The sequence below is a fragment of the Ceratotherium simum genome, chromosome 18 (genome assembly GCF_057802395.1).
Source record: "Ceratotherium simum simum isolate JZ-2026a chromosome 18, ASM5780239v1, whole genome shotgun sequence".
NCBI lineage: Eukaryota > Metazoa > Chordata > Mammalia > Perissodactyla > Rhinocerotidae > Ceratotherium > Ceratotherium simum.
This window is the reverse complement of record NC_141917.1, coordinates 33,624,627-33,758,239: the sequence shown is the minus strand read 5'-3', so window position 1 is coordinate 33,758,239 and position 133,613 is coordinate 33,624,627. Positions and strand designations below refer to the sequence as shown.

Below are 133,613 nucleotides of genomic sequence, written 5' to 3'. Positions count from 1 at the left end.
AATTTTATGGTCAAAGAGAAGTGGAAGGGGCTTTTTTGATGAAACTTCAGTGTTCATCACACCTAAATGCATTAAAATTCAATTTTTAAAATATTCGTAATTATTCTCCTGCCATTAAAACAGATTTTTTTAATATGCAGTGTACCAACTCCTGCTAATTAGATGCAAATATGTTTAGTAACACCTTATTTTGTCTTTGAACATAAGCAAAAGATAGGCAAGTCCTACTCAAGGACTCTACTCTTGTTCAATCATTTGGAAATGGCAATGTGTTTCTAATTGCATGAATATTTGTATGTAAAGTAGAAGTCTAAATTTTATTCCATAAACAAAAAAAGAGCTAAAAGAAGGCCATACCTAAACCAATGATGATAATGTATTGTGATTCAGGGATTATGATTAATCCAACCTTTTACAATTAAATACAAATAAATTAGTTGGACCATCTTGCCTGATATGTTTATTGTTCCTTTGAGATTTGATGTCAGGAAGGAACCCTCAACCTCATCACCTAAGGAACAGACAACAGAAAGAGGAAGAAAATGAAGGTCACAAAGTAGAAGCTCCAGTGATGTACTCACACGGGTATTCAACAAGACACCAATGGGAATAATTGTGACATAGAAAGAACTATTTTGCACCTGTTTCATGAAATTGTTTAATGCTTACAGAAAATGTTTAATTTGTGTATACTGAATTGGGAAGCCATTCAACTTAAAGGTTTTTTGCCAGTTTTGTAATTTCTGAATATATTAATATAGAACCAAAATTGGCAGGATATCAGTGCAGCACGCCTTTGACAAAATGCCTGAATGTCTTTTAAATGCTTAATTCTTGAAAATGTATTTAATGAAAGGAAAAAAATTCAATCCAATTATGTAACTCACAAATCAAAATAATCAAATAACAATGAAATATTTTGAAAGCATATGACCCATAGGACTGTCATTATCGAGTTAACATTTCAGAATTCTTATTATCACTTTTGCATCTGTTTTTTCATAATATTTCGTCTTTTTTTTCGCTCTCAAGATATCTGTTGTGACTTGATTTATTCATTTCCTTCCCCACTCTTTAATAAAAGTGGGTAATTTGATTGATCTGTTTCTTCAGCTGTTTTATTATAAACGAGAGCTTTCATGTGACTATATTAACATGGCTGTTTCCCCTATATGCCTACAAAAAAATATATGAATGGACATCAAAAACATTGTTGTGCATGTAGAAAATCAAATACTGACTTTGCAACAGTTCTTATGAAAAAATCTGAGACTTTTATGTGATGACAACCATTTAAGTGAGTCAACACTGCAATAATTACTACTTCTATTTCTACTGTTATTATTAATATCACTGACAACAATAACAATAATACTTTATTCTAGACAAGGTAGTATAAGATTAACCATTAAATAAACAACTTTATTATAAACACATAACAATGACAAATAAAATATTTGCACATAATAAAAAGTTGTTTTGGGCTTACATGATATTAACCAGATATTCATGAATCAGAAAGAGAATTTAGTTGGGTTAGGATCCCAGACCTATTGAGCTTCAAGATGGAACAAGAGCAAATGTCTAGATCAATTTCTAGGTCGCTGAAGAGAAACTCTAATGCCACATACATTTTAGACAATCAGGGCCAGTTTTGTGGCATGAATTCAGAGATGAACAGGGGTTCCTTGACATGAGCAAAGTCTTTTTTTAAAAAGCCCATCCCTGTCTGGAGAGAGTAGCAATATTTGAGATCCCAAACTTGGGTCAAGCTAACCTGCTGGCTTAGGAAATGAATTTTTGATATTCTCTCAGCATAACAGACCAACATTACCAAAATAAGTTCCACACTAAGGATTCCAGCACACTGGGTAAAGGAAATTGTAAAACACTAACATAGAGATATGTACACAGCAAGAGAGAAAGAAAACATGTACATGTGTGCATACACATACACGTAAATCCTACACAAGATGAACTTGCAAATAAAAATTTCAAAGCACATGAGAAAAATGAACATCATAAAGCTCAAAAAAACAGGAAAAATTACTCTAAAATGATAGCAAATATTAAAACATTCTCCCAAGGACTCTCTTCCACAGAGATAATGAGGAAGAAGAAGAGAAGAAGGGTAATGATGTTAATAACAACTACAACAAAATAGGCAGCTAAAATGGATTGAGTACCTCTGTCACTGTTCTAAAGTGGACTGATTCATTTACTACAACAAATCAATAAGAAAAATAAAGGGGAAAATTGCAATTTTTAGCTGGGCCCATTAATCCACTAAAAGCTCTACTTAATTTCTCAACCTCTTGACTGTGAAAACATAAACATCTCAAGAGGAAATAGAATGGTGCCAAATGTTGGACAATCATCTCTGAACTTTCCCTCTCTCCCTTGAATCTTTCTCTGACCTCTATAAGGCACAATCAACAATTATGAAAAAAAGCCAGGATGATATGAATCAAAAATAAGTAGAGCTAGAGGAAAACTGAAATCACAGAAATGAAAAATACAATGGCTGAAACAAGAAAAGATAGAATAAGGACCTACCTGATGAAAGAACTGGTGAATTCGAGGATTATAATTAGGAATTTATCCAGAACAAAATATAGAACATAAAGAAAGATAAAAACTTAGAACATATGAGATAAGGAGAATAGATGAAAAGCTCCAATATATACCTAATAATTGTTCCAAAATTGAATAATAAAGAACATGGGTAATAATTTTCCTGAATTAAAGGAAGACAGAAATGATCAGAAAGAAAAACCTTGGTGCACAACAGAACAAATCAAAATAAACCCACACCTATGAGTTTTATTATAAGAAGAGTGATATTTCCATAGCGCTGCACACTGCTCTGAGTGCCTCACAGAAGAGTTCTGCTTCTGCCAATGGCAACAGGGTTTTTCAGACTAACCTTTCAACTGAGAACAGCTAGGAAATCTGGATAATTTTTTTAAACAAAATCTGTATGAAAACATCAGAGAACTACCAAGAGAAGGAGGGCCTGCAGTACCAAGATCCAGGCAGAGAGAAGCACAGAGAAGCAAGCTCTTCCCTTGGAGGTATCTGCCCACTCTGAAAATGGCAGCTGAGGGGTTGAGAAGCTGAGCAAAGCTTTACAGCAGTTCATGAGGCTGCCACAATTTGAGTTCAGGGGCCACACAAAAAGAGGGGTCCCAATAAATACTCCTGTGTTTTTGATTGGGCCTTTAAAGAGCTATACCCTAAGAGTAATGCTGAATTAGACCACCTGCAGGTCCCTCATGGTCAAACTGCTGAAAACAAAGACAGAAAAAACTCTTGAATGTTATTAAGTAAGAAAATAAACCTTTTCAAAAGAGAAACAATTAGGGGCCAGCCCCATGGCCTAGTGGTTGGGTTTGGCATGCTCCACTTTGGAAAAAGACAGGAAGATTGGCAGCAGATGTTAGCTCAGGGCAAATCTTCCTCAGCAAAAAAAAGAGAAACAATCTAACCGCTGACTTCTAAACAGAAATAATGGAAGCCAAAGACAATAGAATCATACTTTGAAAGAGCAGAAACAAAGCATCTACTAACATAGATACTATATACAGCAAAATACCTTTTGAAAATGGAAGTGCTATAAAAATATTTTCAGAGAAACAGAAACTGAGAGAATTCATCCTTAGCAGACCTGCGCTAACAGAAATAACAATAACAAAAGTTGTTCTTTAGACAGAAGAAAAATGATTGAGGTGGAAATGCTAATATGTGGGTAACTGAATATGGACTACATAATAAATATGTTTTTTTGTGAGAATTAAAATAAAATATGAAGAAAAATGGAGAGAGAATTGTATGAGAACAATACCTCATAATTTGAGAAGTGGAGAAATGAAGTTAAAATGTTCTAAGGTCCTTGCATTGTCTGGAAAGTGGTAAATGTATTAATTTATATTATACTTTAATAATTTAAGGATGAAGATTGTAATCTCTAAATCCATAATGACTAAATAATAATAAAAACATATATAACTAAAAAGGTAATAAGGGGGTACATAATAATTAAAAAATATGATTTAAAAGAAGTCAAAAGGAGCAAAAAGGAATGAAGAATAATTAAGACAACTAGAAGGCTAACAGGATAAATTTAATTACATTAAATATAAAACAACTATATTGTGTCAGTTTGGGACCGCCACGAATCAGACATCAAGATGGAAGGAGAGGTACAAAAGATTCATCGGCAAAAATAAAAGAGGAAAGGCAAAAATAAAAGAGGAAAGGCAAAAAGAGTAGGCAGGGAGAATCTCTGCAGATCTGATACCTGTGAAAAAACAGGGCGAGAGAAGGAGCATTGCAGAGGAAGACCCTCAGACTGCAACGTAGCTCTGAGAAAGTCTCCGCCAGGCTGATGTGGAGCCCAGAGCAAAGACGGCCCGTTAGATGAGTCACACACTGCACAGAACAGGGTTGGCTCTTTTACCCCTGCCATGCCTACCCATTGCTAGGAGCAGCCTTAGTAAAGAATGACGTTGGCCTGAATGCAGCGGCAGATCACAAAGTAGATGGAGGCTGTCTGCTAACTACATTTCCTGAAGCAGCTTCTCTCGTAAAGATGGATCTGAACAACATACCTCTTAGGTGCCACAGCCCCCACTTTGTCCTGTATGGATCCACATCTCCACACATGTGTGACGAGCAACTTCTCGTGGGCCTTTCTTCCTCAGGTAGACATGGAAGAGGACAAACTACAGCCTCAGTCGTTACTGTTGGTCTTGGGGCCACGACTGGTGCTCACTGTCTCCGTACTCCACTATCCATTCTCTGTTGGCTCACCCTAAGTTATCATCTGCAGGTTTTAGTGCTTACTTGGTAATATTACCCAGAGCCTCATTCCTGAAAGACCTGGTCTGGTCATCATACCCCTCTCAGGACAGGGTTGCTGCATTTGTCCATTCACAATCACTGTCAGATAAGAGAGGAACAAAATAGACGCAACTAGATCACTTAGATTCTACATATATTCCTCCCTGCCCCCATTACATAAAAGCAGCCCTACCTGCTTGGTCCAGGATGTGTCATTTTGATTCCTACAGTCTCAGTTAAGAATATACCATTTCCATCCTAGAGGGACTGCTGCTGGGCCTCTCTGGCTTTAGATCTGGCAGGTCTGACAGAACCCATATCATAAAAGGAAATAAGGGATACATAGTCACTTGGTACCCATGGTCAAGTGTTCTACTAGAACTCAGTAACACTTCAGTAGCTGTTCTTCAAAAAAGTGTATAATTCTCCACTGCAGACGGCTTTGTCTTTCTCCAGAACACCAGAGGTCTGCATTGTAATTCTTCCACTGGGATTTGCCATAAACTCCATAACAAATCTTTTTTCACCTCGGACACTTCAATACCATAGTGTTGGCTGGATCATATGACCCAAGGGGTAAGGGTGTTTGTGTCAAAGCTGACAGCCTTCCGTGTTACCATATATGGGCTAGAGCACAATTCCTAGGTATGGAATATGTTCCATCCAGAATCTAAAGAGGACCATCCAGCATTGCACAGCAATTTATCTTTTACTTTAGATATTCTGACACACCCCTGACTACATTCTCTAAAAACTTTACTGAAGTGGCAGATCCCTAGATCTCTATAAGATTTCTCTCTCATCCTCTGGAATACCAAGGCTTCCAGCATGCTAATTACCTCTTGGTCATCTTGCCCAATCAGCATGATATCATCTGTGTAATAGATCAGTGTGGTGTTCTGTGGGATATCCAGATGGTCCAGGTGGTCCAGACCTCTTTGAAGTATGTTATGACACAGGATGGGAGAGTTAACATAGCCATGAGGCAAAACTTTAAATGAATCATTGTCCACATGGATGCAAAGTATTTCTATTCTATTGAGAATGGAGGAGAACAAGTTTACAAAATAAAAGGCCACATAGTATGTACCTGAGACATTATTACTCTACTCTACCAGTGATACCATGTCTGGCAATCAGAGCTATGACTTAGATGAGAGTGAAGTAGTCTAGAGTCATTCTTTAGCATCCATTTGGTTTCTACAGGGACTGGACTGGCTAATGAGATGGATATGATAGGATGCACCAACATATATCTTTAAGACCTTTAAGTATGACACTAATATCCACACCCCCCAGGATTGTTTTATATTTAATATCTTGTCTGAGGTTTAACACAGTTTCAGAGTCTCATATTTGTCCTTCCCTGTTATAGTACCTTTTAACCTACAGGCCAAAAACTCAATGTGACTATTACTCCAACTGCCAAGTGTGTCGATTCTAATTATGCACTCAGTGACAAGAAATGGACCCAGTGTAAGGCAAGCTTTGGCCAGGACTCCATTCATTACCTAGCTCCCGTGTGTCTCCACTCTAACAGGGAGGCTCTAGTGATGCTTAGAGTCTGTATGTCAACTCAGACCCTGTGTCCTATAGTCCTCAAAATGTTTTGACATTCTCATTTCGCCAGTGTACAGTAACCCAAGTAAATGCTGTAAGTCCCTTTGGGAAAGGACTAGAGGTGTTTTTACAGTATATGTTTGCCATAGCATTGTAAGTTCCTTCATTCTGACCTGGCCACCTAGATTCATTGAGCTCCAGATCTGAAAATTGGCTCAACAAGGAAAAATTGGCTGAGCAAGGGATCATGACATTTTATTGGACAACTGTCGCCAGCTTCTTGCTCCTCTATTCTTGCCTTCTTTTGATAGTGGATGTAAGTAGTACTGTCATTGGCTGCCCCTCTCAGCCATAACTGATGGTCTTAGTGAATAGAATGTCTTCTGAGTCGTTCCATGTAATACCATCTTCTGGTGGGTCTCCTGACCTCACATAATATATCTACTCCAGCATGCTGACTTCCCTCAGCCTTTTTGCTTCGTCTACAATCTGCCTCAGCAACTCAAGCATTTCAGTTTCCCTCAGCGGGGAGTACTACTTCCTCCAGGCTTCTAAGAACCACCCCAGCAGTTAACTTGCCCCATTCTTTGGCGTTCTTGCAAGGATGTTAAATCCCATGTTTGAGAATGTGCCCCTAAATCACTGAATTCTTGCTTATGCTGTCTTACATTCCAACCACTAGATCAAATATCCTAGAGCTAACCCTTTATTTTTTATTTATTTTTATTTATTTTTTTTATTGCAGTAACATTGGTTTAGAACATCATATAAATTTCAGGTGTACGTCATTATATCCTGATTTCTGTATAGATTGCATCATGTTCACCACCCAAAGACTAATTACAATCCATCACCACACACGTGTGCCTAATCATCCCTTTCACCCCCTTCCCTGTTCCCTTTCTCTCCGGTAACCACCAATTGAATCTCTGTCTCTAGGTGATTGTTTGTTGTCGTTTTTATCTTCTACTTATAAGTGAGATCATATGGTATGTGACTTTCTCCCTCTGACTTATTTCATTTAGCATAATACCCTCAAGGTCCACCCATGTTGTCACAAATGGCTGGATTTCATCATTTCTTACGGCTGAGTGGTGTTCCATTGTGTATATATACCGCATCTTCTTTATCCATTCACCCCTTGATGGGCACTTAGGTTGCTTCCAGTTCTTGGCTATTGTGAATAACGCTGCAATGAACACAGGGGTGCATGTATCTTTATGCATGTGTGTTTTCATGTTCTTTGGATAAATACCCAGCAGTGGAATAGCTAGGTTGTATGGTAGTTCTATTCTTAATTTTTTGAGGAATCTCCATACTGTTTTCCATAGTGGCTGCACCAGTTTGTACTCCCACCAGCAGTGTGTGAGAGTTCCTTTCTCTCCACATCCTCTCCAACACTTTTTTTTTCCCTGTCTTGTTAATTATAGCCATTCTGACGGGCATGAGGTGATATCTCATTGTAGTTTTGATTTGCATTTCCCTGATACTTAATGATGTTGAACAACTTTTCATGTGTCTGTTGGCCATCTGTATATCTTCTTTGGAGAAATGTCTGTTCAGGTCTTTTGCCCATTTTTTAATTGGGTTGTTAGTTTTTTTGTTGTTGAGATGTATGAGTTCTTCATATATTTTGGAGATTAACCCCGTATCAGATATATAGTTTGCAAATATCTTCTCCCAATTGTTAGGTTGTCTTTTTGTTTTGTCAATGGTTTCCTTTGCTGTGCAGAAGCTTTTTAGTTTCATGTAGTCCCGTTGTTTTTTTTTCTATTGTTTCCCTTGCCCAGTCAAACATGGTATTTGCAAAGATATTGCTAAGACTGATGTCAAAGAGCGTACTGTATATGTTTTCTTCTAGAAGTTTCATGGTTTCAGGTCTTACGTTCAAATCTTTAATCCATTTGGAGGTAATTTTTGTGTATGGTGTAAAATAATGGTATGCTCTCATTTTTATACATGTGTCTGTCCAGTTTTTCCAACACCATTTATTGAAGAGACTTTCCTTTCTCCATTGTATGTTCTTGGCTCCCTTGTCGAAAACTAGCTGCCCATAGATGTATGGGTTTGTTTCTGGGCTCTCGATTCTATTCCACTGATATGTGTGTCTGTTTTTGTGCCAGAACCATGCTGTTTAGGCTACTATAGCTTTGCAGTATATTTTGAAGTCAGGGAGTGTGATACCTCCAGCTTTGTTCTTTTCTCTTAGGGTTCCTTTGGCTATTCAGGGTCTTTTGTTGTTCCATATAAATTTTAGGATTCTTTGTTCTATTTCTGTGAAAAATGTTGTTGGAACTTTGATAGGGATTGCATTGAATCTATAGATGGCTTTAGGAAGTATGGGAATTTTAACTATGTTAATTCTTCCAATAAAGAGCACAGAATATGTTTCCATTTCTTTGTGTCTTCTTCAATTTCTTTCAACAATGTTTTATACTTTTCAGTGTACAGATCTTTCACCTCTTTGGTTAAGTTTATTCCTAGGTATTTTATTTTTTTGTTGTTGCAATTGTAAATAGGATTATATTTTTAATTTCTCTTTCTGCTGCTTAGTTGTTAGTGTATAGAAATGCAACTGATTTTTGTATGTTGATTTTGTATCCTGCAACTTTACCATATTCATTTATTATTTCTAGAAGCTTTTTGTTTTTCTTTAGGGTTTTCTATATATAAAATCATGTCATCTGCAAATACTGACAGTTTCACTTCTTCCTTTCTAATTTGGATCCCTTTTATTTCTTTCTCTTGCCTGATTGCTCTGGCTAGGTCTTCCAATACTATGTTAAATAGGAGTGGTGAGAGTGGGCATCCTTGTCTGGTTCCTGTTCTTAGAGGGATAGCTTTCAGTTTTTCACCATAGAGAATGATATCAGCTGTGGGTTTGTCATATACGGCCTTTATTATGTGAAGATACTTTCCTTCCATACCCATTTTATTCAGAATTTTTATCATAAATGGATGCTGTATCTTGTCAAATGCTTTCTCTGCATCTATTGAGATAATCATGTGATTTTTATTCTTCATTTTGTTAATGTGATGTATCACGTTGATTGATTTGCAGATGTTGAACCATCCCTACATCCCTGGAATAAATCCCACTTGATCATGGTGTATGATCTTTTCAATGTATTGTTGTGTTTGATTTGCCAGTATTTTGTTGAGGATTTTTGTGTCGATGTTCATCAGCAATATTGGCCTGTAGTTTTCTTTTATTTTGTGGTCCTCGTTTGGTTTTGGTATCAGGGTAATGTTGGCATCATGGATGAATTAGGAAGATTCCCCTGCTCTTCAATTTTTTGGAAGAGTTTGAGAAGGATAGGTGTTAAGTCTTCTTTGAATGTTTGGTAGATTTCACCAGACCAGCTGTCTAGTCCTGGACTTTTATTTTGGGGGAGGTTTTTGATTACAGTTTCAATCTCTTTGCTGGTGACTGGTCTGTTCAAATTCTCTATTTCTTCTTGACTCAGTTTTGGAAGGTTGTATGATTCTAAGAATTTATCCGTTTCTTCTAGATCATCCAATTTGTTGGCATATAGCTTTTTGTAGTATTCTCTTATAATCTTTTGTATTTCTGAGGAGTCTGTTGTAATTTTTCCTCTTTCATTTCTGATTTTTTGTGTGTGTGTGTGTGAAGAAGATCAGCCTTGGGCTAACATCTGATGCCAGTCCCTCTCTTTTTTTCGCTGAGGAAGATTGGCCCTGAACTAACATCTGTGACCATCTTCTTCTACTTTTTTGGGACACCGCTACAGCATGGCTCGACAAGCAGTGCATCCGTGTGCACCCAGGATCCGAACTGGCAAACCCTGGGCCACTGCGGCAGAGTGTGCACACTTAACTGCTTGAGCCACTGGGCCAGCCCCCCCATTTGTGATTGTATTTATTTGAGCCTTCTCTCTTTTTTTCTTGGTGAGTCTAGCTAAAGGTTTGTCAATTTTGTTTATCTTTTCCAAGAACCAGCTCTTGGTTTCATTTATTTTTTCTTTTATTTTAGTCTCTATTTCATTTATTTCTGCTCTTATTTTTATTATTTCCCTCCTTCTACTGATTTTGGGCTTTGTTCTTCTTTTTCCATTTCCTTTAGGTGCGCTGCCAGATTGTTTATTTGATATTTTTCTTGTTTGTTGATGTAGGCCTGTACTGCTATAAACTTCCCTCTTAGAATCGCTTTTGCTGTATCCCACAAATTCTATTTTCATTTTCATTTGTCTCCAGGTATTTTTTGACTTCTCCTTTGTTTTCTTCATTGACCCAATCGTTGTTCAGTAACGTTTCGTTTAATCTCCACATATTTATTTGTGGCTTTTCTGATTTTCTTCCTGTAGTTGATTTCTAGTTTTATACCATTTTGGTCAGAAAAGATGCTTGGATAAATTAGTGTTTGTGCCATATGAGTTGTTAAATATTTCTACTACACAAAGTCATTGATTTTTAAAAATTATTATAGTGTCCATATTGTGGATATGCCATAATTTATTCAATTATCCCCTTATTAACAACAATTTAGGTTTTAAAAATATTTTTATTTTATAAATATTACTGTGATGAGCGTCTTTGTTTCATTGCTTATTTGTGAAATTACTACCAGGTCACACAGGATGAATACTGCTAAATTCCTTGGTATATGCTGCCTAATCTTGATAATACTTTTAAAGTATGGCACTGGGTTGACTTGAAAAGAAAGCTGTAAAACTAAGGAAACTCAAAGACCAAAAAGTCCTAATAATATAAGAGCACTCCAGAATAAGGGTTTTCATGATAGCTAAACGGGGTAAAGTACAGCACTTTAACGTTTTAAAAGAACTTTCTTATATATTGTTTCATTTGACACTCAAAATAATCCTGTAGAAGTGGTAGGACAGATACTACCAGTGGTAACTTGTCCAAAGCCAATCAGTTAATATTTTATATAACTAAGACTAAGATAGGCCGTGTGAATCCACATGCACTCCCCTTATCCCACAGCTTTCAATTTGATATAATATTGAGTATACACATTAATTAATACTAACCTTTTTCTTTCTTTTTTTTTTTTTTTAAAGATTTTATTTATTTTATTTTTTCCCCCCAAAGCCCCAGTGGATAGTTGTATGTCGCAGCTGCACATCCTTCCAGTTGCTGTATGCGGGACTCGGCCTCAGGATGAACGGAGAAGTGGTGCCTCGATGCGCACCCGGGATCCGAACCCGGGCCACCAGCATCGCAGCGTGCGCACTTAACCACCAAGCCACAGGGCCAGCCCAATACTAACCTTTTTCAAGTCAATGTTGCTGCAGTTTTACTCTCATCCTTGTGCTTAACTTTGATATTACAAAAAAAGCCACCAGGAGCTCGTTCTGACTTGAACCAAATCACGGCCATGCTATCCTTAAAGTCAGTTGATCTCTATTCCGTACTCCTAAGTACACTCCAATTGCTGATGCACTTTGACAAAATGTCATGGATTATTTTCATCTCTAATATAAGAAGAGTGATTATATCGTTCTTACTCAGCTTGTAGGAAATAAAATTCCAGTGCTCTACAAAAGGAACATATGATAAACAGTCCTAATCATTCTAGCAGAGAGGATATATATTTGCAGAGTTATTTTTTTCACTTTGAGTGGAACTTTCATTTGGGCTCATACTTCCACTCTGCCCCAACTACACAAAGTGGCATCCTTTCGCAGTCAAAGCCTATATTCTTTAGCACTGAAAATATTCCTTCTAGAAACCAATATATTTTTTTGTTTGTTTGCAGGGAATTTAATACGGCCCTTGACACTTCTGCCATGACAACAGATTTGTTTCCATCCAGTTCTGTAATGTCAATTTGGTTCCAAACATATCACCTCACGCACTCCCAGCGTGCAGCATCTCTCTGCTATTTTAGACTTCAATCTGCTGCAGGCTCAGAGGATGCTGTGGTGTGTCTGTAATTCGTGTTTATTTTTAGAGTTTTATGACTTTCATTAAAAAAATCACAAATCTATCTTAACCCAGTTTAGACTCATGTTCTGACAAAAATGTTCATGCCAGGAGAGTTTCAATGAGCTGGCTTTGAAAAATAATTGAAGGAACTATTCCTGGGGAGGTATGATGGTGGTGGAATATGTTCATCTGTATCCCGCTTGTAGGATTAAAAGAGTCCTTCTACCTATTTGATTCACGCCACCAAACAATACCAGATGAGAGTTTCTTGAAAGGCAGAAATTATAAAATGAGTCTGTTAAATAAACCACAGCCCCATAAAGCAATATGAAAGATATTTGAAAGAAAACATGTTTGAAGAGGGAGGGACTAGCAGTCATTAAGTGCCCACCAGGTTCCAAGCACTTTCCGTAACATAAGAAGTAGGTATTGTTACCATCTCCATTTTAGAGTTGACAAAACTGAGCAAATAAAGAGCAGAGCCAAGATGTGAATCTATGTCTGTTTAAATTCAAAAAACATTGATTTTTCCAGCCTTGTGTACTGTAGTGCACATGTTGAATGAGAGTGTGATCTGGACCTTCATGGTAGATTGCATTGATGCTCCCAATTCTTCACTGCTTTCCTTTGCCATGTAACTTTATAGGGCTCTCTCACTGTGGGCAGAGAGTAACCCCCATATCTCAATCTGACCTCAGCCATGTGATTTGCTTTGGCCAATGGGATACTAATAGGCGTAATGCAAGAGCGGGCTTGAAAGTGTTTGCATGACTGGGCTTGCCCTCTTGTATCTCCAAGAACACCATGAGAAGGACTCACTGGTCCAAGGGGTGGATGAGAAACACATGAAACAAATCCACACTGCCTGGATCAGCTGAGCCCAGCAAGTTGCAGACACATGAGTGAATGTAGGCAAGACAAGCAGACCCATCCAGCCATACCCTGCCTAGTTCAGCCACCCTCAGCCAATCTACAAATTAATGAAAATGAATGGTGTTGTTCTAAGCCAGTGAGCTTCGGGGTGATTTGTTACACAACAGTTTTGCAGCAATAGCTGACTAACATACCCCCCCACTCTATCCCCAGGATGGAGGAATTGGGCTGTGTTTTTCTTTTTAATCCTACAGGTTGCAAAACCTACAAAAGACTGACTATTGCTTGTATGCATAATGAAGGAAATCTTTCAGTCAAACAGTTAATCCTAGAAATGTTCCCTAAGAATTCTTGCAATATTAAAATGTCCACCACGCTACACAGTTAAGCAACTATGAAATAATAAGGCCCAAGATCACCAGCTGTTTGGTTTCACAGAGGTAATCACAGTCCAGGGAGAAAGGTGACATGCTTTTAAGAGACACTGGCAAGCTATGACTCTGAAAGAAGAGGGTATGTAAATATTTCAACCTATGAAAATCACACTTTAAAATAACTGATAGGATAAGTTTGACTACTTTTTATATTTTATTCCTACAGTTTCGTATAGAGTCTCTCTTCTCCCAAAGAACCCACTTCTCATTAAGTAAGAGAAAAAACGACAATGTGAAAATAAACAGATCAGTGATAAGTACGTCTTCCTGTTTTGCTTATTATTAACCTTGTACTGACATTCAGGACATGCCTCCATTTTGCATATTCTTTAGTGTCTGCTGACCACTTGTTAGACTAAAACTTTTTTGCTCTGTAGCGAACTTTTACCCATGCTTTGAGACTCCACTCTGATTTTCGCTCTTTAATGAAGAGTTCCATAAATTGTTCTCTCTTTCTATCCTAATGACTTGCCAGTAGCCAAAAATAATCTCTGTCCCACAGTTCTCTCATGCAATTTATTCCTACTTTTTTTAATAGCCTCTTAACACTCTCCAGTTGGGTTTTGAGGTATTTTTGTGCATTTTGACCCACTGGTATATAGCAGGTCATAAACTGAATTGCCTCTAGAAGCCAGAAGGGTAATGATGAGTCAAGGCTGACAAATGGCAATCGTGGGTGGTGGAGATTCTGGCTAACTGAAAGAACATATCTCATCTGAAGGGAGACAGCTATACTCAGGTTCACCTAATTTTTACCAATAAGGGAATATGGCTTCAGGGGTGATAAATCTTCCAATTTTTAAGATTTGGGAATCCAGTTTTTTATGTAAAATTTCCCAACTTTATGTGAAAATCTCCATTCTTAAATGTTGTTGTGGTAGAGATTTCATTGTTCTGAATTACATACCCACTGCCTCGAGGCAGAGTATAATTCCCTGCCCCACTGAGAAAGTGCTTAGCTACATGACTTGCTTCAATGAGTACTTCATGTCTCTAGTTCCATGTCTAAACAGAGCTTTAAACCTACCACTGTAAGGTCTGATCCCAAAATGAAGAGACACATGGAGCAGACCCCCCCAACCTGCAACCTGCAGCAGCGCCACCCCAGCTGACCTGTAGACCCATGAGCAAGAAAAACAGATGTCTGTGATTGCATGCCACTGAGATTTCTGGGGTTATATTTTACCCAGCATTATTGTATCTGACATCTGACCAAAACATTTGGCCATAAATTTAAAGAAAGAAATTAAAGTATACAACACTCTGGTAACCAAGTTTGGCTCACAGGTCTGTAGGTTTCGACCTCCATTATTGGGAGTTTTTTGAGGGGTATTCATCATTTAAATTCCCAGTCCCCCATCTTTGCAACATCTAATATCACGTACCACAGAGTAAAAAAACTAATTTTTTACTTGATAATAGTCTGCCACTTTATGTCAAATTTCTTCTTTTTAAAAATAGAAACTTCTTGTCCAGAGTCAGATTATGGGAAGATCAATCTATAAAGGATGCTGAGTCATCACGAGAATAAACTAGCATTTCCACACACCATTCCATACATAAACCCTACAAAAGTAGATGGCACCCTTGAAGGGAAATTTGAAAACACTCCTCCTGGCTCCGACGTAACTCTATGGAATACCTGAGACAAACAAGAGCAATCTTATTTAGCAACAAGTTGACAACTCAAAGTTAGATGCAATCCTAAACCTGGATAATTAAGGCGTTATGCACAGAGAAGTTTATTTCTCTCAATATAGGTTTTGTTTGGCTGTCCCCGTTGGTTCATAGTCTCAACAATGCCTGGGGCAACCTCTTCTACAATGCTTTTCTGCATCTCTAGGTGATACTCTTCTCCTCAAAAAGGACTCACTACAATACCCACATTCCAGTCCACAGGAGGAGAAAGAAAACAGGAGTCAGTCTCCTTTCCTTCTAAAAGCATGACCCAGAAGTTGTACTGGCATTTCTGCTCACATCCTATTGGCCAGAGCATTGTCACATGACTCTTTGATGGCAAGGAAGGCTGGGAAATGTAGTCTTTATGGACATATTGCTACCCAGCTAAAGCCTCAATTACTATAGAAGAAGGGAATATGTATTTAAGAGACAACTAACAGTCTCTATAATATGCAGATAAAGAGAAAATATTTTAACAAATTTTTAAACATTGATTCTGCTTTGGTTAGTGCATGTGAATTTATAAGTTCTTTAATAAAAACTACTTTTCCACTTACTTCCACTAAGTAAACATTGAAGGAAGATATTTAAGGAAATAAAACTTAAAACAGGGCCATAGTTTTAGACTGCCTGAAATGGCCAGAGGATTTGACCGAGTCTTTTCCTTGCTTACCACAGAATTGATATTGGTTAAACTTCATTTTGAAATAGAAGGGGGTGAATTTCACAAATGATACTCAGGCAGATAATCTACATCCATTCGTTAAGTGGTTAGTGTTATCTCTTTACTGAAGGACAACCAAGGCAAGGCACTTTGGTAGGCGTGGAGGCTACTCATGGATAACAAAGCACACATGGTCCTTGTCTTCATAGAGGGAAGATAGAGATCAATCACCTAATCACACGAAAAGAAGCATAATTACAAATGGAAGTAAGTGCAATCAAAGTTGATACAGAGTGTAGGGCAGTATATAGGCAAAGGGAATATGAAAATAAACAAGCCCGTAGAGGACACAGAAAGCTTCTCCATTCACACTCAAGTACCAACTCTAGCTCTTTTTGTGTATCTGTTGTTTTGAGAGAACTAACGGATTCCCAAAGAACATGCCACCCAGAAATGTAGCTTATTAGCTTCCAGGCACCACAGTTACATTTCTTAAGAGTGCTCTATTGGGGCCGGCCGGGTGGCGCAAGCGGTTAAGTGCGCGCGCTCAGCTGTGGCAGTGCAGGGTTCGCTGGTTCGGATCCCAGGTGCGCACCAACTCACTGCTTGTCAAGCCATGCTGTGGCGGCGTCCCATATAAAGTGGAGGAAGATGGGCATGGATGTTAGCCCAGGGCCAGTCTTCCTCAGCAAAAAAAGAGGAGGGTTGGCAGATATTAGCTCAAGGCCGATCTTCCTCACACACACAAAAAAAAGAGTGCTGTATTGATATAGCAATTAATTTTTACTCTAGTTTAGTTTTCTACCAAAAAAAAGCTGAGTAGTCTGTATAAGAGAAAACAGCTCAGGGATGTGTTTGTCCCAAACCATACACTCTGCTTCTCTCAGAAAGTCTTGTTGAGCTGCCAAAATGATAATCAGCTACATTAAAATCATCCCAACAGTCAGTGCTCAGCAGAAATTGAGGGGGATGCTGGGAAATTGCCATTGTTGTGCCAAGATGCTGGGTCTAAATTAAAAGGGTCATGTTTTCCCTGACAGAAAAGTAAGGTACAAAATAAAGTAGCATCTCTGAATTATATACCATCCAGGATTTTTTAGAGAACTGTGGTTTCTATTTTTAGGGATTTTCATTGTACACACTAATATTTTTCTTATATTATTGTTAATATCTTATGACTATTGCTCATACAAAATCCCACTCAATCGTCCCTGCCTCCTGGGCTAGTTGCCCCCTTTGTGTACTGCTGCCTCCTCAATGACAACCAGATGCTCTCAGATGACATTCACTCAACTCTCCTCTCTGCCTTTAAGCCCCCAGAAGTGCCCTGATCCTGTTCTACTCCTCAGTGTTCAGCAAAATAACAAAATTTTTAAACACGCAAAAATTCCATTTTCCAACACACATCGAGTACCTGCTAGTTTCAATAAGGAAAATAGGAAAGAAAGTCAGGAGATGATAAAAAAAAAAAAGAAGTCAGGAGACATGAGCACGTTGCCAGGTCTGTGGAGGCTTCTTCTCCTCAACAGTAAACTGCAGTTAGGAATAGCTGCCTTCCTTTAGCTTTGATGAGATGCAGTATGTGAAACCATTTGGAAGATGACAGCATGCACTACATAAGCCAAAGGCAAGAGAATCAGCGTATCTCCTGAACACGTTGGATGTAGCATGTTTTACAGACCCTGAAAATCTTGCTGTCTTCATGGCTTTACTCCTCCCTCAAATCTCAATGTAATCCAGTTTATCACGATACCTGAAATTTGCACTCTTACCATTGTTCATTTAGATTGGGTCTTGGCTCTCCAGAAGTCCCTCTAGAAATACACAGATCTATCCAGTTTTGGTAACGGCTGAACCTCAAGGGCCAGACCCAGAAAGAAGTTTATCACATAATTCCATTTTGGTCTTGCCGAATGGATGGGCTACCTTAGAGAATGGGATACAACATGAGTAAATTTGGACTGAACAGAGAAAATTCAAGTTCGGCTGAACTACTTATGTGCTTGGATAGAACACAAAGAGGATAGAAATTAAGATTGGTCCCAAAAGGGAAATGTGGAGGCAAGTACTATAGAGAAACTTCATCTGCTTAACCACTGGACTCAAATCTAGACAATAAGGAGCAAGTTCAGCTCTCAAAATTAATTATTTTTCTTTCCAAGTCTCTTTCATCACATCTTCTGTGAGCCTTGGTTTCCTTATTTATAAAATAAGAACAGTAATGCTCACCTTATAGTTTTGTTGGAGGATTAGATACTAAAATAATGAAAAGCACTAAGATACAGTGTCTGGAATATAGCATGAGCTCAATAAATACTACTTTCCTCCCCTTCTCCTATTTGTAAAATTTTACCATATGAAATTTTTATTAGGGGTGCAGAAGGAAGAATTGGCATAAAGGGGTTAAAACAACATTTAAATACTCCCCTTGGTGGGATCTTGTCCCCCTTCTTTGGGAACTACAAGACCTAGAAAGTAAGGGAAAAACAAAACAGAAGCAAGAGACCCTAAAAGTTGTGTAGGGATAGTCAAAACTCAGAAGGCAAAGAGTCATGCAAGCATGAAAGAACACAGAGCTTCCAGGGCTATGCTTGAGGGAAGGAATTGGATACAAAAAGGTGATCCAACTGCTGGTGGAAGGTTCAAGGTTATCAAATAAAAGGGATAAACCAGAATGACCCAGTTTATTGTACTGAGAGAAACTGCAGCTGTGGTCCTGAACTCGCCCTCAGTATTTAAGGAATTCTGGAGAATGAGAGAGATGCAAAACAAAACAAACATTCCAGAGAGAAAAAGTCTAAATTTTCAAGGAGGGGAGAAAGGTGGATCCTGAAAACTGTAATTTGATACCCCCAAAGATGTTTAAGATTAGTAAATATATAATTAGTAAGCTCTTGGATAAAAAGGATATGATAGCCGAGAATCTGAATGTCCTTCTAAGCTCTCTGAATATCCTTTGTTAATAGGATTCTTTGGCTCATTAGGAGTGCCATAAAGAGTGTGTTTTTATTTCAACAAACAGAGCATTTAACAAAAACTATCACAACTGTGTAGTCAAGAGAGAGAACTATATGATGGACACACATAGGAAGGAAAATTTGTATATTTGTTGAGCATCAATCCTCAAATAGCTGGTTCATCAATGCCAATAAGGACACAATAATCTAGGGTCCAGCTACAGGTTTCAATTCCTGCTTGATGTTCCTTGCCCCTGTCTGCCCCATCTCTAGAAACTGACTCTCCAAATTCTCCCTATATGCAGCATCCAACAAGTCCTGTTTCCCAAGGCAATCTTGATAGAGCAGAATATACATCAGAAACCTCCCTGTCCCAGACTATGGGAGCTTGGAATTAAGTAAGAATTCTTGTGCTGCTCTCTGGAGGTCAGTTCCCCAGTCACAATTCCTTGATTAATAATCAAAATTATTTGATTAACATCCTTATTTCGAGCTGCTATAACAAAGTAAAATAGACTGGGTGGCTTATAGACAACAAAAATCTATTTCTCACAGTCCTGGATGCTGGGAAGTCTGAGATCAAGGTGCCAGCACAGTCAGGTTCTGGTGAGGACCCTCTCCCAGGTTACAGATTGCTGACTTCTCATTCTTTGCATTTTCACATGGCCGAAAGAGGGAGAGAGAGCTCTCTGGGGTCTCTTTTATAGGGGCACTAATCCGATTCATGAGGGTTTTGCCCTCATGACCTAATTACCTTCCAAAGGCCCCAGTTCCTAATACCATCACATAGGGGGTTAGGATTTCAACATATGAACTGTGGCGGGGGCGGGGGGGGGGCGGGGACACAAACATTCAGTCCATAACACTGATGCTCCCATCCCCCCAAGGTCTTCTTCAAAGCCAATTAGACCCAGATCTGATGAACCAGGAACAGATCTTGGGCACCTAGGTAGTAATCCTCAAATTGCAGTGCCAGCCCCATCCCCTTCCCTTCTAGATTATATTGGTCCATGTATAAACCTGTGTGATCCTAAGTATTTGCTCATTAATTGTTATTCTGCTCTCTTCCTTCTAGTAGCTGAATTTTGCACATTGAGTTGGGGTTATAGGAGACCACCAAGTTCCTGCTGTGCTTTTCTCTTGGACAATCACTGGTCCTCACACACTCACCTCTCCTGCTGACAAGGATCCCTCTCCCCACGTTGTCCATAGGTATGACTTGTTCTATTTGTGTTTGCCGCCTGAAATCCCAGGATCCAGAGCCCTGCTCACCTTCCTGAGTAAGTGTGAGCTTACTTTTTTAGTTCCTCTAAAAACATTTATCCTTCATCTCAATAAACATATCTCTGGTCCCCTGATAGTCTCTCCCTACTGGCCAGTGTTTCCAATGCCTAATATTCCCATGGCTGAGACTACCCAATTTACAGCCTCTAAACTATTCAAAAGTGTTTACTTTTTTAATTTATTCATTCAACAAATATTTATTGACCACCCAGTATATGCCTAGCACTATTCTAGGAACTAGAAACGGAGAAATGAATAAACAAGTTAAATTCTCTGTCCTCATTTAAGATAGATATACTTTATTTGATTTTTTTCTAAAATCTAGGAGATATAATATTAAGTCAGAAGACAAAAAAATCAAAATAAACCAGAATGACAAGCCAAAACAAATAAGGCTAAATTTAACAGAATCATACATTTTTCAATTTGTTTTAAAAACACCTTTGCTCAAATATAAGTTAGGGAAGATCTGGTATGCTGGCAGTTCAAGTGAAGAAGATCTGGGAATTAATGAGAGCATGCAAACCAAATGTGATAGAGCTGCTTAAAAAAATAAACAACAAAAAAATTTAAATCTTAGGCTAAGTTCAGTGTCCACATCAGTATGTGGACAGAATACTGTGATCAGTTATTGACAATATAGAGGGGCTTTTAAACACTAGACAATATTCAGAGGAAAGTGAGAAAGATGATAAGAAACTTGGAAACCAAATTATTAGAGGAACTATTAAGAGATCAGTTCTGTCTCAGGGGTAATTTTTCCACGAGTAGTTGTAAATTGGCTGTGTCTGCGGGAGGAGGTGAGTTCTGAGTCTGCTTACGCCGCCATCTTGACTTCCACCTCCCTATTAAGAGATCATTTAGACTTTTTCCTAGAAAAGAGAAAATCTGTGTGGTATAGAAGGGTTCTGGAAATCTTTTCCAGTACTGGAAGAACTATCATATGGAAGCAAGAATAGAACTTTCCTGCTACAAGGGACAGAACTGCAGCCAAACATAGGCTTTCCAAAACCAAAGAAATTGACTCATAAGGCTGGGCTTTCTAATAATTGGAGTTGTGCCAAAATGGATAGTCTGATTGTGTGAAAGTGGTAGAGTCCCTTCCCTGGAAGTTTTCCAGCAGAGATCAAGTTGCTACCTGCTAAGATCTGAAGGGGGCATGAGGAGGAGGGCAGGACATAGGACAGTAGGACATGGGTGACCCTCTACCACCATCTAACACATTCTCCAATTTTAAGGTTCTCTTCTCCATACATACTACTCCACCACATACCCAAGGAAAGAGAGCTATTTCCCAGGCATTAGGAAAATACTCAGACAAGACTGATGACCCTCCTGTGGTGGAGAAATCTGGACCTAACAACTATGCAGTCTGCACAAATTGAGGCAAAATGACCCTTGTGAGAATTGCTAATTCAATTGTTTAAATAAAACTGTCTAAATTTAGACGTGCACATGGTACTCATTTAATAAATCTTAAAAGTGACACTTCTTGACAGGCAAGGGAAATATTTAAGTGCCAACTTCAGAACCACAAATCTGTCTAAGTACTATAAGTTGTGAATGAGATACTTTGCCAGTTTATAATGCAAATAAGACATACATATGTACACATACACAGACACGAACACACACACACATGCTTTTTAAAGTATGCTGTCTTGGGCCGGCCCTGTGGCTTAGCGGTTAAGTGCGCGCACTCCGCTACTGGCAGCCCAGGTGCGGGCGGATCCCAGGCGCGCACCGACGCACCGCTTCTCCGGCCACGCTGAGGCCGCGTCCCACATACAGCAACTAGAAGGATGTGCAACTATGACATACAACTATCTACTGGGGCTTTGGGGAGAAAAAATGGAGGAAGATTGGCAATAGATCTTAGTGCAGAGCCAGTCTTCCTCAGCAAAAAGAGGAAGATTAGCACGGATGTTAGCTCAGGGCTGATCTTCCTCACAAAAAAATAAATAAATAATAAATAAATAAATAAATAAAGTATGCTGTCTTATATTGCACGAGTTTTTCTTTATAAGGCAAGTGTTTATAGCTGAATTTGTATAGTATTGTTGTCTTTAAGCTTATTTTCTCTTCCTTTAATATTGTTTTTTTCCTACTACACCAATGTTTTGTAAATATGGGAAAACTTAATTATTCTAATATAGCCCACATGTTGTTAAGTCACAGTAGGCAGTAGTAGATTTTGCTTCACATTAACCTTAAAACCATATTTGATATTTGTTTCATGCCACCAAAAGCAGATATGTCCCAAATAGCACAAGTAAACCATGCAGATTTTATTGACTATTTAGTTGGGAGATGGGGAAGGATTTACATCACTCTTTCCATAGAAATCAAATTAATAAAATCACAATTAAAACCTATGGATTAAAAGAGACTTAAGAGGCATATCAACTAACTGCAATGCATGGACCATAATCGGATGTTATTCAAACAAATAAACATTAAAAATATATAGTGATGCTAGGAAGAAATTGAACTCTGACTAAATATTTGATGATATTAAGAAGTTATTGTTAATTTTTAAAAATATAATAATGGTATTGTGCTTACTTTTTCTTTAAGGACAATTTTGAACCTTTAGCTTTTAGGGAAACATCCTAAAATATTTGTGAACGAAATCATATGATGTCTGGGACTTGCTTTAGAACAATCCATGAATGGGGAAATGGAAGGAGATATAAATGAAAGAAGATGGTCTATATCTTGATAATTATTGAAACCAGTGATGGAAAAATACGAGCATTTAGTATACAATCATCTCTACCTTTGTATATGTTTGACACTTTCCATATTTTTAAAAATCAAATAAGATCTGAGTTAAACATCTCTTTTCTCTCCCAAAGCCTTTCTTCAATCACCAGCCATCAAGTTTTCCCATTCACTACATTTTCTCTTAAACTCCTGTATTTTCTCAAGCAATTCAACTCTCACCTCATATTTATGATCCTCAAATAGAAAGACAAAAGCCTTGAAGCTAACCACGCCCAGCCCCTTAGAGGACACATTAAAGAGTATTAATCATGCTTAGAGTCTATCCCTCGAGATCTTGCTTCTTATGCTGAAACACCTGTTTAATCATCTAATCTAAGTGTGAGTCTCCCTGTAGATCATTACACTGGAATTTTTAAACAAGAAAAATGTATTATCATAAGTTTTGTCATCTCAACAGCATCAAAGTTCACGTGTGCCTCTGTGCATACATATATGCACATGTATACCTCTGTCTATGTGTGTGATCCAGAGGCACAAAGGCCTAAATGAGAGTTGAAAACTAATAATTTTTAGAGCTTCTGAATTAAATTAATTAATAAACAAGTCAAAATGGAGTAAAGCTAACAAATTAGGACAATGATACAAGGTATAGTCTCCGTTTGAATTTATCTTTTATGCCCTAAACTAATTTTATCATATTGCCTTTACTTTTATTCATGCTTCCTGATTTACATAAGGCCAAATGACAAACACAGAAGGAAAATCTTATCAAACAGAGGAAATAAATGGCTATATTTAGTTCCCACAGATCTCTAGTCATATTTAGGCTTATGGTAATACTGTATATACTTAAGTGAACATGGTAGGACTATTGTTCTGGCAGACACTCTGGACTATCTATCCAAAACATCCTCATAACCCCTTTCTTCCTTGCTTCCCTCTATGGAGAGGCGTAGAAGCTAAAGTACATGATTTCACAGACTCCATTGCAGTGAAGAACAGCCAAGTGACCAAATTCTTACCAATGAAATGTGAGTGAAATTCATTGTGGATGTCTTCTCTTCCCAAATTAAAAATGTAAAATCTAACATGGAGAAAGCTTTGCACTCTTCTACTTTCTTCCTTCTTGGAATGCAAACATGCGGTCTGGATGTATAGCAACCACCTTGCAACCAACAGGTCAAAAACACATACTAAAGATAACAAAGCAGAAGAGGAGAAAGAGCCTAGATCCAGAACAACATGGTTGAACAGCTGCATTAGTTCTGGCTACTTGTCTCCAGATGGATTTTTATATAAGAACAATAAAACACTGTATATTTAAACTACTGTTAATAGTGTTTTCTGGGTTTTTGTTTTGGAGGGTTTCTTTGCAGGGAAACATATTCCTAACTTATACACTAATGTTCCCAGGAACAGAATAGATGGCAGCAGTTCACAAGACAGAAACAGCATAAATATATGTAACAATGTTGGCAGATATCTGTTTCTGGTATAGACGAAGTGACAGGGATTAGATTTACGCTTCCAACTAAAACAACTAAAAAAATAGACAGAATATAAGAAACAACAGTTTTCAGGCATTGAACATCAGTTAATGCAGGATCATTGATCTCTGGCAGAGGGGAACAATATGAGTTAGTGCCAGAGATTGCCCAACCTTACTTCCTGGAGAAAGTTTCTAAGCCTCAGTACGAGAGAGGAAACTAAGTGGAGCCTGAAGGTCTCCTTGACTTGAGGATGTGGAGCTGGGAGTCCAGGAAGGGGAAAGTGGATATAGTTCATATGGCAGACTGCTGGAGAGGAGGAAGCTGCAAAGGGAGAAAGCTCTAGAGATCTGCAGAGTATTCCACTCTGGTCTTCAACTGAGAACAGAGTAGGGAGGGCATATGAGGAAAACTGAGACTGGGAAACAAACCATACAAAAAGAACAGAAGTAATAATACCCAAAGCTCATGCAAGGCTGGGATAATCCATATTTTTAACCAGCCAGAGTGGAAAACTTCATAATCCATGAGACATCAGATAGTACTCAGAAGGATATCACCTCATTAGTGGGGCCAAATTAGCCTTATATTAAGGTTGCTGGTCCTTACACCTTACAAAACTTAAAAGCAAGCTTGGAAAGGATCAAAGTGTTTCCAAGTAACTTAGCTGTGTCACAGAGCAAAGCCCAAAAATTTTCTACACCCAACAAGAAGAAATTTACAATCTCTGCTACCCAATGGGGAAAAAAGGTTCAAAGAAGCAAGAATATACAACCAATAAGAGGAATAAAAGAATCAACAAATAGAAACAGACTTAGAAATTACTTTAGGTTATAAACAGCAAGAAAAAGGATCAGTATATTTACTTTTGTAGAATTAATATGCTATCAAGAAGCAGTTAGGATTTAAGGAACATTATTTTACAAAATATAATACAAAAGAGAAATGCTTAAGAAGTAATTGGCATGTGGGTAATTAACAATTGAGTAATTAACAGTTAGATTCACTATATCATGAGTATGATTATTTCTCTTAAATAATCATATATATTATTTCATATATAAAATAATCTCTTAAATAATCATGAGTCTTGGAAGAACATTGTCTCTTAAAATCAGAAACCATACTCTTAAGATCACAATTAGCATAATGCTGCTAGAATGATGTGGTCTAGTTAGTCTGTTTTTTGGTTAAGTTATAAAAACAACAAGAACAAAAACAACACAAACAAAATAACAGATAACAATAACTTAATGATAACTCAGTGCAACATCTTTCCAGGTTCATCTTCTTGAACTTCTGTGCTCATCTCTGTGCACCTAGAAGCAGACAAAGAACTACTTATACTAATGCTAGGATCAGCCATGACAGTTATATTTTGTTTCTCAATCCTTGATTCCGAGTATGGTCTTATAATTTGCCTGCTTTCCAGCAAAAATCCCTACTCATATTTGAGTGCTACTGGTAACCAGGAATTTTATTATTTGAAACTTTTCCTTCACTTCTTGACTAAAATGTTTTTGAACAGTTTCATTTAATAAGTTACTTTTACAAAATTCATTGAACATTTGTAGGATTCTAAAAGTTTCTCAGTGTAACATTAAAATATACACATTTTTATGACACACTTAGGGGCCATTGGAACCCCCAAAATCATGAATTAGAAATGTGTTTTTAATCTTAGAAAAGCAATCAAAAGACAACAGAGAGGAGGCGGAGTCAAGATGGCGGCGTAGGCAGACTCTGAACTCACCTCCTCCCGTGGACACAGCCAATTTACAACGACTAGTGGAAAAATTACCCCTGAGACAGAACTGAAAACTGGATAAGAGGAACTCCTGCAACAACGGACAATCCTAACTGGGGTAGAAGAGGCAGAGACTCCCTTCTGGAGAGGAAAAACGCCGCCTTCACAAGCCGCCAGCTTCACGGCCGCCGGGAGCAGCTCACAGGTACGCAGCCTCCCTGGAGGCGCGGGGCCCTGAGCCGGGGAGCGCCCCCGCTGTGGGCATTTTGTGGACCCAGCACAATCGAGACCAGCGGCATAATGTCTGACTTTGCCTGCTACTAAAGCATTGGGGAGCACCCCCAGAAAACCCGGTTCACAAAGAAACTAAAACTGGCTCTTAAAGGGCCCGTGCACAAACTCACCCGTTCCAGAAAGCATCCTAAAATCACCAGAAAGAAAGGTGCACAGAGCTTCAGTGACAAGAGACTCACCTAATAGGCCCTGAGTGCATCTCGGTGAGGGGTGAGACCTCTCCAGGGACTGGGACATTGGCGGCGGCCATTGTTGTGGCCTGGTGTGAGCGTGCTAACACAGACGCCATTGGAGTTCTCCCTGAGACCTGCTAGCCCAGGGTCTGCTCCACCCGCTAGAGCACCGATTTAATCCAGCTCAGCCAGGGCAGGCAGCCCACCCTAGAGACTGGCCCCACCCAACAACAAGCCCTCAGGCAACGTGTGGGCCTGCATAGATTGGTGACTGGATTCTCTGCAGCCTGGCAACTGAGCTGACTTGAGCGGGGCAGGGTGTGCACAAGGAGCGGGTGGAGAGTGTGGGGTGGTGGCGGAGTGTGTGGGGCTCCCGCCGTGGAGAGACTGGGTCCGCTTGGGAGGTCGGGCGCTCACACGGGGCAGGACTGTGTTGACTGTGTGTGTGGACCTGTGGGCAACAGGGCTTGTCAGCTGCAGAAGACTTGTGCTTCTCAAAGACCCACATAGGAGGTTTGCCCCACCTTCCAAAGCCTGAAACAATTGGGTGCTCCTGTGCCTAAGGGCAGCCCCACCCAGCTGCAATCCTCAGAGAGCTGACAAGAGACCTAATAGGCTAGAGGTTTACGGCAATTGTAAGGCCCTGAGCCTAACAACCTGCCACACTGGGGGCCTACTCACTTAAAAGAAATACTGCAACACAAATGTGGTATTAGAACTTGCAGCCAACTGTGCTGGGGCTCCCCACACCTGATAAAGAGACTGAAGGGCCCACAACAACTACAAGCAGCTGAGCATTACAACATCTGGCCAGGAGCATAACTCAGCCTCCCTGGGCACCTATAGGGAGAGCTAACAGGCCACAATAGAAGGACACATGTAGCCCACATAGGGGCCACCCCTGGAACATTGAGAAGTGAGGGAAGCACACTGGAAGCCTCCTAAGGCATCACTTACATAAGGTCACCTATCCAAGAGCAGTAGACGTAGCTGACCTACCTAATACATAGACACAAGCACAGGGAAAGAGGCAAAATGAGGAGGCAAAAGAATACATTCCAAGTAAGGGAACAGGACAAAACCCCAGAAAAGGAACTAAGTGAAACAGAAATGAGCAACCTACCTGACAGAGAGTTCAAACTAAGAGTGTTAAGGATGCTCACTGATCTGGGGAGAAGAATAGATGAACTCAGTGAGAATGTCAACAAAGAAATGGAAGATATAAAAAAGAACCAATCAGAAATGAAGAATACAATACTGGAAATGAAAAATTCATTAGAGGGACTCAAAAGCAGAGTAGAGGATACAGAAGAACGGATCTGTGAGCTGGAAGAAAGACTAGAAGAAATTACCCAAGGTGAACAGGTAAAAGAGAAAAGAATTCAAAAGAGTGAGGACAGTCTAAGGGACCTCTGCGACAACATCAAGCGCACTAACATCCGTGTTATAGGTGTCCCAGAAGGAGAAGAGCGAGACAAGGGGGCAGAGAATCTATTTCAAGAAATAATAGATGAAAACTTCCCTAACCTAAGGAAGGAAACAGACATCCAGGTACAGGAGGCACAGAGAGCCCCAAACAAGATAAACCCAAAGAGGCCCACACCAAGACACATCATAATCAAAATGTCCAGAATTAAAGATAAAGAGAGAATCCTAAAAGCCGCAAGAGAATGTCAAGTTACATACAAAGGAAACCCCATAAGGCTATCAGCTGACTTCTCAGCAGAAACCTTACAGGCTAGAAGAGAATGGCACGATATATTTAAAGTGCTAAAAGGAAAAAATTTACAGCCAAGAATACTCTACCCAGCAAGGTTATCGTTCAAAATGGAAGGAGAGATCAAAATTTTCCCAGATAAGCAAAAATTAAAGGAGTTTGTCACCAAGAAACCAGTGTTACAAGAAATGTTAAAGGGACTGATTTAAGGGGAAAAGAGAAGACCACAAATAGGAAAAATTATCTATTTCCACGATTAGAACGTAATGGATACAAATGCACAAAAAAGAGGTTGGATATGATATCAAAAACATAAAAGGAGGGAGGAGGAGTTAAAGAGTACAGCTTTCAGACAGAGGTCAAACTAAAGTGACCATCAATTCTGTATAGAAGAAGTAAGGAACAGAGAAGGACTACTAAAACACTGAGGGAAAAAAAAAAAAAAAGTTAAAACATGGCAGTAAGTACATACTTATCAATAGCTACTTTAAACGTCAATGGACTAAATGCTCCAATTAAAAGGCATAGGGTGGCTGACTGGATAAAAAAACAAGACCCATATATATGCTGCATACAAGAGACACACTTCAGACCTAAAGACACTCACAAACTGAAAGTGAAGGGATGGAAAAAGATACTCCACGCAAATGGCAATGAAAAGAAAGCTGGGGTAGCAGTACTCATATCAGACAAAATAGACTTTAAAACAAAAACTGTAAAACGAGACAAAGAAGGGCATTACATAATGATCAAGGGAACAATCCAACAAGAGGATATAACACTTGTAAATATCTACGCACCCAATGTAGGTGCACCTAAATATATAAAGCAATTATTAACAGACATAAAAACAGAAATAGACAGTAACACAATAATAGTAGGGGACTTTAACACTCCACTTACACCAATGGATAGATCATCCAAACAGAAGATCAATAAGGAAACATTGGCCTTAAACGACACACTACAACAGATGGACCTAGTAGATATATACAGAGCATTCCATCCAAAACCGAAGAATACACGTTCTTTTCAAATGCACATGGAACATTCTCCAGGATTGATCACATATTAGGCCACAAAACAAGTCTCCAAAAATTTAAGAAGATTGAAATAATACCAAGCATCTTTTTCTGACCACAACGGTATGAAACTAGAAATCAACTATAGGAAGAAAATCAGAAAAGCCACAAATACATGGAGATTAAACAAAATGCTACTGAACAACGATTGGGTTAACGAAGAAATCAAAGAAGAAATCAAAAAATACCTGGAGACAAATGAAAATGAAAATACGACATGCCAGAATTTATGGGATACAGCAAAAGCGGTTCTAAGAGGGAAGTTTATAGCAATACAGGCCTATCTCAACAAACAAGAAAAATCTCAAATAAACAATCTAACAATGCACCTAAAGGAACTGGAAAAAGAAGAACAAACAAAGCCCAAAATCAGTAGAAGAAGGGAAATAATAAAAATCAGAGCAGAAATAAATGAAATAGAGACCAAAAAAACAATAGAAAAAATTAATAAAACCAAGAGCTGGTTCTTTGAAAAGATCAACAAAATAGACAAACCTTTAGCTAGACTCACCAAGAAAAAAAGAGAGAAGGCACAAATAAGTAAAATCAGAAATGAAAGAGGAGAGGTTACAACAGACACCTCAGAAATACAAAAGATTATAAGAGAATACTATGAAAAGCTATATGCCAACCAATTCGACAATCTGGAAGAAATGGATAAATTCTTAGAATCATACAACCTTCCAAAACTGGATCAAGAAGAAGTAGAGAATTTGAATAGACCAATCACCAGTAAGGAGATCGAAACAGTAATCAAAAACCTCCCCAAAAATAAAAGTCCAGGACCAGACGGCTTCCCTGGTGAATTCTACCAAACATTCAAAGAAGACTTAATACCTATCCTTCTCAAACTCTTCCAAAAAATTGAGGAGGGGGGGAAGCTCCCTAACTCATTCTACGAAGCTGACATTACCCTGATACCAAAACCAGACAAGGTTAACACAAAAAAAGAAAATTACAGGCCAATATCACTGATGAACATCGATGCGAAAATCCTCAACAAAATACTAGCAAATCGCATACAACAATACGTTAAAAAGATTATACACCATGATCAAGTGGGATTTATTCCAGGTATGCAAGGATGGTTTAACATTCGCAAATCAATCAACGTAATACACCACATTAATAAAATGAAGAACAAAAATCACATGATCATCTCAATAGATGCAGAGAAAGCATTTGACAAGATCCAGCATCCATTTATGATAAAAACTCTGAATAAAATGGGTATAGAAGGAAAGTACCTCGACATAATAAAGACCATATATGAGAAACCCACAGCTAATATCATCCTCAATGGTGAAAAACTGAAAGCTATCCCTCTAAGAACAGGAACCAGACAAGGATGCCCACTGTCACCACTCCTATTTAACATAGTATTGGAAGTCCTAGCCAGAGCAATCAGGCAAGAGAAAGAAATAAAAGGGATCCAAATTGGAAAGGAAGAAGTGAAACTGTCACTATTTGCAGATGACATGATTTTATATATAGAAAACCCTAAAGAATCCACCAGAAAACTTTTAGAAGTAATAAACGAATATGGTAAAGTTGCAGGATACAAAATCAACATACAAAAATCAGTTGCATTTCTGTACACTAACAACGAAGTAGCAGAAACAGAAATTAAGAATACCATCCCATTTACAATTGCAAAAAAAAAAGAATAAAATACCTAGGAATAAACTTAACCAAAGAGGTGAAAGATCTGTACACCGAAAACTATAAAACATTTCTGAAAGAAATTGAAGAAGACACAAAGAAATGGAAAGATATTCCGTGCTCTTGGATTGGAAGAATTAACTTAGTTAAGATGTCCATACTTCCTAAAGCCATCTATAGATTCAATGCAATACCTATCAAAGTTCCAACAACATTTTTCACAGAAATAGAACAAAGAATCCTAAAATTTATATGGAACAACAAAAGACCCCGAATAGCTAAAGGAATCCTGAGAAAAAGAACAAGGCTGCAGGTATCACACTCCCTGATTTCAAAATATACTACAAAGCTATAGTAACCAAAACAGCATGGTACTGGCACAAAAACAGACACACAGATCAATGGAATAGAATCGAAAGCCCAGAGATAAACCCACACATCTATGGACAGCTAATCTTTGACAAAGGAGCCAAGAACATACAATGGGGAAAAGAAAGTCTCTTCAACAAATGGTGTTGGGAAAACTGGATAGCCACATGCAAAAAAATGAAAGTAGACCCTTACCTTACACCATACACAAAAATTAACTCCAAATGGATTAAAGACTTGAATGTAAGACCTGAAACTGTGAAAGTTCTAGAAGAAAACATAGGCTGTACGCTCTTCGACATCGGTCTTAGCAACATCTTTTCAAACACCACATCTGACCGGGCAAGAGAAACAATAGAAAAAATAAACAAATGGGACTACATCAAACTAAAAAGCTTCTGCACAGCAAAGGAAACCATCAACAAAACGAAAAGACAACCTAACAATTGGGAGAAGATATTTGCAAACCATACATCTGATAAGGGCTTAATCTCCAAAATATATAAAGAACTCATGCATCTCAACAACAAAAACTACCAACCCAATTAAAAAATGGGCAAAAGACCTGAACAGACATTTCTCCAAAGAAGATATACAGATGGCCAACAGACACATGAAAAGATGTTCAAAATCACTAACTATCAGGGAAATGCAAATCAAAACTACAATGAGATATCACCTCACGCCCGTCAGAATGGCTATAATTAACAAGACAGGAAACAACATGTGTTGGAGAGGTTGTGGAGAGAAGGGAACTCTCATACACTGCTGGTGGGAGTGCAAACTGGTGCAGCCACTATGGAAAACAGTATGGAGATTGCTCAAAAAATCAAGGATAGAACTACCATATGATCCAGCTATTCCACTGTTGGGTATTTATCCAAAGAACTTGAAAACACCAATTTGCAAAGGTACATGCACCCCTGTGTTCATTGCAGCCTTATTCACGATAGCCAAGACTTGGAAGCAACCTAAGTGCCCATCAAGGGACGAATGGATAAAGAAGCTGTGGTATATATACACAATGGAATACTACTCAGCCATAAGAAACGATGAAATCCAGCCATTTGTGACAACATGGATGGACATTGAGGGTATAATGCAAAGTGAAATAAGTCAGAGGGAGAAGGTCAAATACCGTATGATTTCCTTCATTAAGTAGTAGATAATAACAACAATAAACAAACACATGGGGACAGAGATTGGATTGGTGGTTACCAGAGGGGAAGGGAGGAGGGAGGAGGGTGAAAGGGATAATTCGGTACATGTGTGTGGTGATGGGTTGTAATCAGTATTTTGGTGGTGAACATGATGTAGTCCATGCAGAAATAGAAGTACAATGATGTACACCTGAAATTTTTACAATGTTATAAACCAATGTTACTGCAATAAACAAAAAATTAAAAAAAAAAAAAAAAAAAGACAACAGAGACAGTTTGTTTCTTTTAAAAAAATGTAAAATATTTTTCTTTCTAAATGTAAGATAATCACCCATAGGTGATGGAATTCTCTTTTAATCCTTAAAATTATAACACTGATGACTGTTTCTTCTAAGATTTATTTACTTAGGCAGTTAGGGGACCCAAGTAATTCATCATGGAAAGCTGAGATAATGAAAATATCCTACTTTGAATTATCCGGCCACCATTAAAGGTGAATTCCTCGTCAAAAAGATGATGTTTCATTTCTCACTAATATGACCTGAGCATCCAAGAGGTAACTGACAGTTAAAACCTAGTCCTTCTAAAAGCTCTGGGTGAGGTCAAATGAGCTCCAGAGAGCAGCAAGTCAATTCCTGCAATGCCAGGCCACTAAGCAAGGTGTTCAGAGGTAAAGGCCCCCATTGCTTCTCTCCCTACTCCAAATTATAAACTCAGGCTGTGTTCTCCTGGCCCCTGTTAGTAATAAAGCTAGAAATGCCAAATATGGCCTTTGGGAAACAATTTGCTAGAAAATTTCTTACTCATCTGCAGAGGCTTGAATCATCTATCACTTGAGAGAGAAACCATTTTATAAATCCATCTGCAAGTTCCCTTCTCTAGATTAAATTCTTAAACTCCTTCTGAACTCCTAAAGGGATGACTTTAAAACCATAGTCTCAATGTTAAAATGCAGCATGCTTAATAACATACTGAATAGTAACTGCTTTTTACACATTTCAGATTAGCAATTCATGGCTAATATCTCTTGAGGATTACTAATCAAGAAACATTCATTGAGTCTCAGTCATTATATTAGGTTTGAGGTATATTCATGCGTCTTACTTTGCTGTCCACAGTGACGACTGCCTTGCATTTAGTCCACAGACACTTCCTCAACCTCCTCTCCCTACGTCACTGGCTGCTGCTATCAATGCAAGGAAGAAGGAAGTCTCCACACTAGGTCTATATGGGGAAGAATGTAAGAAATTCCTTATTTTTAAAGGTCCGAAAACAAAAAGTTCATTTATAAATTTGTTGTTTAGGAATTAAAAACAACATTAAAAATGGTTTTGATATTACCCAGAGAGTGAAAACAAAGTTCCCAGGTGCAGGAAATGATCTTTAGGGTCACTAACCCAATCCTCTCGTTTTTGCAATTGAGAACTCAAACTCAGTCCAGAGATTGATTTTCCCAGAGTCATACAACTAATATGAAGCAGAACTTAGATACAATTCAAGTTTCTGAACTCCAAGTTCTCATGCTCTTTCTTCTTTTCCCTTTCATTTCATGCATGAATCCTGCTTTGGGAAAAAAAGAAGTATTTTGAATATATATTTTATCATGATAACCTAGCTGAACACTGTATATTTGCATTGAAACAATAACAATCTAAATCCTGGTAAATAAATAGAAAAAAAATCAAGAAAATAATATTATTTGTGCTCATTATTTATGCTGATAGAGAAATAAGTTAGGGGGCTTTCCCAGTGGCCTAATAGTTAAGGTCTGCATGCTCTACTTCAGTAGCCTGGGTTCGGTTCCCTGGGTGCGGACCTACATCACTCATCAGCAGCCATGCTGCGGTGGTGACCCACATACAAAATAGAGGAAGGTTGGCAACAGATGTTAGCTCAGGACAAATCTTCCTCAAGCAGAAAGAGGAAGATTGGTGATAGAAGTTAGCTCAGGGCCAATCTTCCTCAGCAAAAAGGAAGGAAGGAAGGAAGGAAGGAAGGAAGGAAGGAAGGAAGGAAGGAAGAAAGAAAGAAAGAAGTTAATAAGAAGATCTGCTGTCTTCTACTTCAAGAAGGAAGAAGATGAGTTCCTCTGGCTGTTATTTAGAGGATTCATCTCTACTCTCAAGGACCACCTCAAATGCTACCTCTGTGCTCTGTGGACAGAATTCACAAGTCCTTCATGCTCTTCATTTACTCCTCTATCATAACAATCACTACTCTGGCTCATTTTTCAGTTAGTTGTGTCAATGGACTGGCTTTCCCCATAGATGGTGAATTCCTTGAGGTTAGCGTGCAGCCTCTTTCATCATGACACATCCAAGCACCTCTATCACTGGTCTTCTTGCCTAATAAGTAGTCAGTAAATGCGGGATGAATTGAACTAAACTGAATTATACTGGAAATTATCTTTTTGTTGTTATTGTTTACTACAAGTAGAGAAAGCAAAGAAAGAGTAAGAGAAACATGAAAGAGAAGAGAGACTAGAGAAGACGAGAGGAGAATAGAGAAGAAGACAGGAGAGAGGAGAGGGAGGAAGGATGAAGGAAGGAAAAAGGGAAAAGAAAAAGAGGGAAATGAGAGACTACTAACAACAGAGGCATATTTACTTCTACACGAAATTACCGTCTAATACTTCTTGCCTTTCTATATACTATAGTATAAGGGATTAGGCTTATGTCTTAAAACTGACTTAAAAAACAAGCAGAGCTTAATTTTATTTTTAATATATTTTGTAAAACCTAACACTTCATTTAAAGAATAAAAGGATTTATGTCAAAGTTTAAACAAATTGTACTTACAACCATTAAGAACACAAAATTTAAATTTCTATAAATTTTTGTATTATTTTTACATATATCTATTCTCCCATAGGTTTATATTTTGCCTTTCCTGCCTGATTGGTATTTTTGTCTGATAACACCTCATTTGGGAACATAGTTCTCCTGGGATTGGGTAGTATCATTTGACAAGTTACACTGAAAGAAGATGGTTACTGTATACCCAGGGAGACTCCTTAGTTCTTTAGCAAGCTGAATTTAAGCTCCTTTGCAATCAAATATCTAGAAACAATACTTCATTAGCACATGGCATCCTATTAGCTTTGAGAATTTGTGTTTAGCATGCTCCTAGGGCTTCAGAGAAATCAAACTCACATTGTGTTAGCCTAGTGTAAAGAGAAGAGTAGGAAATAATGGGAAAACGCAACAAGTAGGCCCAGAAAAATGGAATAAAATGACAGTAAATTTGCTATTTTGAAGTTTGACCTTTTTTTAATCTATCTGCAATATTGTTGTATGAAAAGAGAGATCAATGAGTAAATTTGCTTTGTCTGAAAGAATATTTAGCAAAAAGGTGTGTTTTGATTGGCCTGATGAATAAATTACAAAGTCAATATAAATCAGTCATCTCCTAACCGCCCTAATATCCACGAAATCAAGGAAATCTTTATATACAGACATTCAGAAAAATCATTCGCCATCATTCACAAAAAGAATAAGAAATTGATTATAACAGTTACCTAAATGGCTAGCTTTCTTATTATTGATTCTATTGCACATTGTTCTTTAAGATTCTAAAAGCACATAATTTGCAACATTTTTATTTCCCAGTAAGACATTAAGAGTTTCAGGCTGCCTTTCATCACCTCAGCGTCTCTCTGGTCCACCAGTTCTTGGCCTATCTTCCAACAGGTGAATGAGTCATGGTGCTGGAGAGGAGCAGCTGCTATTCTTCTACAACCACAACGAACGTCCTTCAAGAAACTGCTAAATTTTCAATCCTCCCATAATGGGTGATTGGGCAAGGATCTTAGCCAGTGCTTCTCAGACTTTAGTGAGCCTAAGAATCATTAGGCTGTATTTTAGAATAAAAATACAGATTTCTGCCCCTCATTCTAATTTACCAGGTCTGAGGTGGGCCTGGGAATGGACATTTTAAATAAGTACACCAGGTGATTCCTGTTATAAGGCACTCTTGGACACGCTCTGGAAAATAGTGATGCTAACTTGGGAAGCTGAAAATATTCTTAACCACCAGCCTGCTGAGAACCTCTATAAAAAGTACAGTAAAAAATATCTGTCTTTCAAATGAAACCAGAATCAAGATGAACAGACAACCAACCAGCTGGGAGAGAATATTTGCAAAACATACATCTGACAAGGGGTTGATCTCCATAATATATAAAGAACTCACACAATTGAACAACAAAAAAACAAACAACCCGATCAAAAAATGGGCAGAGGAAATGAACAGACACTTCTCCAAGGAAGATATACAGATGGCCAATAGACACATGAAAAGATGCTCAACATCACTAATCATCAGGGAAATGCAAATCAAAACAACACTAAGATACCACCTCATGCCTGTTAGAATGGCTATAATCACCAAGACAAAAAACAACAAATGTTGGAGAGGATGTGGAGAAACAGGAACCCTCATACACAGCTGGTGGGAATGCAAATTGGTGCAGCCTCTATGGAAAACAGTATGGAGATTCCTCAAAGAATTAAAAATAGAGATGCCCTATGATCCAGCCATCCCACTACTGGGAATCTATCCAACAAACCTGAAATCAATAATCCAAAGAGGCTTATGCACCCCTATGTTCATTGCAGCATTATTCACCATAGCTAAGAAGTGGAAGCAACCTAAGTGTCCCTCGACTGACGACTGGATTAAGAAAATGTGGTGTATATATATACAATGGAATACTACTGAGCCATAAAAAAAGACAAAATCGTCCCATTTGCAACAACATGGATGGGTCTGGAGCATATTATGTTAAGTGAAATAAGCCAGAAAGAGAAAGACAAACACTGTATGATCTCACTCATATGTGGAATATAAACCAACACATGGACAGAGAAAACTGGACTGTGGTTACCAGGGGCAGTGGGGGTAGGGGGTGGGCACAAGGGGTGAAGGGAGTCATATACATGGTGATGGACAAACAAAAATGTACAACCCAAAATTTCACAATGTTATAAACCATTAAAACATCAATAAAAAAAAAATATCTGTCTTTGAAAAGAATGATGAATTCAAAGATTTAGTTGGAAGCATTTGACCTTTGAATCTGAAATAAACTTCACTAATGAAAGGAAGATAGCTGGAGAAGAAGCAACAGCTAAGAGTTGTCACAAGCCCCTCCTCTCAGCCCCTTTCACATCCAGACCTGTAGACTGCTAGTGACCCCTCCCACTCCATCTAACATCTGCCATATTAGCATAGCATCTAGACACACATTGGAAATTGTGGTTATATAGATGTAGGATTAGGAAGGCATTGGGACCAGATTTAGGTCCATTAGGTCCATTTAGGTCAGTAAAGTTGAAAGCATTATAGCCAAGGGGTCCGGATAAAACATGATTTGAAAACAAGAAGAGAGCATGGAGTTAGAGAAAAAGCCTGAGCCTGAGTGAGGCCAAGATCCAGACCAAGTCAGTGATGGGGGTGGGGTGGGGAGGGCAGGGAGGAAGGCAGAGAAGGCTTTGCTTTGCTGCTGTCAGTTGGACATTCCACTCAACTGCCCCTGGCAGGCATTCCAGTCCACTGAGCATGCCCAGTTGGTGTGACTGACTTTCACCAAGTAGAACAATCAGCAAGATCACCGTAAAAGGCTTTACCAACACCAGGCCAGTAAAGTGACCACTGAAAACCATCCCCATATTTGTGATCAATGGACCCAAGTTTAGGGAGAGGAATTCCTTTGGTCTACAAAAATGGTTTGAGTCCCAGTCTCTAATTTCTTCCTTCTCAGATACTCTGGTCTCCACCAGAGGGACAATATTCGGTGAGATGCAGCCATTTTGTTGGTCAGCAGGAGCTCAGAAGCAAGAAAATGTCATAGTGGTAGAATACAGCATCATCCTCCTCAACAGCAGCCCATCGCTGGAAGCTTCCAGATCATTGTGCCGATCAAGTAGAGGAGGGACTTTCATTTAGAGAACCTTATGTGAACCTTTTTTGAGAAATTGCCAGCCTGCTTCTTCGATTTTGTAGCCTCTCTATTTCTGATACTTAGGCACTGTCTCTTAGAGAGCCTGAAACAGCCAAAACAATGACTCAGGACATGGAGGAATCCGTAGGTAAGCATCATTGGATCCTGAGCAGTTAGGTGTTTTGTCTGTGTGACCATATGCATATGTCAGGTGGGGGGTGGTGTGCGTCATTGTGGGAGGTCTGTACACCTTAAAGTTTTATGAAAAGCTATGCTAAAGCAAGATTGTTTCTCTCCACTCTCCCTTTATTCCAAATAATAAAATCACATTGATTATAAAGGACCAATGATAGACTGGGAGCCTGAGATTTGATTGTGTCTTACCTTCTCTAAAAATGTGTAGTCTACCTGAGGAGAATGTGGCTACAACACAAAGACAGTTTCTTGTTTAAAAATTGGAAGAGTCCTTTGGAAATATTTTCCTCCAATTTTCAAGTATGGTTGCCTTTCTGTTTTGCCAAAAAAGACTGTACTAAGCAGCTGTGTTGTTTGATTTGGAGGCTTGTGGAAAATCACCCTCTCCAAAATTCTCTCTCTTACCAACTCACCATGTGGCCTGAAATTGCTCGAGTCCTTTGACTCAAATATTTTTTTCAGTTTTCCAGAGAGCTTTATTCAAATACAAATATTCCTGGAAAGTGCAAGTCAAAAACATTTAGGTCATTATCAGAAAGGAGCAAGGTTCCATGAGCATGGGACCAGAAGAGGGACCTGGCAGAGCCAGAAGGGAAGACAGGGAAAGAAGGTGTGGAAAAAGAAGATGGAGGGGGCGTTGAGGAAGGAGAAGTAGAAAATACACACCAATATCACACCATTGCTTTCAAATGCTCAAGTCACGTGTAAGGGATTCAGCCCATGGAATCTGAGAGCTGAGCCTTGCTAGAGAGGATATCCGTATAGGGTGATGCCCACATTGGAGAGATAAATAGGAATCTAGCATCTTTTATCTTCGCCTTCACATTTCCTTCAGGTTTTGAAAAAAATACAAGCATCTGCTATTTTCAAGTATGTCAGTATATGAAGTGTGAATAAGACACAGTTCCTGCCATCAAAGAGCTAGCAGTCAAGGAGGAGAGGGGAAGAGGTAGAGAAGAAAGAGAGAGGGAGAGAAGGGGAGAGGAAGAGAGGGGAGGGGCAGAGGAAAGAGAGAGGCCTAGAAAGAAAAAGCTTTTTGTAACTATTGCCTAGTAATTAACAGAAGGGCATTTCAGCACATACTTAATTCTTTTTCTGTGCATTTTAGAGACTTTTGGAGATATTAACCTCACTCTCAGCATGCTGAACAAGGAAGATAATATTAGCAAGGTAAGGAAAATAGAGAAAAAATTCTCTTTCCCATTCACTTTTTCTAGTTCAGTTGTTGTAACATTTCATATACATCCTTCTTTGCTTCAACTTGCTCTTTTGTCTCTGGCTTCTTACACAGCATTCAATTTTTCAGAAAATGCAGTTGTAATGGAAGTCATTATACTGTTTAAGCAATGATATTTAGTGTTTGAGGAATCTGAGTATCCAGCTCTAGAAGCTAGCAAAAGAATGCCCCTTTCCATAACCCTAAACAGGCAGATGTGGAAAGGGGAGGATGTCAGACTTACAACTGTGTGGATTAGAGCCTCCTCTTGTATAATTTGAGGGCTCCTATGAAAATCCCCAAAGATCTCCCCGACTCATCTGTAATGCTATTTCACAATTAGAGATTTTTTTCTCTGGGATTTAAGGCTTTTCTGGCTTCAACAACGCTTTATAAAATAACAATAACTACCCTTCACTGAACACTTATCTAGGAAGTAGAGAGCTAGAAGGTTTCCAAACAATAGTACATTCTATTATATTTACTCCACACAACTTTATGAGGTAAGTATCACTATTTCCATTTGACAACTAAGAAGAGTGAGGCACATAGAACTTACATGACTTGCTTAAGTAAGAATAGCTGGACTACATCCAAACACAAGCCTGTCTGATTCCAAAATTATGCTCCTAATCATTATTCAGTGTAGCCTCCCTATGAAGGGCAGTATCTATACCTTTACCTCTTAATCCAGTGGTTCTCAACCCTGACTGCATATTAGAATCCCTTACGCAAAGGCAGTTATTTCACACCTTGAACGTGGGCCCAGGACCTCAAGGTAACATGCTTGAGGCTGTTGGAGAGTACATCTTCCATGAGATGTAGCCACCTGAGAGATTTAGAAGAGTCCTCACACACAGCATCTGGTCAAGCCACCTGATTCCCAGCGGCTGCAGCTCTCTCCAAAAGAATTCGCAACTTTCTCTCCACAAAGGCAGGAAGGAAGCAAGGACCTCTAAATCTCCCTGAGGATCCACTTTCATAGCTTAGCAGCCTCTTGGGGAATCATAGCGTGTTCCTTAATACCAAAGTCACTCCCTCGTAGTAGGAGCGACAATAAGGGTGATGGTCATTTCCATTCCCCTGAGGGCCCTGTGACAGTGATTTTCCAGAGACTTTGATACATCTGGTAGCCTGCCCCTGGCTTCAATTAGATTTTGTCATAGAAATGTAGTCAAGTTTAAATAGTTATTAGAATAAATTTTGCTTTACATTTAAGCCTTTGACTCCAGAAATTACATATTATGTTCAGGAAACCCCAGTGAAGATACATAAAATCCATTGTGTAGTAGAGACACATTGCTTAGTTTCATGGTGTTATTCATTTGGACTTCATCTGATTCCTTAGTTTCGCAACTCAGATTTCTGTGTATACCTTTGTATGTTCACAGGAAGACATTTACAGTCATCTCACTTCTCTTGTCCAGAATACTGACATCTTGGATGCTGCAATTGTCCAACGGTTGATTTATTATGCTTCTAAGGACATGAGAGACAACAATGTAAGTTTGATCCTTGATGACGAATCAGTGTCAAGGCCAGCAACAGGTCTTTAAGTGATCCAGTTGCACCCATGTAGACATCCATAAGCTGTTTCTACATCACTGCCAGGACCATAAATCACTTTTATTTGTTCTTCATGATAACTTGGATACTAATTACCTATTATTTATCCCTTCACAGATAAGGAAACTGAGGCAAAGCTAAGAAAGTCTTTAGAAATAATATTATTCAATCCTATTTTGGATGAGGATGTTTATGCTTGGAGAGATTTTTTTCAAAGTAACACAGCTATCTATTGACAGAACAAATATCTGGAACCCAGTTTTCTTGGCTCCCATATGAATTCTTATCTCTTCATGTGCCTATTTATCTATGTATGCTAGTCATTGTAGTTGAAAAATTATTTGTAGAAATAGTTTGAGTCCTAAGATAATGTTATTCTCTCCCAGAAAGGATTTTTACTTGTTTACCTGCGAAGGGCACTAAAAATCTATGGTTAATTTCAGCACTTGAGATTTTGGGGGGCCACCTGCTGTGACTCAAAGTTTGACTACAGTCCATGGAGAGCTGATTGAACCTTTCATCTAAATGTAGCCCTCTGGGGCCTTAGACCAAAAGATGAGATGGTGGGATGACCAGAGTCGCACCCCTGGTTGGCCCTGAAATCTGACTATGCTCCCAAAATGCTGCAAAGCAGCCTCAGATGCAGGGCTTATCTCTCTGGATTCCCAATCTCTTCGGATCTCAATCCAGTAATTCATTCCACCCTACACCGTGAGATCTTTGATGTTTTTATGAGTATATTTTTAATATCTGATCTAGCTCTTTTTACTTTCCTCAGTAGTAGGGTTGATCAAATTTACCTAGTTGACCATTACCCAAAGCAGAAGTCCTTCCTATTATCTCCAACATCAGAGATGTTATTGGATCAGGACAATACTAAAACCCAAAGCTCTAGACTCCTAGCCCAATCTTCCTTTCACCATTCCCTTCAGTCTTTCAACCACAGTAATTCATATCACTTAAACATAAAACATAAATCCTAAGTTCACAGTGCCTGATCAATTAGCAAGAAAACATGTATTGACTTCAAGTTTACAAGAACCCTATTAAAACCTGGTTTTAAGCATTCAAATTACCTGTGCTTTCCCAACTACTGACACGTACCCTAGAGGCTTCCACCCAGTTTGTAACAATCTGTTCTCCCTCTAGCCCAAAGCTAGCAGAACTTATAAATATTATGTAGACTATTTCCCCTCTGCAGATTCACTCTGCTCTTCCTCTGGTTGTTATTGTTATTTTCCTTTTCTTCCTCAGGTTGTCAGAGAAGTCAGAATGCTAGCTGGTGAGGTTTTGGTGTCTCTTGCTGCACATGATTTCAATTCTGTGATGTATGAAGTACAGAGTAACTTCAGGATCCTAGAGCTACCAAATGAATTTGTTGTGCTTGCCATGGCTGAACTGGCAACCAGCTATGGTATGGAGGGAACACCCTCCACATTTTTCTGGGAAACAACCACTCCCGACTGATTGTCTAAAACCCAAATGGGAGCAAATGGCAGAAGAGAGAGCATCTCTCCCTTCTGCTGTACTAAAGAATATGGATAGACGGATTTGAGTAGTCATTTATGAGCACAGATGAGCCTGCTGACCAGCCATTAGCCCATGCTGCTCTGAATTTGACTGGGCTCTCTCCCACCCTCACCTTCCCTTTCATCTGGCTTTGTGTTTGCAGAAGCACATTTTACACAAGGCATTTTCTGTAAACCACTGAACACTTGCATGAAGTAAGGGTTTCTTACGATTAGTTTCTATACTACTTTATTTAACAGATATTTATTGAGCACCTATTACCTGTGCTAGACCCTGGGGATACAGGTGAGTTCTGGTGGGAGGGATGAACATTAATACAATAATTACTCAAATAAGTGATTGCTACTAAACAGCAGGTACAGGTGGCTGTATAGCTAGTACATTATTTCAAGCCAACCACTCCTTGATTCTCTAAATACAGTCTGGCATTATGGTGGGGAACATCTTCTACTGTACCTCATCTGCCTCCCCCATGCAGCCTTGAAATGCTTGTTGTTGACATGAGGAGGAGTCACAGAATTCCCCAGTGTGAGAAGATAACACCTTTCTCCTCTCGTTCCCCTCACTGCAGTGTCCCAGAGTATTCCCTTCATGATGATGACCCTGCTCACCATGCAAACCATGCTCAGGCTGGCCGAGGAGGAAACGATGAAGGGAGCTTTCTGTATTGGTGGGTATCCCTGTGGTTTCCTCTTTGTGAAGACCAGACTATGAATTGAGCAAATGTCTTCTTTTTCCTTTTACTCCAGTCTTGTCCTTTCTAATAATAGTAACTACTGTCTATTGAGTGCCTACCACATGGAAGGCCCTCTGCAGGGAACTCTCTCTCTCAATCCCCACAGCAGTTCTGCAAAGTAAGTACTATTAGCCCATTTTACAGACAAGAAACTCAAGGTCATGGAAATTAAGCAATTTTCCCAAGGTGGTGACACAGTCTATAAGATATAGAGATGGGATTCAAACCTAGGTCTATATGACCACAAAATCTATATTCTTTCTACTGCGCTCTATGGCCTCCATGTAAACCAGCCTTTTTTAATTGGATCACACTTTCTCTACAATGATTATGAGGGCTTACCAGTTCTTAGCAGTAGGCTAAATTTTGACATCTCTTTATAATGCAATATTGTGATAATGATAAGTAAACAATCTAATCAAAATGCAAGCAATCATAAAATCCAAGAAAATAGGTAAACAAACTATGGTCACAAATCCCCCTCTACCCCAAAACAAATATATCTACAGTAATCAAGGGTCTACAGAGAAGAACATGCCCTGGAATTCCTAGGAAAAAACATTGACAGCACACTGAGAGGCTTCTTGGATGAGTCTGGAGACCAAGACTCTTGTCTGTGATCAGCCACTGGACCATCAGGTGACTCTGCCCTTCTCTCAATCTCAGTTTCACCTCTAAAAACATCAAATGAAGTGATTGCTAATATCCTTTCCAGCTCTAATATCCCAACACTACTATTTTGCAATATTTTAAAGCCCATACTGTCAGGAATGTTGTCTTTACCTATCAACCAAGTCCATTCCATTTCACCCATTTTTGTTCTGTCACCAATGAAGGTAATATTTGTACCTGATACATATTGAGAATTTACTACATGCCCGGGAGCTGCCTTGCATATTTTAAGATTATTATTTCATTGAACCCAGGGCACAGCAACCCCATGAGGTAATTTTACCTCCATTTTACAGATGAGAAAATTGAGGCTTAAAAGATTAAACAGGTTGCCTGTGGCCACACATGTAGGAGGTGGCAGAGCCAAGATTTGAACTATGACAGTCTGACTCAAGGACTTGAGCAACTACACTAGATTAGCCTACTTTTCAACAGTCTTTACTTTCCCTACTTACTTTCACAGCTAACATTGTGTTCCTGCAAAAAAAACTTTGGTGCCTCTAATAGCACTTCTACCTCCAAAATTAACAACCAAGAAGGTAAAAGGAAATAAAATCAGAAATCACCATGGCAATGAATAAGAGAATTCTCTGTCTTTGTGTTATAAAGTTATCTATGTGCCCTTCAGTCCTAAAGAAACTTTTGCCAAACTGCCGTGAAAGAAAGGGTATAAAATTTAATAGCCATCCATCTATCCATCTATCCATCTATATATTCATTCAATCATTCAGCAAATAAGCAGACATTGTGTTCGTTGCTTCAGATGCCATCAACAAACAAGATATCATCCCTTCTCTCATGTTGCTTATAGGCCAATGAGAAACACACACACAACAACAAACACACAGACGTGCATAGAAGATAATGATAAAGTGTAGCAGGAGATTATCAGAAAGTGTTTGGAGGGAATGTGAGTGAGTCAATAAATGGCCAGCTCTAAAGCTGAGATACTTGGGATCTTTTCCAGAGTATTCTTTGAATGTAAGATATCTTTGAGAAAGTAAACTACAAATTTTCTTTGTCATCTAATGAAAGGCGTAGCATGAAGGTTGAAGAAAAAAGTTATGTTATTTAATGCATTTGATGCAAATATATATGAGCTAGTGGCCTAAGTGATATTTTTGCAGGCCCAAGATTTTTTAAAATTTTATTGAAATAAGACAGACACGCAGGAAAACATCCGAGTCAGAAGTGTACAGGTTGGTGCTGGCCCTGTGACGTAGTGATTAAGTTCGGCATGCTCCGCTTTTGTGGCCCGGGTTCACGGGTTCAGATCCCACACTCCTCAACCATGCTGTGATGGCGATCCACACACAAAATAGAGGAAAATTGGCACAGATGTTACCTTAGAGCTAATCTTCCTCAAGCCAAATAAAAAAGGAAAATTGGCAACAGATGTTAGCTCAGGGTGAATCTTCCTCAGCAAAAAGGAAAAAAAAGAGGTGTACAGGTTGATGAGTTGTCACAAAGTGAACTTATCCATTTGACCACCATTCAGGTCAAGGAGTGGGACACCCCAGAAGCCCCCCTCATCTTTTCTCCCAATCATTACTCTCTCCATAGTCTCCAAGGGTAACCACAGTTCTAACTTCTAATACCAAAGATTAATTTTGCCTATTTGTGAAACTCATACATGTCACTTTGTGTAGCTATAGTCCATTTTCATTTCTGTATACTACTACACGTCTATACTACAATTTATTTTTCCATCCTACCTGTTGGCAGATATTTGGACTGTTTTCTGTTTGAGGTTATGACAAAAAAAAAGCTAATATGAACATTCTTGTAAAAGTTTTTAGTGCCTATATGTATGCATATCTAATGACTACACACCTAGGAATGGAATTTCTGAGTCATAGAAAACACATATTCAACTTTGGTAGATAGTGCCAAAGAATTTTCCAAAGTGTTTGTATCAGTTCATACTCCCACCAGCAGTATGTGAAAATACCAGCTGCACCTTAGGCTTGTCAACACTTGACATTGCCTGTCTTAAATTTTAGTCATTCTGGATGGTATGTCACAGTATCTCATTATGGTTTTTTTTTGGGGGGGGGGTAAGATTAGCCCTGTGCTAACATCTGTTGCCAATCTCCCTCTTTTTCTTTTTTATCCCCAAGCCCCAGGACATAGTTGTATATCACCGTTGTAGAGTTGTAGCTCTTCTATGTGGGACACATCAGCATGGCTTGATGAGCAATGAGTAGGTCCTCACCCGGGATCCAACCCAGCAAACCCCGGGCCACCAAAGCAGAATGCGTGAACTTAACTGCTACACTACAGGGCTGGCCCTCTCATTATGGTTTTCATTTACATTTCACTAATGTGGCTGAACACTTTTTATATGTTTACTTGGTACAGTTATAAGATTTTATAGAAACCGTTTGCTGATCATTAGTACTCTCTTCTCAAATTATTTTACGGTCCTTCCTAGCTTCATGTTTTTCTTGGTCTGTGATTATTTTTAAAATGCAGCCCTTGAGAAGTTCAGCAAAGCCATTTACAAATATGTCAACCACTGGAGAGATTTCCCCTATCCCAGATTGGATGCCAACCGCCTCTCTGACAAGATCTTCATGCTGTTCCGGTATATAATGGAGAAGTGGGCCCCTGTGACCTCTCCCATGAAAGTGAGTGGGGGCTTCAGCATGCCTCAAGCTAGCTCTCCTTCCGTGCTGGTTGAACTTCCTCTTCTCTTTTTAACGTGATAATTAATCTCAGTTCTTTTGGAACATTATGAGTGGTGTATTATCAGGTTTATCAAATCTTTTGTCTTTCCTATTTCAAATCACTATTTATTCATTCTTTCAACTAATATTGGTTGAGTCCCCATGATACACCCAACACTGTTCCACATGCTGGGGATACAGCAGGGATTAAACACACCAAAATCCCCACTCTCATGGAACTGACATTCCAATGTTGGAGAGAATAATAAACAAGATAAAATAAGTAAAATAAATAGAATGTTAGCTATTCATGTCTTAAATATCATGACCCATATTTGGGCTGAGTCATTGATTAGAAAAAACAACAATCCACAGAAATTTCCTACATCTGTGAATATCACAGTGAAATAAAATAACATCTTAAGAATGTACTGGGCTGCTTCAAAATATTGTAATGCCTTATAGAGAATAGATTACAAAGTGCATTCACATATATAATCCCATCCTTGTCTTGCTTAATTGCTATAATTTTTTTAAAGTAGGAAAAATTATATCCTACTTAGATCTCTTTCTTGCTATATTATAAAAGATTTAACATTTAGCTACATTCTCTAGTTCAATTTCTTTTCTATACTTTAAGCTATTAAAGAATTTATTTTTTTAACATGCTGGCGTGCTTAAATCATTAGCAAACATGGAACTTTTAAAATATCCTGTAGAAGCCTTTTCTTCAAGACACTTGGAAAACAAAATGCAATACAAATTTGATGACCACTTTCCCAGCTTCCCACAGGAAGAGTTAGGCAAGTGACGAGAAGGTACACAAAGTAATAAGGGAGCACAGAAGAGAAGCACTTACCTCCTGTAGTGAGTGCTGGGAAGGCTGTGACATTGGAACTGAGCCTGTAGCCCATGAAGTCGTTCACAACAGGGAAGGTGCATTCCCTAACGAGGGAATAAAACCTACTGAAGCATAGGCTGGAGATGGGATAACACGCACACTTGAGTTAGCCAGTGGGAGAAGGGGAAGGGGAAAGGGGAAAGGAGATACAGAAGCAGAAAGAAATGAAACCAGAAAGGTGGGCGTAATGAAGAGCCTTGAATGCTACACAGGAGCTTGGACTTTTTTTTAAGAAATGAGACACCTTTAAAGGATTTTAAGCAAAGATTTGAATATCAGAAAAATCATTCTAATATCAGTGTTAAAGGTGGAGGGGTATAGGCATGGATTAAGACAAGACTATCAGTTAGGAGGCTACAGAAATATTCTAGGTCGTAAATGCTAAGATCAGTTAACGCAGTATCAATGGTACGGATCAGAGCAGTCAGATGCTGAAGAGTACAATCAATAGGTCTCGGCATCAAGTGGATGTTTATAACGAGGGAAATGGAGGCATGTGGGATGATTCCTAGATTTCCAATTTGAGTGATCTTGGGGCCATTAATCAAGATATGAAAAACAGGAAGAATAACACATTTGGGGCAGTAAAAAAAAAATGGATTTAATTTTAGACATTTTGACTTGGGACATCCAAGTGGAGATATCAGTAGGTTCGCGGCTACTCAGGATTTGTGTTAAGAAGAAAAGCAAAAACTGGATACATAGATTTGACTATCATCATTACATAAGGGGCAATTGAATAAATGGTTTGGGATAAAGTTGTTCAAGAAGAGTACATAGAGTGGAGAAGTGCCAAAAATAGACTTCCGGGGGATCAATATTTAAGGGGAAGGCAGAGGGAGAAGCACTCATGATGGAGAATTGAGAATGTGCTGCTAAAGGAATAGGAGAACCAAGCAGAATGAGATCTTAGAAACTAAGAAAGGAGGAATTTTCAAGAAGTGAAGAGAGATCTACAGAGCCCGTTGGTATAGTGCTCAAGCAAGAAAAATCTTGAAAAATGTCCATTGCATGGAAATGTAGTAGAAGAATCATCCAGCTGACACATGGTCTTGAGTGGAATAAATGTTTGTTATCATTAAGCACTAAATTTTGAAGTGGTTTGCTGTACCGCAAAATTTAGCTGATAGAAAAAAATTCATCATATAATATTAAGTAGAAAAAGCAGAATATAGAACTATATATTTAAAAATGGTGCCAATTTTTAAGAAACTAAAATGCATAGAAGAAAGAAAGGAAAGAATAAATCAAACAAATAAAGAACCTATTAAAAATACACCAAACCATGATTTTCTATGAGCACCGTGGGTACTATGTTTTCTTCTTCATCAGAATTTTTGTGACTTCTGAATTTTTATAGTCAATATATATCACATTTATATTTTATACTTGTTCCTTTTGGGGGGGGTTGTTTTGTTTTGTTTTGTTTGCTGAGGAAGATTGGATCTGAGCTAACATCTGTGCCCATCTTCCTCCATTTTGTATGTGGGATGCTGCCACAGCATGGCTTGATGAGCAGTGTATCCGTCCGCGCCCAGGGTTCAAACCTGTGAACCCTGGGCCGCCGAAGTGGAGCACACGAACTTAACCACTACACCACTGGGCCAGCCCCTATACTTGTTCATTTTTGATGTCAATAAAAGCAGAGTATAATGGATTGAGGGGTAAATGCGAGGTGGGAAGTGGAGATAGCAAATGTAGGCCACTCCTTCAAAAAGCTTTGCTCTGAGAGAAAGGAAAGAGAAACAGAATTGGGTGGGCTAATAGTGGGGTCAAAGTGATATGATATGAGGGAAATTTTTAATTTGTTAATGTATTGAAAGAAAGTGACTATTAAAGGTTAAAGAAATAGGAGAGAGGAGCAAATGTTGAAATGAGTATCAATATAGATATAGATATAAATATAAATATAATTCTGCTTCATACAATGATCTTACCCCAAACATTTCTTAAAGTTTTTTAAAGAAAGCTTTCTTGGTTGAAAGCAGTGAGAAAAATTTGGGGGGAGGGGTATCTAAAGCTCCCGTTCTTCTAAGAAATGTACAAAAAGCATAATGAAGTATTAGAAATGGCATTCGTTCCCTGCCTCTGCAGACTTTGGCCATCGTTAAGGCCCACGGCCCCACAGTGAGCCTGCTGCTCCATCGGGAGGACCTCTGTGAATATGCCCTGGGCCAGGTGCCCTGGCTCCTGAACCAGTATAAAGACAAAGAGATTGATTTCCACGTCACTCAGGTAAGAGCCATACCCTAAAGGAACTAATTCAGAGAGTCGACTGGCAACCGTCCTGGAGGATATTAAGTCTCAAGAGGGCCTAGGAACTTAAATATCTGTTTGGGCAGCTGAACTTAAATACTCTTGGGGAATATGAGGTAAAGAAGAGGTTGGCATAGCTGGATGATGGAAACTCCAGAAAGGGATTGAGAATTTTCTTATCAAGCTGCTGTTGTTCCATAAGGTGGAGGGGCCAGAATCACTAAAGAAAACTGGTACCTGCAGGAAGATTATGGGTTTGTTCTCCTCACAAACCTTAATTATTTGCCTTCCGTATGGGGTGCTGCTGCTTCGTGGGCAGCCTCCAACTAATCTTTGAGAGCTTCCATTCTAGAGTCTAAAGCAAATATTGACCGCGACCGTTCTTTACGATGTTGACCTTCCAAAGGCCTTGAGGAGAGCCATTTTTACCAATTTGCTCCACCAGGTGAGAATCAAATCTGACTGTTTCATTTTCACCGGTTTTCTGTTTTCAACATCTAGCACCTGATTTCTCCTCCTCATTCAGGTCTGCAGAGTTCCAGAACCTCCAGTAAAGGAAAATGAAATTGAAGCTTCAAGCTGTTTTCTCATTCTAGGTAGGACCTAGCATGCAGATGGTTTGTAATAAAAATGTCTCCGAGAGTTGATGACAGCAATGATAAAGGGAGTGCAAACTGTCGCATTAGTTGCTTTCACACATACACACACAAAATGTTTCTTCAGTTCACACTATTCTATGTCTGTCCCTATCCTACCCATTCCCAAGGACAGCACGATAGGTGAGGTGACCATTCATCCTGGTTTGCCTGGGACTAAAGGATTCCCAGGGAGATAGAAATTTAGGTTCTAAAACCAGAAAAATCCCAGGCATATTTTGGATGTTAACCCCTTGCTGGATATATGGATGGCAAATATTTTTTCCCATTCCATAGGTTGCCTTTTCATTTTGTTGATGGTTTTCTTTTCTGAGCAGAAGCTTTTTAGTTTGATGTAGTCCCACTTATTTATTTTTGCTTTTGTTGCCTCTGCTTTTGATGTCAAATCCAAAAAATCATTGCCTACAATGTCAAGGAATTTACTCCCTATGTTTTCTACTAGGAGTTTTACGGCTTCAGGTCTTTTGTTCAAGTCTTTTTAATCCACTTTGATTTGATTCTTGTGTGTGGTGTAAGATAGGGGTCCAGTTTCATTCTTTTGCATGCAGCTGTCCACTTTTCCCAACACCATTTATTGAAGAGACTGTCTTTCCCCATTGCGTATTCTTGGCTCCTTTGTTGAAAATTAATTGACCATATATACATGGGTTTATTTCCAGGCAAACCAGAATGCGTTCCTATCCCCTAAGGATAGGAAATGCATTTTTCTTGGTATCTGAGAATCTTTGAAACTGTGTCAAATCCAACTCTTTTTCTCCCTGGTCATCTGTTCATATCTGTTCCTTATCTCTCTCTGCCTCCTTCACTCTCTCTCTTTTCCTCTTGCTCTCTCATCACAGTCCCACCCATCACCTGGTTAGAATACCTGGCACAGATTGTAGAAGAGTCACCAAGGTCCCAGGGTGAGGATACAAAACTACGTTCTAACATAGGCCCTGAGGACAAGGGACAAGAGCCATCCTATACCTCCCACACCTCCACCCTCCCCAAAATATGTCATTTCTACTACTTCATTGTGTGCCCTTCTATTATGTTCTAGTTCTCTCCTAACTGATCCCTCTGTTTCTATACTTTCCACTTCTCTATGCCTCAGCCTAGTTAACTACTTCACTTTTTCTCTGACAATTTGCAACCCAAACTGCACTACTCCAGCCAGGCCTTTCCTCACTCTTCCCTGCTTCCGGCCCTACCTCTGCAGCTCTCTAGCTCCACAGCCAGTGAAGCGTCACTCCGGTCTTTGCCTCTGTGTTCACAAGGTATTCTCCCTGTGTCTCTGTGTCTGTGTCTCCTTTTCTTATAAAGAAACCAGTCATATTGTACTAGGGCCCAACCTAAGACCTCATCTTAACTTGATTCCATCTGCAAAGAATCTAATTTCCAAATAAGGTCACATTCACAGGTATGAACAGAAGTGGGCCTAGGTATAGAAAACTGTCTTAGTGACCAAATTGCTTAATTAATTCTGCGACACTGAAGAAACACAGACATCATAAAATCTAATTACCAACCGAAGAGTGACTTTGACAATCCTCATAGACTACCTTCTTGCTATTCACAAGTATTTTACCTAAGGTGAAAATGAGTTCTATGACTTCAGTATTTCTTAAACCCGCAGCGCATTCCAGCCCTGCAGACCTGGTGGAATTCTTTGAGGAACAAATGGGAAGTAATAATGAAGCCATTCGAATGGGAATCTTGACTTTGTTACGATCAGCTATCAATGCAGAAGGTAAGCGATAGAGATGAAGCCAAAGTGGTGTATTTTGTACCAAGAAGCAAACTGAAGTCTATGCACTCTCTAATCCTATCCTATGTCTTTGGGATGTTTATAGAACATCAGATTCAAGTGAAGCTCGGTCTTCTCAGTCGTCTACAGTCTACTGCTTTTAAACAGGCATTTTCAGTTACCTCTCTTCTTTTGTAATATTTATGGATGCACCCAGTTGAGAAGGACAAGTAGAATATTTGAGAATCGAATTTAGAAGTTAGAAGATCTAATAAGCTGGTTAACGGCCCAATAAAGAAGGGGTGGGAGGAGTGCACAGTATTCTAAAGATTAATACCTTTAGAAAAGAGCAGAATTTAATGAAATATATTTCATATTAACTCCAAGAAGCTCATATTTTCATGACTTTGGAATGCATCTTACAATTGATGGCATCTTTAATTATTATCAGCCACTATAGTTTTTCTTTTTTGGTGAGATATAAAATAATAATGCCTCATAAAATTGAGGATATCTTGGATTTGAGAAAACATGACAATTCATTTTTGCTCTGCATTATAATAGTTCTTTTAAATTCAGTTAGCATTGGGATTTACCGAAGAATCAGCAGACAAGGAATATGAAGTAGTTTCACAAAATTTAAAGCTGATCCACTGGGCATGATGTATTGAATCCATTTTGGAATCTAACATTTTAAACAAGATGAAACAAAATGTAATAGAGGGGCCAGCCCCATGGCCTAGTGGTTAAGTTCAGCGCACTCCACTTTGGCGGCTCAGGTTGGGTTCCCAGGCACAGACCCACAGCACTTGTCAGTGGCCATGCTGAGGCAACGACCCACATACAAAATAGAGGAAGAGTGGCAACAGCTGTTAGCTCAGGGCAAATCTTCCTCAGCAAAAAAAAAAAAAAAAAAAAAAAAAAAAACACGGTAATAGCAAAGAAAGCAATCAATATCTTTAAAGAGTTGGAAAAGAAAAGGGTAGGAAGGAACTGAGTAACATAAAATGTTAAAGACAAGAGACTTTGCAGTTATGTACCATAACTCTAATGGGTTTACATCAATCCTACATCATACTGTACTCCTACTGAATCGAGCCTCTCAACCTCTCCGTCTGTCTTTCAGAGCCCAACTTGAGGGATCATATCACTTCGATTGAAAGAACAGTCAAGGTCGTCATGGGTGACCTCAGTATAAAAGTAAGAGAATTAATGGGGACTTTTATTTGGTTGATGGTAGTTTTAGGAGTAAATGAAATGGTTTTGACTATTTAAGGCCCTACTTATGAGGTTGCTTTATAAAGAACTCAGTGATCAATTCTATTTTTAGAAGAATTTCATCTTTCCCAAAAAAAACTATATCAAGGCAAAGTTCCAAAGTACATTCAGTTCAAGGGCTTCTCAGTAGAAAAAGAGATTTTTTCCCAGAGTATCACTATGTCATGCTCTTCAAATATTTTAAAAATCAATTAATTATAAAGATAGTATATCTTCCTCTGAAAAATAATAACCCCTGAACCTTGTTCTGAGCATAGACATCCTGTTTTCCAACCAGGGAGCACCTAGAGCAAGTCTTACATGTAATAGATTGCTCAATATTTCCTGACTATTTGATTAAAGTATTCCATGTTAGGAAAGATATAGAATTTATGCTGGAACAAATAAAAAAATAGCAATTGTATTTTTTTGTATAAAACCATATTTTGTTTGGATCAAAGCCCTACAAAGAAGCCAATGAAGAGGAGAAGATTCCCCTAAGAGGCTTTAGTTGCCAGTGACTATGTTTAAAATAACAAAAGCTATACAATAAACAACAATGAAGTGATTATATGTAAAAATCTGACCTAGTAACTGGCCGATCCAATCAAAGAATTACTAGAAGATTTTAGGGTAGAATAAAAGAGCACAGAGACTTTAAGGAAGGCCAGCTCCTCAGGCAAAAATAGGGAGAAAGTGTACCTCTTTTTTCTCACTTAGGGAGACTACTGAGTGCCTTTACGCTAATTGCCACCATGTAGCCCTGCCTTCCTGTTCAAAATTATTGTTTTCTTCCTACCCTCCATTAAAAGACCTATTCACTAAGGAATTAGATCTGAGCTTTTTATCCTCCAGGGAAGCAATCCAATAAACTAGTTGAAGCCAAATTATTAAAAACTTGTAACACAGGTTCATAACCCCTTATTCCAATCCCCAGGGTCAGATATATTTCAGAATTCACAATTTTTCAGATTTTAGAGAAACATTACTGTGATAGTAGCCCACGATCAGATCCATCAATATTTCTGAAAGAAAATGTACGCATTTCCACACTACATAGAATAAAGTAAAGACTACAAATAGCTTTAAAATAGTTCAATTTGGGTTTTGCCACCAATGAGTTGGCAGCAAATTTAAGAAACAAAATCCCAATTTTTGGAGTTGTCTGGATTTTGAATTTGTGGATAAGGGATTTTGGAACTTTATTTCAATGCAATATCTTTGAGGATTTTAAAAGTGAGGCCATGTTCTAGCCCAAAGTTACCAACATTTCACAACATATAGCAATAGAGGATACGTCTGGGAGCTAGGGAGAAAGATTTTAGTTAAACAGATCCTTTCTGGTGACCCCTAACTCATAATCTATAGATTACTCTCTGCTCCATCTATCATAGTAACATCATTCAACTTATAGTCTTTTTTGACAAGATTCCCACTAAATGATCCATGAAGGTTAAAAAATAGGAGAAGCTAAATTTTCGTTCTGCCCAACATAGCAAAATGTTGTGAATGCATTTTTCTTACTCTAGGTAAGGAATTCCACCCTCCTCCTCATCCAAACCATGTGTGGAAAATGCTACATTGAAGCCCGGGAAGGATGGCCACTGATTGATTATGTCTTCTCCCAGTTTGCAATGTCCAACAGGAATCTGGTAGGAAGAGGGAGCAATTTTAAGTGCTATACAATGAAAAGTGCAGTTGACCTGACTGGGCTTCACAAGAAATGGCTGGGGTTCCATTCAATAACTGATTGAGAAGTTATATTTCAGTCTTATCATTTTTATTGATAAATTTTTCAGCCTCTAGTGTTCTTGGCTCTCTTTCACTGATATCACTTCTAACTTATAATAAACAGAGGGCAGGTTAAATCACAGTTTGTCCTAAGGAGGAGGCAACCTGGCTTCAAAGGCTTGGTTTGGAGAGAGGCGGAGAAAGTGAATTGTTTAGAGAAAATAAGAGGCTCCAATACTTGCTGCACTAGAGCTGGCTTCCTCTGGATGAACAGCCTGAAAAGCAGATGTGTAAGATCTCAATAATCTTAGCAAGCTCATCACAATGGAAATTACAGTCCACTCCACTAGGAAGCAGTATCTTCGAAAATTCTTGCCCCCGAGAAAATGGCAAAGGCCTAAGGGAGAGAGGGAATATCTGTAGTTCAAGGATCCTTACAATTTTTCCTTTTCTGCTTTAGTCAGGGAAGGTTTTTCTACCCTACTCCTCCAAGGAGCACTTTAAAATAGGATTAGATACTGGAAATCAAGACCCCTGGGTCCCATGAGCCGCCTAAATTGAGTGACTACATCCTCTACCCCAGAGTCTGAGAGCACATCCAAGGAAGGTCAGAGAGGACCAACAGGAGGGATTACTTGCAAGTCACCTGTTTCATCTTTCTTAAAGGAGAAACTAACAAAACCTAACTCCCATGAGGATGAAAAGGGAGAGAAATCTGTCCGAGACACAAGCCTCGAGGTCTTAAAAACTCTGGACCCGCTGGTCGTTGGAATGCCCCAGGTAAGTCATTATACCTGTCACCACTTATAGTTACTTTGATCATCTTTCTAAAGCTCTGCCCATTTAGGAGTAAAGACAGGAGTTTGTACTCCACGTGTCACCAGCTTTTTATACTCTGACTAGAGGAAGTGTATTGCAATGCTCAGTGCCCAGCACACAGTAGTTCCTCAAAAACAGGTGTTGAATTAATTAATTAATCTCTTATATCTGGATAGCAAATGACAGTTTATAAGCACCTTAGTATATTATTTCTCTTCTTTCCCTAACTCACCTGGACGTATTGTTAAGTAGTGAGTGGTGATTCTAACGCAGTGAATGCTAAACTTTCCCTATTCGTTCAATGGGGATTAGTGAATGCTAAATTAGTGAATGCTAAACATTCCCCATCATTCAATTCATTCATTCATTCATTCACTCATTTCCCCATTCAAGTCTGAAGCTCAAAAGGAGGAGCCTTGGAATCTGTATTTTCCTTAAGCAAAACAACCTGAGAAAGAATTTAGTGGCCAGAAATACATGGCACAGCCAGGGGACAATCAACAGACCAATTTAAGTGGATGGGAGTCTTCACCTAGGATAGTATTTAAAGTGTGGTTCTTGGATTGCCTGGGATATTTATTTAAAATACAGATTTCCAGGCCACATGCCAGACCTACTGAATCAGCATATCTGGACATGGGGCCAAAGAATCTGCATGCAAATAAATTCCAACATTTCTGATGCATACTAAGGTTTGAGAAGTCCTGAACTAGCCGTAAATAACGGAAAAGTAGTCTAGGGCCAGACTCTAAAGAGCCTGAAATGACAAATTCCTACCTTGTGCTTGATGAGCCATTGAAAATTGTAAGCAAGGCTAAACATTTAAAACGATAATTGTAGGAAATCAGTGGATTGACGTAGGGGTAGACTAAAAGTAAAGAGACTATAAATGAGATCAGATGCAACTCATAGGAAACGGAGCAGGGTCATAATGGTAGGGAGGAAAATACGGAAGGGCATGAGAGATCTTGCAATGAAAAAAGGACTGGGCTTGGTCATTAACTATAGATGACAAGATAAAAGGGAGTCCAAGTTGACCCCTAGGTTTCGAATAGGACCAGGGAGTTTTCCAGGGGACGTGAAACATACTGACTAGAGAAACCAGATGTTCCAGACCTCTAGAGAAAGATGATCAGCGTCTGAAGCACAGAGAGTAGCAGCAGCCCATTCGCTGTCCATTTCCAGTCATTTTCACTTGGGGCAGTCCCACTCCAGCCATGGAGTGTGAGGAAATACATGGGCCATTTGGGGTTGCCACGCTGACAAGGGTTTACCAGCTGTTGGTGAATGAAGCCCAGGGGTGCTAGACTTCCTGCAGTGTCTAGAACAGTTCTCCACAATGAAGAATTGTCCTGCCCTAAATACCAGCAACACCCCCATGGAGAAACACTGACCATTGCTCACTACAACCAGCACCTGAAAATGAATGTGCTATGCAGAGATTTTATTTAATGATTTCGCCTTCATTTCACCTGAAGAGCAAAATAATAACAAGTGAGGGAAAATTTTTTAAATCAGTGGGAAACACACAGTGAGGACCGAGGAGAAATAATGGAAAAGAACAAGCAATATTTGCACCTTGCTGTATGTTTTCCACAGGTGTTATGGCCAAGAATCTTGACTTTTGTGGTACCTGCAGAATATACAGGAACTCTGGAATACCTGTTTAATATTATCAGGATTCTGATTATGGCAGAGGAGAGGAAGAAGAATAATGCCAAGGAGTCAACGGCACTTGTCGTCTCAACAGGAGCTGGTTTGTACATTCGAAAACAAAGCAAAACATTTCTCTTATGAGAGACTCATTTCCAGAAAGGCAATAGTGCTGTCATCATATACCCAACCCCAATCTGAATTTTTCTAGCCCCCACAGCAATAATGAAAATTGCTTTCTCTTTCTAGTGAAACTTCCTTCACCACAACAGCTGCTGGCCAGACTTCTGGTGAGTGACAAAAAACCAGTGTGGGATAAATTTAAGCTGATATAGATAATTCAGTTCCAAATAAATGCTAATAAAAATTACATAGGTATTCCAAATCAAAAGAAACAAGAAAATGGCATAATAAATGTTCTGCTATACTAATGACGCTCATGAAGATTTATTGTTGGCAAGATTTTCTTCTCACCCTGAACTGCTTGTTAAAATTTATTTATGATCTTAAAATAAGCACAGACTGAATTTGATCCATAAGCACCATTCAAACAAATTCCACATCTATTGTTTAGATTTCCGTCTCTTCTTTTGGCCCCATATGTATCATTTACTTAAGCCCTATTTTCACATGCTCTTATTTTAATTAATAAATATATTTAAGTGTTGGTACCTTCCATTTAATTTTGGTTGATGGTTTCCGTATATTTTTTCACCTTTATCCTCAGAAGAAAATCGGAGAGAAGAATTGTCTAATATCAGCTTTGATCTACAATAAGTAAGAATAGACTGTGATGATTTGTTAAAAGATCATATAACGTAGGAATCCAGGGAATCCAGGACAATGGTAAAAAGGAAAATGTAGGTGGCCCTTTTAAATACCTCTGAAGTTGATTAGTATTTTCTCTTCCATCCTTTAGGTAATATCTATGCTCGCGAGTTTAGGGAAATTATGTGGGGCTGGTGCAATAGGACTTTTGAAGACATTGCCTGAAATCATTCACCCGAAATTGGGAGACCTGTGGAAAACACGCATACCTGAACTCCTGCAGCCTCTGGAAGGTACAAGGGAGTGGGATCAGGTCTTTATCCAGGAAGGCAAGAACACGAAGAAATGAGGCACCACTGCTATAATTAAAGTCATTATTGTTCATTTTAGGCAATAAAAACAATGAATTTGATGTGCAAGGTAGACAGCTATGTTTTTTCCCTTCACTCGTTATGTTCTATTTCTCTACCAAATACTTGTGCTATGAGAGGACCTGGTGGGTAACATCCTTAGCAGGAACGTTTACTTTTGCTCTGATCTTTTTCATGTATTTAGAGAAACTCTCTTTTCTTATTGTTCTACAAAGTTATTACTCATTCATGTTAGACATTAAGATATGGTCATTTCAGCAGTTACTGTTGAAATTAGCAAAAAGTCTAGATGTTATCATGGATTGAAGACTCTCTGTCCACCTCACTAGCACTTTAAAGTTGGCAACATAGTAAATTTCACCTGCAATAATCATCCTGTGTGAGGAGAAAGCTTGAAATGGAACTCCAGCACCCACTGGGGACCTGGCAAGGGAGAAATGGAGTCTTGATTTATTTGCAGTTATGTCATCAATCTCTATTTCTAGGAAAGAACACTAGTATCGTGCTATGGGAAACCATGCTGCTCCAGGTAAGGGTGGCTCCTGGACTAATTGTTGATGATGGGGTGATGAAATCAGCTAAAGTTACCCACCTTTACTCAAAGAACTAGATTCCTGGGGGCAGTAAATAACATTTCCTTTTCTTGAGAAAAGGACTAGAATGTTAGAAGGGATCACATAGGAATTATGCTCTTTACATCACCACAATTTGAACAACAATCTTTAGTGTTCAATTTGATTAAGAGTTCAAGACAGTTTTGCAGGTTTTACTTACTAATATTTTTCTCTGTGTCTTTCTTAAATCTTCTCTAATTTTCAGGTTCTTTTCCTTTCCTTGCAATTGCATTCTTTTACCATTCATATAAAGAAACAGATTAACATAATTTCCACTTCTATGCTCCTAAATACAACTCCATTTCCTCCTCTGTCTGCTTCTCACTGTCTTTTTCCTGATTTCTCAAAACCAAAGAGCCTCATTGTACCCTTCTCCAGGAAAGAATCTCCTTCTCTCATCCATAAACTTTTTGGACCTTTACAACTAAACAGTGCCACAGACAACGACAAATCCCCAAAATGCTAATTGCAGACAAGAGTCAGGCATTGGCTTTACAGAGAGGATTTTGATTTCAGGAGCGTACAGGAGGTCAAGGAGCCCACAGGCAGGGAGCTTTTCATCTAGCAAGGTTTCAGTTCATAAGCTACTTACATAGGAATTAACTATGTCTTCTTAAAAATGTCAGTTTTCAGTGACCTCTATAGAGCATCTTCACCTCCCATCACCACCCCTTCCAGAATCAGAATCTTGGGCAGTGCGGGTCGGGGGGTGGGTACCCAAGAACTGACATGTTTTAAAGATTGCCACAAGTCATTCTTCTCCAATATGAGATTTGGTAGCAACTGCTCTACTCTCCTTGGTCCTTAATTCTAGGATCCACCTCTCCTCTTATATGCATGCTTCTTTATCTCTTTCTCCCTTTCTCAAAATTTCTACCTTATTTTCCCCTGTTACCATTTTTAAATAACTCTTCTTACTAGGAAGGAAGGTCCTTTCTCTAGAGGGAAGCCTTGAGAACAGTTCCTTTTTCTCTTCCAATCTTGAGCATACTTCTAGGCTTCTTTTTCCAAAGCTGTTTGCTTGTGCCTTCTTCCCTTAAACTTCCAAGGTTGTTTAATTTCTTCTCTTCAAAGGACCCACTGAATGTGTTCCTATTATGAAAATACATACAAATCTTTCCATTAGCTTTGACATTAAGTATCCTTTTCTAAGCTTAAAGCAGAGAAAATACAGGAGAAATAATAGATTTTAGAAATTGCAATGGATTTTGTCCTCCAAAAAGACAAAAACACCTTTCATGTATTGTTCCATGAAGAAGGACATGGATCTAGATGACTAATTATGGCCCTGGCTCAGAACAATTGGTGAAAGCAGAAATATTTAGTTACTAGAGTTGAAGCTAGCAAAATGTGCCTGTACATCTAATTGGTTCTTCAAGACATTTAATTCTTTATTCCAAAAATGTCCCTTTTTTCTTAGCATGTAATAAAACAAGCTAACATTGACAAATGGAGTTTTTCCAAATATACTTAAAATTTGAAAAATGTTAACTTCAATTTAAGTTTCAGATTAGATTAGTTTCTATTTTAAGTCTTTCAGCAATTTTTACTTAAGAGGAAAAAGGAAGACATTTACATGGAGTTACTGCCACATCCTGTGAATCTTATTCTTAATGAGAATTAAGACAGGACATTACTAAATATGGTTTTTAAAATAAACTAGGAGGAAAAGTTCCAAAGTAACTAATATTTTTATGAGAAAAGAAATAATTTGATTTAATATATACTTATACCTTTAAAAGATGAAACAAAAAAGTACCAAGAAAGCAGATTAAATAGTCATGTTCGTATCTAATTTCCACTTCCTACAACAGTTGCTCAAAGAATCTTTATGGAAAATCAGTGACACAGCCTGGACCACTCAACTGAGTCGAGATTTCAGCCAGCAAATGGGCAGTTACAGCAACACCTCCGTTGAGAAGGTTGGTTTTTCAGCTAAGGGATTTCAGCTTCTACCTTAAGAACTAAAATGGCTGCTCGAGTTCCACCTTGTCTGTACTGCAATCAAAAAGAGGGAGAAATCATTAGAAAAATGCTACCTTCTCTTTACCTTACATTTGACCAAAAGTTACTCAAAGGGCCACATCTGTCTTCAAGGAAAACTAAGTATAGTGCCTTCAAGATAAATACATGCCTGACTAAAATTCAGGGGTTCTGTTCTAGAGAAGGAAGAATGATGGATACGGGAAGGCAAATAGCAGTTCCTGCCTTAGCACTGGTTTAATGTCAGCTTATGTCTTGGTTTCCATTGGGCCAATCTCGTGGGGCTGGCTATGATAAAAAATCTACTACAGTGTAACAAAAATTTAGAGCCAAAAAAATGCTCAAAGCTCCTTCTTTCATTCCTCTGTCTCCAAATGGTCTCTACCTAAGCTTCCACATTGTAAGCATCCATTCCAAAGGGAGTTTAAATCCAGTTTCTGTTACTTACTACATATGTAGCTTTAGGTAAATTACTTAACCTCTCTGGAGCCGCAGTATACTCACCAATAAAATGGAAATTATACCCATCTCTGAGGGTTGCCGTGTTATGAGGCTTCAATGAGATGAAGTATATAAAGTCCCTAATGAAGTTCCTGGCACAAGTCATGTGTTCAATAAAAATTAGATCATGGTTATATCATTCCTAAATTTTTTGCCTGGAAAAACATTTCCTAAGTCATCAATTCCAGTATTAAGTGTCTCTTCTCACAAATTCTTTACAATCAATCTAAAACGCTGCTATGTAATTTTCAAAATTCCCCCCACTGATTGGCTCTCTAATTTGATGCAGAGTACTGATTCTCCAAATTGGTCTATCAAGCCTGCAGACACATCTTCTTATACATGAACAAGCCTTGTGCATCTCACATGATACCATTCCTCCACCAGCTTCCAGACCCACAAGATTGGTCCAACATAATGGTGGTATGGGGAGGCAGAACAGTTCAAGCAATGAGCTCCCTAGATGACTCTCAACCATTACATTTATCACCAGAAAGGAAAAGCGTGCCAATTAGCTTTAGCTGCATAAGAAACTACCTCTAGTGGCTTAAAATAACAGCCAGTTATGTAGCTTACAATTTTGCAGGTTGGCAGTTTGGGCTGGGCTCAGCTGGGCAGTCTTCTGATCTCAACTAGTTTCACTGGAGTGCACTGGGGATCGGCTGATCTGGGATGATCTTAACTAGGACAGCTTGTTTCTGTTCCTGTGATCTCTCATCCTCCAGCAGGCTAGCTCAGGCTTGCTCTCATGATTGTGACAAGATCTCTTGAGGTCTAGGCTCAAAACAGGCATGCATTCCCTTCTGCCACATTCTATTGGCCAAAGCAAGTCACCAGGCCAGCCCAGATTCTAAGAATGGAGGAATAGACTCTTCTTGATGGAAGAAGCTACAAACTCCCATAGCAAAGAGGCATGGATAGAAAGTTTGTGGCTATATTTGCAATTGATTGCATTTTTTCTCAGTTCTGAATTCCTGATTTCTGGAATTCCTTGCCAATTCCCAAAGTAGGAATGCACTATACACTGAACGTGACCAAATTCAGCAGAGAAGCACAGATCAGCAGTACTGGGAGGCACTGAGGCTAACCCTTTACACACAAGTCATATTTTTCCCTTCATGACATCAATTTTTTTCACAGCACAAGACTTTTCCAGACTCTTTCCTGTACTTCTCCCAAGGTGGAGTTAAATAAACTCTAGCAGCTTTGGCCTTAATTTTACTCCAGTGTTGTACTCAGTTTTCCTCATTATAATTCCATTATCATGGGGGCTTTTTGCCTGAACAACTAAGAGTGGAGTCAGATTCTCACTCTGATCGAGGCTACTCTCATTCTGGTAGTTGTTCCACCTGTTTTATCACGTCATGTCCCCCTCTCATCCCAAGTCAGACTGATCTGTACAATTCCTCCTGAATGTACTAATTCAATTCCATCTGTTACTTCTCGATTTTCCTTTCCTCCTGTGCCATAGATTCCTTCTCATCAATAATGACCACTCAATAGCTATAATCCTTTGAGCTCTGCAGAGTCCTTGGAGTGGACCTCCAACTGGCCAGTTTTCTCTCCTGTATGTGCCAAAATGGACATTCTAAAGAAAGAGTTGCCAATCTGGTATTACATAGCTGTATATACCACATATATTAAACATATTTACATTCAGGCATGTGCTGCGGTGGTCAAATACAAGCCACTGCTGGGCTGCCCCACTCCACTTGTCATAACTCTAAATCTTGCATGACTTCTAAAGAAAGATGATAGAAAGCCACATCTGTCCTACTTGCCACTTTTCCATCCTGGCACTGCAGAAGTAACCAGGATAGGGCTAGCGTAATGAATCCAATGTTCAAACCACCTCTAAGGGAAGTAGAAGCCACAGAATGATTCCCCACCTGCTCCCTCACCAATGTTCGCCCATTGGGCTCTTTCCCTCCCCAATTTACTCAGAGTTCCTTACTAAAGACACAGTGTAAATGGAGAGGTTCCTATGTGACTTTTCTTTTTCACCCTTAACACTGTTCTAACAGCCCTTCTGGACAACTCACTCTACTCCTGGGAGAGAGATATGGTAGAGTGTATAAAGTGTTATTTTCAAAACTATTGGAGGTTAAATCTCCCACACTATAAACTAAGTTGATATACTTTGGAGGTTGAGAATATCTGATGACATCTTCAAAATAACCCTATTTTCATTGAGCATGTTTATTCAATAAGCATTTATCAAGCAGTTATTAGCTACCAGGGAATGTACACTGGCAATAATCAATAAGACCCTGTTATGAGAGGTTTGGGGATTTGATCGGAGACGTAAAAGACACTTTTCACTCCAAACAAATGGACTGAAGGTATATTTTATTATATAGAGGATAGTAAAGGTGACAGTCTGCAAACAGATCCAAATAGGTCAAATATTAAGAGGGAAAAAACATCAGCCCGACTGGAAAGGGAAAATACCCACATCGGCTGAAAAGAAATGACACAAATCAACCAGAAAGAGAAACACCAGGTTGACCGAAAAGAGAACACATCAAATCAATTATTTCATATCAAATCAATTACTTCACATCAAATCAGTTACTCACAACATCCACGCCCCACTGCCGGGAGAGCCCTGTCAATCGACGCGGCTGGGCAAGGATCACACATCCTGGGCAAGGTGTCCCTTCCACAGGTGGAACTCTCACCGGGGCTCAGTTTTCAGCAGTTTTTATACCATCAGTGATTTTCAGAGTAAGCAATTACAGAGTTTGCAGAGCAAGCATTTAGTGTTTCCATGCACAAAATGGTTATCAGTGGCGTATGTGCACTGAGCCCCCTGGCTAACGTCCCAGCCCAGTAGTTGTGTACATGCATTGTTCTCTTTGGTTATCATCCTAGCCCGGCACAGATGGCCAGTCTATCCCGTGCTACGGCGATCCAAGAGCCTTGAAATGTTACAACTTGCAACTCTCTCTGTGGGGGAAGGGCCAGTTCCCACCACACAGAAAGTAGCTTGGTATTTCTGTTTGTGCTGGTGGCTGTAGGTCAATGGAGCGGCCAAACATGGCTGTACTCATGTCAAGACATATTCGGCCGTGGCCGTCTCCATTAACCATAAGACACCATATGCACAGACAATGAACTTTGTACACAAGTACATAAGGCACATCGAAGAATCCAAAATCTAGTGACTACAATAATTATAAAACTATCTCACAATAAAGGACCCAAACCCCAAGGTAACCAATCAAATAACCCCTTAGAATATGAAATGTTATTAACTTGATCTTGCAAATCATGTACAGCATCAAAGATAACATTAGATAAGGTAACACTTAGGCATAACAAACCAGCTTGTAGAAGTCCAGATCAGCCCCCATCACGGAGGGTAACAGAAGGCAGGGTAATAGAGAAATTATAATTAGTTTTGTGTGACTAATTAGATATAGGCTTATACCGAGAGATTGCTTGATGTTTTTGAGACCAAATTTCTCGGCCATTCATAGTCCAGGTTATAGGTCCCACTGGTGTAGAGCAGTTGGTCCAGCAGTGCAGGGTCAAAGGTCGTCCTATGGAGACATTAGTTGGTGTGTAGGTCTATAGCAGACATGGAAGTGCAGCACAGCATAGTGAACACAGCAGGAGTATCTATTCACGCAAAGAAACAGAATTTTTAGGAACATGATATAACTGTTTATTTCTTGGATACATAACTATGAGTGTTGCAGTGGGCCCTTGGGCCACTACTTCTGCGGCACGGGGAGCCGCATTGGGTGGATGTGTCACCCACACATTTGCTCCAGGTTTCCATCCATCTGTAGACCCAAATCTTTGCATTTCTCTTTTAGTTAATTCGCTTGGAGGTGGTCCTTGTGACACATTTGGAGTCAAGAGGGGAAGCACCAATAATTGTCTCACTCGTTCCCCAGACTCTACAGTTAGTACTGTGTCACTACCATTATATAATATAAATTTTATTTTTCTTTGGTAATCTGGATCAATGACTCCTCCCAGTACATCAATATCTTTTGCTGCCAGTCCAGAGCGTCCTTTTAACAAACCAAAGGTATTTTTGGGAAATTGTACCCCTATCCCAGTAGGGACTATAGACTGCTTCTTAGGGGGCAATTGAATAGAATGAACAGTAGATAAATCCAATCCAGGCGCTTCGGCCGTGGCACGAAAAGGCGGTTTAGCAGACTGAGTCAGGGGCCAATAGGTTAAGGTCATAAGCTCATGGGTGGCGGCTGCCACTTTTGTAATCTTTGCTGGTAACAACCTTGACAGAGGAGTCTCATTAGGGCCTAGTGGCCTGTTATTTAACACATTTAGAGCAGTACTTAGATGGTTGTGCCCCCCCTTTAATGAGCCATGACGAAGTTTCCTCAATTGTTGTTTAAGCAATCCATTCATTCGTTCTATGAGGCCTGCAGCTTGGGGGTAATAAGGTATATGATAAATCCATTCTATATAATTTTTTTTGGTATAGGTTTGAATCAACTTACCTGTAAAGTGGGAACCATTGTCACTCTGAATTTGCCTTGGTGTCCCATAATATAACTTAATTGTATCTAATAATTTTATGGCACTCTGTTGGGTGGCCACTTTAGCTGGTATAGCCAATAAATAACCAGAATATGTATCAACAGCAGTGCAGGCATAAGTATATCTACAAGAATTTGGCAATGGTCCAATAAAATCTATTTGCCAGGTATGGGCGGGAAATAATCCCTTTTGGATATGACCTTGGTAGGGGTGTGGAACTCCCCGTTTATTTAACTGTTGGCATAACTGACACTGTTGTACTACAGTGGCAATATCATCGTGAGTGACAAGGATTCCCCTTTGTTGTGCCCACCTGTATGACGCTTGTTCTCCCAAGTGTCTACTCTTTTCGTGGACCCATTGTGCTAAGCCTGGGTTGTGCATTGCACGAATCTGCACCAGCTGATTGGCATGAGAATTATGCTTTCGTTCTGCAGAAATTAAAGAACTGTGAGCATCAACATGAAATAGTGACAATAGTGTTTTGACACCATAACCATATGTCTTCCCATAATTTCTTTCCCCATATTTTTTTATCATTAATTTTCCAATCATGTTTTTTCCATTGTGGCATCCACATTGCCAAACCTTGTGCCACTGCCCACGAATCAGTATATATATGACATTGTTGCCCCTGTTCTTGTTGAAGTGCCTGATACACCGCATAGAGTTCAGCATATTGGCTACTCATATTATCTCCAGTGGTGACAATTGTTTGTTGGGTGGATGGGTTATAGGCAACTGCTTTCCATTTCTGTGAGCCCGATATCATTTTGGCAGAACCATCCATAAACCAGGTATGTTTTTGTTGTTTTTTAGTCAATTGGTCATATGAGACACCCCATTTAACAGGAGATTCTGTTATATCAGTAATCAAATCAGGGACGGCCGCTTGAATAGCCGGAGTCACTTTGTTTAGCTCTCTGTAATCTACAGTCATTCTCCATGTCCCATCACCTTTTTTAACAGGCCAGATAGGATTATTCCAGGCTGTAGTTACTCTGCGAAGGACTTTTACAGCCAAATAATCTTCTATGGTCTCAGATATTTCTTGTTGTCCTCCAGGGATGCGATATTGTCTTTGATTGACCACTTGCGTGGCAGGTGGAATTTTTACTTTATGATGCAAACATCCCACAATTACAGCATTAATATGAAAAGACAAAGCTCTAACAGCAAATTGGTATTGTCCATCAGCCAAATTTAATGTCAATCCTTTTAGAATATCAATCCCAATTACATATTCTGGTATTGGCACAAACATAACTAGATATGTGCGCCGGGGTAGTTGCCCAATTTGCATAGAAAGATTAGTGGTAACTGCCTGGATTTCTTTTCCTCCCAATCTAGTTATCAGAATTGATGTATCTTGAAACTTAGTTGGATTCCCATAGATAAGGGTGGCCTCTGCCCCTGTATCTACAAGTGCCTTCACACTAGTTGTAGATCCATTTTTCCAAAATATTTTAATTGGTACATGTGGTCTAATATCTTTTTTTATAGTGGCACTAATCGATACAGAGGTTTGGCCTTCCCCTCAATCACATAAGTCAGCAAGAAGAGGATCCAAGGGAGGAGGTGGTGTACTAGGTGCAGTAGGCACTGGGTTGGAAGCATTCTCTATACTGTCCCTTCTGTTCACTTGTTTTACATTTAGCCCTTTTTCTTTATATAGTTTCCATAATTCTCTAGTGTCAACTCCATCAATCTGGTCTTTAGGTACTCCTGCCTGGAGTAGGGCCAAAAACATATCACCTCGAGTTATTTTATCTTTTTTAAAGAATGTTTCTCTTTTTTCTCTTCTTGGAGAGTTTTCAGTTGTCTGCCAGTCTCCCAAGTCTGCTAGCTGCATAATCTTATCTGCAAGTGTTGATATAGGGCTTTCAGTTTCATTCATGAGAAGGGTTGTAATTATTTGTTTGTATGCCAGAGGTGCAGTTTTTATCAACTTGTTTCGCACCTGGACACTTAAAGTCATTTCATTTAAAGCTTCACCACACCCCAGAGACACAGCCCGTTTCATGGTTTCTTCTCTCATCTTTTGGACACAATCTTTTAAAGTATACCATGGTCTATTAGTGTCTGGCCACATATCATCTGTGGGGTATTTATCTTGAGCTCCTTTTACTGCAAGAGCCAATAAAGTTGTACCATCAGTGTCTTGTCCACGATCATTTGGGGGATGAGTATTTATGCTCCAATCTCTGAAAGCTCCCCGTATTACTGGATCATTGGACAAAATCACAAATTTAAAAGCATCTCCTGCATCCAGATTAATTCCTGTAGCGCCCATATCATATAGGCGAACAAGCCAGGTTATGATGGCTTTTCCAGGCTTTTGTGTAGCCCGGGCTAAAATATCAGAAATTTCTTATTGGTTAAAATCTTCAATCACATCTTTCCTTACAGGATGATTACCATCCATTTCCATCCGCCGACGGCGAAGAGGACGTGCCTCTGTGCGTTTGGGCGGTTTTTCCTCTTCCTCATAATCAGTTTCAGAATCATCATCCCGGATATCACCATCCCATGTGTCTGGGTCCCACTTAGGACCGGCCGATGCTATGGCCATATGAACTTTTCGTTCATTTATCTTTCCTCTTCTCTTTCTATATTTATATTTGGCAATTCTTACAGCAGCCTTTTCTGCTATAGCTTGGTAGTTACGAGCCTGATCTCCCAGTGCAAGATATTGACATTGAATCATAGCCAAGCGAGACTGCAAATCTAAATTTTTTTTTTCCGAGAGTGCCTTCTCTTTTTGTATCTTATCCCTATCTTCTATAGCCCGGCGATAAGCAGTCAACAAACACCAACCTCGCCGTGCCAAAAAAGAAACATCATCTTTCTCTTTCCTTTCCACCGTCTGCAAAGCTTTGGTCACATCCAACGGTTCAAATCGTCGCAGACGAGCATCCCCAGCTTCACATAGCCCTGACCTACAAGCCCACTCCCCAGCCAGAGTGCAAAAGGGAGGGTCCTCCCATCCTGGAATTTCTTCCACCTTGACTTCAGGCAACTGTAAATCTGAATATTCTTTTTCTAAGAGTGCCTTCTCTATCTGTATCTTATCCCTATCTTCTATAGCCCGACGATATTCCGTTTCCAAGAGTGCCTTCTCTGTCTGTATCTTATCCCTATCTTCTATAGCCCGGTGATAAGCAGTCAACAAACACCAACCTCGCCGTGCCAAAAAAGAAACATCATCTTTCGCTTTCCTTTCCACCATCTGCAAAGCTTTGGTCACATCCAACGGTTCAAATCGTCGCAGACGAGCATCCCAAGCTTCACATAACCCTGACCTATGAGCCCACTCCCCAGCCAGAGTGCAAAAGGGAGGGTCCTCCCATCCTGGAATCCCTTCCACCTTGGCTTCAGTTACCTTTCGTTTGAATAGGAAAGGCATCTCCTTAATCGAATCCTGCTCACAGCGCCAATTATGTTATGAGAGGTTTAGGGATTTGATCGGAGACGTAAAAGACACTTTCCACTCCAAACAAATGGACTGAAGGTATATTTTATTATATAGAGGATAGTAAAGGTGACAGTCTACAAACAGATCCAAATAGGTCAAATATTAAGAGGGAAAAAACATCAGCCCGACTGGAAAGGGAAAATACCCACATCGGCTGAAGAGAAATGACACAAATCAACCAGAAAGAGAAACACCAGGTTGACCGAAAAGAGAACACATCAAATCAATTACCTCATATCAAATCAATTACTTCACATCAAATCAGTTACTCACAACATCCACGCCCCACTGCCGGGAGAGCCCTGTCAATCGACGCGGCTGGGCAAGGATCACACATCCTGGGCAAGGTGTCCCTTCCACAGGTGGAACTCTCACCGGGGCTCAGTTTCCAGCAGTTTTTATACCATCAGTGATTTTCAGAGTAAGCAATTACAGAGTTTGCAGAGCAAGCATTTAGTGTTTCCATGCACAAAATGGTTATCAGTGGCGTATGTGCACTGAGCCCCCTGGCTAACGTCCCAGCCCAGTAGTTGTGTACGTGCATTGTTCTCTTTGGTTATCGTCCTAGCCCGGCACAGATGGCCAGTCTATCCCGTGCTACGGCGCTCCAAGAGCCTTGAAATGTTACAACTTGCAACTCTCTCTGTGGGGGAAGGGCCAGTTCCCACCACACAGAAAGTAGCTTGGTATTTCTGTTTGTGCTGGTGGCTGTAGGTCAATGGAGCGGCCAAACATGGCTGTACTCATGTCAAGACAGACCCTCTGCTACCAAGGACTGAAATTCCAAGCATAGAGATGAAGAAGAAAATTAAAAAATGACAATAGGGAGTGAAAGGCATTGTAATGGCGGGGCACGGCCATTGAGGTGTGCAGAAGAGCACAGGTGGAGGACAGAGCCTGGGGGAAAGAACACTTTCAAGAAGAGATAATACTTGAAGTGCACAGTTATTAAGCAGTCATTAAGCCACCCCAGTTTCTTTCCTTCGGATGACTGTTTTAGCTCTTTCCACTTTTCATCGGAGTCTTGCTTTCCAATCTTTAACATTCTGACGCTCGTCCTTTGTTTTCCAGAGATTCCTTTGGAAAGCCTTGGGAACCACCTTAGCATCCTGCCAAGATACAGACTTTGTAAACTCACAGATTAAGGAATTTCTGATTGCTCCCAGCCAACTGGGGGATCAACGACAGGTGGGGCTCCTTTCTCTCAGTTTCCTCTTAGGACAATGATAATTAATTCCATCCAGAAAACCTCTGGCAGTTCTTATGATAATGTCTCACTTATCCAGAATTACCCACAAATACATTCAGAATAGTCCAACAGAATTTTTCATAAAAATGACACTTCTCTGTTAAATATCAATACTTCATTATTTAACCAGCTTTGTGAAAATACTGAAAAATGAATTTCAACCATTCTTACTTAATGAGAGTATCTTTAATACATCTTGGCATTGGCTTTATATCTTAAGAGCATGAGTGGAAACATAAAAACCATTACATTTACAAGCAAAAAGTAATCTTATAATACCACTGGTTTTCAACCTAGAGAGAATATAAGTAACCTGGAGAGCTTTTGCAAGGCACTTTTACGTATTCTCCACCCTAGCCTAGGCCGGAGAGCATATGTGAACGTGGAGGAAGGAGAGGTTGTGTATCTAAAAAAAAAAAAACCTCCTCAGGCTAATAAAGACTGCCTAGTATAAAATAAATTATTTTATTTACTGTGTTGTGTTATATACTCTCTTCAGAAATTCTAAGATTTTTAGGGTTCTCCTATAGTAAGTGCCCAGAAACCACTAGACTTACTGAACTTTTGAAACTGCTCTTATATTGCTATTATTTCTTTTTTTCTTGTCAGATATTCAGTTATCACCTATTGCTCTTAATATTATTTCTAAGACCATTTTCCCCATCCTAGTTGTCCTTTTAATTCTGCCATAGGCTAGGAAACAAAGTAAGTTTATTTTATATATAAGCATACAACAAGGCTGTCATTCAAAGACTGAGGGTTTCACAACTTTAAAAGATAAACTTTGTAACATCCATTTTAGCTTCTCAAATTCCTTTTTTACTTAACTTCACTTCAAGTTCTTAAGTCTGTCCCACACACCTGAGTCACTAAGAAAGTGACCTCTGGATGGGTGAGGTGTTAATACGTAACTTTCTTAATCTCATGAGCCCATTGACTTTCCATCTCCTAAGCATGACTCACATAATGCCAGAGTTCAGATTCCAGCATCAAACTAGCTAGATTCAAATCTTGGCTCCACAACAGACTATCTATATTTCTCAGGTGCCTCCAAAGTAAAACAAGGGAAGATAGAACCTTTCTTAAAGCTCCTATTCCTAGAGAGTGCTTAGTGAGCAGTTTCAGAGGAGGAGAAGATTTGAGATTAAGATTGGAACTGTGAGAAACTGGAGAGAGAAATCAGGCTAAGGGAAAGTAGTAGGGCATCTGTGCAGATTTGAGGGCCCAGTTGGGGTTGAAATCATCTTCTATTGCCACTGACTGTCTCTGTGGTATTTTTCTCCAGCAGCATACAGCAGACTAGGTGTAGGGATAGGTGATGGGTAAATTGGAGAGTCAGATTTATCCAGGGCTTGGGTTTTGCCAGACTTAAATGACAGAAGGACAATGAGATGTAGATCACAGAGTGGAAAAGTTGGGGAAGGAGACAAGAAGTTAGGAAGATGGATTGGGAGAGAAGAAACACAGAACATTATGGGATGGGAGGACAGAGAGGATAAAAGACACAGAGAAGTTTGTATCTTAGGCCATGACCAAGGAACACAGCAATGTCAAACCACGAGCCCTTAAAGAATTCTTCCAAGCATCTTCTGGTGATGGAGGTTGTGTGGCCAATATCTAAGGACCAAGAACAGTGCTTGTTGAGACCTTGGTGACAATGGTCTAGTCTCTGAGTTCTCACAGCGGCTCTAGCGGGGTTATACAACCAAACGAAATACAACAGGATTCATGAACAAATTGCCAGAAAGGTACTGTGGTGAAATCAGCCTGGGGCAAGAGAATTGGAGAAGGGACAATATGGGTAAGGGGAATATAATCTTAGGGTGTGCAACAGGAACTACCAGCATTCAAAAATTTAACCACTTAAGATATAATAAACTTTTAGCAGCAGAGTGATCCTTTCAAAATGTCAGTCAACTCTAGCTCAAAAAAACTTCCCTGGACTTCCCACCACTCTAAGATTAAAAATCCAAAATCACGAACGTGGTCTAAAAGGCCCCACTCAAACCAACCCCTACCTCCTCTCTGACCTCATCTTGCCCTGCTCTCCTCCTTGATCATTCACGTGGCCCTCCTCGGTGGACCTCAGGGCCTTTGCACTTACTTTCTCACAGTTTGAAACTCTCCCTCCCAGACAGTCGAATGGCTTGTTCCCTCACTTATTTCAGGGCTCTGTTCAATGTCACCTGTTAATGAGGCCTTCTCTGCAAACTCCCCCTCAACCTGCAGCAGCTGTTCCCTTTTCTTATCTCCATAGCACTTATCACCATCAAACATACTAACATACATTTACATGTTGACTGAATTTATGGGTTTACTTAATGTCACTTTCCTAGTTGTACACTCCACAAGGATGGGGAGTTGGTGTGTTCTGTTCACTACTGTCTCCCTAGCACCTAGAAGAGTGCCTGACACACAATAGATGCTCCATAAATATTCGTTTAATGGTAAAGCTCAAAGTCTCATATCTTTTCTGATTTTAGGGAATAACATCTATTTTAGGATACTGTGCTGAGAAACACTTTGACGTTGTTTTAAAAGTTCTTAAAACATTCCAAGATCGGGAAAAGTTTTTCATGAATCGATGTAAGGTAAAAAGAATCATCTTCTCCTCCAAAGCCCCGGGTCATGACAAGGACAAATGGCACTGATTCCTTCAATGAATATCCCATCTCTATATTATTCTTACTCCTGCCCCCAGGTCTTTATTCCAGGTCAGAACTGCCTGAGCCCAGGCAGAGTAGAATGACCAAATAGGTAACAAGTCTACTCCATTTCCTGTCACTAATGCTGACCTGGAAGGTCCTAGGGAGCCCCATGTGTGCCTAGGTTTGTCTCTCCACCAGCTGCTCAGGCCTCGTGGACAGTTTCCATTGTGTCCACTCTACTTCCCCTGAAGGAGAGGGACTTAATAAGTAAGAATTAACACAAGCCCTCTCACAGGTACCTCTCTTAAAGCCCGATAGATCCACAGCACAGTCCCGGGTGTTTCAATTTGGTGAAAGCAAGAGCATCAGTTTTAGACTGATTTTAATCATCCCAGTCCCACTTCTTAATCTCTGTAGTGGTCCATCGGATTAGGAAAAAACATGAGAGAAAAAGAAATTCCTTCAGTCATATTTTTCATCTCTCCTTCCTTACCTTCAGGGTATTTTTTCTGGGAAAAAGAGCCTGACCAAGACTGATGTGATGGTAATCTACGGGGCTGTGGCCCTCCACGCTCCCAAGAGTCAACTCCTCACCAGGCTCGACCAAGACATCGTCTCCCAAGTCCTGTTTCTTTATGGCCAGTGCTCTCAGGTAATGGCCAACACAGGGCTGCCTCATTTTCCAGACTGGGGTGACCAAACCTTGGAGGGGCTCAGCTCTTGAGAATTTTCATGCTCAAAGGATACGGGCCAAAGGAAATATAAGATCTGGTGTGTTTGGAAGATGAGAACATATGGGAACAGAGAAATTCATTATGAAACAGGGTTAGGTAATTTGTTTCTTTCCTAAAGCCTTGGGTAGTTCATGTCTTACCACTCCCGGATGCCTTCCTAGATCAGTTGTACCTATAGGGATCTCACCCGTCTTTGAACTGAAAACAGTTATTCCTGTACCACTGTAGGACAGCTGGCTTGTTACTTCCTTGTAATAGTCTCTGAAGTGTTAACTAATGGTAGTTGTTTAACCTTTTACATGGTAATATTGATAAACCACCTAAAACAGTGCCTCACAAATGGTAAGTGCCACATCTGTATTTTTAAGTGAATAAAATATGTCATTCATTAATCTACTCAATCCACCTCACAATGTACTATTTTCCCCCTCCACATTCATCCCAGCCACCTTGATCATCCTTGATGCTCCTCAAACATACCAAGAATGTCCCTGCCTTGGAACCACCAAACGGAGTTGGAATTCATCTGAGCATTTCTGTCTCCCATAGGACCTTTTTGTATCTTTAATAAAGTGCTTTACACATATTGTCAATTCAGCCATTTTGCTGGCTAGTACCAAGTTAGCCACCTAAGAATCACCCAGGGATCAATTTTAAAATACAGCTTCCCAGAGTCCTTTTCCAGAGAGGTTGATTCAGTAGGTCTGGGGTGGAGTCTGATATCTTCATTTTTAAAAGTTTTATGAATGATTCTTATCCATGGCCAGATTTGGGAAGCTTTCATTGATTCCATGCACATCTGCTTCCCCCATAGATTGTCAGCACCTTCATGTTAGGGACTGTACATTATGCTCCCTTGTCTCCCCTTCTGCGCTCTCCCCAAACCAACTATTTGATAAATCTGTGCTCTTGACATGTATTCAAGTGTGTACATGATAAGAATGGAGTCATAGGGAGCTCATGATATCCTAGATATAAGTATATGCTGGTGGAAGGGTGGAGGGCAGTGATCTTCACACTTCAGTTGCATGAGAATTACCTGGAAAGTCTGTTAAAAATAGAGATCCCTAATGAATTGCAGTCTTCAGGGATGGATCGCTTGTATTTTTAACATGCTCCTCAAAAGGTGAGTCTGATGTACCCAAAATTTAATAAGCACTGATGAGAACCGAAAAATCATAGAAAAAGATGTTTTACATTACATCAATTTTTAGTCCATCGTTGAGAAAAATTATGATAAAAATAAAAGAGGGCGATAAAGATGTTTTCAATAAAGATGACTGTATACTTTTAAGGTACAGTCCATTCTGCTATAACGCAACATATGCACAAGATGATACAAGAAAAACCATAAGGACTATGGGGAAAATGAAGTGAGAGGCACAACATCCAAAAAACCCCATCAATGACATATTAAAAAACTGGAGTCTAATTTTTAAAAAACCAGTTAAGAAATATATAAATACTACAAAAAATTATGGCACTTTTTCTTGAAAAACACTTGAGATCAGTTGTGAAAATTGCGAGTTATTATGAAATGGTGGCGGGAAGGAGGGTTATCTGAAATCTGATGGACAGTTGTAGTGCCAGATTTGGATGGGAGTGGCTCATAACACACATAAACAGAGCAGCTGGCAGATGGCTGAAGCTGTGCGTGCGCGTGTGCGCACTTGGAGTCCTCCTACGCCGCTCAGTTCAGCTGCTGCACCATTTTACTGTCACGGACAAAACTACGCAAAAGCAAACGCAAATTTAGAATATGCTAAAAGTATTCCCTCATATATCAATTTCATCGGAACAGATTTGCATTGTCAACACCAGCGTTATTGCAGAACCGACTGTATTCTCAGTTCCAAAGTCAGCTGCCCTATTAACTTTCATTGTGTAAGTTTTCACTGCCCGTTCCCCCAAGAGCCTTTTCCCTTTTTCTTACAAAGGCTGGTAGAGCCTCTTTAAACTGACTGTGAAGCCTGAAAACCAAAAGGCTTGAGTTTTTATGCTGCCTTCTGTAGCTTAGTCACGACTCACCTAGGGGAAAGAATCTGCGAATGTACGAGGTCTCACTTTGAAAATGGAGGAGGAGGTGGACAGCCCCGCCCCTTGGCAAGGCTCCAGGTCCTGCTTCCCTATTCTCGTTCCGGCTGAGGGCTGGGTGTTTCTGTTGGGGTGAGGGAACTCTTAACTGCTGCTCTAGTGTCTGTTTTCCACTTTGCTTTTTCAGGTTCTGGGCATGTCTGTGGTGAACAAGGTATGCAATTTATTTAAAATATTTGAATACATATATTTGTATATAAATATATCTGAATACAAATCATACTCCCTGGAAGGGCAGTAAGCATAGATATCCTCTTGATTTGATTCCGGAGGAAAGGTTCCCAATAAATAATGAATTAATCCAATTCTGAAGCCAAGATCCCTGCGCCTAATCTAGGACACAACAAGGGGCTGTATTTGGTTTCTGGTGGTTTGGAAGTTAGGCTGTAAACAAGAGCAGCATTTTTAAAATTGTAGGTTGTGACCCACCAGTAGACCATGAAATCAATTTAATAGATCCAATAGATCACAACCAGCAAATGTTTGGTGATGAAACAAGATAAAAGAGAAATAGAAGAGTACATTGCATACAGCAATAAGTATCATAAAACTTTTATTTCAGTTATATATTATATATAATATATTTTGTGCATGTAGTACTGGGTGGAATTGTAAACTATTTGCTACTGTGGTTTATGGTCAAAAAAGTTTCAAAGCCACTGCTGTGAAGAAACTTCAATCCATGGGGGACAGGGAGGGATTAGAGATTGACTTTCACTTTTCAACTTCCCTGCAGTTTACATCTTAGACTCAGGTAGAGACTGCAAAAGGAGCAGAGAACCTTGCTCCTCTCTGGGCACGTATTTCAGCCCTAGGTCAAATGTTTATAGAACCAGGTGTGCTGCCTAAGACTTTGCCTTGCACCGTGAATCATTTTCCTTTAGGACATGGATCTGCAAATGAGTTTCACAAGAAGTATCACTGAGATTGGCATTGCTGTCCAAGATGCTGAGGATCCAGGGTTTAAGTTTTCCTACAAAGAGGTGCTGCTGGGTTACATGCTGGTGAGTATGCGGGGAGGACATGAGCAAGGCCCTGAGAAGTCCGTTACCAAGAGTACAGGGCTGTCTTTTTAAATATTGATAAAACTCGCTAGTGCCAAGGAAGAGATCCCTGCTATATTTCTGCCATAGGGCACCCAATGGTCCAGTGAGGTTACAGCTGCGTCTAGAAACTTCCCTGGTCCTTTCTGAGACATTTCACCTCCTTGTTTGTGTTGCAGGACTTCATCAGGGATGAGCCCCTGGATTCCTTAGCTAGCCCTGTTCGGTGGAAAGCCTTAATCGCCATCAGATACCTCAGGTAGAGAATTGTTTGTGGTTCTTATCGAAAAAATGTTTCCTCTCCCATATCCTCCTCCTGATCAACTGACTTATCCACCAGCACACCCTCCCAAAAAATGAACACAGTTCATCAATGGGTTATTTCAAATAGGGGCTTTTTCTCTTTCCAGAGTTACAGAACTGACTGAGAGGCTGATTATTTGATGACTGACAGGGCCTAGAGAGCTACTCAGGGAGTCAGATTTATTGATAAATGAGGACTGAAATTTCTGTGCAAAGAGAAATTTCTCTTCCTAGATCCTGGCCTGTGGGCAAATTTTAATCTTCCCATTAAAAACTTGTGAAAGCCTTAATCACATCCTAGTTGGTTAGCAACAGTAAGCCTGAAGAAGAAAATAATTTTAAGCAAATTTTTAAAATAATATTTTCCTCCTGCAGTAAAAGAAATAAAATTCACTGTTAAAACGTGGAAATATAGCAAGTTTTCTAAAATAATAAAAATCACCCTGAATCCTCCCCCTATTGTCAACATTTTGGTATACTTCCTTCAAGTCTTTATTTCTAGTCTTCCATCTTGATCACAGAGTTGAGGTTCTACTCTGCATATGATTTCTCATCCTGCATTTTCTCACTTCACCTTACATATTTCCATATTATTATCAATTCTTCACAAACATTATTCTTTCCTCATTAAAATTTTTTTTAATTGTGGTAAAATATATGTTACATAAAATTTGCCATCTTAGCCATTTTTAAGCATACAGTTCAGTAGTGGTAAGTAAATTCATTGTTGTGCAACCAATCTTCAGCACTCTTCTCATTTTGTAAAATCGAAACTCTATACCCATTAAACAACAATTCTTCATTCCCTCCTCCCACCAGCCCCTGGCAACCACCATTCTATTTTCTGTCTCTATGAATTTCATACTTTAAGTACCTCATATAAGTGACATCATACACTATTTGTCTTTTGGTGCCTGGCTTATTTCACTGAGAATAATGTCCTCAAGAGCCATCCATGTTGTAGCATGTATCAGAATTTCATTCCTTTTTAAGGCTGAATAATATTTCATTTTATGTGTATACCATATTTTGTTAATCCATGCATCTGATGGACATTCATCTGATGGGTTGTTTTCACATTTTGGCTATTATGGATAATGCTACTATGAATGTGGGTGCACAAATATCTCTTCCAGATCCTACTTTCAATTCTCTTGGGTATATACTCAAAAGAAGGATTGCTAGATCAGATGGCAATTCTATTTTTAATTTTTTGAGGAGCTACCATACTGGTTTTTATAGCAGCGGCACCATTTTCCATTCCCATCAACAGTGTTCAAGTGTTCTGATTTTTTCATATTCTTGCCAACACTTATTTTCTGTGTTTTTCTTATAGTAGCCATCCTACTGTGTGTAAGGTGGTATCTCATTGTGGTTTTAAGTTGCATTTCTCTACTGATTAGTGACTTTGAGCATCTTTTCATATGCTTATTGTCTATTTGTATATCTTCTTTGGAGAAATGTCTATTCAAGTGTTTTGCCTGTTTTTTTTTTTAATCAGGTCTTTATTTTTTGTTATTGTTGAGTTGTAGGAGTTCTTTATATATTCTGGATATTACCCTCTCGTCAAATATAGGATTTGCAAATATTTTCTCCCATTTCATACGTTGTCTTTTTACTCTATTGTGTCCTTTGCTGCACAGAAGTTTTAATTTTCTTGTAATCCCACTTATCTATTTGTACTTTTGTTGTCTGTGTTGTTAGTGTCATATCCAAGAAGTCATTGCCAAATCCAATATTATGAAGATTCCCCCTATGTTTTCTTCTAGGAGTTTAATAGTTTTAGCTCTTACATTTAGGTCTTTGATTTATTTTGAGTTGATTTTTGTAGATGGGATAAGGTCAGGGTCCAACTTCATTCTTTTGAGTGTGGATATCCATTTTTCCCAACACCATTTGTTGAAAAGACTGTTATTCCTCCCACTGAATGACCTTGAAATGCTTGTTGAAAATCACTTGACCATATATTCTAGAATTTATTTCTGGGCTGTCTATTCTATTCCATTGGTCTATATGTCTATCAGTTTCTGCCAGTAACACACTCTTTTGATTACTGTGATTTTGTAATAAGTTTTGAAACCAGGAAGCATGAGACCTCTAACTTTGCTCTTTCTCAAGATTGTTTTGGCTGTTTGGGATCCGTTGAGATTCCATATGAATTTTAGGATGGATTTTTCTATTTCTCCAAAAAGTGCCATTGGGATTTTGATAGGGATTGCGTTAAACATGTAGATTGCTTTGGAAATTATAGACAACTTAACAATAGTCAGTACTCAAATCCATGAACATGGAATGTCTTTCCATTTATTTGTGTCTTCTTTAATTTCCTTCAGCAAAGTTTTGTGGTTTTCAGTGTACAAGTCTTTCATTTCCTTGGTCAAGTTTATTTCTAAGTATTTTATTCTTTTTGATGCTATTGCAAATGGAATTGTTAATTTTCTTTTTGATTGTTCATTTTTAGTATATAGAAATGCAACTGACTTTTGTGTGTTGATTTTGTATTCTGCAATTTTGCTGAATTTGTTTATTAGCTCTGATAGTTTTTTTGTGGAGTCTTTAGGCTTTTCTATGTATAAGATCATGTCATCTGCAAACAGAGAGAATTTTATTTCTTCCTTTCCAATCTGGATGCCTTTTATTTCTTTTTTCTTGCTTAATCATTCTGGCTAGAACTTCCAGTACTATGTTAAATAGAAGCGGCAAAACCAGGCATCCTTGTTTTGTTCCCAATCTTAGCAGGAAAATTTTCAGTCTTTCACCATTGAGTACAGTGTTAGCTGTGGGCTTTTCATATGTGACCTTTATTATGTTGAGGTAACAAATATCATTTTTATGGCTACCTAATAGTTGTTGTATAGATATGCCTCATATTACTTAACCAACCTCCTATTGCTATATTTAATTGTTGCTTGTTTTTAAAAACTATAAATAATACTTGGGTGAACAGTTTTGTGCAAAAAGTGCTCTCTGAACTTTTAGTTATAAAAGTTGATAATTTGGTTCAATAAATAGCATTGAGTTTCACCCATGTATCAGGCCTTGAGCTAGGTTCTAAAAGCATAGTGTTGAACAAAATATGGTCTTGCTCTGAAGGAGTTTTAGCCTACTGAGGAAAATATATGCAAAAGGCACCCACATGATTTCTCTAAAATATGGCAAGAAGCAAGATAAGGAAAGGCACAAGTTGCCAAGTTTACAAAGATGAGGGAGGTTTGAAGAAAGCTCAAATAAATAAACCTTGGAGATGAATTAAGAATTAACCAGGATCTAGAACAGTGTTGTCAAGTAGAAATATACTACAAGTCACATATGTCATTTAGAATTTTCTAGTAGCCTCTTTTAAACGTGTGAATAGAAATAAATTAATTTTAATAATCATTTTTTAATCTAATACATTCAGTATATTATCATTTTAACATGTATTCAATACAAAAAAGTAATGAGATAATTTACATGATTTTTTATACTAAATTTCAAAATCTAATGTGTTTATAATTACAGCATAACTTAAATCAGACCGGCCACAACTCAAGTGTTCAATAGCCAGATGTTGATAATGGCTACCCTCACTTGGACAGGACACCTGTAGAACTTGCAAACTAATCTCTAATGATAGAAAGCAAATCAGTGGTTGCCTGGGGCCAGGGTGGAGGAAGAGATGAACTGCAAAGCGGCATAAGGAAAAATTGGGGAGTGATAGGAATGGTCTATATCGATTATAGTGGTTGTTTTATGGGTGTAAAACTCATTTAATTGCACTCTTTAAATGGATGCAACTTGTTGTGCATAATTATACCTCAATGAGTTGATTTTTTAAAAAAACAGTCAGCCAGATAATAAAGACGAGAAGACTGTTCAGCATATATCAGCACATTTAACATTTTCAATAGAGTTGTCCCAGTTGGTACTGACTTCTACTCCCCTGTGAGAGAACCGATTTCACCCTGCCCTGACAGTGTCATCATTTTGGTTTTCTTTGCTAATTTGTTTGCTGATAAGTGGTATTATATTGTCTTAATTTACATTTAATAAGAAATAGGTTTTTTCATGTTTATTGAACATTTGCGTTTTCCCAAGTTATGTCCAGGTTTGTTCATATCCTCATGATGTCACTAGTAAATGTCAGAGAGAAAGAGAGAGAGAGAGATGGAAAGAGGGAGGAAGGGAAGAAGGAAGATTCCAGTACCATTTATTCACTTGTGCATTCATAAGAACCTATAGTACGTGTGACACGACATGTAACATGAGAGAACATATGAAATTGATAAAACTCACTGCTCCAAACTTAGAATTTCTCTCTCTCACACACACACACACACACAAACACTTGAGTGTGGAAGAAAGAAGTAGGTTAATGTTACCACAGATCATATAATACAGGGTTAAGTAATGCAAAGCAAGTGATGATTTGTTTATCACTCTAATAAGTTGGAACTGAGGCGTGTTGACTATGCTCACCAGTACAGTCTGACTCTATGTCCCCAATCTCTCCCTACTCCTGTCACCACCTCCCTCAACATCCCAACAAGTCACAAAATGTATCTGACCCCTTCAAACGTGATTGGCAATCCTTGGGAACTCTAGTGGGTTACGTTTTGTCTGTCATCATGATATCCATTCCTCCACGTGGTTCTCGTTTCAGTAAACTGAAACCTTGGCTTTCACTACATGACCATCTTAATATACTTGAAGAGAATATTCGGAGGCTGCTGCCTCTTCCGCCTCTGGAAAAACTCAAAAATGAGGGAGAGACGGACAAGGACAAGGAGCGCATCACTGTATGTGGGGGTGAGGCCTGAGGAGAGTGAGGAACTGCAGGGGGCCTTCACGCACCCACCTCAGCCTGACAGGCGCACTCACGTCTCATTTCAGTTTCTCCACGAACGATCCATGGATGCTCTAGGAAGGCTGCTGCGGACCATGATGTGGGATAACGTGACAGCAGAGGACTGTCAAGAAATGTTTAATGTGAGTACAGCCTCCGCTCAAACTGATTCCCGTATTCCCTCATCTGTGCTCCAGTGCACCCCTCCAAACCCTACCTCATCCTCTTCACAGGGAGACGTCCAGCCTGACCCACTTAACCTACCCTGTAGGGCCAGTCCACTTAAACAGTGTGTGGGGGGAAGTGAGCACCCTGTTACGGAAGAGGCAGAGAGAGAGCAAGAGCGAGAGAATGCGAGTGAGTGAATACGAAGAATACTAAGGAAAGGACGTTTATCCTTTGACCAACAGCTTCTCCGAATGTGGCTTGTTTCACAAAAAGAGTGGGAAAGAGAAAGAGCTTTCCAGATCACGGCAAAAGTGCTGACAAATGACATTGAGGTAAGTCATTCCCTAGAATGAGTAGATTTCACTGCTTGCTAACAGCAGGGATCTCTGAAGCCTCTGGAATCCAAAACTCCTGCATGCTGACCTCCAGTCCCAGGATGGAGCGCTTTCCAGAGAACCACCTGGAGGGTCTCTCCTAGCCCCGGAGTGCAGCAAGCACTCATGGATTAAGCTATTTGGTTGTCTTTGCATGCTTGCTTACTCTTCCACTGCCCTTAAAGGGAAAGTTCAAGATTCAGTTTCATTCTAAGGACCTGCAGGGAGAAAACAAGGAACTTAGTACCCGTACCCGGTGTTAGGAATATCCTAGGATATCATCAAGCCGCCCCATCACCTTGGGGGCCTCCTTTGTCCTGCAGGCACCAGAGAACTTTAAAATCGGCTCACTCCTCGGCCTCCTGGCTCCTCACTCCTGTGACACCCTGCCCACCATCCGTCAGGCAGCTGCTAGCTCGGCTATTGGTCTGTTCTGTATAAAAGGTGAGGTAAAGATGAGAAACCCACAAATGAAGAAAAGATATCTATTTTCTTTTGTTCTCAGTTTTTCTCCTTGCACATCTATGTCTCTCTCTTTCCTCTTCTCTCTCTCTCTCCCCCCAGTTCAGCCATTTCTGAGTTCTAATACTTTAATTATATCACAGAATTTGTCTCTCTCTTGAATCTTTTTTCCTAGTGGCTCTGTTTTTCCTTTTTTGAAATAAAGATAATAACACCAAAGCATCATAAAGATCCATTAAAGTAGGTAAAATGTTTTGAGAGTGTCCGATTTAAATTGCTGAGCAATTGGGCATATCAGCAATGCTTCCTCTATTACATGGTTTTCTTCAGGAGGAAATTGCACTATTATTCTGGTGCTAAGTGACTTTCAAAGTTCTCTGAGAGATAACTTTGTAGAGGTTTTTCTAGCTTGCATAACAGGACCTCTGTCTGCTCTCCGAGTACATGTGAATAATTGTCAGTATCAGTAAATGTCAGGAACATTAAAATCTCAGTCTCAGGCTGAAACCTGGGCCTCCTGTCCAGGTTAAATCAGCAGGTGTTTCACCGAGGACAGCCCTGTGTTATGTGTGCATGGTCCTACGTAAACCAGGTACAGCCGGGAGCACTCAGTCTAGCTTTAACACCATCTCAGGCCTATGTTCTTCTCTTCATTCATTTAGGTACTGAGAAAATATATATTGAGTGCCTTTCCATGTGTCAAGCACTGTTCTGATGCTGGGGACGCAGAGATATTACAATTCTAAGATTCACATAAGAAAAGTGTGTTAAAGCCGAAAGGTGGGATTTGGTTGGGAGGGTGGGGTAGTCGAAAAAACTATTCAGCACAGCCAGAAGAGAGATGAAATAGGTCTGCCTTTATAAATTGTATCGACAATCACTTACACAGTTGCTGATGCTCTGATTACAATAGTTACCGTTCCATTTTCCCCAAAGTGGCTCACTGCAGAATGGAACTCCACAGAGACAGCAGTACAGTGGAGTCATAAGAGCCTGGGCATTGGTGTCAGTCAGACCAGATTCAAATTCCAACTCTGCTATTTTTACTCACTGCATGACCTGGCCAAATGGCTTCACATCTCTCTGCCTCAGCTTTCTCATCAGCAAGTAATGGGAGAGTCTACCTCCAATGATCTTCATGAGTAATAAATCAGATCATTGTATGCAGAGTATTTAGTGTGGGGCCCAGCATGTAGAAACTACTCAGTAGGTGTTTGCTCTTATGCTCACCATCTCATCAGACAGGATTCAGTGCATTTGTTAAAGGCATGCAACAGCTGAATTAGTGTCACATCAAAATATAGCCAGCTCCTTCAACCCTTGTCAAGTCTTTGAACTCTTACATATGTCTTCCTTTGTTGATTCCAGGCATTCGCCTGGAAGTGGAAAAACTGCAGGGTTTGCAGGAAGGACTGCAATGTGATGATGCGCAGGTCCAGATCAAGATTTCTTCTAAAATAGCAAAGGTAATAGATACAGAGGACTGGCCAAGGGAGGTAAAGATGATCCTGGGTTGATTTTCAAATGAGTAAGCTGTGTACCCCCCAGTACCAAGGAGGGCGACAGTCTGGCCATTCAAGCTGAATGAAAGACCTTTGTCCTGTCATTTATTAACTCTGGGTACATGTGCCCAGTTGACACCTGCTACCGATCATTTTCTACTCCGGGAAACCTTGTGAGCCAAGAGGCCCTCTTCAGGGGGAAGGAGGCAGGGGGTCGGAGCTGAAGGAGCAAGGGCTTTGGAGTGGATCACATACGCTCTTGCATGCACTACTTGAAGCTCAGTCCCTTCATCTTCAAAAAAAAATGCATAACCTGCCTCTCAGAGTTGTTGTGAGGATTGGTCGACCAATTCATTCATTTATTCAGTTGTTTATTCATTCACCTAAGGTGCCCTGTGCATCTACATGTGCCAGACTTTGTTCTAGGCTCTAAAAATAGAAAAAGACAAAATGCCTGCCCTCATTGAGTTTGCATCCTTGTAGATGGAGTCAGCCAAATAAATATCATGTCAAGTGTTATAATTGAGAAAAATAAAGTCCCGTAAGAGAATAGAGAGTAAGGGAGGGGTGATCCCCTAGAAAAGGCCACTCTGAAAGAGAGAACCATGGAGACATCTGGAAAAGAACATTCCAGGCAGAGGAGAAATGACAAGAGCAAAGGCCCTGAGGTGGAAAAAGAAGTGGGTAATGAGATCCAAGAGATAGCCCAGGGCTGACTGAGGTGCCTTCCAGGCCTTTTGAAGGACCTTGGCTTTTACTCCAATTGAAATCAAAAGCCAGCAGAGAGTTTTGATTTCAGGGCCCTATGTACAATTGTGCCCTTTGTGAAATGCACAAGGGCACTGTCATGTGAGGCAGCATCATTCCTAATGTAGACATTGTAGATTTGTATGTGTATTACGGCAATGACAGAAGACACAGATGACAGTAAAGGGTCCAACAAAATCAGTCATTATGACAATATACTTACAGAGAGAACTGAATTGTCTTGAGGTCAGGGTGCCTTTTCCTAATTTGCAAAAGCCCCCTATGGGCTAGTGGTGGTTCTGCAGGGAGAAACATGATTGGACTTAATTTCTGAAGGGTCATCTTCGCTGCTGTGTTGAGACTAGAATATAGGCTGGCAAGAGTGAAATTAGCGAGATCAGTTTGGGGAAAGCTACAAGAATCCAGGCATGCGATTAGGAGGCTTGGACTAAGGTGGCTGCAGCAGAGATGACGAGAAAGTGATCAAAAAGTGAGGAAGATGCCAGTTGAAGGACAGGAGAAAACATATGTCAAATGCCTAAGAAAGCGTCTGACGCATGATAGGTGCTAAAAAACATGAGTTCCCTTCCTTCCTTTTTTCCTAAACCAACATCCATCGCAATGTGAGAAACAAACAGATAACCACTGAGCTTGGACCCCAGACAGGCATTTGGTGTTACATAGAACAGATGCAGGGATCTAGTCTGATCCTGGAACCATGTTAACTCAGAAACAGACTGGGATGTGCAGCTACTCCTGAAAAGGAACCATTCCTCTCAAGAATAGTTCAACCAAACGTCATCAGGCCACTTAATACGGGGGGAAGTCAGTTGTGAGTAGGAATGTTTTCATATCTACAAACTCATAATCACGAACATCTTGCTTGGGTAAAACCCCAGATAATGCAGCTGGAATTCATTCAGACTGCCATGTTTCACCTCCCTGCCTGCCTTTTCATTAACACACACGCGTGTGTGTGTGTAGTTCTCGTACTTAAGAGACCAAAATTGCAAAGTTTTTACTTTCTTAATCTTTTATTGACTACTCTTAATATTGAAACATAGAAGAGCAAAAGACAGGACTCATAATTATTCATGTTGTGAGGCACCTGGTGTCTAGCATGGCACTAAGTACATGTAATAGATTTTCCTTAATTCTCAAGTCTGAGCTATTCTTTGGCAGATGCGAGATATATTTCTATGATATATGAAATGTATGCAAAACTATTTTACAACATATAAATTGCTATGTAAATATTGTGCATTATTTTTCCCTTATTGATTATATACTATATAACTTTAGACTTGGAGAGGAAATTGCTTAGCAGGCTTGGGATTCAATAGATATGAAATGATAAAAAGGCAACTCCGGAGAAAGTTTGCTTAGAGTTAAAAGGGCATGCCTATGTCCTATTTTAGTATGTTCTCTAGTTTCTAGGGCTCCAGTCATATGCTAACTGTTTGGAAAGTCCGGTGGTTTCTAATATCCTAAAACAAACAGTAGCAGCGTGTTGCAGGTGTCCAGATATGAAGTGAAGTGGTTGATAACATGAGTTTTTCTGGGTGCATTCTCAGATTGTCAGTAAACTCATCCCAAGTGAAGAAATTCTAATGTTCCTGGAGGAAACCCTGGATGGTCTGGAGAGCCTCAACCCCAAGTGTACAAAGGCCTGTGGCATATGGATGATCACCGCCCTGAAGGAGCAGGGAGCTGCTCTGGAAGATCAGGTGAACTGACAGCCAGTTTGAAAACTGAGCAGAATTCTAACACTTCTGAAATGCCAAGTCGGTCATCCCTTCTCAGTCTGTCCTCTGATGGGCAATAGGCAAGAGCGTCACAGCCTCGAGAGGTCTCAGCAGAGACCCAAGTTGTGTATTAACAGTCAGGCTCACGTTGAGTGTCTGTGTCAACCTGTCTCAATTGCCTCTCTAGTCTGTGGTCATAAAACTTTCTGAACTGTTGCTCTCTGGCCAGAGGAAGCAGCTCTGAACCAAAGGCATTGAGATTATGGAAAACTGGATTCTTAGATCTGCAAGGATGAGAGCAACCATGTGAATGCCTTTGAGACGGCCACAAAGGGCCAGTAGAGTTCCTAATCCCACTGCCACTCTTCAGGCTGCTCGTCCACACACCTTAGGGTTTGTTTTCTGGTAAAGAAGGCTGTCATTGGGGAATTGATTGAGGGCCAAGTCCTCACTCCTTCCTCTCAACTGGAAAGTCAAGCAGAGTGAACAGGATTTAAATTCAGGAAGCTTGGTTAAAAGTTTCAAATGGAGGTGCTCTATCCTCTCTCTTTAAGTCAGAAACAGAATACAAGCAATTAAAAGACAAATAAAGAGGAAAAAATCTTTAACTCAATGAAGGCATCTCAAGGAGAAAGGAGAAAGAAATTGTGATCCCCACAGCCCCGAGCCAACCACCATAAATTAAAGAATTCTCCAAAGCATGACTTTTAGAAATGACCTCTGTGCTAATTACTTTCCAATCAATTTCTTCAAAAATATTTATGGAATACATACTATGTGGCAGGCACTGAGCTAAGCATGGGAGAATCAAAGATTGAAAAAATTGGAATGTCCACGTATTTGTGTGTTTAACATAAAATGAAGTTATTCACATAATAGGCAAAGGCTTACAAAAAGCAGTTAAATCCTCTCCAAGAATCACTGAAATGAGACTCTGTGGTAATCATGTCACGTTTAACCTAAAAATATCTGTCCAAAATAAGCGAGAGCAATGTCTACTAGAAGTAAAGTTACTTTAGCTTAGAGACATGCTCTTCTCCATATCAAAAATCCAAATGTATAATATCATTCCCTACTGCCCATAGATTAAGATCCAAATTCAGAAAGTGGCCTTCAGTAACTTCTAGGATCTGGCTTCATCTTCCTTTTATCAAGTTATCTTCCTTTATCATCCTCATTCTTTCTGTGCTCCCAACTGGACTATTCTCGTATTACAGAAATCTTTTCTGCATTTGCTTGTGCTCATACCATCATGCTATTTTTTTATGTAGATTTTATTTTTTTAGATCCATTTTAGGTTTACAGCAAAATTGAGCAGAAGATACAGAGTTCCCATGTACCTCCCGTCCCCACACATGCACATCCTCTCCCACTATCGACATCCCCCACCATAGTGGTACATTTGTTACAACTGATGAACCTACATTGACACATCACATAATCACCCAAAGTCCATAGTTTACATTAGGGTTCACTCTTGGTGTTGATAAATGTAAGACACGTATCCACCATTGTAGTATCATACAGGATAGTTTCACTGCTCTAAAAATTCTCTGTGCTCTGCCTACTCTAATGATTTTGATTTTACATCCTTACCTGTGTTCTTTCTGATGGCATTTTTCCCTACCATCTCCACCTTGCCCTTTGAAATTGCTATATATCCTTCGAAACCCAGACCAGATGTCCCTCCAAAGTGACCTCAGTTACTTCTGGATTCCCCTGTCAGTCCTGTGTACATCTCATATACCATACACAGCCTTGTGCACAGGCCTTTGGGTATATGGCTGATATTCTTTATTAGACCACTCATTCCTTTTGAGAACGGGCTACACTTTATTCATCTTTGGTAAATTCCCCACAGTGCCGAGCATAACACCTGGTATAATGCAGCCTGTCACTAAATATTCACTAAATTGATTTAAGAATAAATACCCAATTCATCAATAATCCTCCTGAGCAAGAGATAGACCATGCATAGAATTGATTATTGTTTTTAACATTATTTATAATTTATCAACCACCCATGCATAATATGCTGACCGTACATGCCCTAAGTCATTCATGCAGAGGCAAAATGGCAACTTATTGTTTGATTTGGCTTTTTCTTTTTAGCTGTTGGAGATCTTGAGCATAATTTACCATCACATGCCAGTCCTCAGACAAAAAGAGGACAGTTTTCAGTTTATGCTGGAAGCCGTCTCCCAGATAGCCAGCTTCCACATGGATGCAGTTGTTGCCAGCCTTTTACAGAAGCCTCTCCCCTTTGACAGGTAGACCCTCTTTTCCCGGGAAAGTCCACCCTACAAGACATTGGGGAAGAATTTGGAGTTTGAGAGAAAGATAGTAAATAAATGTTGAGAACATCTCACCCGAATAATAATTTCAAAAATGGTGTTTGAATCACAAAGAATGTTTTTCCAAGTGTTTTTCATATACATATCCTTATTGAATGATAAGATTTGTTTTTTAATACACCATGGGAATAAGTGAGTATTAGAAAGTGAATATATCTCCTCTTTCTAGTTGCCTAGCATATACCTATGGGAGAGGTTTCTATCGTGGTGGACCTTAATAGACCTCAGTAACCCGAGGCCAGGATGCTGGATTGTTAAATAAAGCATCCTGATTCTTGCCAGGCATGTGAGCATGTCCATCTGGCCTTAAAATTTTGATTAGACATAATGTGGTTTTAAAGTGAATTAGATGGAAAAGCTCATATTCCAAAGAGTTGCGCCTTATCAGCTTCCTGCCTTACCACCCTAGGGACACAAAGACATTGTGGAAGTCTCTGGCTGAGAACCCAGCCTCCAGTGGTAAGCTCTTGCGAGCCTTAATAGACAAACTGGAGAATGGATTAGAAGATGACCTAGCCGGGATGGATGCAATTTCAGTGAGTTGGACAACCCATCACATGCCTGGAATTGTGCCCCACTCCATGATCTGTTCCCACCTGGAACTTGGTGATGTAGCATTAATCATACTTCTTCCCCTCTCATATGCTGATTTTAAATTGACTCCAGTTTATATTGGACAAATATGGCAGTAATTTTGTCTAGAGCTGGTACTTTTAGAAGCAAATTTCTCATCAGCCCAAAGAAAATCTGTGTATCTACATTTCCCAGTTAGTCTTCAAGATTTCCAAAACACCCTTTTTTGTGGAAAGACTCCAATGCTGGAAAAGATTTCATTTTACCTAACCAGTGTCCCCTGGCATTTGGAGCCACCCAACATGGCAGTCCTGAGAGAGAAAGAGAGTCTGAGTTGAGAAGTTTCCAGACAAATAAACCCTCTCTTTTCTGTATGTTTTTACCGTGAGTGTGGTCAACTTGGAAAGCAATCATTTGGGAGAGAAAACCAACTTGAAGTCAGCCCAGAGGGAAAATGTCCTTGGAAGAGCCTGCCTGACTACGAGGTCCTTTTCCCCCTCAGGTGGCCTGTGCTATGAATGAGGTGGTCTCAACAGGCACCCCTGTCACAGGCTTGTACGCGGAGCTGTTCAGTCTTCTTCTGAAGCTGGTCGGCTGCACTCTGGGTCAGAAGATGCCCAGCTCTACCTTGAGCCGCAGGCGGAGGGTGATGCAGCAGGGAGAACGGCAGCAGAAAGCAGACCCCTGCAGGTAAATGGAGGGCAGGGAGGTCCTTCCAGGGCTGTCCTGAACCCAGACTCCAGAAGAAGGGTGTGGAAGCTGAGGTCTGCACCTTCTGCCATGGCCTCAACCACCCGTGAGGAAACAAGGCTCCACTGCCCTCAAGCCTTGAGTTCTTCTTCCCTGGGTCAACACCTACTGTAGTTGCCCAGGATGGTCACATAAAGATGGATCAGCAGCCATGCCTTCTTCCCTAGGGGGCCTGCTCTATTTCCTTTGTTTTCTCTCGTTGAGACCTTTCAAGGAAAGCTGGAACTCTGTGATATTCAAGGCCACCAGGGAAAGAAGAAAAATAAAAATAAATACCATATGTCATCAAGACTTCACCGATTGAAAGAAGCAAAATTATTTCATGTACCATTGAGAAAGAAAAAAAGACTCCCAATTAAGCTGTGAATCAATGATTTCTTTTCTTTTTTTTTTTTTTATGTGAGGAAGATCAGCCCTGAGCTAACATCCGTGCTAATCCTCCCCTTTTTGCTGAGGAAGACCAGCTCTGAGCTAACATCTATTGCCAATCCTCCTCCTTTTTTTTTTTCCCCAACGCCCCAGTAGATAGTTGTATGTCATAGTTGCACATCCTTCTAGTTGCTGTATGTAAGACGCAGCCTCAGCATGGCCAGAGAAGCGGTGCGTTGGTGCGTGCCCAGGATACGAACCCCGGGCCCCCAGTAGCAGAGCACGCGCACTTAACCGCTAAGCCACGGGGCCGGCCCCAATGATTTCTTATACTTCTAAATTTTTATTGTATATTTATCCAAAGAGCTCTTTTAGGATTATTAGGTATAGATTTTTATCCTATATCGCATTGCTCTGTTTCCCTGTTGTTTTGCATAACTTTTCATTCCAGTGGCAAATCAACCTTTCAAAAGACATTTTAAACAGTAGTTACACTCAATACATGTACTTCCAATAATACATGTAACTTTACTCAAATGATGACAGTATAGAGAGCCATACCCAAATCCATGCGTGTCTCTGCACACGAACAGGCAATAGTGATCACATCACAGCTACTGTTCTGGCCAACAGTTGTAACACACTATACATCGCCAGATGCATCCTGATTTCCGAGGTGCTGTTTTAGAATCAGTGAAATACTGTATTTTGCACTTTCCATCCTGAGGGCTTTATTTTCTCACGAGACGTTGACAAGATTTTGTGGCATTATTTACTGGCTCAAACCATCTGAATGTCCCCTTTGACCCCAAAACTAAAGTGTGAGATCAGGCTGCCTGTTTTTTTCATTGCACAACATCCATTAATCCGGGAGTGAGGGAGCATTGTGGGAACAGGAAGAGTGAACTTGAGAATTCAGAATTCCCTGGGTGGGGTTGACTGATTTCATGATGCCAACTGTCTCCTGCAGGCTCTCAGTTACAACTCTGAAGTGCGTACAAGCCCAAGCTATGAAAGAAGGCCTTGCCAAAGAGTCCGATGAGGGGGACAACTTATGGACCCTACTCAGCGGTCCTAGTACACACCACATAGGAGTATGTGCACTGGCCAGGTAATGCGCAGATATTCTAGAACTGGATACAAAGAAGAAAATCAAAAACAGAGTAAAAATGCAATTGGGGCAGCTTCCCTGAGAGTGATTATTGACTCACCAAAGACTTACAGCCCAGGAGGAGAACAGGGAATAAAGAGCAAAGGGGGTTGGGAAGAGGTGGCCGGATCAGCCCAAGAGGTGGTCAGATCACTACCGCCCCACCAAAAAAATAGCAATACAAAGAACAGTTCTAGGCAAACTGCACTTAAATTGGACACTTGGATAGGCTACTTTAAAGTTTAATCCTTGGTGCTCCTTCATTGAACATTCCTTTTTAGATCATTTATTTTCCTGATAGAGAAGTAGACTAAAATTTCCTCCATTGTTTGGAAAGAAAAAAGTCTCTGCTGCAATTGGAGCCTTGCATTTTTCAGGAGCATGGCAGTGTGGCAACATGGAGTCATCCTGGACATCATGGAGCAACTGCTGTCATCTCTCACTTCCTCCTCGGAGAACTACCGCATAACTGGCACAGCTTTCTTCTCTGAGGCAAGAGAGAACAGCCATCACAGCAGGCTCGCTGGGTCCCATTGGGGTATTTCTCTCAGGGTCAGGAGTTCTGTGGGTGCTGGAACTGGGGAAGAGGGACCTTTATGGGAGCTTTGGTAGTGAAGAGATCCAGCTACTGCCAGAGATGGTAGTGAAGAGATCCAGCTACTGCCAGAGACATGGTACCTGAGGAGGGAGTGAGAGAGGAAGAAAACCCACCCTCATCCTCTTCCCGCTCTGTGATCTACAGAAGTCAACCTCCTAGGACAGAGAAGAGTGGAGAATAAATATGAGAGAGAGAAAACAAAAAGTAACCAACAAGTTTACTACTGTCCCTTCAGACTCTGGGATAAAGGCTGTCCCAGCCAATCCAGAGAAGGAACATTGTCAGTAACTCCTGTTTTCCTTGCCCCATTTTTCCATTTAGATTAGAAACATCTTCCTAACTATGTATTCTGGGTCTCATCACCACATAACCTTGACCTTGTGGGCTGCTCACATCTAGAGCATAATTTCTGCAAAACTTGCTAATTCACCTGAGGGTTCCTCCTCTGTTGCACACAGCTGGGCCCTACTCTAGTTGTAGTTAGGATGACTTTGGCACTCTCCTGAAGGGAGGCCACTCCCTTAACTAAAGGGGACCAGTGTGTCATTTTCAGCTCATGAAGGAGCCAATCCTTTGGAAGCACGGGAATCTACGTGACGTGCTGATCTTGATGGATCAGAGTGCCTGGGATTCCAACGCCATTTTGAGGCAAATGGCCATCCGAGGGCTTGGCAACACAGCTTCTGGAGCCCCTCACAAGGTAAAAGGAGTTTGGGGGGACAAAAAGTAGTTCATTGAAGTAGAGTTTAAACAATTATTTACTAACCCACACTTTATGGTTACATAAAAATACAAATAAATTGCTGAGGTGGTAGCTCTTAGGTTGAAAGACATGTGACCCTAACAGAATTTCAGTCCCCTTGTCTGGGTCTCCTGCCCTATTCCAGATACACATAGAAAATTTTGGAGATTAAGAGATATTATTTCAAAATAGGTGAAGAAGCATAAGCAGATAATATTAGAATCTGTCATCAGAGGCCTGTATCACCTGGCCCGCACCGAAGTCGTCTGTGAAAGCTTGAAGGCTCTAAAAAAGATCCTGGAGCTACTCACAGACCGAGACGTGAGCTTCTACTTCAAAGAAATAGTGCTGCAAACAAGAACCTTCTTTGAAGACGTAAGTGAGCCTGTTCAGGAATCTTCCCTCCTCAGAAGAAGTGAGTGAACAGAAAGAGGTTCAGATAGTGCTTGAAGCGGACAATGTCAGTGTCACATCCATGTTCCTTGGCCTGCCCTGGAGGTCACCTGTGCAATTCCTGTGCAGGCTATTGGCTTCCTGTGTCTCTCTGCCTGAGGGTACTCTCTGGCCCGGGAATCATGATTGGTCTGAGCAGGGTGGGCCACGCTTGTTGGGGAAGGATCCTCTAACAATAAGAAACAAGAGTTTCTAGATAAACTCCTCAACTTCCTCACCCCTCAGAAAGGTTGAGTTCCACTGGCCCATAAGGATAACACACTCAATATTCCCTTTCGTAGCTTTCCTCTCTTCCCTATCTCTTTCCCACTCCCCCATCATGCTTCCTGGGCTCACCTCCCAAATAAACTACTTACGCCTAAATCCTCATCTCAAAGTTTGCTTTGGAGGGAACATAAATTATGACAGTACTCAACACAGGACTGGGGCCAAATATAGACGTTGTTGCCTCCAGCACTATCTTTTCCACATTCAAGATTCAGACTCAAAATGCTTGTGTGGTTCATTTCCTCCGGGAGTCATTATAAACTACAGCTCACGGGCCAATGCAGCCCAGAGCATGTTGTTGTAAATTAAGTTTTATTGGAACACAGCCATGCTCATTGGCTACATATTGTCTATGGCTGCCTTCACACTTCATCTGCAGAGTTGATTAGTTGTTACAGAAACCACATGGCCCACAAAGTCTAAATTATTTACTGTCTGGCCTTTTACAGAAGAAGTTTGTCAACCCCTGATCTAGTCCATAGCTCTAATTTCAAAAAAGATCAATCAGCCATCCTAGGCAGAAGAAGGTCATTTTCCTTTGTACCTTCTGGGAAACTAGGTTTTATTACTTATTTTTAGTTTATTCACTATCATCAGTGTAAAAATCTATATCACATCCAACTTAAATCTATTTTTTGTGATCTAAACCTGTTTTCTCACATTGTGTTGTGAAAGGAAATAGAAAACTGCTAGTTGCCTCCCTACTGCATCCTTCTTAAACGTTGTCTTTATCAAATTACCTATTTACCTTCTCATCTCCAGACTGAAAAGTCTTCATTTCCTTCATTATTCATCACAAACCTAATTTTTCAGCTCTTTAAATATTTTACAAGCCAGTGACTGTGTTGTATCTCTAAATGAGACCTGAGAAGTAATGAATAGAATCTAAGAAAAATTACCTCTCGAGTCCAATCATTTTCTACTTATTCACTCCATGTTTTTTCAATCTTGCCCTTTCTTCCTGACTCTTAGGCAATTTATTAACTATACAGACCTCTAGATTTTAGTTTGCAATATGTGCCGACAGTCAATAATTCTCCAGTTTTGTATTTTTCAGTTTCTCTCGTTTACGTGCTAGCCTAAACCCGGCCTTTGAAAACAGCTTTCTGCTTGTTTCCAGCTGCTTTCTCCAATGTAGCAATATTACATAACAACATTACATCATAACAATATTACAATATGACAATATTACAAATTAAAATTCTATTTTAATTCTCATCTTGTCCTCAAAAATGCTTACGTGGCTCTCACTCAATTTAGTATCTTCTGTAAAATAACAAAGATGTTCTTTTTTTTCATTACACAGATAATTGATGACAATCTTTAACAACAAAGGGCTGAAGTCACCCCTATAGACCCCTACTTGTTTGTTAGTTTTCCCTGGGAAGTTGTTGAGCCAATGATAATAATTCTCTTGGATCTGAGCCTCCAACAATCACAAGTCCACCTACAAGTGTTATGGTCAAGATGATGTTTCTCAGTCTTATTGCAGAAGAGGAAAGCTAAAGTCTTGCAGATTGTCGGGTTAGACCTTTCTCATTCCTAGTAGGCATCAATTTCATCATATTTGCATAAAAGTAAAGTTTGATAAAAACGTGGGTCTTAGTGATGACGTGCTATTTATTCTCTAGTAATACTCTCTTTCTGCAAATATGTTTAATTATACTTTATGATACTCTGCCTGTATAGTTTTTTTGTAGATTAATCATACAACTCTGTAATATCCAAATTTCCCCCTGTTTTTTTCAATATTTAACTACTTTCTTGGAATTCTCAAAACATGGCAGCACTTTGATGAAATAGTAGAACTGAAAATATGGAGGCCGTCCCATGCTCCAGGCCTTGCTCGCCACTGTCATTTCTCACGCTGTGACCCTGAACAATCACCTTACTCTCTCTGATTCCATTTTCTCCACTCAAAACAAGGACATTGAACTCTAATATCTCTCCCGTCACCCAAAACACTTTTGCCACTTCTCTTTTCTGCTTTTTCACCATCCCACTTGGTTGATTCTTCCTTGACCTATCATTAAGTCATTGATTTTGGAAAATTTAAAAGATTTTTTAAAAAGTAAATACCTCTCTACGTTTTGGGTGCTTTGTTATTGATTTGCTTTCTTTTTCTAAAAAGAGACCTTTTAAAAATGTATCCTGGGGGCCTGCCCAGTGGCGCAAGTGGTTAAGTGCACGCCCTTCGCTGTGGCAGCCCAGGGTTCGCCAGTTCGGATCCCGGGCGCGCACTGTCGCACCGCTTGGCAAGCCATGCTGTGGCGGCGTCCCATATAAAGTGGAGGAAGATGGGCACAGATGTTATCCCAGGCCCAGTCTTCCTCAGCAAAAAAAGAGGAGAATTGGCAGATGTTAGCACAGGGCTGATCTTCCTCACAAAAAAAAAAAAAAAAACAAAACGATATCCTGACCTCATTCCTAGTACATTGAAAGAACGTTTCTACTTCCATTTCCATTATAGGAGGTCACATCTCATGTATTCATTTAACTTTTCTGGGCTTTTCCCAACAAGCCATCTTTATTTTTTCTGGAAGATCTTTATTAAATTCCTTTTTTGTGGCATTTTTGTTTATGTGCTCATTTCTTATACATTTATTTTGCCATCAAAATTAAGTCCTATCTCTTCTCCCCCTCACATTCATGGGAATGCTTTTTGTTGGCCCTTGTTTATTGCTAATCTAAATGATATTCTGTTAGTCAGGACGACTTTTCCCTTCACCCTTCTGGCTTCATACGGGTATTTTAAACTGGTTTTCTAGATCTTAAAAAAAAAAAACTCCGGAAAATTCATCAGAGTTTGTTATAACTCCGAACCACATCAGCAAAGTATCTGAGATAATAGAAGGCCATCTTTCTTTCTACCACCTTACCCTTTGGTTCTTAAAATCATTGCTGACCATCCTGGACAGCAAGCAAGAAAGTTCCAGAACTTCACATACACAAGAGTGTGGTTAGGTTGTTTGTTTATCTTCTCTCTCTCTGAGACCCAAGGCCCAAATTTCTGAGCTGCCTGTAATCCCTTTAGAAAGCTTTTTAGGATCTTGGAGAAGAGTCCTAGGCATTGGGCAATTTAGATTAGAGGCTCCATAACTCTAGGTCAATGATGCAATCAGGCTAATTTGTGTAAAATACAAAATAAGCAAGACATTCCCTGGCCTTATGCTGCCAGCACTCTTTGTTTATCATTCCTGTGGTCATGTTTCCCCATTAGCTACTCAAAGGCAGAAACCAAGTCTCCGGCAATATGGTGTCACTTAAACCCCAGACCCATGGTCATGTAAGCTCTTACAGTGGGGGTAGAGGGCTGCTGAGAAAGGAAGAACATTCTTGAAACACACTGCGGCTATGACAAGAGTGCACCCACCCGTGCCTGGGTGCCAGTCTTTGTTTGCTGAAATGGGCAGGTCGGGGTGGAGGTGAGGGCCTGTGAAGGGCCTCACCCAAGACGTGCATCTGTCACCACAGGAACAGGATGATGTGAGACTGACCGCCATCTTCTTATTTGAGAATCTGGCATCCCTAACAGGAAGAAGGTGGAGGATTTTTTTTGCTGAAGAAATAAAAAAGAGCATGATTTCATTCCTTCTCCACCTCTGGGATCCCAATCCCAAGATTGGAACTGTAAGTGGCCCTTGCACAGACACCTGCACTGCGCCCTTTCCCCATCACCTCGAGGTGCCAGGAGACCTGGTCTAGATGCATAGAAGCCAGATCTGAGACCACCACTCTCAGTTGAAGCTGAAGACCGTTTCTGTAAGCCCAGGTTCTTTCTTGCCGTCTCTTCCTGAGTTTGTTCTTCCATCCCTGCAACTGGGACGGTGCCAGCAGCATTGACTGGAAAGCCCCTCACATCACTGACCTTTACTGCTCCTCTCAACACCAGTCAGCATTTCTCCCCTTCTGGAAAGGGATGCAGCAGTCTGGACTATGACTCCGAAAACTCTGTTTTTCAGGTTTGTCGTGATGTCCTGATCATCTGCATTCCTTTTCTGGGCCTCCAAGAACTCTATGGGGTATTAGATCATCTCCTTGATGGTCAGGATCTGCCAAGGGCCAGGGATTTCTATAGACAATTCTGCGTGAAACTGGTGAGTGTGCGGTAAATGCTGCCTGCAAAAATGCAGACGAGAGTCCAGGCAAATCCCGGAAAGGACGAACATTGTAGCAAGGGATCTCTGGCCAGAGCCGGAACTGCCTTAGAAGGATAGCAATGATGCTTAGTATCCTGCCACATGCCAAGTCCTGACTGGGATCCGTTCTCCTAGATTCCTGAAACACATCTGTTGATCAGTGCTGTAAGCCCCAGTACCTTTCTGATTAAATTTAGGTCGAAATAGCCATAAAGCATCTTCCAAAAGAATAATTAATGGCTGGGTGAATGTTGACTGGCCTTTATATTTCCCTTCTTAGGACGTGTAGGGCTGAGTTTCATAAAGCGTCACCTTCCAGTTGCCCTCTTTGTAACACGCCTCTCTTCTAGGCAAAGAAAAACCAGGAAATCCTGTGGATCCTCCACACACACTCATTTCCCTTCTTCAGCAGCAGCTGGGAGATGATCAGGAGTGCAGCCATCAAACTCACAGGTGAGGGCACGTCCACGTTCCCTACTCAGATACGTCTGCTCTTCTCCATCAAGTTTTGCTTGGACTGGAAGCTACTCCACTGTGAACACTGGTATGACTGGATGACCAAAAAATAAATCTAAGGCCAGAAGGAAGTTCCTTTTATGTCTTGCAACATCTTCCCTCAAAGAAACCCTCTTTCTTTTTTACAAATGAAAACTTATAACATCTTCTGACTCCCCAACACTTACTCTCCTCCCATCAGACCCTTCTCCCTACTGGGCCCTCCATGCTTTTTCTGGTTCCAAGTCGTCACTCCTTCTTTTCCTCAAGCCTTTGCTCCAAGCCTGCTGCCCCTGCCTAAATGTTTTCCTTTGCATCATCCCTTAACGTAAATTATAATAAACCTTCTCAGTTCAGTTCCAGCTGAGAGCTTTACCAGCAACACGGTACAAGTAGAAAGTGTGTTGGTATGGAGTCCAGCAGACCTTGGCTCTGCTGTGTGATTCTGGACAATTCACTTAACATCTCCGTGTTGCCTCTTTGTCTGATCTATAAAATAAAAGAGGAAAGGAAGTGAATCTCTGAGGATCCTTCTATTATGAAATTCTAAGCCTTATCATGAAGCCTGTTCCATTATCCAGCCCACAGTGAACAGGCCCACTCACTCGGCCACCTTTCAGAGTGAGTTAAAACCTGAGGATTTCTTATTGGATCATGAATATGATCCCCCCAACTACATTGTAAACTTTTAGAAGACAGGGACCATATCTTACACGCCTTTGAAACCCTGACAACAACTGTTACCCCCTGAGAGAACACTGTGGGAGCTTTGCCAAATAAATGTTGGGTGAACGACCACTTCCAGACATGGCACCCAAGACCCAGTAGACATCACCCTCGCATCATCCTGGGGGTGCAAAGGAAGTCATATAGTTTGCTCATTCACTAGCTAGACCATTTAACTTCTGAAGAAGTGCAGAGTCTGACCTGACTCACTTTTTACTGCGTCTTCCCCTATAATGAAATTAGTACCTTTTTCTCCTGTTGACTTTAGATGCCATTGTTCTCAATTTGACCATCCAATATGTGGAGTTATTAGACAGAGAACAACTGACCACACGTGAGTACCAACCCTAGTTTCTGCGCAGCGTATTGTTATATTCTTAGAGAAAGAGAACCTAATGCTGCTCCAAGTTCCATGTTAGCCGAGAAATTGAAAATCGTAGTATCCCTTTAGTGTCTCTGATGCTCCCTAAATACTGGAAATTCTGCAGGGTATAAAGCGACCCCCAGTTCTACTCCTCTGAGAGCATCGTTGCCAACAGACTACGATTTTCCAATTATCTGTAAACCAACTGATCACAACGTCAGGATATTCTCTTCCCTTATTTCAGTGTTAAAATAGACTCTCAACTCTCAGCTCCAGAATCCTACATGCTGGAGTAAAATGTGAGGATGCGGGGGCCAGCCCGGTGGCGTAGCTGTTAAGTTTGTGTGCTCTGCTTCGCGGCCCTGGGGTTTGCAGGTTCGGATCCCGGGCGCCAACCGACACACCACTTGTCAAGCCATGCTGTGTCGGTGTCCCATATAAAGTAGAGGAAGATGGGCACAGATGTTAGGCCAGCGCCAATCTTCCTCAGCAATAGAGGAGGATTGGCGACAGATGTTAGCTCAGGGCTGATCTTCCTCACAAAAATAAAATGTGATGATGGGGGCCTGAGGCCCACGTGGGGTTGACCCTCAGTGGGGAGCTTCACAGGGCTGCGTAGCTTGGGCCTTGGTTTTCTTCATTCACTGAACTTTGCTATTCTTTCCATTTCAGGGCTCCAAGCACTTCGGCAAGATCCCTGTGTCAGTGTCCAGAGAGCAGCTGAAGCTGCCTTGCAGACCCTCCTGAGAAGGTGTAAAGAAATAAGTGTCCCTCTGTAAACCATCAGCAAATAAACTGCTAGGCTTTTTCTATGACTGACTCCTGTCTTCTTTCTGAAAACTCACAAACTTGCAGCATCTTGAGGAAAGAGATGGTGCCTAGGATGGGGATCTTGAAGTGGTGGTGTATTCCTTACCCTCCAGGGTGTCCGTCAGGGCTTCCATTAGTAAAAAGTAACCTCCACAAATTCACTTGAGGGATAACCTGCAGTTTGAGTGGTTATAGCCACCTGGCTTTGCACAGGTTAACCCTCTATCTTGGGAAGCTTAAATGCCAGCAGATATCAAAAAATGACAGAACGTGAAACAATTGTGCTGCTATTAAGAAGAGGGCCACTGCTGTTTTCCACACAGAGCCCGTTCCTCTCATATCTTTGCCAGCTTTGAATTACTACCCACACTCTTTTCTTTCTGAAAAACAGTCTTATGATAAACTTTAACCTGTCTATTCTTTCTCAGGTTGTAATTTACATGTCAAGACTATGCCAAGTACCTTTCTGTAGAAGTCCCTTTCTGACATTCTAATAAATCTCATGGTTTCCTTTCCATTTTTATCCCAGGGCATCTCCCGTTGAATTGTGTGTGCGTGCACGTGCATGTGTGTGTGCTTGTGTGCATGTGTGTGTATGTTAACCTTCTTTATAGCATCTGAATCATAACTCTTTGCTCTTTTTCACAATGCATGCCTGAAAGGTTACATGCATGAAATTATGGATATAAAAAGAAGTTTCTAGCACAAAGCCTGGCACTCATTTAACAACTCCACCATCATGATAGTTCATTAGCAACATTATTAAATTGATGTATCCCTTCACAAATTCCTGTTACCTATATTCTAATCTCTTCACCCTCAAAATCTTTTGTTCCTACAAAACCTTCTAGAGACCAAAGGAATCTTTTAGGTCAGAGATTTTAGGCCAGACAGAGTCCATTTATTCATTCATTTAACAAATATTTATTGATTGCCTACAATTTACAAGGCACTGTTATAGCCACTGGGCTACAACTATGAGAAAAAAATAGAAAAATCCTAGCCTATGGAGCTTATGTTCTATGAAACCTGTGTATATTCCAGAGGATGGAGCCAGCCTTCAAGATGGCCCCCAATGATTCTTGCCTCCAAGTATTCATGCAGTTCCCTTCCACAATGAATAGAAATGACCTATGCAAGCAATACAGTCTTTCAGAAATGACAAAGTGTGACTTCCAAGGCAAGGTCATAAGTGACATTGCACACTCTTGAATCACCCACTCTGGGGGACCAGCTGCCATGTCATGAGGATGTTCAAGCAGCCCAAAAAGAGGTCCATGTGGCAAAGAACTGATGCCTCCTATGAACAACTAGACGTAACTTGCTAGGCATGTTGAAATGAGCCATCTTGGAAATGGACCCATGAGCCCCAGTTAAAGTCTTCAGATGATTGAAGCCTCAGCTGACACATTGACTGGATTATGAGATAAAATACAAAATGCTCAATTAAATTTGAATTCCAGGTGAATAATGAATATTTTTTTAGTGAAATTATGTCCTGATTATTGCATGGGACGTACCTACTTACACTAAGGAATTATTTATTGTTTATCTAAAATTCAAATGTAACTGAGCATCTTGTATTTTTATTTGCTAGATCTGGGAACACTAGCGCATTCTAGTGAGAGTTCTTGAGCCAGAATCACTAAGCTAAACTGCTCCTGAATTTCTGAACCACAAAACTGTATGAGCTAATAAATCTTTATTGTTGTAAGCCCCTAAGTTTTGAGGTAATTTGCTATGCAATAGAGGGTAACTATTACATGAGTCCATGATCCCACCAAAGTTGTATGCAAATTTATCTGTATAATTGCATAGGTATATTTTCTGCGTGATGGCTTTCATTAAATTCTTAGTGGAGTAAGAAGGTATTCCCAAACATAATATATATGAAACAGAGCAAGAAAAAAAAGGCAAGAGATATGGGTTTCTTTGACCTCTTTTTGCAGATTATTTTAAGTCAAATGACTTGAAAATAGCACTGTCCAATAGAACTTTCTGCAATGATGGAAATGTTCTATATCTGCACTGACCAATACAGTAGCCACCAGCCACAGGTAGCAACTGAGCATTTGAAATGTGGCTAGTCTATCTGAGGAATTTAATTTTTAAGTTTAATTAAATTTAAGTAGCTATACATAGCTATCTTAATATCTTAATATCTACAGTATTGCACAAGACAGTTTCAGAACATGGAGCAAGAAGTCATAATAGAATTGGGGCTGGGCCACCACAGAACTATAGGACTTTCTCAACAGTAGTATAAATTCACTGACACAAGACCTTGTCTGATACTTCTTTATATAGCTCCACTACTACTCTCCACCCCTCCTAGCATCCGGCAAAGAGCCTTCCTCATCGTGATTAATGGAAATTAGGTGGAAAATCACATGAAACACGCATCACCACTGAACATTTATCTATCTAAACCCTAATCTTAGAAAGATTCACCCTGACAAGAATTTCCAAAACTCTTTTTATTACATCCTGGCTCTACCCCTTATTAGCCCTGTGACTTGGGATAATCATTTAACCCTTCACTTCACTTTCCAAGTCTGTAAAATTAGGATAATAATTATCTACCTCAAGGTGCTATTATGAGGATTAACTGTATTAATGTATACATTTGTACACATGTATGTGTACAATGTGTACATTTATGTATGTGTATTTATTAATATGTACATTAATACATATAATGTATACAATGTATACAATGGAATAATATATGTATAGGATATATAATGCATATAATATATACAATGTAAAGCATTTAGAAACCTGGCACGGAATCATTGTTAAGTAAATGTTAACTATACAATATAAATATTAATAATAAATTTATCAATAGAATCACAAATATTAACATAAACTCAGTGATTGGCATATAAAGCCAATTGACTATCTCTCCCCCATGTGGCCATGTTCCTGGGTGCTGTGAATGTTGCTGCCCTTGTTGGGAGGCTGAAGCTGAAGCAGCCCCTCTAGTCAGAAGATTCCAGCTCAGCAGCTGATACCCCTGCTCTGGCTGCCTCATAGTCACTGCCAGACCCCATCGAAGCCTTCTTACTTTCTCTCGTATCATACAGAACAAGCCACAGTCAGGCTGTGTGACAGGAGAAATTTAGATCTATTTGCTCTCCCCAACAATTATTCTTATTAATCCCTCCCAACCACTACTGTTCGCTCTCAAAGAGTTGCTGCCAGGCCACTATTATGACTCTCTCCCCATTCAGTCCTCCACCAGCCCTCTGTGGTTCATCTCTACGGTTCAAACATAGGCCAAGTGAGAAAGACTTCTTGAGGGTCACAGGGAATAGAGTTACAGAGGAAAAGCGTGTTTGGGTACTATTGAAGAAATTACAGATTCCTTTCAGTCTCACTCCTGTTGCTTACCTCACTATTATTTGCATGTGTAATTATTTTTCAACTCATGTTTAAGATAGAAATTCTGTGATGTTCACAGACTGCTTAACAAGCTAGCATTGCTTTGAAGGGCTCTGAATCATGTTATTTTGCAATTCAGTGCTCTGTCCTTTAACCCAACAGTGACAGCCAGCGTTCTGCTGGTAAATCAGCGATGTTTAGCTTGGCTGACCCTTCTAAGGAGGCGGTTTTACCAGAAAAGAGGAGAACAAAGATCACAGATGGGAAGAAAGAAATAGGCTTCCAGAGAAAGAAGCCAAGGGAATTGCTTAATTGGACTTGTTCTTGCATGGCCATGGTTTTAAAGCATAAAATACAAGACGAGGCACTTCTTCTGGAGCCCTCAAGAGACTCTGAGATTATAGCAAAGATTTTCTAGTAGTGTTGTATTATTACTTGATTTAGTCCACAACCCCACCGTTATCCTTCAGATTATCTAAGCATAGAACTAAAGAATGCATGGTCGATCAGACCTGGTAGTAACCTGTGAGCTCATCTGGAGCTTTGATCTAGGCCCCTGATAGAAAGCAACTTTCTGATGAGCACTTGTATATAGCTGCAGTCTGAGAATTACCATTTCCTGGAATTTCTCTTTTTTCTCATTTATTGCAGGTATCCCTAAAACCAGGACAGGTGGATAGAGTCAAGAGCAACATGAAGGAAGGACAGTGGTATTCATCACACAAAGATGTGTGAGTGTCTGTGTGTGTATAAAATTGCCAATCATAGGCTGAGAAATGGTGTTTGCTTCTTACCTCTACTTTGTCAAACTTTATTTATCCAACAAGACATTCTCACTTATTTGTATTCCTTCTGGACAAACTGTCCTGGATTTTGTTTATTGAATTATGTGGTTATCCTGAAAGCAAGATAAATGTGGAGCACACAATTTTATAAATATATGTGGTCCATGGCTTCTTTTTCAATTGGGGAGCCACTGAAAAACACAAGATAAGAAATCCTTCCTTGAGTGATGTTAGCATCGTGGCAGAATGAATTGTTCCTTTAGTCTCTCCCCTTTAAGTTACGATTAAATGGACATTCATTAACCAGCAGAGAGTTCCCTGCACAGCACAACAGGACGTCTGAGGGATCCACACAGCTATACATCTAAAGGTGGGAGGACTAGGTCACCTGGAGGCAGTGGAACTAGGTGAGCACTCCTCTGCCTCCCCAGTGGCAGTGAGCCAGATCACAGATCCTCATACAGTGGCTGGCACAACTGTAAGAGTTGGCCTGGAGAGCCTAGCCTGCATAAACACTTTCAGAGTTGCAGCCTGGCCCGTGGGAGTGCCCACCATGCCACAGCAGCCCCATCAGTGGGAACACTCTACGCTGAGTGGTGGCAGCTCAGCCCCCATGAAGGTGCCTGCCCACTGAGCACAGTGCAGGTGAGAAGGTGCCCCACCCAATCAGAAGGTGCCCCTACCCACAGAGCACAGCAACCCATGGGGCACACAAAGTGGTGGCACAGCCTTCACGAGGGCACCCCTCCCCCCTAGTGCAGCACAGGGAAGAAGGTGCCCCACTTACTCAGAAGGTGCCCTGTCCATGGAGCACTGCAGCCCATGAGACCCACTGAGTGGCGGCTCAACCCCTGCATAGGTTCCCCTCCTGCATAGCGTGCAGCAGCTCAGCCTGTCCCATGCTGAGCACAGAGGCCCTGCCTATGGTGCCTGACCCACCCTCCCAGCACAGAGGCCCTGCCCATGTGAGCACAACCTGCACAGCAGCTGTTGCCAGCCCAGACAAACTCAGAGTAGCCCTACCCACACAACTTCCAGCAGACAAAGTGGGATCAGAAAACATATCTCCTGCTCCCCCCCAGCAGTGGCAGATGTAATCTGTGACCTGATACTACCACAAATGTGCCAGCAAAGGATCAATTCATCAAACAACATGAAGCTCTACAGTAACACTTCAGAGCAGAAGGAAAATGACAAGTCTCTAGAAACCAATCCTGAAGTCACAGAAATTTACAATCGAATGACAGAGAATCCAAAATACTTGTCATAAAGAAACTCAATGAGTTACAAGAAAACTCAGAAAGATGGTTCAATGAGCTCAGGAATAAAATTAAGGAGCAAAAGGAATTCTTAACCAAAGAGATTGAAACTCTAAACAAAATCAAACAGAAATTCTTGATATGAAGAACACAATTAGTGAGATAAAAAATACTCTAGAAACCAAAGAAAATAGAGCTGATGCTATGGAGGACAGAATTGGTGAATTAGAGGACAGAAATATAGAAATGCTTCAGGTAGAGGAGGAGAAAAAACAAAGATTTTTTAAAAATAAAGAAATTCTTTGAGAAATATCCAACTCAATTAGAAAAAGCAATATAAAGATGGTGCATATTCCAGAGGGAGAAGAAAGAGAGAAAGGAGCAGAGAGCTTCTTCAAATAAATAATTACTGAGAACTTCCCAAACCTGGGGAGGGAACTAGACTTACAAGTACATGAAGCCAATAGAATTCCTAATTACATCAGTGCAAGAAGACCTTCTCCAAAGCATACAATAGTAAAACTGCCAAAAGTCAATGACAAAGAAAAAATATTAAGGGCAGAAAGACAAAAGAAAATTACCTACAAAGGAGCGCCTATCAGACCTTCAGCAGATATCTCAGCAGAAACCTTACAGGCTAGGAGAGAATGGAATGATATGTTCAAAATATTGAAAGATGAAAATTTTCAGCCATGAATACTCTGTCTAGCAAAACTATCTTCAGATACTGTGGAGAAATAAAAACTTTCCCAGGCAGGCAAAAGCTGAGGGAGTTCATTGTCACCAGACCTCCTTTACAAGAAATGATGAAGGAAACCCTCCTACCTGAAACAAAAAGGAAAGATTTACTAAACTTTGAGCAAGGAGATAAAGAGACAAAATCAGAAAATTTCAGCTCTCTATCAGAACAGGTTAGCAAACACTTAATTATAACATAAAAGATAAAGGTAAGGAAAACATCAAAAATAACTACAAACACTTCAATTTAGTCACAAAATCACAGCAACAAAAAGAAGAATTTGTGGCAACAATAATTCAGAATGGGAAGAGGAAAGGGGTGGAACCTGCTTAGGCTGATAGAGACAAGAGGCTATCAGAAAATGGACTATCTCCTCCATGAGATTTTTTTATACAAACCTCATGGTAACTACTAAACTAAAAATCAGAATAGAGCCATAAATCATAAATAAAGAGAAAACTTGAAAAACCATCACAGAAAACCACCAAACTGAAATGGCAGTCAGAAATACTAGGGAAAAGAAACAATGGAAATATAGAACAACTAGAAAACAAGAGAAAAAATGGCAGTGTTAAGTCCTCATAGATCAATAATCACTCTAAATGTACATAGATTGAATTATCAAATCAAAAGACACAGAATGGCTGGACGGATTATAAAACAAGAACCAACAATATGCTGCTTCCAGGAAACACATCTCAGCTCTAAAGACAAATATAGGCTCAGAGTGAAGGAATGGAAGACAATACTCTAAGCAGATGGCAAGCAAAGAAAACAGGTGTTGCCATACTTATATCACACAAGGCAGACTTCAAGATAAAAAAGACAATGGGAGACAAAGAGGAGCATTATATGGTAATAAAAGGGACATTCCACCAAGAGGAAATAGCACTTATGAATATATATGCACCTAACACAGGAGCACCAAAGTATATAAAGCAACTACTAACATACCTAAAGGGAGACATTAACAGCAACACAATAATAGCAGGGGACCTCAACAACCCACCTACATCAGTGTATAGACCATCCAGACAGAAAGTCAACAAGGAAACAGTGGCCTTAAATGAAACACTAGATCAGATGGACTTAATAAATACATATAGAAAATTCCTTCCAAAAAAAGCAGAATACACATTCTTTTCAAGGGCACATGGAGCATTCTCTAAGATACACTATATGTTGGGAAACAAGGCAAGCCTCAATAAATTCAAGAAGATTGAAATCATATCAAGTATCTTTTCCAACCTCAACAGTATAAAACTAGAAATCAACTACAAGAAAAAAGCTGAGAAATCCACAAGTATGTGAAGACTAAACAACATGCTACTGAACAACTATTGGATCAGTGGAGAAATCAAAAAATACCTGGAGACAAATGAAAATGAAAATACAACATACCAATTCTTATGGGATGCAGTTTAAGTTGTCCTAAGAGGGAAATTTGTTAGCAATATAGGCCCACCTCAGCAAACAAGAAAAATCTCAAATAAGTAATCTTAAACCACACCTAACAGAACTAGAAAAAGAAGAACAAATGAAGCCCCAAGTCAGCAGAAGGAGGGAAATGATAAAAATTAGAGCAGAAATAAATGAAATAGAGACTAAAAAAAACAGTAGAAAAGATCAATGAAACTAAGAGCTGGTTCTTTGAGAAAATAAACAAAATTGACAAACCCTTAGCCAGACTCACTAAGAAAAAAAGAGAAGGCTCAAATAAATAAAATTAGAAATGAAAGAGGAGAAATTACAACAGATACTGCATAAATACAAAGGATTATAAGAGAATACTATGAAAAACTATATGCCCACACATTGGATAACCTAGAAGAAATGGATAAATTCTTACACTTATACAACCTCCCAAAACTGAATCAAGAAGAAATAGAGAATCTGAATAGACCAATCACAAGTAAAAAGATTGAAACAGTAATCAAAAATCTCCCAAAACACAAAAGTCCAGGACCAGATGGCTTCTCTGGAGAATTCTACCAAACATTCAAAGAAGATTTGATACATATCCTTCTCAAACTATTCCAAAAATTGAAGAAGACAGAATGCTTCCTAACTCATTCTCTGAGGCCAACATTACCCTGATACCAAAAACAGACAAGAACAACACAAAGAACGAAAATTACAGGCAAAATAGCTGATGAACATAGATGCAAAAATCCTCAACAAAACATCGGCCAATGAAATACAGCAATACATTAAAAGGATCATATACCATGATCAAGTGGGATTTATACCAGGGACACAGGGAGGGTTCAACATCTGCAAAAATGATACACCACATTGACAAAATATTTTTATTTCTCAAAGGATGCAGAGAAAGCATTTGACAAGATTCAACATCCATTTATGGTAAACACTCTCAATAAAATGGGTATAGAAAAAAAAATACCTCAACATAATAAAGACCATATATGACAAACCCACAGCCAACATCATGCTTAATGGTGAAAAACTGAAAGCCATCCCTCTGAGAACAGGAACAAGTCCAGATTGCCCACTGTCTCCTCTCCTACTCAACATAGTACTGGAGGTTTTGGCCAGAGCAATTAGACAAGAAAAAGAAATAAAATCTATCCAAATTGGAAAGGAAGAAGGGAAACTCTTGCTGTTTACAGATGACGTGATGCTATGTATAGAAAACCCTAAAGAATCCACCAGAAAACTATTTGAAATAATCAATAACTACAGCAAAGTTGCAGGGTACAAAATCAACTTACAAAAATCAGTTTCATTTCTTTTTTTTTCTTTTTTTTTTAAATTTTTTGTTTATTACAGTAACATTGGTTTATAACATTGTATAAATTTCACGTGCACATCATTATACTTCTATTTCTGCATAGATTACATCATGTTCACCACCCAAATACTAATTACAACTCATCACCACACACATGTGCCGAATATTCTCTTTCACACTCCTCCCTCCCCCCTTACACTTTGGTAACCACAAATTCAATCTCTGTCTCTATGTTTTTGTTTATTGTTGTTATTATCTACTACTTAATGAAGGAAGTCATACGGTATTTGACCTTCTCCCTCTCACTTATTTCACTTTGCTTTATACCCTCAATGTCCATCCATGTTGTCACAAATGGCTGGATTACATCGTTTCTTATGGCTGAGTAGTATTCCATTGTGTATATATACCACAGCTTCTTTATCCATTCGTCCCTTGATGGGCACTTAGGTTGCTTCCAAGTTTTGGCTATTGTGAATAACGCTGCAATGAACACAGGGGTGCGTGTATCTTTATGCATTGGTGTTTTCAAGTTCTTTGGATAAATACCCAGCAGTGGAATAGCTGGATCATATGGTAGTTCTATCCTTGATTTTTTGAGGAATCTCCATACTGTTTTCCATAGTGGCTGCACCAGTTTGCACTCCCACCAGCAGTGTATGAGAGTTCCCTTCTCTCCACAACCTCTCCAACACATGTTGTTTCCTGTCTTGTTAATTATAGCCATTCTGACGGGCGTGAGGTGATATCTCATTGTAGTTTTGATTTGCATTTCCCTGATAGTTAATGATTTTGAGCGTCTTTTCATGTGTCTGTTGGCCATCTGTATATCTTCTTTGGAGAAATGTCTGTTCAGGTCTTTTGCCCATTTTTTAATTGGGTTGGTAGTTTTTTTGTTGTTGATTGCATGGGTTCTTTATATATTTTGGAGATTAAGCCCTTATCAGATATATGGTTTGCAAATATCTTCTCCCAATTGTTAGGTTGTCTTTTCGTTTTGTTGATGGTTTCCTTTGCTGTGCAGAAGATTTTTAGTTTGATGTAGTCCCATTTGTTTATTTTTTCTATTGTTTCTCTTGCCTGGTCAGACATGGTGCTTGAAAATATGTTGCTAGGACCGATGTGGAAGAGCGTACTGCCTATGTTTTCTTCTAGAAGTTTCATAGTTTCAGGTCTTACATTCAAGTCTTTAATCCATTTGGAGTTAATTTTAATTTTTGTGTATGGTGTAAGGTAAGGGTCTACTATCATTTTTTTGCATATGGCTATCCAGTCTTCCCAACACCATTTGTTGAAGAGACTTTCTTTTCCCCATTGTATGTTCTTGGTTCCTTTGTCAAAGATTAGCTGCCCATAGATGTGTGGGTTTATCTCTGGGCTTTCGATTCTATTCCATTGATCTGTGTGTCTGTTTTTGTGCCAGTACCATGCTGTTTTGGTTACTACAGCTTTGTAGTATATTTTGAAATCAGGGAGTGTGATACCTCCAGCTTTGTTCTTTTTTCTCAGGATTCCTTTAGCTATTCAGGGTCTTTTGTTGTTCCATATAAATTTTAGGATTCTTTGTTCTATTTCTGTGAAAAATGTTGTTGGAACTTTGATAGGGATTGCATTGAATCTATAGATTGCTTTAGGAAGTATGGGCATCTTAACTATGTTAATTCTTCCAATCCAAGAGCACAGACTTTCTTTCCATTTCTTTGTGTCTTCTTCAATTTCTTTCAGCAATGTTTTATAGATTTCCGTGTACAGCTCTTTCACCTCTTTGGTTAAGTTTATTCCTAGGTATTTTATTCTTTTTGTTGCAATTGTAAATGTGATGGTATTCTTAATTTCTCTTTCTGCTACTTCGTTGTTAGTGTATAGAAATGCAACTGATTTTTGTATGTTGATTTTATATCCTGCAACTTTACCATATTCGTTTATTACTTCTAAAAGTTTTCTGGTGGATTCTTCAGGGTTTTCTATATATAAAGTCATGTCATCTGCAAATAGTGACAGTTTCACTTCTTCCTTTCCAATTTGGATCCCTTTTATTTCTTTCTCTTGCCTGATTGCTCTGGCTAGGACTTCCAGTACTATGTTAAATAGGAGTGGTGACAGTGGGCATCCTTGTCTGGTTCCTGTTCTTAGAGGGATAGCTTTCAGTTTTTCACCATAGAGAATGACATCAGCTGTGGGTTTGTCATATATGGCCTTTATTATGTTGGGGTACTTTCCTTCTATACCCATTTTCTTCAGATTTTTTATCATAAATTGATGTATCTTGTCAAATGCTTTCTCTGCATCTATTGAGATGATCATGTGATTTTTATTCTTCATTTTATGAATGTGGTGTATTACGTTGATTGATTTGCGAATGTTTAACCATCCCTGCATACCTGGAATAAATCCCACTTGATCGTGGTGTATAATCTTTTTAACGTATTGTTGTATGCGATTTGCTAGTATTTTGTTGAGGATTTTGGCATCGGTGTTCATCAGTGATATTGGCCTGTAATTTTCTTTTTCTGTGTTATCCTTGTCTGGTTTTGGTATCAGGGTAATGTCAGCTTCATAGAATGAGTTAGGGAGCTTCCCCCCCTCCTCAATTTTTGGAAGAGTTTGAGAAGGATAGGTATTAAGTCTTCTTTGAATGTTTGGTAGAATTCACCAGGGAAGCCGTCTGGTCCTGGACTTTTATTTTTGGGGAGGTTTGTGATTACCGCTTTGATCTCCTTACTGGTGATTGGTCTATTCAAATTCTCTACTTCTTCTTGATCCAGTTTTGGAAGGTTGTATGATTCTAAGAATTTATCCATTTCTTCCAGATTGTCGAATTGGTTGGCATATAGCTTTTCATAGTATTCTCTTATAATCTTTTGTATTTCTGAGGTGTCTGTTGTAATTTCTCCTCTTTCATTTCTGATTTTACTTATTTGTGTCTTCTCTCTTTTTTTCTTGGTGAGTCTAGCTAAAAGTTGGTCAATTTTGTTGATCTTTTCAAAGAACCAGCTCTTGGTTTTATTAATTTTTTCTATTGTTTTTGGTCTCTATTTCATTTATTTCTGCTCTGATTTTTATTATTTCCCTTCTTCTACTGATTTTGGGCTTTGTTTGTTCTTCTTTTTCCAGTTCCTTTAGGTGCATTGTTCGATTGTTTATTTGAGATTTTTCTTGTTTGTTGAGATAGGCCTGTATTGCTATAAACTTCCCTCTTAGAACTGCTTTTGCTGTATCCCATAGATTCTGGCATGTCGTATTTTCATTTTCCTTTGTCTTCAGGTATTTTTTGATTTCTTCTTTGATTTCTTCATTGACCCAGTCGTTGTTCAGTAGCATTTTGTTTAATCTCCACGTATTTGTGGCTTTTCTGATTTTCTTCCTATAGTTGATTTCTAGTTTCATACCGTTGTGGTCAGAAAAGATGCTTGGTGTTATTTCAATCTTCTTAAATTTATGGAGACTTGTTTTTTGGCCTAATATGTGATCAATCCTGGAGAATGTTCCATGTGCATTTGAAAAGAACGTGTATTCTTTGGTTTTTGGATGCAATACTCTGTTTATATCTACTAAGTCCATCTGTTCTAGTGTGTCATTTAAGGCCAATGTTTCCTTATTGATCTTCTGTTTGGATGATCTATCCATTGGTGTAAGTGGAGTGTTAAAGTCCCCTACTATTATTGTGTTACTGTCTATTTCTGTTTTTATATCTGTTAATAATTGCTTTATATATTTAGGTTCACCTACATTGGGTGTGTAGATATTTACAAGTGTTATATCCTCTTGTTGGATTGTTCCCTTGATCATTATGTAATGCCCTTCTTTGTCTCTTTTTACAGTTTTTGTTTTAAAGTCTATTTTGTCTGATATGAGTACTGCTAAGCCAGTTTTCTTTTCATTGCCATTTGCGTGGAGTATCTTTTTCCATCCCTTCACTTTCAGTTTGTGAGTGTCTTTAGGTCTGAAGTGTGTCTCTTATATGCAGCATATATATGGGTCTTGTTTTTTATCCAATCAGCCACCCTATGCCTTTTAATTGGAGCATTTAGTCCATTGACGTTTAAAGTAGCTATTGATAAGTATGTACTTACTACCATTTTTTAACTTTTTTTTCTCACTGTTTTAGTAGTCCTTCTCTGTTCCTTTCTTCTTATATACAGAATTGATGGTCTCTTTAGTTTGACCTCTGTCTGAAAGCTCTACTCTTTAACTCCCCTCCTCCCTACTTTTATGTTTTTGATATCATATCTAACCTCCTTTTTGTGCATTTGTATCCATTACCCTCTTATCATGGAAATAGATCATTTTTCCTGTTTGTGGTCTTCTCTTTTCCACTTAAATCAGTCCCTTTAACATTTCTTGTAGCACTGGTTTCTTGGTGACAAATTCCTTTAATTTTTGCTTGTCTGGGAAATTTTTTATCTCTCCTTCCATTTTGAATGATAACCTTGCTGGGTAGAGTATTCTTGGCTGTAAGTTTTTTCCTTTTAGCACTTTAAATATATCGTGCCACACTCTTCTAGCTTGTAAGGTTTCTGCTGAGAAGTCAGCTGATAACCTTCTGGGGTTTCCTTTGTATGTAACTTGACTTTCTCTTGCAGCTTTTAGGATTCTCTCTTTATCTTTAATTCTGGACCTTTTGATTGTGATGTGTCTTGGTGTGGGCCTCTTTGGGTTTATCTTGCTTGGGGCTCTCTGTGCTTCCTGTACCTGGATGTCTGTTTCCTTCCTTAGGATAGGGAAGTTTTCATCTATTATTTCTTGAAATAGATTCTCTGCCCTTTGTCTCACTCTTCTCCTTCCGGGACACCTATAACACGGATGTTAGTGTGCTTGATGTTGTCGCAGAGGTCCCTTAGACTGTCCTCACTCTTTTGAATTCTTTTCTCTTTTACCTGTTCAGCTTGGGTAATTTCCTCTAGTCTTTCGTCCAGCTTGCAGATCCGTTCTTCTGTATCCTCTACTCTGCTTTTGAGTCCCTCTAGTGAATTTCTCATTTCCAGTGTTGTATTCTTCAGTTCTGATTGGATCTTTTTTATATATTCCATTTCTTTGTTGACATTCTCACTGAGTTCATCCATTCTTCTCCCCACATCAGTGAGCATCCTTAACACTCTTAGTTTGAACTCTCTGTTGGGTAGGTTGCTCATTTCTGTTTCACTTTTAGTTCCTTTTCTGGGGTTTTGTCCTGTTCCCTTACTTGGAATGTATTCCTTTGCCTCCTCATTTTGCCTCTTTCCCTGTGTTTGTGTCTACATATTAGGTAGGTCACCTACATCTCCTGCTCTTGGATAGGTGACCTTATGTAAGTGATGCCTTAGGGGGCCTGCAGTGTGCTTCCCTCAGTTCTCAATGAGCCAGGGGTGACCCCTATGTGGGCTACTTGTGTCCTTTTATTGTGGCCTGTTTGCTCTCCTTGTAGGCACCCAGGGAGGCCGAGTTATGCTCCTGGCCAGCTGTTGTAATGTTCAGTTGCTTGTAGTTGTTGTGGTCCCTTCAGTCTCTTTATCAGGTGTGGGGAGCCCCAGCACAGTTGGCTGCAAGTTCTAATACCACATTTGTGTTGCAGTATTTCTTTTAAGTGAGTAGGCCCCCAGCATGGCAGGTTGTTAGGCTCAGGGCCTTACAATTGCTATAAGCCTGCAGCCTTTAGGTCTCTTGTCAGCTCTCTGAGGATTGCAGCTGGGTGGGGCTGGCCTCAGGCACAGGACCACCCAATTGTTTCAGGCTTTGGAAGGTGGGGCAAACCCCCTATGTGGGTCTTTGAGAAGCACAAGTCTTCTGCAGCTGACAAGCCCTGCCGCCCACAGGTCCACACACACAGTCAACACAGTCCTTCCCCGTGTGCGCCCCCCAACCCCCCAAAGCAGACCCAGTCTCTCCATGGTGGGAGCCCCACACACTCCACCACCGCCCCACACTATCCACCCGCTCCTTGTGCACGCCCTGCCCCACCAAAGTCAGCTCAGTTGCCAGGCTGCAGAGAATCCAGTCAGCAATCTATGCAGGCCCACAAGTTGCCTGAGGGCTTGTTGTTGGGTGGGGCCAGTCTCCAGGGTGGGCTGCTGCCCTTGCTGAGCTGGATTAAATCGGTGCTTTAGCGGGTGGAGCAGACCTGGGCTAACAGGCCCCAGGGAGAACTCCAATGGCATCCGTGTCAGCACGCCCACACCAGGCCACAACAATGGCTGCCACCAATCTCCCAGTCCCTGGAGAGGTCTCACCTCTCACTGAGATGCACTCAGGGCCTATTAGGTGAGTCTCTTTTCACCAAAGCACTGTGCACCTTTCTTTCCGGTGATTTTAGGTTGCTTTCTGAAACGGATGAGTTTGCACGTGGGCCCTTTAAGAGCCGGTTTCAATTTCTTTGTGAACCAGCTTTTCTGGGGGTACTCCTCAATGTTTTAGGAGCAGGCAAAGTCAGATATTATGCCACTTGTCTCGATTGTGCTGGGTCCACAAAATGCCCACAACGGGGGCACTCCCCGGCTTGGGCCCCTCTCCTCCAGGGAGGACTGCATACCTTTGGGCTGTCCCCTGGCAGCCGTGAGGTACTGTGGCTCGTGAAGGCGGCGTTTTTCCTCTCCAGAAGGGAGTTTCTGCCTCTTCCACCTCAATTACGATTGTGCTTTGTTGCAGGAGTTCCTCTTATCCAGTTTTCAGTTCTGTCTCAGGGGTAATATTTGCACGAGTAGTTGTAAATTGGCTGTGTCTGCAGGAGGAGGTGAGTTCAGAGTCTGCTTACGCTGCCATCTTGACTTCGTCCGCCAGCCCAGTTTCATTTCTATACACTAATAATGAACTAGCAGAAAGAGTACTCAAGAATACAATCCCATTTACAATTGCAACAAAAAGAATAAAATATCTAGGAATAAATTTAACCAAGGAGGTGAAAGATCTATAGAGTGAAAACTATAAGACATTATTGAAAGAAATTGAAGAAAACACAAAGAAATGGAAAGACATTCCATGCTCATTGGAAGAATAAACATAGTTAAAATGTCCATATTACCTAAAGCAATCTACAGATTCAATGCAATCCCAATCAGAATCCCGATGACATTCTTCATGGAAATAGAACAAAGAATCCTAAAATTTATTTGGAACAACAAAAGACCCCAATAGCCAAAGCAATCCTGAGAAAAAGGAACAAAACTGGAGGCATCAAAATCCCTGACTTCAAAATATACTACAAAGTTATACTAATCAAAACAACATGGTACTGGTATGAAAATAGACACGCAGATCAATGGAACAGAATGGAAAGCCCAGAAATAAAATCACACATCTATGGACAGCTAATCTTCGACAAAGGAGCCAGGAACATAGAATGCAAAAAGGAAAGTCTCTTCAATAAATGGTGTTGGGAAAACTGGACAGCCACATGCAAAAGAATGAAAGTAGACCATTGTCTTACACCATATACAAAAAATAACTCAAAATGGATTAAAGACTTGACTATAAGACCTGAAAGCATAAAACTCAGTACAGTGTTTGACATCAGTCTTAGCAGTATCTTTTCAAATACCATGTCTACTCAGGCAAGGGAAACGGAAGAAAAAATTAACACATGGGACTACATCAGACTAAAAAGCTTCTGCAAGGCAAAGGAAACCATCAACAAAATGAAAAGACAACCCACCAACTGGGAGAAAATATTTGCAAATCATATATCCAACAAGGGGTTAATCTCCAAAATATGTAAAGAATTCATACAACTCAACAACAAAAGAACAAACAACCTGATCAAAAAATAGGCAGTGGATATGAACAGACATTTTTCCAAAAAAGATATACAGATGGCCAATAGGTACATGAAAATATGTTCAATATCAATAATTGTTAGGGAAATGCAAATCAAAACTACAATGAGATATCACCTCACACCCATCAGACCTCACCATACCTTAGTATAATCACCAAGACAAATAGGTAACAAATGTTGGAGAGGATGTGGAGAAAAGGGAACTCTCATTCACTGCTGGTGGGAATGCAAACCAGTGCAGCCACTAAGAAAAACATTATGGAGATTTATCAAAAAATTAAAAACAGAAATACCATACTATCCAGTTATCCCACTACTGGGTATTTATCCAAAGAACACGAAATCAACAATTCAAAGAGATTTATGCACCCCTATGTTCACTGCAGCATTATTCACAATAGCCAAAATGTGAAAGCAACCCAAGTGCCCATCAACTGATGAATGAATAAAGAAGATGTGGTATATATATACAATGGAATACTACTCAGCTACAAAAAGAAAAAGACAAAATTGTCCCATTCACAACAACATGGATGGACTTTGAGGGTATTATGTTAAGCGAAATAAGCCAGACAGAGAAAGACAAACAAACACTGTATGATTTCACTCATATGTAAAAGATAAACAAACACATGGATAAAGAGAACAGATTAGTGATTACCGGAGGGGTAGAGGGAGGGGGTGGGCGAAAGAGGTAAAGGGGCATACATGTATGGTGACTGATAAAAACTAGACTATTGGTGGTCAGCATGATGCAATCTATACAGAAACTGATATATAATAATATACACCTGAAATTACACAATGTTATAAACCAATATGACCTCAATAAAATAAGTGAAAAAAAAGAAAAAAAAAATCCTTCCTTCTACATTACTTACCATTTCCTCTAAATATTCTCAGACCACAACGGTATGAAACTAGAAATCAACTATAGGAAGAAAATCAGAAAAGCCACAAATACATGGAGATTAAACAAAATGCTACTGAACAACGACTGGGTTAACAAAGAAATCAAAGAAGAAATCAAAAAATACCTGAAGACAAAGGAAAATGAAAATACGACATGCCAGAATTATGGGATACAGCAAAAGCAGTTCTAAGAGGGAAGTTTATAGCGATACAGGCCTATCTCAACAAACAAGAAAAATCTCAAATAAACAATCTAACAATGCACCTAAAGGAACTAGAAAAAGAAGAACAAACAAAGCCCAAAATCAGTAGAAGAAGGGAAATAATAAAAATCAGAGCAGAAATAAATGAAATAGAGACCAAAAAAATAGAAAAATTAATAAAACCAAGAGCTGGTTCTTTGAAAAGATCAGCAAAATAGACAAACCTTTAGTTAGACTCACCAAGAAAAAAAGAGAGAAGGCACAAATAAGTAAAATCAGAAATGAAAGAGGAGAGGTTACAACAGACACCTCAGAAATACAAAAGATTATAAGAGAATACTATGAAAAGCTATATGCCAACCAATTCGACAATCTGGAAGAAATGGATAAATTCTTAGAATCATACAACCTTCCAAAACTGGATCAAGAAGAAGTAGAGAATTTGAATAGACCAATCACCAGTAAGGAGATCAAAACAGTAATCACAAACCTCCCCAAAAATAAAAGTCCAGGACGAGACGGCTTCCCTGGTGAATTCTACCAAACATTCAAAGAAGACTTAATACCTATCCTTCTCAAACTCTTCCAAAAAATTGAGGAGGGGGGGAAGCTCCCCAACTCATTCTACGAAGCTGACATTACCCTGATACCAAAACCAGACAAGGACAACACAAAAAAAGAAAATTACAGGCCAATATCACTGATGAACATCGATGCGAAAATCCTCAACAAAATACTAGCAAATCGCATACAACAATACGTTAAAAAGATTATACACCATGATCAAGTGGGATTTATTCCAGGTATGCAGGGATGGTTTGCAAATCAATCAACGTAATACACCACGTTAATAAAATGAAGAACAAAAATCACATGATCATCTCAATAGATACAGAGAAAGCATTTGACAAGATACAGCATCCATTTATGATAAAAACTCTGAATAAAATGGGTATAGAAGGAAAGTACCTCAACATAATAAAGACCATATATGAGAAACCCACAGCTAATATCATCCTCAATGGTGAAAAACTGAAAGCTATCCCTCTAAGAACAGGAACCAGACAAGGACGCCCACTGTCACCACTCCTATTTAACATAGTATTGGAAGTCCTAGCCAGAGCAATCAGGCAAGAGAAAGAAATAAAAGGGATCCAAATTGGAAAGGAAGAAGTGAAACTGTCACTATTTGCAGATGACATGATTTTATATATAGAAAACCCTAAAGAATCCACCAGAAAACTTTTAAAAGTAATAAATGAATATGGTAAAGTTGCAGGATACAAAATCAACATACAAAAATCAGTTGCATTTCTGTACACTAACAACGAAGTAGCAGAAAGAGAAATTAAGAATACCATCCCATTTACAATTGCAAAAAAAAAAGAATAAAATACCTAGGAATAAACTTAACCAAAGAGGTGAAAGATCTGTACACCGAAAACTATAAAACATTTCTGAAAGAAATTGAAGAAGACACAAAGAAATGGAAAGATATTCCGTGCTCTTGGATTGGAAGAATTAACATAGTTAAGACGTCCATACTTCCTAAAGCCATCTATAGATTCAATGAAATCCCTATCAAAGTTCCAACAATATTTTTCACAGAAATAGAACAAAGAATCCTAAAATTTATATGGAACAACAAAAGACCCTGAATAGCTAAAGGAATCCTGAGAAAAAAGAACAAAGCTGGAGGTATCACACTCCCTGATTTCAAAATATACTGCAAAGCTATAGTAACCAAAACAGCATGGTACTGGCACAAAAACAGACACACAGATCAATGGAATAGAATCGAAAGCCCAGAAATAAACCCACACATCTATGGACAGCTAATCTTTGACAAAGGAGCCAAGAACATACAATGGAGAAAAGAAAGTCTCTTCAACAAATGGTGTTGGGAAAACTGGATAGCCACATGCAAAAAAATGAAAGTAGACCCTTACCTTACACCATGCACAAAAATTAACTCCAAATGGATTAAAGACTTGAATGTAAGACCTGAAACTATGAAACTTCTAGAAGAAAACATAGGCAGTACGCTCTTCCACATCGGTCTTAGCAACATCTTTTCAAACACCACATCTGACCGGGCAAGAGAAACAATAGAAAAAATAAACAAATGGGACTACATCAAACTAAAAAGCTTCTGCACAGCAAAGGAAACCATCAACAAAACGAAAAGACAACCTAACAATTGGGAGAAGATATTTGCAAACCATATATCTGATAAGGGCTTAATCTCCAAAACGTATAAAGAACTCATGCATCTCAACAACAAAAAAACTACCAACCCAATTAAAAAATGGGCAAAAGACCTGAACAGACATTTCTCCAAAGAAGATATACAGATGGCCAACAGACACATGAAAAGATGTTCAAAATCACTAACTATCAGGGAAATGCAAATCAAAACTACAATGAGATATCACCTCACGCCAGTCAGAATGGCTATAATTAACAAGACAGGAAACAATATGTGTTGGAGAGGATGTGGAGAAAAGGGAACTCTCATACACTGCTGGTGGGAGTGCAAACTGGTGCAGCCACTATGGAAAACAGTATGGAGATTCCTCAAAAAATCAACGATAGAACTACCATATGATCCAGCTATTCCACTGCTGGGTATTTATCCAAAGAACTTGAAAACACCAATTTGCAAAGGTACATGCACCCCTGTGTTCATTGCAGCGTTATTCACAATAGCCAAACCTTGGAAGCAACCTAAGTGCCCATCAAGGGACGAATGGATAAAGAAGCTGTGGTATATATACACAATGGAATACTACTCTGCCATAAGAAACGATGAAATCTAGCCATTTGTGACAACATGGATGGACATTGAGGGTATAATGCAAAGTGAAATAAGTCAGAGGGAGAAGGTCAAATACCGTATGATTTCCTTCATTAAGTAGTAGATAATAACAACAATAAACAAACACATAGGGACAGAGAGTGGATTGGTGGTTACCAGAGGGGAAGGGGGCAGGCAGGAGGGTGAAAGGGATAATTCGGCACATGTGTGTAGTGATGGGTTGTAATTAATATTTTGGTGGTGAACATGATGTAGTCCATGCAGAAATAGAAGTACAATGATGTACACCTGAAATTTTTACAATGTTATAAACCAATGTTACTGCAATAAACAAAAAATTTAAAAAAAAAAGAAAGAAAATATGATTAAAAAATATAAAATAAAATAAAATAAATAAATAAATATTCTCAGAGACAAATCCTGAGGATTAAATTGACCAATGCCTTAAACACCTTCTTTACTGCACAGTGGTCAAAAAGAGGCTCTATCTTGGAGATGGAGAGCCTGGAGAATTGTTTATTAGCCTGCAGGACAGGTTTTCCAGGACTTTTTTAATTTTTCAGAGAGACTAGGGGAGAGTTGGAATTTATCTTTACCCTGATGCCAGTGGAATCATAAGAATATCATTAAATACTCCACATCTAACCCTCACAGGCTCTGCTCATGGTTGGGATCATGAGAATGTACTGGGCCTGTGGATGGGGGTAGACAGATTGGTGGGCAGGACTTGGGGAATGGCCATTTTCCTGTCTGTAACATTTTATAGAAGATAAATGAAGCCCCATCTGACTATAGCCAAAATATTTTAATAAGAGATGAAGTTGACTAAATAGCAAAGGACCAAATATTGAAAGACAAATTGAAATACATTGTATCTAGAAGACAGCGGGTAGCCAAAGGAAGTTCTTGATAAAGGTAGTGAAATGACAAAATCAGTACTTTAGCATGTGATTAACAGAGAAGATAAACTGGTAAATCAGACAGTAGGTGATGGGCTTTTGGACTAAGAAAATATTATACGAAGAAATGACAGGGCCAGAAAGGAGATTGGACCAGTAATCAAAAACCTCCAGACAAACAAAAGTCCAGAACAAGATGGCTTCACTGGTGAATCCTACCAAACATTTAAAGAAGAGTTAATACCAATCCTTCTCAAATTTTTCCAAAAGTAGAAGAGGAGGGAATACTTCCAAACTCATTTTACGAGGCCAGCATTACTCTGATACCAAAAGCAGACGAGGATGCCACAAGAAAATTACAGACCAATGTCCCTGATGAACACAGATGCAAAAATTCTCAACAAAATATTAGCAAACCAAATTCAACAGCACATTAAAATGATCATATGCCATGATCAAGTGGGATTTATGTCATAATTTAGTACACAGAAATCTTGATCACCTTTCCCTTTTACAAGATATCACACTGACTCATTGTATTGATGACATGATGCTGATTGGACTGAGTGAGCAAAAAATAGCAACTACTGTAGACTTACTGGTAAGACATTTGCATGTCAGAGGGTGGAAAATAAATCTGACTAAATTCACGGGCTTCTACCTCAGTGAAATTGCTAGGGGTCCAGTGGTGTGGGGACATGTCAAGATATCCCATCTAAGGTGAAGGACAAGTTGTCACATCTGGCCCCTCCTAGAACCAAGACAGGCACAACACCTAGTGGGCCTCTGGATTTTAGAGGCAACATATTCCTCATTTGGCTGTGTTACTCCAGCCCATTTATCAACTCACCCTAAAGCTGCTAGTTTTGAGTGGGGCCCAGAACAAGAGAAGGCTCTGCAAGAGATGTAGGCTGCTGTGCAAGCTGCTCTGCCACGTAAGCCACATGATCCAGCAGATCCAATGGTGCTTGAAGTGTCAGTGGCAGATAAGGGTGCTGCTTAGAGCCTTTGGCAGGTCCCTATAGAGGAATGACAGTGCAGGGTCTTAGGATTTTGGAGCAAAGCCCTGCCATCCTCCACAGATAACTATTCTCCTTTTGAGCCATCAGCCTGCTACTGGGCCTTAGTAGAGACTGATGCTTAGCCATGGTTCATCAAGTTATCATGCAACCTGAGCTGCCCATCATGAACTGGTTGTTATCTGACACATCAAGCCATAAAGTTGGGCCTACATAGCAGCACCCCATCATCAAATAGAAATGACATATGTGTGATCAGGGCTGAGCATGTCCTGAAGGCACAAGTAAATTATGTGAAGAATTGACCCAAATGCCCGTTATCCCTACTCCTGCTACACTGCGTTCTCTCTCCCAGTGTACACCTATGGCCTCATGGGAAATTCCCTATGATCACTTGACAGAGGAAGATAAAACTCAGGCCTCGTTTACAGATGATTCTGCACAATATGTAGGCACTACTCATAAGTAAAGACCTGCAGCACTACAGTCCCTTTCTGGGACACCACTGAAGGACAGCAGTGAAGGGAAATACTCCCAGTGGGCAGAACTTTAAGAATTCACCTGGTTGTTCACTTTGCTTTGGAAGAGAAATGGCCAGAAGAGTGATTATATACTGATTCATGAACTATGTCCAATGGTTTGGCCAGATGGTCAGGGACTTGGAAGGAACATGATTGGAAAATTGCTGACAAGGAAATTTGTCAGGAAACAGGTACATGGATAGACCTCTCTGAATTTGCAAAAAATGTGAAGATATTTGTGTCCCATGTAAACGCTCACCAAAAAGTGACCTCAGCCGAGGAGAACTTTAATAATCGAGGCGATAAGTCTACCGGTTTTGTGAATACCAATCAGCTTTTTTCCCCAGACACTCTTGTCATAGCCCAATGGGCTCATGAACAAAGTGGCCATGGTGGTAGGGAGGGAGGTTATGCATGGGCTCAGCAAGATAGAGCTCCACTCACCAAAGCTGACCTGGCTAAGTGTCAATTTGCCAGTAGCAGAGACCAACACTGAGTCCTTGATATGGCACTATTCCCCAGGGTGATCAGCCAGCTACCTGGTGGCAGGTTGATTACATTGGAGGGCTTCTATTACGGAAGGGGCAATGTTTTGTTCTTAATGAAATAGACACTTACCCCAGATATGGATTGGCCTTCTCTGCACCCAATACTTCTGGCAAAACCACCACCTGTGAACTTACAGAATATCTTACCCACTGTCACAGTATTCCACACAGCATTGCTTCTTTTTTTTTTAACTTTTTTATTTATTTATTTGTTTGTTTGTTTGTTTATGTATTTATTTATTTATTTATTTATTTATTTATTTTGTGAGGAAGATCAGCACTGAGCTAACATCCATGCTAATCCTCCTCATTTTGCTGAGGAAAACCAGCTCTGAGCTAACATCTATTGCCAATCCTCCTCCTTTTTTTTTCCCCAAAACCCCAGTAGATAGTTGTATGTCATAGTTGCACATCCTTCTAGTTGCTGTATGTGGGACGCAGCCTCAGCATGGCCGGAGAAGCGGTGCATCGGTGCGTGCCCAGATCTGAACCCAGGCCGCCAGTAGCGGAGTGCACGCACTTAACCGTTAAGCCACGGGGCCGGCCCACAACATTGCTTCAAATCAAGGAACTCACTTTACAGCAAAAGAAGTGTTGCAATGGGCCCATGCTCATGGAATTCACTGGGCTTACTGTGTTTCCCACCATCCTGTAGCATCTGGCTTGATAGAATAATAAACTAGCCTTTTGAAGGCTCAGTTACAGTGCCTGCTAGGTGGCAATACCTTGCAGGGCTAGGGCAAGAAGGCTACATATGCTCTGAATCAGCATCCAATATATGGTGCTGTTTCTCCCATAGCCAGAATTCAGAGGTCCAAGAATCAAGGGATGGAAATGAGAGTGGTATCACTCACTCATTGACATCTCTCACTGTTACCCCTAGTAAATCATTAGCAAAATTTTCGCCTCCCATTCCCAAGATCTTATGCTTTGCTGGCCTGGAAGTCTTAGTTCCAGAAGGAGGAAAACTTCCACCAGGAGACACATCAGTGATTTCACTGAACTGGAAGTTAAGGCTGCCATCTGGCCACTTTGGGCTCCTCATGCCTCTGAATCAACAGGCAAAGAAGGAGTAACTGTGATGGTGGGGTGATTGATTCTGACTACCAATGGGAAATTGGACTACGACTCCACAATGGAGGCAAGGAAGCGTATGTCTGGAATATAGGAGATCCCTTAGGGCATGTCATAGTATTACCATGCCCTATAATTAAGGTCAATAGAAAACTACAACAACCCAACCCAGGCAGGACTACTAATAGCTCAGACCCTTCAGGAATGAAGGTGTGGGTCACTCTCTCAGGTAAAGAACCACAACTAGCTGAGGCATTCACTGAAGGCAAAGAGAGTACAGATTGGATGGTGGAAGAAGGAAGTTATAAATACCAGCTACAAGCACATGACTAGCTACAGAAATGAGGACTATAATTGTCATGAGTATTTTCTACTTATTTTGTTATGAAAATGTGTATTTGTGCATTAAGCAAATACTGTTGTTTTCTTTCCTCTCTTATTTCCTTAACATGTAATATAAGATCATTTACTTTATATCATAGTATTTAAGTATAATTACTGTTACATCATAATATTTAAGTTAGAGCATATCATGGAGAAGAGTAAACATCACTCAAGTTCTTTATCTCTTCTTCTGGGGAGGGAGTTAGTATGTTTTCAGTTGTATGTGGGATAGTTGTATCATGTTAGGTGGAATTATGACCTTGTTATTGTCTTTATTAAGACAATTAAGTACCGTTTATAGAGATGCATGTGGGTGCCAAGATAACAAGGGGTTGACTGGGGCTGGCCCCATGGCCAGGTGGTTAAGTTCAGCATGCTTCATTTCAGCGGCTTGGGATTGGTTCCCGGGTGCAGACCTACACCACTCGTCTGCAGCCATCCTGTGGCGGTGACCCACATACAAAGTAGAGGAAGATTGGCACAGATGTTAGCTCAGGGTGAATCTTTCTCAGCAGAAAAAAAAAACAATGGGTGGACTTGTGATGGTCAATTTTATGTGTCAACTTGACTGGGCCACAGGATGCCCAGATATCTAGTTAAACCTTTTTTCTGAGTGTGTCTGTAAGGATGTTTCCAAAAGAGATTGGCATTTAAATTGGTGGACTGAGTAAAGCAGATTGCCATCCCCAATGTAGGTGGGCATCATCCAACCTGTTGAGGGTCCAAATAGAACAATAGAACAAAAAGGCAGAGGAAGGTTGAATTCTTTCTCCCTACCTGATTGCTTGATCTGGGACATTGGTCTTCTCTTGCCGTTTGAGACTTCTTAGCCTCCATAATTACATGAACAAATTCCTTATAATAAATCTTATTTTATTTATATATGTGATACATACACACACACACATATATATTTATATTCTGTTTCTCTGGAGAGCCCTGACTAATACACTCTACTTATATATACACTACTTATATATACTACTTTTAAATTAGTCAAAGGAAAACTGGAGGAACTATATTAATACCAGACTAAGTAGACTTCAAAACAAAGGCTTTATCAGAGAAGAAGAGATATTTTATGGCAATAAACGGGTCAATTCATCAAAAGGACATAACAATCCTAAAAGTTTATGCACATAATAACATAGCTTCAAAATAAATGAAGCAAATACTGATAAAACTGAAAAGAGAAATAGAAAAATCCATACTTATTGTTGGAGATTTCAACATTCTCAATAATTGATAGAACAAGCCGACTGAACATCAATAAGGATGTAGAAGACTTGAACAACACTATCAACCAACTTGACTTTATTATGTGTGGAACACTCCACTGAACAACAACGGCATGCAACTTCTTTTCAAGTCTACATGAAACATTCACCAAAATAGATCATATTCTGGGCCATAAAACAAATCTCTGTAAATTTAAAAGGATTGAAATCACACAAAGTATGTTCTCTAACCGCAGTAGAATTGAACTAGAAGTCAATAATAGAAAGATATCTTGAAATCTCTAAAATATTTAGAAAATCAAGTATTATTTACTAAAACAAGCCCGTGTTTATTAAAGTGCAATATCCTCAAGATCAAACCTTAGTGCTCCCATTTCCGGGCGAGTATACCCCCAGACCCATTCAAACACACACACACACAGGAGTATAGATTCATGGAGCTCTAGAGCTCCAAAACCTTTCAATTCATTTTAAAAGATCAGTTTGAGAAATTCACCATTTTTATATAGCTGAAACCTTTTGAAAAGAGTTACAGAAATTTAAGTACTGTGTTTTTATTTCAGTAACCAAATCTTATCCTGAATGTTGGCTTATTTTGACCAAGTATAGCAAAAATTTTAGAACCCGTTAAGGTCTGATATCAATGAGAAGTGCTATTACCATCTACAATATATCAGAATAGTGGTTAAGAACATGATTTGCTGAACCGAAGGGCTTGGATTTGAGTTCTGCTTCCTCCATCTGCTTATCTGTGTGCAGTTGTGTAAATTTCTTAGCTTCTCTGTGCCTCCATTTCCTCATTTATAAAATGAGGTTAATTATAGTACTTATTCATAGTACAGTTGAACTGATTAAGTGAGTTAATATATGTAAAGTGCTCACAGCATGGACTGGTACCCAATAAGCACCACAGAGGTTTTAGGTTTAAATATTAAAGCTGTTCTTTTCCAGCACTGAGGTCTTTGTATTCTACATCCCAAGACTGAGTCCCAATGTTTCTTCTCAGAAGAGATGGTACGTCCTAGCTTGAGTTCCTTAGGACATGTATTAGGCATTTGAAGCACTGCTATTATAATGTGAGAGAAAAAATATCTCCTAGAATATGCAGAGAGAATATATCAGGCTCCATAAATTTACCTTGATCTCTTGGCATTACTTGCCCAGATTGCTCAAGGACAGGCTTGTAAGGCAGGATTCCTCACAAACGCAAATGAAGCAACAGGTTTGACCAATAAATTACAGCAATTCATAGTTTCTTCTATGGGCTGAATGTGCCCCCTCAAAATTCATTTGTTGAAGCCTTAATTCCCAGAGTGATGGTATTTGGAGAGGGAACCTTTGGGAGGTAATTAGGTTTAGATGAGGTCAGAGGTCATAAGAGTAGAGCCCTCATGATTGGATTAGCACCCTCATAAGAAGAGGAAGAGACCAGAGCTCCCTCTCTTTCCAACATGTGAGGACACAGCAAGAAAGCAACTGTCTGCAAACCAGGAAGAGGCCCCTCACCAGACACCCAATGTGCTGGGACCTTGATCTTGGACTTCCCAGCCTCTAAAACTGTGAGAAATAAATGTTTGTACCAGTCCATGGTATTTTGTTATAGAACCCAGACCTGACTAAGACAGTCTTGTTCTTTCTCCCACCAAAATGGGAAAGAATGTTCATCAGAGGATCATAATTCCCAGTCTGCATCCAAGCGTACTGTCAGCTCCAGCCACTTCCACAGTTAGAAGTCAGAGCAGCAATTTCTTAATAAGCCAGCTTCCCAAGATCAACTTTCCCAGAACTTAGGCTTGTTTGTCAATGTTGTTTAGATCTCAGGAATTTCTAAGCTTCCTCCTTAAGTCCTCTACCTCATTCTCTACTGCAATTCTCAAGAGTGAGCTTCTTTACCCTCAGTCGATCCCCCACAAGGAAAGTGAGAGTAAATCCCCTATCTATAACCAAAAGAAAGAAAGAAGAGAATGAGGAAAGACATAGTTCCGTGGCACAAAAGACAAAGCATACCTATTTAAATCTAACTTAGTATTTCAGAGTACCAACTCTACAGGTATAGCAAGAGACCACGCCCACACAGCTCATTAACTCTGCCCCTGTCTGGCAAGAACAAATCAAACATAACATCCGTAGGTCTACAAGACAGTAAAGAGAGGTAGGACAGGTAGGTAGTCTCCCTACCCTGGGAGACAGTAAAGAGGCTAGCACTACATGAAGCAGGATGAGTGCTACCTGAGAGGCAGAAGAGCCATTTCTAGAGTAGGTCTTCTGCTAACTAGATATGTGAGTATGGAAAAGTGACTGTGAAATGGACATTTTATTGAGCATATACAGCCAGTGTCCTGAGCAACAGGGGGTGCAGAGCCATATAAGACTAATACCTACCCTCACCAGTCTAGAGGAGATTTGGGAACCAGATCTCTTCAAAGGTGCCTTTCTCTCACATTTAACAAATCTGTGTGCCATATCCATGGTAAACAGCCAATCATTGCATTTTTAAGAGATTCAAGATACTTCAGAAGGCTCTTTATCATCACACCAAAGTATTTAGTCCTATAGGGCCACAATCATCCAATGAGTGGGCTTGTCCACAGTTTTACATCATGCCTGATTTCAGGAGTTCCTCTTGGTCCTCAGGATCTGTGAGGAGAAGGGTTTCTGGACTTAGAGTTCACTTGGGGCCCTTTATTAAACACTGTCATAATACTTTATTAAATACTTGGGTTGCATATGGTCTAAAAATACACCAGTCCTAAGCCTTTCATGTTAATCACTCTCTCTTGAGGGTGTCTGGTAAAACTTTCCTTTAATGAGAAAATTCCATTTCACTTTTACAGAAAATTCCTTTGACCTTTCTATGTTCCCAGACGACTTGGTCAGCTGATTATTACACAACAAACACACATTCAGCAGCATATATGCTTTATTCTTCCAGTCAAGGCTTCCCTGTCTTGAACATCACTGATCTGTTATGTACCTAAGGCCCCTCCCCTGGAATTCAAGACAAGTCTCCTCTCGTCGAGATGCATGGAAATAACAGTGATAACAGAGCAGTTCTGTATTTTTGTCCTTTCACAGGAAATTGTCCTCAGCCTGTGAACCAAAAAGAACAGTTTATTGTTCTTTCTTCTGCTGCCCACCTTCTCACCTTCAGCCCATTCCTTCTGAAACAACGACAGTCTTTCCATCTGGTCTTGTTAACCCCTGGCTGAAAAGGCAAATTTTCCTACGTGATGGATTTTTTGAGTGTAAATCTGGAGCTTTGCCTGACAGGAACAAATAAAAAGACAAATTGCAGCTGCTCTGGTTGTCACAGCAGGGACTCTTATCACGCCATCAGCTTTCTGGTCCCCAAATGTGTGAACTGCCTGAAAGACCAAGGTAATGGAAAGGCGTGCATATACCTCTGGTTTTTCAGATATTAGCAGAAATTGCCTCCTACTGCGGTTGCTTTCTGGCTCAGGGTTCTGAAAGAGAAACAGATCATTCCATTTCTAGCACAAGTATTGAATACTCTTTAACTAGTCCATCAAGGAAGAAAAATCTCGGTGGACTGGTTGATAGCAGGACTGTTGTGGCTGCTCAGCTCTGCTAATCCTATACTAAGAATGGTCCAATCTCTCTCTCTCTCTCTCTCTGTCTCTGTCTGTCTCTCGCTGCTTTTCTTTTCATTTCTCTTCTATTCTCTTGTCTCTACGCCCCCTCCCTCCTACCCCAGAGATAGAAAGAGTAGCAGATACACCTGAACATCCACTTCACTTTGTACCCAAAGTAAGTAGCATCTTGGTCTATCTTATAGTTTGTGATGACCACCTCCCCTAGCTATTATGCTCATCTTACAAATAATCCAAATGCTTACAGTCGGTTAGTGTGTGCGTGAGTATAAAAAATATTGGTACATGTAGAAAGAAAATGTAGAACAAATGATAAACTGCAGGGTACAAAAATATTGATTAATACACAAATTTATCTTAACCAAAAGGAAAAGTTGATTAACCAGTATGTGCTGGCACATAATAAGCTGTTTCAGGGACTGCTGGGTAAACCAGCTGCCCAGCATCTGTGTCTCTGAGCAGCTACTTAATATCAGGATGGGTTCACAATTCTAATATGAAGCTGAGATTAGCCATGATCTGCCTGACTGAGAGCGGGAGCCCTCAATCAAATTAGCCAGTTACCTGGCTAACTGTTAAGTAACTCAGAGTTCCAGGGGTCATTTGTCAGATAGTCCTGCTTGCCACTCTTCACCCCCACCATATCCCACCTGAATACCAAGAACCTTCCCTCTGTTTTCAAGGAAATTATAAGCATCCTGGATTGTTGGTGGTGGAGAGGGAGATTACATGCAGGGCAGTTTGGATGGGGCTCACTAAATCTCAGGGCATTGCTAAGCAGCACTTCTGTTGGTCAATGTTAGGAAATGCGTGGAGGGTCACAAGAAGGTGCTGTCCAATGCAATTAGGAGATCTCCCAAGGCATCTTCTCTGCCCAGGTGACTGGCAGCATCCACTTAAATTGTGAGTGATGGTTTGTAGGAGGTGGCTTGGCTCCCATGTAGCTCCCTGAAGCTAGTGACGGTTAATGCACCAGCCAATTCCCTCCTCTCCCTGTCCCCCACTAGGTATGGATGACTTTAATCTCAGCACTTTCTGCCTTCTCCTCCAAGGCCATATCCCATCCTAGCCCAGGAGACCATCACCTGGTCTGAGGCAAAGGGAAGGACAGGCATAGGGAATCCTCACACTCCCTCTATTCTCTTTGCAATCAATTTTCATGGCATAAGTATTCCTCCTAGCTTTCCTTAAAGCCTTCTTTTTAGCCCTTCAAGAACTTCTTTTGGAAGTTTCTAAACATTTTTAAAGACTCAATGTTGAAAGTTACTTTCTCCTTGCAGATCCACTGCAACAATCCTAATTCCCTTATAGACAATTGCTAATGTCTCTGTCTAACTAGAGGGAAGGTCAAGTATAAGAATGCTCAGAAAGAAAAAAAAGGCACAACATTTAGTATTTCAAGACAGCATCTCCCTACAACCTCATTCACTGCTCCCCTCCTTCTCCACCAACTATTCATTAATCCCTTGCTTCTCCTTCACTAACTCTGTGAAACTTCCATCTCAAACCTCTTAGCTGTCAAATCTGCTAGTGTCTTTTTTTTTTCAGACGTCATTCCCCTACAGCATTTGATAATGCTGACCATATCCTCTGTATTAGTTAGGAAAGAAGGGTAGTGATATATAAGTAGTAGACGTTTAACTCCGTACTAGCT

The 133,613-nt window shown here is 39.8% G+C and overlaps 1 protein-coding gene across 1 annotated transcript; it reads left to right on the top strand.

The window, feature by feature from the left end:
• Nucleotides 1–38,683: 38,683 nt before the first annotated feature.
• On the top strand, nt 38,684–102,051 carry MROH2B (maestro heat like repeat family member 2B). Its single transcript, XM_014781602.2, has 42 exons — nt 38,684–38,711; nt 39,867–39,928; nt 41,366–41,476; nt 42,795–42,954; nt 43,642–43,740; nt 46,954–47,108; nt 50,143–50,283; nt 50,657–50,749; nt 50,831–50,900; nt 52,576–52,689; nt 53,813–53,886; nt 55,473–55,595; nt 56,341–56,454; nt 58,093–58,249; nt 58,396–58,436; nt 59,066–59,207; nt 59,771–59,814; nt 61,714–61,821; nt 71,451–71,567; nt 74,112–74,219; nt 74,776–74,928; nt 77,232–77,258; nt 77,989–78,108; nt 78,327–78,406; nt 83,093–83,228; nt 83,323–83,418; nt 83,686–83,775; nt 84,141–84,261; nt 85,648–85,745; nt 88,103–88,255; nt 90,386–90,543; nt 91,037–91,163; nt 91,703–91,890; nt 93,290–93,430; nt 93,847–93,961; nt 94,621–94,767; nt 95,002–95,184; nt 99,004–99,159; nt 99,492–99,626; nt 100,019–100,121; nt 101,158–101,223; nt 101,926–102,051. The coding sequence occupies exons 1-42, from the start codon at nt 38,684–38,686 to the stop codon at nt 102,030–102,032; spliced, it is 4,761 nt and encodes a 1,586-aa protein (XP_014637088.2). The 3' UTR covers nt 102,033–102,051.
• Nucleotides 102,052–133,613: the final 31,562 nt, after the last annotated feature.

Bases quoted from the DNA above. Each gene is read 5' to 3' on its own strand.
- MROH2B (XM_014781602.2), top strand. From the start codon at position 38,684: ATGACTCAGGACATGGAGGAATCCGTAG. The intron at 77,259-77,988 runs GTATGCAATTTA...ATTTTCCTTTAG, and splicing joins GCATGTCTGTGGTGAACAAG to GACATGGATCTGCAAATGAG. The intron at 101,224-101,925 runs GTGAGTACCAAC...TTTCCATTTCAG, and splicing joins CAGAGAACAACTGACCACAC to GGCTCCAAGCACTTCGGCAA.